General features: G+C 42.8%; 4 protein-coding genes, 2 long non-coding RNA genes and 2 pseudogenes across 13 annotated transcripts; 2 read left to right on the forward strand and 6 right to left on the reverse strand.

The window, feature by feature from the left end:
- The first annotated feature begins 5,225 nt into the window (after positions 1–5,225).
- Positions 5,226–10,867, forward strand: LOC139548607 (cilia- and flagella-associated protein 45-like; annotated as a pseudogene).
- Positions 10,868–11,221: 354 nt separating this feature from the next.
- LOC139548604 (clathrin heavy chain 1-like) lies at positions 11,222–35,606 on the reverse strand. 4 transcript variants are annotated; one of them, XM_071358392.1, is made up of 33 exons: positions 35,100–35,606; positions 33,969–34,176; positions 26,736–27,004; positions 26,282–26,443; positions 26,036–26,149; positions 25,739–25,912; positions 24,617–24,814; positions 24,253–24,453; positions 23,859–24,011; positions 23,591–23,713; positions 23,287–23,424; positions 22,967–23,131; positions 22,594–22,774; positions 22,286–22,449; positions 22,018–22,143; positions 21,775–21,917; positions 21,352–21,586; positions 21,114–21,236; positions 20,757–20,902; positions 20,419–20,602; positions 20,078–20,270; positions 19,739–19,896; positions 19,328–19,600; positions 18,992–19,159; positions 18,653–18,802; positions 18,326–18,457; positions 18,102–18,212; positions 17,753–17,923; positions 17,310–17,531; positions 16,553–16,573; positions 12,830–12,867; positions 12,670–12,745; positions 11,222–12,493 (listed from the first exon to the last, which is right to left on the reverse strand). In XM_071358392.1, the coding sequence occupies exons 1-32, from the start codon at positions 35,139–35,141 to the stop codon at positions 12,715–12,717; spliced, it is 4,917 nt and encodes a 1,638-aa protein (XP_071214493.1). In that variant the 5' UTR covers positions 35,142–35,606; the 3' UTR covers positions 11,222–12,493; positions 12,670–12,714. The 4 variants fall into 4 exon arrangements, with proteins under 4 accessions (XP_071214493.1, XP_071214494.1, XP_071214491.1 ...); XM_071358393.1 differs by lacking the exon at positions 16,553–16,573; XM_071358390.1 differs by lacking the exon at positions 12,830–12,867.
- An 893-nt stretch (positions 35,607–36,499) lies between these two features.
- On the reverse strand, positions 36,500–80,182 carry LOC139548605 (vasodilator-stimulated phosphoprotein-like). 4 transcript variants are annotated; one of them, XM_071358395.1, is made up of 15 exons: positions 79,741–80,180; positions 79,576–79,628; positions 58,830–59,001; positions 56,709–56,889; positions 56,470–56,536; positions 43,468–43,565; positions 43,118–43,353; positions 42,780–42,898; positions 42,568–42,619; positions 42,422–42,449; positions 42,258–42,303; positions 42,057–42,113; positions 38,201–38,270; positions 38,037–38,094; positions 36,500–37,876 (listed from the first exon to the last, which is right to left on the reverse strand). In XM_071358395.1, exons 2-15 carry the CDS (start codon positions 79,578–79,580, stop codon positions 37,839–37,841), a joined length of 1,227 nt encoding a protein of 408 aa, XP_071214496.1. In that variant the 5' UTR covers positions 79,581–79,628; positions 79,741–80,180; the 3' UTR covers positions 36,500–37,838. The 4 variants fall into 4 exon arrangements, with proteins under 4 accessions (XP_071214496.1, XP_071214497.1, XP_071214495.1 ...); XM_071358396.1 differs by lacking the exon at positions 79,576–79,628; XM_071358394.1 differs by having other exon boundaries at positions 79,576–80,179.
- Positions 80,183–91,012: 10,830 nt separating this feature from the next.
- Positions 91,013–92,383, reverse strand: LOC139548124 (small nuclear ribonucleoprotein Sm D2). Its single transcript, XM_071357535.1, has 3 exons — positions 92,237–92,383; positions 91,634–91,813; positions 91,013–91,436 (listed from the first exon to the last, which is right to left on the reverse strand). Coding segments are annotated over exons 1-3 (357 nt in total). The 5' UTR covers positions 92,239–92,383; the 3' UTR covers positions 91,013–91,261.
- A 7,010-nt stretch (positions 92,384–99,393) lies between these two features.
- Positions 99,394–100,506, reverse strand: LOC139548125 (forkhead box protein G1-like). Its single transcript, XM_071357536.1, has one exon. The coding sequence runs from the start codon at positions 100,355–100,357 to the stop codon at positions 99,431–99,433; it is 927 nt and encodes a 308-aa protein (XP_071213637.1). The 5' UTR covers positions 100,358–100,506; the 3' UTR covers positions 99,394–99,430.
- A 3,382-nt stretch (positions 100,507–103,888) lies between these two features.
- Positions 103,889–104,863, forward strand: LOC139548126 (uncharacterized). The gene is made up of 2 exons (XR_011669654.1): positions 103,889–104,017; positions 104,112–104,863. It is a non-coding gene; the product is annotated as an uncharacterized lncRNA (long non-coding RNA).
- A 1,442-nt stretch (positions 104,864–106,305) lies between these two features.
- Positions 106,306–107,855, reverse strand: LOC139548628 (peptidoglycan recognition protein-like; annotated as a pseudogene).
- Positions 107,856–108,243: 388 nt separating this feature from the next.
- LOC139548127 (uncharacterized) lies at positions 108,244–111,847 on the reverse strand. Of its 2 annotated transcripts, none has more exons than XR_011669656.1 (4): positions 110,761–111,847; positions 109,222–109,295; positions 108,803–108,853; positions 108,244–108,653 (listed from the first exon to the last, which is right to left on the reverse strand). It is a non-coding gene; the product is annotated as an uncharacterized lncRNA (long non-coding RNA). The 2 variants fall into 2 exon arrangements; XR_011669655.1 differs by lacking the exon at positions 110,761–111,847 and adding an exon at positions 110,478–110,751.
- Between the last annotated feature and the right edge of the window lie 6,112 nt (positions 111,848–117,959).

Below are 117,959 nucleotides of genomic sequence, written 5' to 3' on the forward strand. Positions count from 1 at the left end.
GAGCTTTGATAACTTCCAATTTAATTAACTAAACATGGCCATTAATAATTGCATAATAACACAAGGCTACAACAACAATACACTGAAGTTCTAGGCTATTTATTAAATCAGTTTGTCAGCTCCAGGTAGGCTAAACAAGTGGAACAAATTGATTTGCAATGACTCAGGTGATATAGTAATTTCAACATATTTATTGTATCAAACTGTAGACTACAATGGCATAATGGAGGTTATGGAACTCCCTCGCGTGCTTCTGTTATTGTCACGTGTGCTCCCTCTCCGGCCTCAAGGTCACCAGGCTGCTAGTGATGGCGCACAACTGTCACCATCGTTACACGCCCCTGCGCGTCATCACTCCCCTGATTATCTTCCCTATATATATATCGTTACAGTTATAGGGAAAAGTCCTCAAAGAAACTGACATTAAATGTGGAGAATGACACATTTGCATCTGTTGGCCATCAATTAGCCTATGAATTAAAAAGATACTATGTATTGGTGCATAAAAATAAATAAAGTTACCAATATTATGTTTAAATGTTTTTTTTTGGTTGTCTGCTTTACCAACCATTGCTAGCTAAAGTGGGACAGTCTTATAGGCTTTTCCAATGGAGGAAAGAGATCCAGTTTACATTAGGGACATAGGGTAGGCAGGGCTCTGGTTTTTGTAGTACTGTTATCCTGGTTAATTTAGATATCTTCCAGAGTACAATGGCACCAAACAGAACTAATAGTAGGGTGATGTCTTCCTTTTTTGCATTTGCGTCTTCTTTAACCTCTTTCGACATCTATCCAACATATTAGCCCAACACATGATACATTTCTGAAATCTTCAAGATGATAATATAACAACAAAGTATGAATTTAATTATCATTGGGGTACAATTAGGACTATAAAAATTGTGTCCCAGTTTATCTAACCTGTGGTCCCAATTTACCGAACTCACACTGAAAATAGGGTTTTGGCTCAGTGTACACAAATCAGTGTGTAATACCTCCTGTGAATATGATATCAACATTTGCCCTGTTTGTGTGATTTAGGAAATATCTTGAGTATTTCAGAAATGTAGCTATTATGTGTTGGGCTAATATGTTGGATAGATGTCGAAAGAGGCTACAGGTGACAGAAATGCAAAAAAGTGTTCCACTTTTTCTGAATTCACCCTATTTATGACCCATACAATAAGTAAGGGTTAATTAACGAGGGGCTATGCATTCTATTGACAATAATGAATGGCAGGGAAGGTGTGTTCCACGACGTACTAGCAGAATTCTCCCATAGGATAACATTGGTTTACAGGTTATGCTCTAACTCTGCTTACGTGCATGCGATTTGCAAAATTCATTTTGCCATGTGTTCAGGGCCACTGGTACCTCTCCAGATATTGATATGATGAGAGTACGCGGTCCCCTTCATATCCTGATCACCGACAACGATGAGACAGCCTATAGGGAGGAGGTCAGAGACCTGGCCGGATGGTGCCAGAATAACAACCTATCCCTCAACGTAACCAAGACTAAGGAGATGATTGTGGACTACAGGAAAAGGAGGACCGAGTACGCCCCCATTCTCATCGACGGGGCTGTAGTGGAGCAGGTTGAGAGCTTCAAGTTCCTTGGTGTCCACATCACCAACAAACTAGAATGGTCCAAACACACCATGATAGTCGTGAAGAGGGCACGACAAAGCCTATTCCCCCTCAGGAAACTAAAAAGATTTGGCATGGGTCCTCAGATCCTCAAAAGGTTCTACAGCTGCAACATCGAGAGCATCCTGACTGGTTGCATCATTGCCTGGTACGGCAATTGCTCGGCCCCCGACTGCAAGGCACTACAGAGGGTAGTGCGTACGGCCCAGTACATCACTGTGGCTAAGCTGCCTGCCATCCAGGACCTCTACACCAGGCGGTGTCAGAGGAAGGCCCCAAAAATTGTCAAAGACCCCAGCCACAGGCTGTTCTCTCTACTACCGCATGGCAAGCGGTACCGGAGTGCCAAGTCTAGGACAAAAAGGCTTCTCAACAGTTTTTACCCCCAAGCCATAAGACTCCTGAACAGGTAATCAAATGGCTACCCGGACTATTTGCATTGTGTGCCTCCCCAACCCCTCTTTTATGCTGCTGCTACTCTCTGTTTATCATATATTTATAGTCACTTTAACTATACATTCATGTACATACTGCCTCAATTGGCCCGACCAACCAGTGCCCTCGCACATTGGCTAACCGGGGTATATGCATTGCGTCCCGCCACCCACCACCTACCAACCCCTCTTTTACGCTACTGCTACTCTCTGTTTATCATATATGCATAGTCACTTTAACCATATCTACATGTACATATTACCTCAATCAGCCCGACTAACCGGTGCCTGTATATAGCCTCGCTACTGTTATAGCCTCGCTACTGTATATAACCTCGCTACTGTAATTTTTCACTGTCTTTTTTACTGTTGTTTTTATTTCTTTACTTACCTATTGTTCACCTAATACCTTTTCTGCACTGTTGGTTAGTAAGTAATCATTTCACTGTTGTATTCGGCGCACGTGACAAATAAACTTTGATTTGATTTATATATACAGTACCAGTCAAAAGTTTGGACACACCTACTCATTCAAGGGTTTTTCCTTATTTTTACTATTTTCTACATTGTAGAATAATAGTGAAGACATCAAAACTATGAAATAACACATAAGGAATCATGTTAGCCACCCCTTGCCTTGATGACAGCTTTGCACACTCTTGACATTCTCTTAACCAGCTTCACCTGGAATGCTTTTCCAACAGTCTTGAAGGAGTTCCCACATATGCTGAGCCCTTGTTGGCTGCTTTTCCTTCACTCTACGGTCCAACTCATCCCAAACCATCTCATTTGGGTTGAAGTCGGGTGATTGAGGAGGCAAAGTCATCTGATGCAGCACTCCACCACTCCATCCATCACTCTCAAATAGCCCTTACACATCCTGGAGGTGTGTTTTGGGTCATTGTCCTGTTGAAAAACAAATGATAGTCCACTAAGTGCAAACCAGACGGGATGGCGTATTGCTGCAGAATGCTGTGTTAGCCATGCTGGTTAAGTGTGCCTTGAATTCTAAATAAATCACTGACAGTGTCACCAACAAAGCACCCCCACACCATCACACCTCCTCTTCCATGCTTCACGGTGGGAACCATACGTGCCTTCAGAAAGTATTCATACCCCTTGACTTATTCCACATTTTGTTGTGTTACAGCCTGAATTCAAAATGGATTCAATTTATATTTTTTCTCACCCATCTACATACAATACCCCATAATGACAAAGTGAAAACATGTTTTTTTTTAAACATTTTGGCAAATGTTTTGAATATGAAATACAGAAATATTTAATTGACATAAGTATTCAAATCCCTGAGTCAATACATGTTGGAATCATCTTTAGCAGCTGTGAGTATTTCTGGGTAAGTCTCTAAGAGCTTTGCACACCTGGATTGTACAATATTTGCACATTATTATTTTGAAAATTCTTCAAGCTCTGCCAAGTTGGTTGTTGATCATTGTGAGACAGCCATTTTAAAGTTTTGCCATAGATTTTCAGGCCTATTCAAGTCAACTCTAACTAGGCCACTAAAGTACATTCAATGTCATCTTGGTAAGCAACTGCAGTGTATATTTGGCCTTGTGTTTTAGGTTATTGTCCTGCTGAAAAGTGAATTTGTCTCCCAGTGTCTGTTGGAAAGCAGACTAAACCAGGTTTTCCTCTAGGATTTTACCTGTGCTTAGCTCTATTCCATTTATCAACAACAAAAAACTCCCTAGTCCTAGCCAATGACAAGCATATCCATAACATGATGCAGCCACCATCATGCTTGAAAATATGAAGAGTGGTACTCAGTGACATGTTGTGTTGGATTTGCCCCAAACGTAAAGCTTTGTATTCAGGACATAAAGTTAATTTCTTTGCCACATTTTTTGCAGTTTTACTTTAGTGCCTTGTTGCAAACAGGATGCATGTTTTGGAATATTTGTATTCTGTACTTATTTTCACTTTGTCATTTAGGTTAATATTGTGGAGTAACTATAATGTTGTTGATTCATCCTCAGTTTTCTCCTATCATAGCCATTAAACTCGGTAACTATTTTAAAGTCACCATTAGCCCCATGGTGAAATCGCTGAGCGGTTTCCTTCCTCTCCGGCAACTGAGTTAGGAAGAACGCCTGTATCCAAAGTGTAATTAATAACTTCACCATGCTCAAAGGGATATTCAATGTCTGTTTTTTTTTCATAATTTTTTGTGGAAAACCTCCCTGGTCTTTGTGGTTTAATCTGTGTTTGAAATTCACTGCTCGGCTGAGGGACCTTACACGTAATTGCATACGTGGGGTACAGATATGATTATGTTATTATTGCACACAGAGTGAGTCCATGCAACTTATTATGTGACTTGTTAAGCACATTGTTTTACTCCTGACCTGAATTTATTTAGGCTTGCAAAAACAAAGGGGTTGAATACTTATTCAATCAAGACATTTCAGCTTTTCATAAAAAATAAAAAAAAAAATGTAAAAATGTCTTAAAACATAAAGTAATTCCACTTTGACTTTATGGGGTATTGTGTGTCTGCCAGTGACACACAATCAAAATGTAATCTATTTTAAATTCAGGCTGTAACACAACAAAATGTGGAAAAAGTCAAGGGGTGTGAATACTTTCTGAAGGCACTGTACAATACATTATAATTTCCCCTGAATTTCATGCCATTTGTTTTCTGCTACCAATGTGGAATATACGTTGAATTGACTGACGTGTGTGCACAGTGGGCTATTTCTTTCAATCTCTGTACACCAAACCCGATATTCGAGTCAATGACATCGCCACCACATACACCTTCTATCGAAAATGCAATGAACTATGTTTTGTCATAACCACGGTGTGTTACGTAGTTGTTGGGTAGTCTAATTTGCAGAGATGAGATACTTTAGCGCCACTTAGTGAGCATAAAGTGTGATGCACCACCTCCACCATACAGCAACATGCATTGCCCATACTGTATATAATATCGCACATGCTGCATGCATGTATGTACTGAAGCCAAATATTATTTCACATTGTATCAAAGCACATCTGATTCACCTTGATACAAAGTATCCAAGACAAGAGATGATTAATATGGCTTGTGCCAAAAAGGCATGCACAGAGGCCACGTAGACTCTTCCCCTGTTGAAGATGGGGGTTTCCATGGATACACAACAACAAAAGATCTCTCATTTTTAGGGACATGCCAGGCACTTCTCCCATAACAAAGACTGAAAAATAGCTGACTAGGTGCTTCACAACATTGGATATTCGTTGTGTTATTATAATGGTGACATTCCTGTCAATATTATAGCTGTTATTTCTTTCAGTTGATGAGAGTGGACGATTTTTGAAGATCATCATGGTAAGTGGAATCAGAGAGGCCCACAATCTTGCATGACCTAACAATTACATACACTACCGGTCAAAGGTTTTAAAACACCTACTCATTCAAGGGTTTTTCTTTATTTGTACTATTTTCTACATTGTAGAATAATAGTGAAGACATCAAAACTATGAAATAACACATATGGAATCATGTAGTAACCCCCAAAAAGTGTTAAACAAATCAAAATATATTTGAGATTCTTCAAATAGCCACCCTTTGCCTTGATTACAGCTTTGCACACTCTTGGCATTCTCTCAACCAGCTTCATGAGCTAGTCACCTGGAATACATTTCAATTAACAGGTGTGCTTTGTTAAAAGTACATTTGTGGAATTTCTTTCCTTCTTAATGCGTTATAGCCAACCAGTTGTGTTGTGACAAGGTGGGGGTGGTATACAGAAGATAGCCCTATTTGGTAAAAGACCAAGTCCATATTATGGGAAGATCAGCTCAAATAAGCAAAGTCCATCATTACTTTAAGATATGAAGGTCAGTCAATACGGAAGATTTCAAGAACTTTGAAAGATTCTTCAAGTGCAGTCACAAAAACCATCAAGCTCTATGATGAAACTAGCTCTTATGAGGACCGCCACAGAAATGGAAGACCCAGAGTTACCTCTGCTGCAGAGGATAAGTTCATTAGAGTTACCAGCCTCAGAAAATGCAGCCCAAATAAATGTTCAAGCGACAGACACATCTCAACATCAACTATTCAGAGGAGACTGTGTGAATCAGGCCTTCATGGTCGAATTGCTGCAAAGAAACCACTACTAAAGGACACCAATACTTGCTTGGGCCAAGAAACATGAAGAATGGACATTAGACCAGTGGAAATTTGTCCTTTGGTCTGGAGTCCAAATTTGAGATTTTTGCTTCCAACTGCCGTAAGACACGTCTTTGTGAGACGCGGTGTGAGTGAACGGATGATCTCTGCATGTGTATTTCCCACCGTAAAGTATGGAGGAGGAGGAGTTATGGTGTGGTTGTGCTTTGTTGGTGACACTATCAGTGATTTATTTAGAATTCAAAACACACTTAACCAGCATGTCTACCACAGCATTCTGCAGTGATACGCCATCCCATCTGGTTTGGGCTTAGTGGGACTATCATTTGTTTTTCAACAGGCCAATGACCCAACACACCTCCAGGCTGTGTAAGGGCCACAATCCCCCGACCTCAACCAAATTGAGATAGTTTGGGATGAGTCTGTCCGCAGAGTGAAGGAAAAGCAGCCCACAAGTGCTCAGCATGTGTGGGAACGCCTTAAAGACTGCTGAAAAAGCATTCCAGGTGAAGCTGGTTGAGAGAATGCCAAGAGTGTGCAACGCTGTCATCAAGGCAAAGGGTGGCTAGTTGAAGAATCTCAAATATAAAATATATTTAGATTTGTTTAACAATTTTTTGGTGTGTTATTTCATAGTTTTGATGTCTTCACTATTATTCTACAATGTAGAAAATAGTAAAAATAAAGGAAAACCTTTGAATGAGCAGGTGTTCTAAAACTTTTGACCGGTAGTGTACATGACAGTCATATGCAGCTACATGTAGCTAGCAATTATTTGCTCTTCTGTACACACTTTCAATTACTGTGTAACTCTACCAGTACCAACACTGTTGACTTTCTCACAGCCACAGAGTGCAGGGTCTTCATCAAGGCTCTCTGGTAGCTCCCATTCACGTCGCTATCACACCTGTGCCCTCACCTCTCATGTGGATGAGAGTCTCTTTGGAACCACAAAACAGGTGGGCCGGCATATGTCAGCCATCTCCTTTATCTGCATTTCATAAAACACATATCAGTAACCTGTGACAATTGAACTGTGCAAGGTCTGTGTGTGTGTGTGTGTGTGTTTTTGAGAGAGAGAGAGAGAATTGGTGGAAATGTATGTTGGATTTTCACACTCAAGGCGCTGTCAGCCTGCGATGTCAAGGACACTGAGAGGGGTGGCCGGTCTGGACCCAGGGGCCAGTCCATGTCTTCTCCAAGTCAGAAAACTCAGAAACCAGAGACAGTTCGCATCATCACAAGGGACCTCATCCGAGACCTGAAGCAAGTATCAGTCTATACCCCAATTTCTCATTTGGTTGCAATGTGATCATCAAGTCTAATGCTTTGTGAACATACCAGTACTACACTTGGCAGTGTTTATCACGGTTTACTTATTATAAAAGAGAATGCCATCCAGTTCCATAAACCTACATTGCACCAATAAACATATCCCACAATCACATTTTACAAGTGGTGGTGAATTACAAAATAAAAACAATGCTGTCATTTTGCCAGGATCCCAAGTTAGGATCCGTCTGGGCTGTCTGTCATTCTCCACCCAACTGAGATCGAGCGGATCACAACAGCTACTCGGGTTTCAACCAAGGAAGAGCTGGAGGCCACGCTGGAAGCCCAGAGGAGAGAGAGAGAAGCAGCTATGGTGAGAAAGGACAAATGTACCTGATGAATTTGTAAGCAACCTTTCCCTCATGAAAGCTGGGTGACTAACTGGCAGTACAGGGTCCCAGCTACAGCACTACACCCTTGTGGAAATGTAACAGTAATAAACCAAACTAACTTCTGCACTGTTCCAATGTTGCTGTTTTTCCTGACCAGGATGCTGCTGAGGATAGGAAGGCCCATATCCGCCAGACTGAGCTGTCTCATCAGAAGAACCAGGACCTAAGTGAGCTGGAGGCCAAGGAAAGAGCTCAGTACCTGCTGGACAGCGCCAATGCCATGAGGATGGAGCAGGAGGACGAGGTCAAGAAACTCAATGAGGTACAGCAAAAGAATCTCATTGCTCACCCTTTCTCTTTACTTTGATACTCTTTGTTATTCATTTGATCTCAGCTTCAGTCCCAACATCACTGCAATATCACACATTTACCCAGTTATTCTACCCATGCCCTGTCCAGACTCTTCCATCTCTGTGTCCTTGTGTGTGTTGTGTATGGTACTTTATTGTTGTGGACAGTTGATCCTGGGTGCCCAGTGCCACGCGGTGAGGGATGCCCAGATCCTAGAGAGGCAGCAGATCCTGGCTAAGCAGCAGGACGAGGAGAGGCGACTGAATGCCATGATGGAGGTGGACCGTAGGAGAGCCCTGGAGGCCCTGGAGCAGATCGACGAGCTGCGCAAACACCAGAGGATCCAGTGAGGACACACATGCTTACACACACATACACACCCACACAATGGCCCATTTAAAGTGAAATACACACACTACATCTCTTTTCCGTACTGTAACACCTCAGCTGTCTTCCCTGTGTGTGTCTATAGGGGAAATCAGCTGATTATAAATCAGATTGAGGAGCGTCTGGAGGACAGGATGCTGCAGAATGAGATGAAGGAGCACGAAGGCCAGCAGATGCTGGAGAACCTGGAGAGGATGCAGATGGAGGAGCTGGAAGTATTATTAGCTAGAGACAAGTCTCTTTGTACAGCACAACATTCTTATAGCCAGGCTTATGTATTTCCACTTTGAATTTCAGTTAGAATTTCTCACGAATTAGCCTGGTCCAAGATCTGTTAGTGCTCTTGCAACTCATGAATATCATTAATGAATGAATCGTAATGCAGTTACTGTAGGCATAATGAATAATAAACAACAGAAATGGTGTGGTGTGTGTGTCTCCCAGGCTCTGGAGAGGAAGAAGGAGGAGCAGCAGCGTCTGCAGCAGGAGATCCTCCGTATCAACGAGGACAGGCTGCTGGCCAAGGAGCGCAAGAAAGAGGAGGAGAGACTGGCCGACCTCCGGGCTATGGAGTACACCCACAAGAAAATGGTAAGAGGTACTCCATTATGAACTTCTTCATTATAGGTCTTTGGCCTTCTTGTTTTTGGTCAGAAAGCAGAAGGGCAAAATAGTTGTCTAAGGCTGCATTTACACAGGCAGCCTAAGTCTGATCTTTTTCCACAAATTGGTCTTTTGACCAATCAGATCAGCTCTTTTGCCAATAATTGAGTAAAAGATCAGAATTGGACTGCCTGTGTTAAAGCAGCCAAATAGACTTTTGTGTGACTCCTACAGGAGCGGGAGGCTGAGTACGAGGCTGAACAGAGACGCATCAAGAGAGGAAAAGAGAAGGAGGTGGCCAGACTGCGAGCCCTACAGGAGAGAGACAAAGACCACAAGGCAGAGCAGGTGAGCAGCACCAAAGTTCCATTTGTTTTACAGTGGCTCACACTGACCTGTTGTTCTCGTAATTGGTCATAAAAGGTATGGAGGAATGGTTACAGTGGTTTTGTGTATGACTTTGTCAGGATGAGCTTCGAGCCCGGAGGAACCAGGAGGGAGCAGAGAGGGATTGGAGGAGAAAAGAGAAGGAGCAGTTCAAGAAGAAGGTGGATGTTGAGGAGAGGTTGAAGGCAGCTTGTTTGGAGCAGGTCACACACAAGGAGTATCTCCTGTCCATCGAGGCTGGGCGAGAGGGCTGAGTTTGAGAGGGCGTTGAGGTACACCATGACAGAATGTAAATGTACCCACTGAGCACACACTGGTTGAATCAACGTTGTTTCCACGTAATTTCAATTAAATTACACTGAACCCACGTGGAATAGACATTGAATTGACGTCTGTGCCCAGTGGGTAGTTATCACTGTACTAACTCGATCACTGTACTTGTATTACAGTTAGGCGGTTTCAGAAATCAAAGCTTAACACTATGCTATGTCTTGGACAACCAGGTTTTAAAATGTTAGCAAAGGCCTCTGTATTAGCAGTAGAGTTTTACTGACAGTTTTTTCCCTCACCCCAGAGCCCAGCAGGCTTCCATCTGTAAGGAGGACAAGGAGGAGAAACACAGGATCAAGATGTTGCGTCAAGCGGACAGGGTGCGCCAGCAGGTGAGGGAGCAAGAGATGCAGGCCATCACCTTGCGCAGGGAGGTCTACAAAGAGGGAGACCGGCTGGACGAGGAGGCCCGGCATTGCCGCATCCGCCTCGACGAGATCAAGGAGAAGAAGCTCAGGGAGCTCAAGTAAGTACAGAGACTGGGTGGGGGCTAACTTTATGTATAGGGACTGGGTGGGGACTAACTACGTATAGGGACTGGGTAGGGACAAACCATTTATAGGGACTGGGAGGGGACTAACTACATACAGGAACAAGGTGGTACGTAGAATTGAGAGGAACAGAGGATAGTCAGGTTTAGTTTTGTAATTAATGTTTGTTAATTTTACTTGTAGGGCTGCTGGACTTCCAGAGAAGTATTGCAATGAAGTGGAGAGAAGGGTCCATGCTCTTCACTAGCATGACTGACTACAACACAAACCCTGATACTAATGAAAGACTTCAATGGAGATAAATTGGCACCCCCATCACTTTTTGACAGGGTAGAATGAAAATGAATTGGTACAGGATAGAAATCTAATGTAGCACATTTATATTATTTATCATGTAATTTCTGAATAAAGATGACCGTATACATGACATACTATGAACGTTTATTTTTACTGTAGGCATGACCTTGATTAAGCAGTGCACATTAACTATTCAACTAATTGAAGGAAAAATACGAATTGATTGCTTATATAGACTTAAAATGTGATTATGTGAAAACGTAAATTCTGTTATGACATGTTTTCTTTGTAGGATAAAATAATTTGACTGTGCCTAACAGCTTCGTCATACAGGGACCAAGATTTTATCTACAGGTTTAGTCTTTAGTATTTCTCTTCCAGCACGGTCTTCATGAAAATGTTTTATTGTTAATATAATAGAAAGGAATGTTCAGAGATTAGGATGATACTTTACACACACAGCTCGAAGCACTTTGGGAATACATCAAGGTAAATACAGGCTTTTATTTCAGACCATTCTTGACAAAGAACTGTATGCTGTAGTACTGAACTAATTCTTCATAATAACCATTGAAATACATAACCTACAGGAGTGTTACTGATCTAAACAAGTTGACATTAGGACACCAAAGGAGAACGGCCCTGTCCTCCAATTCCTCCATTTGTTCTCAGAGCCAATCGCACTGACCGAACCAAACGGGACAGGGCCGTGGAGGACGACGAGCAGGATCTCCACTTTTTTTAAATGATCGTTCTTCTGTACACACAAAAATATGGTGACCTAGAACACCACAACACCTGGCATACACAAACCTCAGCACAAGGAGGGTGGTGAGTAAATACAAACGTACGGGTCTGAAGAGTCAGCCTTCGATCCCCCTGCACATACACAGACAGTCTCACACAAGCACTGTACACAGCACAACAGAAGGTCACCTAGATTAAACACATGGAGCCAACAAAGGACTAACATCTACTGGGGTTGACTGGAGAGCCAGTATAGAACAAGGGGGATTAAAATTCTTATTTAGATCACACGTCCGTACGCATTTCAAACTCAATAAAGCTACACACCTGTGCAGAATATACTATTGTTACTTAGTGTTGAAGTGGCAATATATGTTCAAATATTATATGTAACCTTTTTTCAGAATATACAATAATGAAATGCATTATACAGACAGACGAATAGACAATGTAAGCTGTTCACACGTTCAGTACATCAAAATGAAGAGTTTCTATATTAGTTTCTTCTCACGACAGAGTGCAAATTAGATGCTTCTCCAACTACTTCAAAAAAAGTTAATTGCTTCTTTCTCAAGTCCACTTACATAACCCCATTAAAAAAACTATTACACACAAAAACCATCATTCTAGTAAGTGTTATGTAGTCAAATATGGAATGTGAAGAAAAAAACAAAAAAAGTGGTCAAATTTCTGTTCAAAACAAAACAAATAAAAGTCCAATGCAGTTTTTAAAGGAGAACATAATACAAATAATTTAAAAGAGCGCAGGTTTTCTTGTTGTTTGTATCCCCTATTGTGAGCATGGTAAGCTGGTGAGGAACACAAGGAGAGACAAACAGGTGACTAAGTCAGGGGTCAGGGGTGGTGGGCGTTCACATGCCATAGCCAAAGCCAGGCTGGGGAGGCTGGCCGTAGCCGGTGGGTGCTGCTGGGTAGCCGTAGCCTCCATAGCCAGGCTGGGGGGGCACAGCCTGACCAGGGCCTGAAGTGAGCATGAGCTGGGGCGTGCCTGCAACACAAACACGGAGGACACTAGCATGAGCTTCGTGACAAGACTACTAATATACAAACACACTCCAAAGGGTTAACACTGCCCAGGTGCTAAAACTTCAAAGCATTATAGACCCCCTTTAACATATTCAACCAATAGAGCGGCAGGGTTATGTAGAGGTCAGGCCACCGTACCATAAACAATGGGCTGGGACTCTGTGTTCTGCTCCTCCTGTTTCCTCAGGGACTCGGAGGCGTCAAGCTTGTCGACCTGAGAGGCAGGAAGAGAGGTGAGCATGTTAACCACAGACACAACCAACAAGGGGAGCTCTAATGAGATGCCATTATAACTGACCTCTGGGTTATTTCACTGGCTGGCCGATGGGACCATTCCTGACAGGCAGAGATGAATAAAGTCAAGATTTAAAAAAACAGGCCGCAAGACACAGGCCATGCTACGGTGTGTGGGAGGGTTTTAGTCAGGCACTGTTACTAGTAACGATACTAGCTACCAAGCTTGACCACGACAGCCCAGCATTAGGGTTGTAAAGGAGTCTAATTTCAGATTAGATACACACAGCTAAGCCTAAACAAAACACTAATTAATATATACAGTACCAGTCAAAAGTTCACACATTCATTTAAAGGTTTTTCTTTATTTTTACTATTTTCTACATTGTAGAATTTTCTACATTGTAGAAATCAAAACTATGAAATAACACATATGGAATCATGTAGTAACCAGAACAAGTGTTAAACAAATCTAAATATATTTTATATTTGAGAATCTTCAAAGTAGCCACCCTTTGCCTTGATGACAGCTTTGCACACTCTTGGCATTCTCTCACCCAGCTTCACCTGGAATGCTTTTCCAACAGTCTTGAAGGAGTTCCCACATATTCTGAGCACTTGCTGGCTGCTTTTCCTTCACTCTGCAGTCCAACTCATCCCAAACCATGTCAATTGGGTTGAGGTCAGGTGATTGTGGATGCCAGGTCATCTAATGCAGCACCATCACTCTCCTTGGTCAAATAGCCCTTACCACGGCCTGGAGGTGTGTTTTGGGTCATTGTCCTGTTGAAAAACAAATGAAAATCTGCTAAGCGCAAACCACATGGGATGGCGTATCACTGCAGAATGCTGTGGTAGCCATGCTGGTTAAGAGTACCTTGAATTCTAAATAAATCACAGACCAGCAAAACACCATCACACCTCCTCCTCCATGCTTCACAGTGTGACCCACACATGCGGAGATCATCGGTTCACCTACTCTGCGTCTCACAAAGACGGCAGTTGAAACCAAAAATCTCAAATTTGGATTCCAGACCAATGGACAGATTTCCACCGGTCTAATGTCCATTGCTCGTGTTTCTTGGCCCATGCAAGTCTTCTTACTGGTGTCTTTTAGTAGTGGTTTCTTTGCAGCAATTTGACCATGAAGGCTTGATTCACGTAGTTTCCTCTGAACAGTTGATGTTGAGATGGGTCTGTTTCTTGAACTGTGAAGCATTTATTTGGGCTGCAATCTGAGGTGCAGGTAACTCTAAATAACTTATCCTCCTTATCCTTATTCCAGATTGACTGATCTTCGTGTCTTAAAGTAGTGATGGACTGTCATTTTTCTTCGCTTATTTGAGCTGTTCTTGCCAGAATATGGACTTGGTCTTTTACCAAATAAGGCTATCTTCTGTATACCACCTCTACCTTGTCACAACACAACTGATTGGCTATAACGCATTAAGGAAAGAAATTGCACAAATACAATTTTAACAAGGCACACCTGTTAATTGAAATGCATTCCAGGTGACTACCTCATGAAGCAAAAGCTGAGAGAATGCAAAGCTGCCATCAAGGCAAAGGGTGGCTACTTTGAAGATTCTCAAATATAAAATATATTTAGATTTGTTTAACACTTTTTTGGTTACTACAAGATTCCATATGTGTTATTTCATAGTTGATGTTTTCACTACTATTCTACAAAGTAAAAAATAGTAAAAATAAAGAAAACCCCTTGAATGAGTAGGTGTATCCAAACTTTTGACTGGTACTGTATACATACACACAGTGCCGTAGGAAAGTATTCAGACCCCTAGACTTTTTCCACGTTGTTACGTTACAACTTTATTCTAAAATGGATTAAATAAATAAAATGAACAAAAATGTAAAAGAAATCCTGTTTTTGCTTTGTTATTATCGGGTATTGTGTATAGATGAATGGGGGGGAAACTATTTAATCAATTTTAGGATAAGGCTGAATCCTAACAAAATTTGGAAAATGTCAAGGAGTCTGAATACTTTCCGAAGGCACTGTAAATATAAATAAATAAAAATGGTCCCACCATCCAGCCACCAGATGCATCTATTTCCATATGTTTGGACAGTATGTAGAGAACCAAACCCATTTCAACAGCTCTAATATGGGCCAACATCACAGATATGTAACTACCAGGGATTACAAGCACTATCACAATGTTAACACCAACAAGAAACTTTCCCTACCATGAAGTTGAACAAACAGATGATTCAATGAATCAACAATAATAATAAAACGTTCTAAATGGAAAGATGATATTTATATTAAAATTGTCAATAACCAGCAAATAAGGGAAATCTTTATCATGTTGGTCTGCTTGATTAGTTGTTAAGCAGCTTAGAGCAGGAATTATAAAAGAAAAAGGCAAGACTGACAATTCACAGGTTCAAGCAAGCAGCATCTTGAATATGAGAGACATACACAACCTATGCATTCTGAAACTTCACAAGATCACTTCAACAAAACCATGATAAGTCATCTATGAATATACTTCTCTCCTGTCAGAACACAACGTAGGGTTCAGTTCTCTACATACTTGCCTTCTGGCAAAACAGTCAGTAAGTTGTTTTAAGATACAGGTAAACAGGCTGTAGGTTCATTGAAGGGGAAAGAGACATGCTGAAGCGGCAGTTAGGTTCATTTCTCTGTTTAGAAGAGTGCATGATAGGCAGAGAGCCACAGTGGAGGGAGTGAGAGGATGGAGGGATGGTTTGTACGGCCAGTCAAGGCGTCCAGAAGCAGGCACAGCCAACAACAATGTCTCCAAGCCTGTCCAAAAATGCTGCTAATGTTATGGGAGGGGGAAACGCATGCTTGCCCTGAATACAATATAAGTATGTTACACAGTAGCAAAGACACTACAGTACAACTAATATAACAAATAAAAAAAGGAACACAATTATAATCAAATGCAAAAAACATCTACATACGTCACAATTTGTTGAGGATATTTACATCTAAAACTAAACATTTTTTACTTTGAGAGTTAATTCCATAAATCGTTACATAAGAGGGTACTCAAAGAATGATCACAATTTCCATACACAATGTGTTCTATTCTCCCACTTGGCAGCTGTCTCCAGCTGTGCATAGCCCAAATATGAGGCTACATTACTTCACTATAAAAGGACAAATTGAACAATGTTGGCCCTAAGCTCTGGTCAAACCACATTCAATGTGGTCCCAGGGCTGTTTCAGCATTCAAATCAAACCCCAGTACTCTACCAAGGTTGACCACTAAATTGCAAGTGGTAGAGATTATCACAGCCTCAAGCCAACAGCAGACCACAGATCAGTGATATTACAGACAGTGGTAGTTTTTCATTAGTATCTACAGGGCTAAGGGAGAGTATTGTCTGACTACAGTAGGTTATCCAGAGTAGAGCTCTCCTTTCCTGCTCCTGGACAGTTACTGAGTTTGCTGGTTTATGTGGGCAGCCTCAATGGAACGGAATATCCCTCTGTTTGGGTGTTGCTGGGGTGAATGAGTTCCTGAATGGTCAGTCACTGATTCAACCCTGGAACAAAGAGCAATAGCTAATAGAGCCATTCCAAACCCCAGCATGCCCAGCAGCTCCCCAGAGGCAGGGTGGGAGAGCCCCACTCCAGACCATTCTGGGTCTAGTCAAGGTGTGGAGTGTGGAGTCAGAAGCAGCAGTGACATGGGGAGGGGACAGACTCATGCAGTTTCCTCTAGTTTCACTCCTCCAAACTACAGACTACAGAGGGTCAAAAAGAATGACTGGAAATGGATTGGACTTTCACCTTTTCCTTAATCGCATCAACCTGAAAGGGAATTCAGAGAGGCAACTTAAGGAGAAAAACAAAACAAACTCTCTCCCAACAGAGAGAACAAACAAACGTGGAATCAGAGAGAAAAAAAATAAAAAGACAGTGAGAGATGGAAATAAGCCACTTTTGATACAAATGTGGTACTTTTAAGTTAGATATTTTATATCAGCAGACCTGTTTTTAAAATATCATTACAGTAAGCATCATACAACATGCATAATTATGTACAATTGGTCTACATAGCGGTCTATTTTTTCCTGTTTGTCCTCGATCCCAGCAGACTATAGCCTATACTACCATTATGTTCTATCACAAGAAGTGATACTTCTGTTATTTCTTGCCATATGACAAATATATGTGGCATGGAAGAATACTAAGCAGTATGAATCTCCTGACGTTAACATTTGTATGGAAAAGTAGCAGAGATGAAAACCCAAATCAAAACGGAAGACATGATTACCGGAAACATGACTGAGAGAAACGGAACAAGATGAGGATGTGATCGGCTGAAGTTGTGGTTGTTTACAAGATCCTAAAAAGGTGACCTCCTCAAAAAGGTAAATTGGTACATTAAAAACATCAACTGACAACAAATTGCCTCACCATGTTAATAGTAACCTACTTTTCACTGTAGACACTGATAACCTAAGCACAAAAAACCCTTACCAGACTCTGTATAAAATACCCTATGGGGTGAACTGCCATCCAAGGTGTGGCAGAACTAACCCACCTTGGAGAGGTACTCCCTCATGACCTGGATGAAATAGGGCATGGAGAAGTCCATGATGTTGTGCCTCCAGGCCGTCTCCAGCACTACGTCAGGCCTCAGCAGGTCGTAACAGGTGAAGAGGCAGGCGGCAAAGCACTCCTTCTTATCCTCCTCCAGGAACCAGGCCAACAACTCCTCAGCCAGCTCCAGGTCTTTCGACTCAGACGCATACTGCATGGCGTCCTACACACAAAACACCACAGACATACATCAATACACCACAGACATACACATCAAAACAGGGGAGACACGGGGAAAGAATTCAGACAGTGACATCTAAAAGCAATGTTATGATCCACACATTTAACAAAAACAACAGCAGCATGGGTATCTGTGTGAGCTGATGATCACTGGTCTTTAGACAAAATATTAGTATTTGATATAAAGTTGAGGAGAAGCTGGACCTTGTAGAGTTTGTCCTTCTTGCAGAGTTCCACGCTCTGCTTCCAGCGGTTGTTGCCTTTGAAGAGGTAGGCAGCGATCCTCCTGAACTCAATCAGCTCATGCTTCTCCAGGCCCTGGGCCAGGGTGATGTTGTCAAAGTTGTCGTAGGCGTCGATGGAGGCACGCAGGGCCTGGACAGGACAGAGGAGTAACAACAAGAGCGAAAGTCATTTCTGCATGACAGAAAATGAATGCACACTTTTTTTCAACAAAGGAACTTTCTCTTTTCACAATGGTAATTTCAGTGTTTTCACAGATTCTTTTCTCCAAAGTATGAAAAACTAAGCTTATGTTAAAAGATCTTAGTACCGCATAGTCTTCCTCTGTGATGAAGAGGTTGTTAAGTGCTTCGTTGACACCCTTGTTGTTGTGGTTCTGCACTGACCGCAGGTACGGCTTGACCAGTGACAGCTGCTTGGTCTGGAGGTGGACAGAGAAAAGTCCAGTCAGTGAACAGTCAAGCAGGTCGTTCTGAATGCCAAAGATTGACATACAAGAAGCTATAAAGTATGGACAGAGTAGTGTCCTAGTACCTTCATGAAGAAGTTGACTGCGCGGGTGTGGTCGAGTCGTGGTGACAGCACTATGAGCAGGTCGTTCAGTAACAATGGTTTGAACTCCAGGTAGAACTGGATAGCCTTGTAGTATAACTCCACATTGGCCACCTGGAATCACAAAGCCTCATACACTCAGCTGCAGGATGTGGATTTCTAGTCAGTGACAAATACTTGGCCTAATACAATGACCAAAGAAAACATCATGAATACATCATGACAACAACCAACACGAAATGTTTGCAAATGTAAAACATAACATGCAGTCAATGCTGAGCTTGTGTGTTGTTGCAGTCAGTCAGTTACCTTGGTGACAATGTCTTTGAACTGTCCCTCCTTCCAGGCGTCTGAGGGGTGGCTCATCATGGTGAGGATGGCGTTGTCAAACTCTTCATACTTGTCATAGAGGAAGACCAGCTCTGCCCACAGGTGGGCCTGCTCTGCAGCCCTCAGGACCTGATGACACACATTAACATTATCTTCACCCACCCCCAAAACAGCGCACACAAAGATACAATCACTAAATCACACACATTGCTGCATTCAAATAACATATGAACAAATATAAAAATATAAAGACTATGCAGATCATTTCAATCCGCTTGCATATAGACATTATCTCGTAGCGTTCTTCCTCTCTCTTACCTTTGGAATGTTGACTCTGGACCAGAAGAGCTCCAGGTGCTCCCTCATCTTCTGGGGTTTGAACTTGGAGTAGAGGATGGCCAGCTCGGTGAACATGCCCATGTGAGCCCGCTCCAGACCCAGGGCTGCCTCCAGCATGGTGATCAGCTCCTCAAAGTAAGCACGGTCCTAGAGACAAACACAACCATGGCATCTTCAATCAACACAGGACCATTAAAAACACATTTATCACATGCTATGGTAAGATTTGGTAAATTATTTTCTTTAACTCTGGCCAGGATAAGGCAATTGCTATGAGAGTGAAAATTGGTAGTAATTGAACCAAATGGGCCTTACCTGGTAGTAGTTGATGAGCTCCTCCAGTTCATCAGCATGGACAACAATATGCAGGCCACACATCTGTGCCAGGCGGAACTCGTTTCCATCCACACAGGCAAAGCACACCTCTTTCCAGGTGCGGGTGCTGTTGGCTTTGCGGGCTCCATCCACGGCGGCCTGGTACTCTCCCAGGTGGACCAGGGTGGACGCTAGCCGCCCGAAGTTGGACACGTTGTTGTAGAGCAGCTTGGCCGCATCATACATCCTCTCATCATAACACCTGTCACCCACCTGGAATAGAGAAATACTTCATAAGAAAAGGTATGATACTGGTCAGCAGTGATGGAGAAAGATGTGTCAGGTAAACCTGTGTGGGGGTATGCCGGTGTGTGTATGCGCCAGTATGTGTATTTTGTGTTCAGAGTGTACCTGTTGGATGTGGGCGTTGTTGGGTCCATTGATGAACTCCTCCAGTTCAGCTAGGCGGTTGGTCTTGGCCAGGGCGAAGATGAGCTCTGTCTCCACGTAAGACTCACGGGACTTCTTACGGGCCATCTGAAGGAACTTCACCAGGTCCTCCCAGTTACCTGAGGATAGTAGAGGAACATTTATATTTACTTCACTAAACTCTTTTCTCCTAGCCTGGTTTCTGCAACTTCCAAATTGGATGCAGGTGAATACCTTCCCCTCCAATAGCAAGCCTACATTGAAAAACCCTAATGTTGGTTGTATGCTGGACAATACGTGGATCATTTTTTTGTCTCTTACCACTCTGGGCTGCAGCCTGGCCCACCTCCATGTAGGCAGAGGGGTCATCAGCCTTGATGTAGGAGTCGATGGCTTCCTTCACCAGACCCTTCTGCAGCTGAGCCTTGGCCAGCTGGCTCCACACTGGAGGCTCGTTGCAGCGCTCAGCAAATTCGTAGGCCCGGTCCAGGTTCCCAATGTGCTCAATCAGAACCTAAAAACACACAGAAATAACTTTTGTCAAGTTCACCTCTTAATCCATAGAATTCAGACAGAACAGTAGCATTGCCCACAATGGGAATTGAACAAGCAACATTTTGGTCAATGGTCCATTTGCCAGAGCAAAAGACTCAACCACTGACCTGCACGGCGGAGGTGTTGACGTCAAACTTCCTGAAGATGGCGAAGGCCTCCTCGAAGAGCTCGTTGCTGATGGCGATGTTAGCGATGTCGGGGGCGTCGTAGTTGTCCAGGCGGTTGATGTACTCCATCACACGGGTACGGTCTGCCTTGATGGCTGTCAGGATCAGCAGGTTCTGCAGGTTTCTGAATAAAAACACAGATGAACTCTGCTCAGCATGACAAACTAAAACAACAAGTTTAAAGTTCCAAACAAGCCTGGTATTGAAAGAGCAGACACACAATGGACAGCTCAGTCTGCCAGTGAGCACAGATAGCAGAGCTTCAGTAGCCCTAGTACCTGTGTTCACTGAAGACCGAGTTATCCAGAACGATCTTCTCCAGCAGCTCAATGAGTTCGTTGGGGAGGTCTGCAGTCATGAAGGCCTTGACTGTGACGGACACCTCCTCTGGGTCCTGTGTCTCAGACAGGGCCGTCTGAACAACCTGAACGAAAGATAGACAACAAACGTCATTCCAGAATGGAGAGAATAGTTACCATTCTGCAAACTTATAGCCAAACAAGTCACAAAAAACTATTTAACCATCGTGAGAAATATAAGCAACGTTTAGGTGGGACATCGCAAAACATTTTGGGCCATGGTTTTAGTGAGGATGATGAGGTTTGCGTTTCAAACAGGCAGGAACAGGTCCATACCTGGTCGATAAGGGGTCTTCTGAACGGGTTACTCTCCAGCAGCACGCTGGCCCACAGCTCAGGGTCTTTACGGCGAACCAGGTAGCGAGACAGACTCTTGAACAGAGAGTTCTCATTGCACACCTGTACAGGAAATGTAAGATGATCAGTATTTGAGGGAAAATATACGCAAACAGTGTAAAATGAACATTTCAATGTATTAGTCAAGTGAAAATGTAATTCTTATTTCCCCACTCACATTAATGAGCTCCTGGTCACACTGTCCTCTCTCGTAGGCCACGCAGGCCAGGTGGGGGTCCCTCTTCTCACAGTACTTGCCCACTACGCGGCTGTCGTAGAAGGTGTTCTCACGCAGGAAGCGCTCTGGGTTGTTGTTGCTGTCGATGTAGATCTTGGCCAGGGCATTGTGGGTAGCTGGCTCCTCACAGCCCTCATGGATACGGGCCTCCAGCCAAGGCAGGAGCAGCTTCAGTCTGGAGCCAACAAATATATACACAGCTTTAAGTTTCAGGCGCTCATAAACTAGATATATTTACACTTTTAAATGGGTCAAACAGCACCCCTTCATCCTACTTTCAGAAGTAATGTCACAATTAAATGCACTACAGCATAAAGCCAGTCTGGGCTGAGACATCCCTCTCCCGGTCCCCACAGTCCTTACCTGTTCCTCTTCTCCACCTCAGCCACTAGTTCATCAGTGGAGAACTGTCCTTTCACCACCAGGATCAGGTTCTTAATCACATCCTCAGCACAGTCCACATCCAGCAGCCCTCCAATCACCACCGGCAGACGGCTGGGGTTCACCTGACACACACATTTTTCTTATAGAAAATTCACATATCGTACAATGGTGTGTGTGTATACACAAAAAAGCTGTTACGCAGGTTAATATGAGTTTATGTACCTTCTGCACGTAGATCTCAATGTATTTCTGCAGGGTGTTGCGGTACAGGTAGAGGACCAGGTCGTGGACAAAGTCAAAGCGGTCACACACGATGATCAGGGGGAGCTGGTCAGTCAGCTTAGCTTCCTGTGAAGAGACGAAATATTGATATCAGCTCACAGAATTAAACTAACAGCTAGACTTGGCTTTCAGGATAATTAAACAAATAGAGACTGAAGTAAGCTGAACTGTGATGTCATGCTATAGTATGCCTACTTTTCTCCCTTACCTTGAGGAAGTTCTTGACTCGTTCGGGGTCGTAGCAGTTGCTTTCTCTGCAGATCCTCTCCACCTCTTTGATCTGTCCCGTCTTACAGGCTGCCTGGATGTACTTGAAGTGGACCTCTGGGTCCTGGCTGAAATTAACAATGGAACCCAGGAAGTAGAACAGACCTGGAATGAATAGAGACAGAACTTAGTCACCGTAGATAGAGAGGTAGGATAAACAACTATGTGGTTGTTGAGACAGTCATGACCATGTTCCATGCAGGTGAGGACAAGACTAGGTCTTTTGCATCAGGTGTATGGCCTGCTTACCTTCGAAGCTCTTGAAGGACTCAAAGAGCTCGGTGAGGGAGTTGGTGGAGAGCTGCTCGTGGTACTTAGAGGCCACCTGGACACAGATCTGCAGGTTCTGACGGATGTTTGCCGACAGCATGGCCCGAAGACACTCTAGAGAGTCCTCCACTGACAGGGAGCCAAAGAAGTTCACCAGCCACTGCAGGACAGAGTCAATATACATACAGAGTCAGTGCAGATAGGAGAAATACCAGTATGCACACATTAGTCGATAAAGCTTATGTTTATTAAGAGCAAAACACAGCAAGTACACACTGTTCTCCAAGACCATGAACCCTCCAGGACATTCTATTCCACGCAGTGTGTGGTTGTGTTAGATAGTGTCCTATACCTCAGGGTTGAGCAGGTGTGTGTGCACCACAGCCCGTTTGATATCGTACAGGTCGGTGTAATGCTCCAAAGCCCTCTGCAGCAGGCCAGCCTTCTCACACAGCTGGGCAACGTGGGCACGGTCGTAGTGGGTGAACATCTGGTTGCCCAGGATGGCATCGGCCACCTGAAGCAGGAAGAAAACATCATACATGAATTTAAAATCCATGACATCACGAGTCAGTGGAAGAGAAGCAAATAAGAGTGTGGCACTAAAAAAAATACATACAATTGCTGTGTAAGTGTTGGGTCTGTGTGGAATTGGGTGTGATGTGTGTGTACCTGTGGAGCGTGGACCAGATTCATCTCCAGCAGGCGTGTCTGCAGAGGCCCCTCAGCAGGCCTGTTGTTCTTCAGGGCGTCCAGGAGGAAGGAGGTACACTGCTGGATCAGGTTATACTCCATAAACACGTCAACGATCTGAACAGGGAGACAGACAATACATCAGCTACCACACATCAATCATGTTACTGTATACAACACCTCACAGCACAGCACTGAACAAGGTTTTTTCCCTTGAGAAAATGTAAGGGAAATAGGACGATAAATGAAGGGTTGAGGTGGTGAAGACGTTTGGCTATCTGACCTGTGTGATGTCGGCCAGTGGCTCCTCGTCCTGCACCAGCATCTGGGAGAACTGCAGGCCTTGTTCTGGACTGATCCTCATCACATTCCTTAGCAGGAACATCCAGTCTGGAGTGTAGCCCACCTAGAAGGGAAATACGGAAAACGCATCCGTTAGTTAAAAACTGAATACAATCTAATTTGACCATATTAAAGAATTCCATTTTGTGTCAAGTCAAATGTTATATTGGAAAGGACTTGTCGATAGAAATAGAAACACCACAACTAACCTTTTTGGCGTAGAGGACAATTTTCTGGAACTGTCCGGTCTCAGCGAAGCACTGAATGACCTTGTTGGGCACGTTGGCCCTGAGGTAGACGCTGAGGGCCAGAGTGGGGTCCACTGACTTCACCAGGTCCCCCAGCTCCTCTGAACACTCCAGCTGTAAAAAACACATGCAATTTTCATTCCCACATTACAAGCTGTAAATCCCTAACCAACACTGTCTCGAATAAAGTCCTAGCCAGCCCAATAGTTATAGGGATATTTGAACAGACCAGTGCTATATGTTGAGCAACACATAATTGGAACATAAAACTGTTAAGCTCAATGTTGAACATCCAAACTCAACAGTAAGAGACAACTATAGACTCAGTTTAATATGATAACTATGGTTTCCTTGCCTTGTCCTCTTTGAGCCATTTCTCCAGCAGCTGCTTGCGTCCCTGCTGTAGGACGGGCCTGCACAGCTCCAGAGACTCAAACTTGTTGAGCTGGCCCTGGTCCAGCAGGATGCCAAAGTACTGCAGCAGTGGAGAGGTCTGGCCCGGCTGGGCCGGCACACTTTGGAACTTACGGATGGTGTCCGGGGTGCGCAGGATACCCTGGGGAGGAGGAAAGGAGTGTTTTGACTTTCAAAAAATGTGAACATGATAGATAGAAGACCGTAGTAGTAGAAACCTTATTATACACAAGACAGCTGAAAAATCATACAAAAAAACAGATCATGATTTTCATTGTTTGGGCGTTTTGGTGCATTGGCAGTACCTTGGGAGCGTTGGCGGCCACCTTGGCAGCCTCAGAGTAGTTCCCTGCAGCGAACAGGGTGTTGAACTTTCTGGCGAACAGCTCCTCGGCCCCGGCCAGGTTGTTGCGCACGGCCATGCGCAGGGCCAGGTCTGGGTTCTGGAGCACGTTGGTGATGTAGGGGATGATGTTCTCCTCCTCCACACACACTGACAACACCTGGTCAAACACATAACACACAGACTGGGTTAGAGAGTCCACTCCTATACAGACATGAAAATATGTGTACTATTACATTAGTTTATATGTACTGACAATTGTAACAAAACTGGTATATAATTACTTTGTTAAACTCACATATTTATTCAGAATTGAATGTGTAAAAATAATGTTGCTAGACTAGAGAATAGCATTTGTGAATTAACTACACAGATAGACATCCCCATGGAGCAGTGTGTGTGTGTGTGTTACATTAAGATGTAAAGGAGCAGCAGACTGGAGGGTTAGAGAGCCAGGAGCTTAAAGGAGATTAGGACGCCTGGCCTGACAGGATCTCCAACTGTGTTTCACATGCTGCTCTCTACTGGAGGTGCCGTTAGATCAGTATTAAACAAGGCTTCCCTCAGCCAAGGTCACCAAGTGACAGACACACACACACGTCAATTTGGGGCGGCAGGTAGCCTAGTGGTTAGCGCGTTAGACTAGTAACCGAAAGGTTGCAAGATCGAATCCCCTAGTTGACAAGGTAAAAACCTGTCATTCTGCCCCTGAACAAGGCAGTTATCACACTGTTCCTAGGCCGCCATTGAAAATAAGAATTTGTTCTTAACTGACTTGCCTAGTTAAATAAAAGGTATTTGTTTGTTTTTTTGTTTTGTTTACAAAAGCACACTTCCACACCCTGTTTTTCCACTGTCACATATATGGGACTCTCAAGCCATCATCACACAGGTACAGTGTTTGTGAATTCTGAGGAGGAGAGCTGGAGCAGTAGGCTCTACAGACATGGATCAGCTTTCTATCCTTCTGAATATTTAATGGCTCTGTGTGTTTTGGACAGGAAACCCATTGATCAGCCCACCGGCATCTGGTTACGCCTGATAAAAGGATTAAAACACTCCCATTTACCCAGTGGAGACTTACCTGTCCTTTCCTGTTGACTCCAATGATGCCAGCGGTTGGTTCATGTGGGGCTGTAACAAAGATGGTCTCCCCGCTGATCCGGTTCATGTAGATACAGGTGCCAGTCTCCAGGTCATACAGGTGGATGTAGCCATATTTGGTGATGAGAAAGACAACATCCTGCTTAGAGCTGATCTAGAGGACAGAGAGCAGGGACACAAGGCTTCAGAAGCTGTATCATAACAGGTATTAATGCAGAGGGCCTGCATGACTATATGGAACCGGTTTGAGTTCTTGTCTGTGAAGTGATTCCAGTACCTGCATGGCTACAGGGAAGTCATTCTGGGCCTCAGGAGGGAAGAACACGTCCACTGCCTTCTTTGGAAATGGCTGATTGCCTGTTGGTGGGGTTCCCACTTCAATTATGTGTAACTAGAAAAGCAAAACACATTGAGGAGAATTACTTTTTTGACATCTCCCGGTCTTCTTTGCTAATTTTTCTTTTTCCATTCCATTCCAGCCCTCCCTGAGTACTCCATGTCCATGCTGAGTGGAGATTCCTACCTTTCCTCCAGCTTGCCCTCGGACAGCGAAGCAGAACAGTGTCGATTCCTCTGTGTTACCCTCCATTTTGAACTGGGCGAAGCCGGCGGCGTGGCCCTCAATGGGCTGGGACACCTTCCTGTCCACAGAGTACAGCTGCATGGCTCCCACCACACGGTTTTGCTGAAATGAAGGAATACACATACTGTACAAGAGCTTGTGCTACAGCAGTCTTTTCCAGTGGTACATTAAGCCTTATCAGGGCAGAACATTTCATAATGCTGTGCAAGCTTCAAAACAGCCCAAAAGCAAGTTATTAGCATCTATCAGATCAGTGTATTGCTGTACATTAGTGTAGACACTCACACGGATTAACTTCTATGACAAACTCATTAAAAAAATAAAATATACACAAGTCACTTCAGTAGAATACAGCTAGCGTCAACCATAAATCCAATCCCCTCTATTTCAGTACCTGTGCTGAAATCCCAATGAGAAGCAGCCATTTCTGTTTGGCGTCAGTGCGGTAGTTGATGATTTGACAGCCTGCTAGGCTGGAGTGTCTGTCAAAGACTTTGACTGGCTGGGAGTCTCCCTCCATGCTCCAATGGTAGACGGCGTTATCTGTGACCAGTGCTACAGTGTTGAGGGAGATCCACTTCCAGAAAGTGACGTCATCAGTCATGGTGTGAGCCTTCATCTTGCTCTTCATCTCAATGTTGAAAATCTGGAGGGTTTTTGCCGCTGAAAATTCACACATTAAAAGGTTTAGCAATATGATGATCTAACACCGTATCTCCACTAACTAATGTAAACTACTAATCACCACACACACAAACAGACTAGAGGGGAAATTAAAATACTGTAATACCAAATTTCACTTGATTTAGAAATAGTGGTAGTCATGGTTTGGTGCGAGTGCCACCAAATGACCAAACAAAACAGCACTTGCAATGCAGAAAGCAAGACCACAACGACGGGCAACCAATAACGTGGTAAGATCCGCATTCAGGAAGGAAAATATTCAATACAAAAAAAATATAAGACATCACCGATCCACATGAGGCTAATAAACAGCAACCACTAGTGGCTGGGTGAACTGATCATTTACAAACCAGTGCCTTCAGAAAGTTCATACTTCTTGACTTATTCCACATTGTTGTGTTACAACCTGAATTGAAAATAGGGTAAATAGATTTCTCACCCATCTACACACAATACCCCATAATGACAAAGGGAAAACAGGATATTTTGAAATGTTGCTAATTTATTGAAAATGACATACAGAAATATCTATTTTACATAAGTATTCACACCCGAGTCAATACTTTGTAGAAGAACCTTTGGCAGCGATTACAGCTTTGCGTTGTCTTGGGTATGAGCAATCACCCATGCACATCTGGATTTTGAGATTCTCCCATTCCCTCAAGCACTGTTAAGTTAGATGGGGAGCAGTAGTGAATAGCAATCTTCAAGTCCTTCCACAGATTTCCAATGGGATTCAAGTCTGGGTTTTAGCTGGGCTACTCAAGAACATTCACATTCTTGTTCTGATGCCATTCCATCGTTGCTTTGGTTGAATGCTTAGGGTCATTGTCCTGTTGGAACATAAATCTTGTCCCCAGTCGAAGGTTGTTTTCATTCTGAAGCAGATTCTCATCAAGGATTTGCCTGTATTTGACTCTATTCATTGCTCCCTCCATCCTTACCAGTCTCACAGTCCCTGCCGCTGAAAAGCATCCCCATAGCATGCTGCTGCCACCACCATGGCTCATGTAGTGCATGTCAAAGCAGATAAATTTTGAATTCAGGCTGTAAAAACAAAATGTGGAATAGGTCAAGGAGTATGAATACTTTGAAGGAACTGTATAAGGTCCTTCTATTAATTACTGTTAAAAAGTCCTAATATTGTATGTGCCTAGTCATAGGTGAACTTCAGGGAGTTCAAGCAGCTCTACAGGATTCCTAACCGCAGCATGCTCATCCTGAGATGAATTAAGGAGTTTGGGGTTGGGTCTGAATGCTGATTAACGCAAGACCACAAAACACAAACTGATGTGATGACGTACGAGAAGTGTCTTTGGATGCACTGACTGACAACCATTCCATTTCAGGCTTTCCAATCACTGGTTTATTATTGGAGCAAGGAAAGGGTTTCCTATTCATTAATTTCCTGTGTCTGTAGCCTTTGATGAACCTGCTATTGTTTTCAAATTTAACCACTCAAAAGTCTATAGGCCTACATTTCCTGTTCTGTAATGCTATACACCTGGACTACAAATCAGAGCTGCATTAAAAAATTAAACTAGCCCATCTAACGCAAAGAGAAATGACACATTGATCACTTACATTATAGAATTGCAAGAAAAAGTATGAGAACCCTTTGGAATTACCTGGAATTCTACATAAATTGTAAAAAAAAAAAAAAAGTGATCTGTTCTTCCTCTAAGTCACAACAATAGACAGTGTGCTTAAACTAATAAACACAAATTGTATTTTTCTTGTCTATTTAATGAATACATCATTTAAACATTCAGTTTAAGTTGGAAAAAGTATGTGAACCCCTAGGCTAATGACTTCCCCAAAAGCTAATTGGAGTCAGGACTCCGCTAACCTGGAGTCCAATCAATGAGATGAGATTAGAGATGCTGTTTAGACCTGCCCTGAAATATATATATTTTTTAAAACACAAAATGTGAGTTTGCTATTCACATGAAGAATTGCCTGATGTGAACCCTGCATCGAACAAAAGATATCAAAGACCTAAGATCAAGAATTGTTGACTGGAATGAAGCTGGAAAGGGTTACAAAAGTATCTCTAAAAACCTTGATGTTCATCAGTCCACGGTAAGACAAATTGTCTATAAATGGAGAAAGTTCAGCACTGTTGCTAGTCTCCCTAGGAGTGGCCGTCCTGCAAAGATGACTGCAAGAGCACAGCACAGAATGCTCAATGAGGTTAAGAAGAATCCTAGAGTGTCAGCTAAAGACTTACAGAAATCTCTGGAACATGCTAACATCTCTGTTGACGAGTCTACGATATGTAAAACACTAAACAAGAAAGGTGTTCATGGGAGGACACCACGGAAGAAGCCACTGCTGTCCAAAAGAACCATTGCTGCACATCTGAAGTTCACAAAAGAGCATCTGAATGTTTCACAGCACTACTGGCAAAATATTCTGTGGACTGATGAAACTAAAGTTCAGCTGTTTGGAAGGAACACACAACACTATGTGTGGAGAGAAGAAAAAGGCACAGCACACCAATATCAAAACCTCATCCCAACTGTAAAATATGTGGGAGGGAGCTTAATGGTTTGGGGCTGCTTTGCTGCTTAAGGGCCTGGACAGCTTGCTATCGTCGACAGAAAAATGAACTCCCATGTTTATCAAGACATTTTGCAAGAGAATGTTAGGCCTGTCCACCAATTGAAGCTCAACAGAAGTTGGGTGATGGAACATGACAACGATCCAAATCACAGAAGTAAATCAACAACAGAATGGCTTCAACAGAAGAAAATACGCCTTCTGGAGTGGCCCAGTCAGAGTCCTGACCTCAACCGGACGGAGATGCTGTGGCATGACCTCGAGAGCAGTTCACACCAGACATCCCAAGAATATTGCTGAACTGAAACAGTTTTGTAAAGAGGAATGGTCCAAAATTCCTCCTAACCGTTGTGCAGGTCTGATCCACAACTACAGAAAATGTTTGGTTGAGGTTATTGCTGCCAAAGGAGGGTCAACCAGTTACTAAATCCAAGGGTTCACATACTTTCCCCACCCTGCACTGTGAATGTTTACACAGTGTCTTAAATAAAGACATAAAAACGTATCATGGTTTGTGTGTTATTAGTTTAAGTAGACTATTTGTTCATTGTTGTGACTTAGATGAAGATTAGATCAAATTTTATGACCAATTTATGCAGAAATCCAAAGGTTCTTGCCACTGTATATACACAGTACTATTTCAAAAGTTTGGTCAGACCCCATTCAAGGGTTTTTCTTATTTTCTACATTGTAGAATAATAGTGAAGACATCAAAACTATGAAATAACACATATGGAATCTTGTAGTAACCAAATAAAAGTGTTAGCCACCCTTTGCCTTGATGACAGCTTTGTACTCTCAACCAGCTTCATGAGGTAGTCCCCTGGAATGCTTTTCCAACAGTCTTGAAGGAGTTCCCACATATGCTGAGCACGTGTTTGCTGCCTTTCCTTCACTCTGCAGTCCAACTCATCCCAAAACCATTTCAATTGGTTTGAGGTCGGTGATTGTGGAGTCCTGGTCATCTGATGCAGCACTCCATCACACTCATTATTGGTCAAATAGCCCTTACACAGCCTGGAGGTGCATTTTGGGTCAATGTCCTGTTGAAAAACAAATTATAGTCCCCATCTGGTTTGCGCTTAGTGGATGGCATATCGCTGCCAAATGCTGTGGTAGCCATGCTGGTTAAGTGTGCCTTGAATTCTAAATAAGTCAATCACTGAGTGTCACCAGCAAAGCACCCCCACACCTCCTCCTTCATGCTTCACGGTGGGAACCACAGATTCGGAGATCATCCATTCACCTACTCTGCATCTCACAAAGACACGGCGGTTGGAACCAAAAATCTCACGTCATACCAAAGGACAGATTTCCACCGGTCTAATGTCCATTGCTTGTGTTCCTTCACCCAAGAAAGTATTTTTATTGGTGTCCTTTAGTAGTGGATTCTTTGCAGCAAATTGACCATGAAGGCCTGATTCATGCAGTCTCCTCTGAACAGTTGATTCAGTTGAGCTGTGTCTGTTACATCAAGTCTGAAGCATTTATTTGGGCTGCAATCTGAGGTGTAGTTAATTGCCGATTTCTGAGGTTGGTAAGTCTAATGAACTTATCCTCTGCAGCAGAGTTAAGTCTGGGTCTTCCTTTCCTATGGTGGTCCTCATGAGAGCCAGTTTCATCATAGCGCTTGACGGTTTTCGCGACTGCACTTGAACAAACTTTCAAAGTTCTTGACATTTTCCGGATTGACTGACCATCATGTCTTAAAGTAACGATGAACTGTCGTTTCTCTTTGGTTATTTGAGCTGTTCTTGCCATAATATGGACTTGGTATTTTACCAAATAGTGCTATCTTCTGTATACCACCCTACCGTGTCCCGTGTGGCTCAGTTGGTAGAGCATGGCGCTTGCAACGCCAGGGTTGTGGGTTCATTCCCCACGGGGGGACCAGGATGAATATGTATGAACTTTCCAATTTGTAAGTCGCTCTGGATAAGAGCGTCTGCTAAATGACTTAAATGTAAATGTTAAATGTAATTAAGGCATACCTGTTAATTGAAATGCAATCCAGGTGCCTACCCCATTAAGCTGGTTGAGAGAATGCCAAGAGTGTGCAAAGCTGTCAAGGCAAAGGGTGGCTACTTTGAAGAATCTCAAATATATTTTGATTTGTTTAACACTTATTTGGTTACTACATGATTCCATGTGCAATTTCATCGTTTTGATGTCTCCACAATTATTCTACAATGTAGAAAATAGTAAAAATAAGGAAAAACCCTGGAATAAGTAGGTGTGTCCAAACTTTTGACTGGTACTGTACACACAAAAGTATGTGGACATCCCTTCAATTTGTGGATTTGGCCATTTCAGCCACACCCGTTGCTGACAGGTGTATAAAATCGAGCACACAGACACGCAATCTCCGTAGACAAACATTGGCAGTAGAATGGCCTTACTTTAGAGCTCAGTGACTTTCAACATGGCACCGTCATAGGATGCCGCCTTCCCAACAAGTCAGTTCGTAAAATTTATGCCCTGCTATAGCTGCCCGTCTATGAGCAAAAACGGCTCAGCCGTGAAGTGGTAGGCCACACAAGCTCACAGAACAGGACCGCCGAGTGCTGAAACACGTAGAACGTAAAAATCATCTGTTCTCGGCCACAACACTACCTACAGAGTTCCAAACTGCCTCTGGCAGCAACGTCAGCACAATAACTGTTCATCAGGAGCTTCATGAAATGGGTGTCCATGGCCGAACAGCCGCACACAAGCATAAGATCACCATGTGCAATGACATGCTTCTGCTGGAGTGGTGTAAAGCTTGCCGCCATTGGACTCTGGAGCAGTGGAAATGGGTTCTCTGGAGTGATGAATCACGCTTTACCACCTGGCAGTCCAACAGACGAATTTGGGTTTGGCTGATGCCAGGAGAATGCTACGCCCCCGTGCACAAAGCGAAGTCCATACAGAAATGGTTTGAAGAAAATCGGTGTGGAAGAACTTGACTGGCCTGCACAGAGCCCTGACCTCAACTCCATGTAACACCTTTGGGATGAATTGGAATGCCGACTGTGAGCCAGGCCTAACCACCCAACATCAGTGTCCAACCTCACTAATGCTCTTGTGTCTAAATGGAAGCAAGTCCCCGCAGCAATGTTCCAACATCTAGCGGAAATCCTTCCAAGAAGAGTGGAGGCTGTTATAGCAGCAAAGGGGGAACCAACTCAATATTAATGCCCATTATTTTTTAATAAGATGTTGGACGAGCAGGTGTCCACATACACTAATAACCAAAAGTATCTTGTCTGACAAGTGAACGATTAAAATAGAATACATTATAGAATACATAGTGTCAAATCAATATTAATCAATCAACACAAATATACAAATTAATTTGTCTACGATAGTCTAGTATTGAAATGTTGCATTGCATATCTGATTTTCCTGAAGTCTAATCTGCAATACACTTGGTCTCGGAATGCAAGGTTCTTACACTGCAGCCCAGGATGCATTGACAAAAATCATGCAAACCATGACTATTTTGGCCTATAGTCCAAGACCAGCTCTCAAACTGGATATAGTCATAATAGGGGCATGAATAATACATTACCAAAAGTTATCACAAGGATCTTGCTTCAGAGGAATGTTTCACCATCTCAGCCTGTGCATTAGCCTTGACCTCTACGCCATTGAGACAGTAGTGTGCAATATAAAAGGTGCACAAGGCATTCTCAGATGTTTTTACTTTAACCCTTTTTTCCTCAAACCTAGAGGTCTTGATGAACTCCCTTGAATTTCCCTATTCTGTTTGTCATTTACCCTATAGCCTCCTGTTCTTTAAATCAACCCTCTTGTGCTTCCATTCTACTTTCTAACACGCTTTCCTATGTAAACAGAACAGAACATATACAGTACTGGGCAGACATTCCAACACAGTGCAAACATGATTACAACTTCCACAACTCATGATATATAAAATCCAACTCACCGTCTGCAAATATATAAGAAAGCATTAAGAAACGAAAAGAGCAAAAACAAGCAAAAATAGAAAAAGCATTCATGATAGTATGACAATTTTATCAGTGTACAAAAGGGGTTCAATTGTTTCAAATGTAGTCTATAAATTGCAACTCACAAGCAGTTATACTGCTGATTAAAAATAAAATAAAAATAGAAATGGACAGGCCTGTATATGGTAATTAACAGGTGAAGCAGAATGTGACAGGCCTAGATCAATAACTTGCTGACAAACAAAATCGTACGTACACAAACTCCCTTTAATATTAGGACAGCAACACATAGGGAAATGATGGCCTACAGCAGTCAACAAAGTTGAAGTTAACCACTTAGTTTGGGTGAATTAAGTTGTTAAAAACACAGCCTCTGTACATATTAGTTCAGTCAAAGGAAACAAGTCAGGCTCAGTGGAAGTCCTTACCTTTGAGGGCAATAACTTTGCTAGCAGGGTTCATGATGGCGCTATCTGCAGAGATGGGTCTACGGATGGGAGTGTTGGGGTCGGCCATATCAATGATGACAACCTGTGCCTGCTCGCCCACCTTCTCTCTTATACAGATGAACTTATCAGACTCCATAGTCAGGGTGCTGAATCCAATGTTAGCTGGGTTGATCCCCAGGTTCTGGAGCTAAAGGAAATGAAATTACATTGTTAGAAAGATTTTGATTGAAAAAAACAATTGCTAGTGTGACTGTGTAACAGAGGTGGTTCAGTGAACTACACTTGCATGATGAGTGAGTGAGTGATCTTGTCTGAGACATGAAAACGTGTTGGCTCCTGTCCTGGAACTAATGCCAACACTTTAGTTCAGTGGGCTAACCGACCTTAATTAAGACTCATGCACAGGTTAATGATCATTGCAGAGATTAAGATTTTATGATGATAATTCGTACTGTAGCTATCCATTTGTACTGACTCAAACACATTACCCTGTTATCATCCTATGGCCATAGATATAGCTAACTACATCAAAATAAATACATAAAAATAAATAATACTAACCAGCTAGGTATTGTAGATAGCTATGTTGTTTTAACCATAGAACATCTGTCTGTGGTTTAAACCAATTTAGCTTACTGTACAACTGCCTCACTTGAATGTCAGGGTAGGGGTAATCGAAGATCAGTGTCACACTAGCAGAAATAGCTAAATGTATCTATCTGGCTGTTATTGAATGGACTGTCAAACAGAAACGTATCTATCTAGTTAAGTAGTTAGTCATTACTTAACATGACATATGTTTGAGTTAGCAGGTCAATTGGAATCAAAATAGCAGTTATCATAAAAAAGCAGTTAACGTTACGTTTGATGGCAACCACAGAAAGTTAACGTTCACTGTCAGTGCTAGTCTTTTCGCTAGCTAGCATAATATGGCAACGGGGAGGAGAGGTCATTCATTTCGCTGCGGGTGTTGGACTGCCAGCTACAGTTAGCTTAGCTAGCTAACAGTTAACGAAAATCGTCAAGCAGCCGATAAAGATCTGGAGGGGTTTAGTGCTATAGTTACGATCCCTCGCCTACGACTAGTATTTAGCTATATTGTTTTCATACCTGCAGGTGCTCCTGGAAGCGAATAGGTAGTATTTGAGCCATTGCGGTTTTCCTTTGCTTCTACGGAGTCCTGGAATTCTAGCTAAAAAGCTACCTGGCTAGGTTAGCACCGTGCTAGCTACGACCTCCTCACTCACTGATTCGCAAGTCGTAGTCAGACAGTGAATATTTTCTAAATTGTGATTCCAAAATATTATGTCAAGTGTAGCCGCCGGATGTTTATGCGTTTTCTCCACTGCCGGAATGGATGGATGGCAGTGTCTTAAACACTGATCTCAGTCCAAACCTGCAATGGCGGCGGAAACGGCTCAAAATCTGAGACGGAAGAGGAAGCAAGACATCCAACTCCCTAATTGTTTTTGTTCATATACAGTCAGTGAACTAAACCAATAAGACACAGCTGCTATCGCATTGAGAGCCACCCCCTTAAGTAAACCGGAACTGTGACATTTTTTTCGAAGGTAAACGGCCTGAGTTAGACGTCTTCATTTAGCCACCATCTTTGTCAGAATGTTATCAATCCGGAAGCCGCTGGGGATATCTCTGGAAGGACAGACAAACCAATATGATCTTTCCACCTATGATTTCATCTTTGCCTTTGACATGGAACAGTCTAAAACAAACCTTAATTTATCTAAGAGGGCAAACACTTATTTATTTCACATTGACTTCCAATTTGTGCCACATCATTCGCCCTTTTACGTCAGTTCCGGATAATTCACGCTTCATCATAGGCAGCTGACTTCAAAAGTGGATATGTCCTCTCTGCATGATGTTCATAGTGTAGGATTTTCATGTTCATATGTTTAAATATCGTGTTTGTCACAAGGTCTCAGCTATAGAATGACTCGTTTTAAGTCATGAAATGAATTCTAAACTCATAGGTGCTGTTCTATCATGCATGCTACTGTCCTGTAGCATGCATGCATAAGGTCTCATGTATGCCCTGTCTGAATCATTGGACCAGTTGATCATAAGTGGGATCCTACTCTAACCATAGATCTAACCCTGACCATAACCCTTACACAACCGTTTTAGTTGGGATGTTCCAAGCATCACACTTTAATAGAGAAAAACATTGGATCCCTCACTCTGGAAGGAACAAACCAGAGAAACATTCCTATATCCCCCACCCCTATGCTTTGAGTCATATTGAAAATATCTAAATACATTTAATTATTTTCTATTTAAAATGTTCATACATGCATTTGAGCTGTATTGAATACATGCACAACATCGTAATTCAATTCAATGCCTTGGCAGCCAGAATATCCTGAAAATATCAAAGGCTTGAAAAGGATGGAAATGCACTTCAATGGAAAGACCAACAAAAGGTCAAATCCAAGACTCCAATGCGTTACAAGAAGCGGCTGTATTTGACTATAAATGCATCTCCAATCCAGTGTCTCTACAATGTTTTATTTATATTTCAGTGTAAAAAGCTTAAACTCTAGTAGAAAAAACAGTAACCCAAAATAATATATCTTAAAAAGAAAACAATCAAAACAATTCCCATTCACCTCAATTAAAATAGAAACAGCTTTGCTAATATTACAGTTTTGCTAATGTTTTCCCTCAAAACAAATATATCTATATCTATTCTCCAAGGCAGTTGGTCATGTCCAATTGACTTACTTATGGCCATTAAAAAATATATATATTTCAATGTAGTTAGAAAACACACCTAAAATTGAAAACAGTACAGTTTAGGACCACTGATTAGTGTCTTGTTTTGAGCAGAAGGTAAAGATGAGAGTGTGAGTGGCACATGGAGTGGCACACAAAATATACACTTTCTCTAGGCCAAGTACATTGCAGAAAGAACAAGGATTCCCTCCATAGCACAGAACCACAGCACTCTCCTCTCTCACAGCACTCCGGGCAGTCGTCCATCACATTCCCTTTGCATGTCTCCTCTGACTTCTCCTCCAAGTCTGTAGAATTGAAGTTTGTGTAGTCTCTCTATTTTGGCCATTGACAGAACAGTCCACTTGGGAGCGGTAGACTTTGCTTCAAGGCAGTATAAGCTCTTGCTGTTGTGCACCAGGCCTGCAGGGAGCAGTGTGTGCTGTGGATGAAAGCCCTCAACCACAGGGTCCATGAACAATCTGGTAGGGTCTTCCCACATTCTCAAGATGGGCCAAGACAACAAAACATTGACCTAGCTTTCAAGGGTTATCTAAAAGTTTTTATTTGAAGGCAGTATGAGGTTGAAGTTGTGCCAGGTTAAAGAGGATTCTTACAAAAGCCAACCATCCACTCAGCCATTACAGTAACAAGAATGAATTATATGATCTTCCCTGATTACTGAATACCCCAGTAAATACAATGGTCTGTCTGACGAAGGGAGTGAATAGGAGCAGGATTTCTATGGGACAGATACATGGGGGGAGAGATACAACTGTACATGACAAGGAGTAAGAGCAACAACAGCTGTGATTATGTGCTCTGCAGTGGTTGTCATGAAATGAAGGAAAAGTTGGATACAAGAAGGGATGAGCGAGGAGAGCTGGTATCATCGCAGCAGGTGATCTAGTCCTTTGTTTGGATGTGGTTGTTAAATCGGTTCCCTGGGTTAAGGTACAATTATGTGCAATTATGTAGGTGTGTGAATGTGTGAGGAAGAGAAAGAAATATCCCTGGGGTACACTGGAGGGGGTGATAGGGGAGAGGTCCACACAGGGCCATAACCTCCTCTATCCATTCTATCCCTCCGTTCCTCCCGCCACGCTAGCAGAACTATGTGGAGCCCCTCTTCTGTAGCTCCTCAATAAAGGCTGTGGAAGAGGAGACAAGAAACAATCAATACAACATTGACAAAATAAGTAGTGCCTTTGCTATTTTCCCCCTCACTTAATTTGGACTTTTATACCAACGTCATTGGATCAGTCTGTGTGAAACATGGTTGTGGCCCAAAACAAATATCTGCAGTTTCACCTCCGATTATCTCCTCCTTGACTTTTTGTAACTCCTTCCGCATCTCGTCAAGAATCTCCTGCAGGAAGCAATCAAAACATTCTATCATTTACAGTATTAGTATTGTATATGATTATGTCTTTACTAGTCTTGGCATTAGAGGTGCAGCAGAAAATAATATTTACCCGTTTAATCCTCTCAATATCGGTCTCTTCACCACCTCCAGCATCATTATTAGCACCTGCATGCTTCACCCTGGATGAGGTGTGGCAATGGGGGGGAAAGAAAGCGAGTGGGTAGGGGAGGCAGAGAGAGAAAGGGAGGGACTGATTAAGATCGATCATAGTCTCATCACTGTGACAACCTACACTGTCAATCCAACCCATCACCATAGCACCACCAAAGAGGCCTCAGGAAGCACCACACATACAAAACCACATTCTGTGAAAAACACAGACAACCCAAGGATGGCTTTCAAAGTTTCAATGACATTTGACTGTTGACCACACCACCAAATGTCCAGAAATGACAGGCCAAACACACAATATTTCATTCTATACTACATCAAGGGATAACAAATTCCAAGAATCCTTAAATAATATAAAGTAAACTTGGAAAATCATCCCTCAACTATTGAATAAGAAAAAGGCTTCTACAGTATATTCGGAAAGTATTCAGACCCCTTGACTTTTTCCACATTTTGTTACGTTACAACTTTATTCTAAAATTGATTATATAAAAGTCCTCAGCAATCTACACACAATACCCCATAATGACAAAGTGAAAACAGGGTTTTAGAACAGAAATATCTTAATTTACATAAGTATTCAGACCCTTTGCTATGAGACTAAAAATTGAGCTCAGGTGCATCCTGTTTCAATTGATCATCCCTTGAGATGTTTCTACAACTTGGAGTAAACCTGTGGTAAATTCAATTGATTGGACATGATTTGGAAAGGCACACACCTGTCTATATAAGGTCCCACAGTTGACAGTGCATGTCAGAGCAAAAACAAAGCCATGAGGTAGAAGGAATTGTCTGTAGAGCTCAGATTCAGGATTGTGTTGAGGCACAGATCTGGGGAAGGGTACCAAAACATTTCTGCAGCATTGAAGGTCTCCAAGAACACAGTGGCCTCCATCATTCTTAAGTGGAATAAGTTTGGAACCACCATGACTCTTCGCAGAGCAGGACGCCCGGCCAAACTGAACAAACAGGGGAGAATGGGCCTTGGTCAGAGATGTGCCCAAGAATCCGATGGTCACTGACAGAGCTCCAGAGTTCCTCTGTGAACCTTCCAGAAGAAAAACCATCTCTGCAGCACTCCACCTTTACAGTAGAGTGGCCAGATGGAAGCCACTCCTCAGTAAAAAGGCACATGACAGCCTGCATGGAGTTGCCAAAAGGCACCTAAAGGACTCTGACCGTGAGAAACAAGATTATCTGGTCTGATGAAACCAAAATAGAATTCTTTGGTCTGAATGCCAAGCGTCACATCTGGAGGAAACCTGGCACAATCCCTACAGTGAAGCATGGTGGTGACAGCATCATGCTGTGGGGATGATTTTCAGCAGCAGGGACTGGGAGACTAGTCAGGAGAAGAAAAGATGAACAGAGCAAAGTACAGAGAGATCCTTGATGAAAACCTTCTCCAGAGTGCTCAGGACCTCAGATGGGTGCGAAGGTGCACCTGCCAACAGGACAATGACCCAAAGCACACAGTCAAGACAAGTCCTGAATGTCCTTGAGTGGCCCAGCCTGAGCCCAGACTTGAACTCGATTGAACATCTCTGGAAAGAGCTGAAAATAGCTGTGCAGCAATCCAACCTCATAGAGCTTGAGAGGATCTGCAGAGAAGAACAGGATAAACTCACCAAATACAGGTGTGCCAAGCTTGTAGTGTCATACCCAAGAAGACTTGAGGCTGTAATCGCTGCCAAAGATGCTTCAACAAGGTACTGGGTAAAGGGTCTGAATACTTAAAAAAGTTTGGGGTCACTTAGAAATGTCCTTGTTTTCGAAAAAAAAAAGCAATTTTTTTGTCCATTAAAATACCATCAAATTGATGTCAACAGTGAAGAGGCGACTCCGGGATGCTGGTCTTCTAGGCAGAGTTGCAAAGAAAAAGCCAGATCTCAGATTGGCCAATAAAAAGATAAGATTAAGATGGGCAAAATAACACAGACACTGGACAGAGGACCTCTAGAAGGCCAGCATCCCGGAGTCGCCTCTTCACTGTTGACACTGAGACTGGTGTTTTGCGGGTACTACTTAATGAAGCTCCCAGTTGAGGACTTGTGAGGCATCTGTTTCTCAAACTAGACACCAATGTACTTATCCTCTTGCTCAGTTGTGCACCGGGGCCTCCCACTACTCTTTCTATTCTGGTTAGAGCCAGTTTGCGCTGTTCTGTGAAGGGAGTTGTACACAGCGTTGTACGAGATCTTCAGTTTCTTGGCAATTTCTTGCATGGAATAGACAAGAATAGACTGACGAGTTTTATTAGAAGGTTCTTCGTTTCTAGCCATTTCGAGCCTGTAATCGAACCCACAAATGCTGAAGCTCCAGATACTCAACTAGTCTAAAGAAGGTCAGTTTTCAGCTGTGCTAACATAATTGCAAAAGGGTTTTCTAATGATCAATTAGCCTTTTAAAATGATAAACTTTGATTAGCTAACACAACATGCCATTGGGACACAGGGGTGATGGTTGCTGATAAATGGGCCTCTGTACGCCTATGTAGATATTCCATAAAAAACATTTTCTTTAAAGCTGTTTCCAGCTACAATAGTCATTTACAATATTAACAATGTCTACACTGAATTTACTGATCAATTTGATGTTATTTTAATGAAAGAAAAAAAAAAGTGCTTTTCTTTAAAAAACAAGGACATTTCTAAGTGACCCCAAACTTTTTAATGGTAGTGTATAATTGGTTATATAGTTATGTTTATAGGTGTGTGTTTATAGGTGTGTGTTGGTAGAGAACAATGTGTTTATTCAAATGGCTGTGCATCTACCAGGGTCAAGATATCGATAATTGGACCTTTTTTATTCCTAATCTATATCAATGACCGTGCTGCTGTGTCTTCTACCGTACTTCCCATTCTCTTTGCTGATGATACCAATTTGATTTTTATCATCACAGAAGAATTTTGATTCACTAATTAATGAAGCCAACTTAAGCATGGTCAAATTTTCTGAATGGTTCCAGATAAACAAATTATCTTTAAAATGTAAAAAATAAATATAAAAAATTCTAACTTTAATGTATTCACTAGTATGAATAAGAAATATTGTAAAAAAATAAATAATAACAATAAAGAGCCAGAATCTCAATTGGTGGGAATGAAATGGAAGTCACATCCACTAGATTCCTTGGAGTTCTAATTGATGAAAAGTTATCCCGGAAAGACCATATTACATTTTTTTTGCAGCAAAGTGATGAAATCTGTTGGTATCATCAGAAAGAATAGTGGTTTGGGTAATCAGGCTTGCTTCCTAAATCTATACTATAGTTTAAATTTACCCATATCTCATTTACTGTAATATTGTCTGGGCCAGTACACATGCCTCCTACCTACACAAATTACTCAAGACTAGCTACCTCCTCTAATTACCTGGCTCCTCTAATTACCTTGTACTCATGTATTGGATATTGTTTTTTTGTGGTGTTGTTTTCATATCAGTCCTTGGGCTTCCAACCACACCGTTTAAAATTTTTATTTTTAAACAAATCTATATTGTTGTCTATCACTTGTTTTCTAGGGTACAAATAAATAAATACAAATAAAAAAAATATCAATTCACATATCATAATGGAATCCTGCAGCTTTTTGAGCAGGGATGATAAAAGCTGTCACAGAAGTCACAGCGTTCTGCAGTCCACTAGGTGGTGCTGTCAACAGAACAATGGCCCAGCACCACGCTCTGAAGCTGTGCCCCTGTTGACCTGACAGAGGGAAGGGAGGTGGGACGGTATGTTAGGGAGAGCAGCAAAGCGTCATTCCTGTTGTCTTGTCAGGGGAGGGACTTTGTACCTGGGACCCTGGGACAAGGGAGAGGTGGAGTCCATGCTCTTGGAGATGGAGTGATTCCTGTTTGTGAGACACACACTGCTCTTAGAACGGGACACAATCAATTAATCAACACACACCTCTTTGAATTCTGAGATTGACATGCGTCCACACAGGCTGCTCTTACTACAGACACGGAGAGAGCATAGGAAGCTGAAACCTTACCTTGGCATAGTGGCTGATTTCTCCCAAGGTCTTCGTCCAAGAGTGTCTAAAAAGCAGAGAGGCATATTTTAAATCCAAACTGTATAAAAGTCTAATATTAAGCAAATTTGTCTTCCAGGTACAAACAAAACAGACTGGCACACAGACACACGGACAGTTCTCACCACTTTGGCCTTGGGACTCTGAGTCATCCTGTAGGGAGAAAGGAAACATAGTTAGACCAGCCAAACTTTTGTGTTTTCTGACTACATGGACATCTTTCAAATCTGTATTCACAACATAGTTGGCCAATAAACTAACAAATACTTACATTATCTGCCATCTTAGCAGGTGGCTTAGCCCCACCGTCTGCCATTTTTTTCCTGAACAAGACAGAAGGACATAAAAGGAGAGTAAGAGTATGAGGCAACACTTAAAGATTCACTAAGCTAGATCAGAGCCATAGAGGGGCATACACAGCGCTATAGACAGAGGCGTATGGATCTGTTCATTTATAGGAGTGCGTTCTTCAGTGCCACCTACCTCCGTGCCAGGATGGATGCCATCTCACCCATCAAGCCTCCTCCACCACCACCACCGATGGAGGCACTGGTGCGGCTTTGATCAGGCTTGGCAGCTGCAGCACCACTACAACTATCATCCTACAGAGGGCGGTAGAAGACACAGGAGATGTTAGAGTATCAGTATCGACACAACAACACTTTAGCTCTTGCTAGCACTGCAAAACAGAGGCTCGACATTCAAAATGAATGGCATTGAAGTCCAAATCAGAAATGAATGGTGGTTGCATAAATGTGGAGATAGTTTTGTATCTATCGTTATGCTAATTCTAATCCCACTTTCTCCTTTCTCTCTCTCACCTTGGCCACTCTGCGGAGCTTGGCCCCTGCTAAGGCTGCCACCAGGCCCCCTGCACCTCCCCCTAGGCCCCCATCTCCTCCCGGGGAGGGCAGCGGTGGGGCGGGCGGGGGTCCTGATCCTGCGGCCGGGGGTCCTGGGGGTGGAGGTCCCGGGGGTGGAGGGGGCCCAGACGGAGGAGGGCCGGGGGGTGGAGGAGGGCCCGGAGGTGCTGGGGGAGCCAACGGTGCAGCGGGCACTAAAAAAAAAAAAAAAGTTAAGACAGTCGGTGTACTACGTTCAGGGAATGGGTAAAACAAATAATGGTGTGTTCAAAAAGGCTAACTGTATTGCCGTCAGTGTGACCTCTGACCTGCTGCAGCTTGTCTCTCTCTCTCCAGTCTCTCCCACTCCTGCCTCTCTCTCTCCTGACGCTCTGTCTCCTGCTGTTCCAGCCTCTGCTGCTCCAGCCTACAGGGATAAAACTCATGGGGATTAACACTAAGAGACAAACAAACATACACTAAACACAGCCAAACAGTCAACAGATTAAGAGGCACAAATAATATAACAATGTATCTGGTGAAGGGATGAATGGGAAGGCACCACATCCTCCCTGAAAAGGAGGTCTCACGCCAGAGGTGACCTGGCAAAGAAATTACATTTTGGCTTTCATCTTTCCACACTCATGACATGGCAAGTGAACTGTACCAGCAATTATTGAATTAAAGCAACAACCATTTTCAAACAATCCTTGTGGGCACTGTCTAATTGTGACAAATGGCTCTGGAGCAGCGTTAGACTGAAGAGCATATCTGTTATTAAATTGTGCTGACTATGCGGCTATGCTGGGTTGGTGAAGGAGCTCCTGATTAGTCCAGGACTGAAATGAAAGTACACATTTGGCCAAGAAGCCCTAATCCGGGTCAATCCAGGTCCCCTACCCCAGCACATCTGTCACCCACAGGACCTGCAGCTGCCACACACACACACACACACACACACACACACACTTTAAAAGCACTCTTGGTTGACTGAAGGCTGGTGTAGACTTTACTGTGAAACATTTGCTTACGAGCCTTTCCCAATGATGCAGTTTAAAATTAAATAGTAACAAGAGGAATACAATACACAAGAATGGAGCTACATACAGGGAGTACCAGTACCAAATAAAATGAGCAGAGCTATGAGGTACTTGAGGTAGATACTGTATGTACAAGCAGGGTAAAGTGACTAGGCATCAGGATATATAATAAGAGTAAAATAAAGAACAGAGTAGCAGCAGCAAATGAGTGTAAAAGTGTGTATGTGTGTGCGTGCTGTGTCAGTATGCGTGTGTGTGCGCGTATGTAGTGTATGACAGCTGATGTTCCGGTACTGTTTGCCGGACGGTGGCAGAGTGAACAGTCTATGGTTTGGGTGGATGGAGCCGTTGGCAATTTTTTGGGCCTTCCTCTGACACTGCCTGATATAGAGGTCCTGGATGGCAGGGAGTTCTGCCCCAGTGATGTACTGGGCCGTACGCACTACCCTCTGTAATGCCTTGTGGTTGGAGGCAGAACAGTTGCCATACCAGGCAGTGATGCAACCCGTCAGGATGCTCTTGATGGTGCAGCTGTAAAACCTTTTGAGGATCTGAGGACCCATGCCCAATCTTTTTAGTCTCCTGCGGGGGAATAGGTTTTGTTGTGCCCTCTTCACAACTGCCTTGGTGTGCTTGTTAGTGATGTGGAACTAGTGATGTGGACACCATGGAACTTGAAGCTCTCAACTTGCTCCACTACAGCCCCGTCGATGAGAATGGGGGGCGTGCTCGGTCCTCCTTTTCCTATATTCCACAATCATCTCCTTTGTCTTGATCATGTTGAGGGAGAGGTTGTTGTCCTTGCACCACACAGTCAGGTCTCTCATCGTTGTCTGTGATCAGGCCTACCACTTGTGTCATCTGCAAACTTAATGATGGCGTTGGAGTCGTGCCTGGCCGTGCAGTCATGAGTGAACAGGGAGTACAGGAGGGGACTGAGCACACATCCCTGAGGGGCCCCTGTGTTGAGGATCAGCGTGGCGGATGTGTTGTTACCTACCCTTACCACCTAGGGGCGGCCCGTCAGGAAGTCTAGGATCCAGTTGCAGGGGGAGGCGTTTAGTCCCAGGGTCCTTAGCTTAGTGATGAGATTTGAGGGCAATATGGTGTTGAACGCTGAGCTGTAGTCAATGAATAGCATTCTCACATAGGTGTTCCTTTTGTCCAGGTGGGAAAGGGCAGTGTGGAGTGCAATAGAGATTGCATCATCTGTGGATCTGTTGGTGCAGTATGCAACTTGGAGTGGGTCTAGGGTTTCTGGGATAATGGTGTTGATGTGAGCCATGACCAGCCTTTCAAAGAATTTCATGGCTACAGATGTGAGTGCTACGGATTGGTAGTCATTTAAGCAGGTTACCTTAGTGTTCTTGGGCACAGGGACTATGGTGATCTGCTTGAAACATGTTGGTATTACAGACTCCGACAGGGAGAGGTTGAAAATGTCAGTGAAGACACTTGCCAGTTCATCAGCGCATGCTCGGAGTACACGTTCTGGTAATCTGTCTGGCCCAGCGGCCTTGTGAATGTTGACCTGTTTAAAAGGTCTTACTCACATAGGCTACGGAGAGCGTGATCACACAGTTGTCTGGAACAGCTTATGCTCTCATGCATGTTTCAGTGTTACTTGCCTCAAAGCGAGCGTTGAAGTTATTTAGCTCATCTGGTACGCTCGTGTCACTGGGCAGCTCTCGGCTGTGCTTCCCTTTGTAGTCTGTAATAGTTTGCAAGCCTTGCCACATCCCCGGAGCCGGTGTAGTACGATTCGATCTTAGTCCTGTATTGACGCTTTGCCTGTTTGATGGTTCATCGGAGGGCATAGCAGGATTTCTTTTAAGCTTGCAGGTTAGTGTCCCGCTCCTTGACAGTGGCTGCTCTAGCCTTTAGCTCAGTGCGAATGTTGCCTGTAATCCATAGCTTCTGGTTGAGGTATGTACGCACAGTCACTGTGGTGGGGTCGTCCTAGTTGCACTTATTGATAAAGCCAGTGACTGATGTGGTGTACTCCTCAATGCCATCGGAAGAATCCCGGAACATATTCCAGTCTGTGCTAGCAAAACAGTCCTGTAGTTTAGCATCTGCTTCATCTGACCACTTTTTTTTAATAGACCGAGTCACTGGTGCTTCCTGCTTTACATTTTTGCTTGTAAGCAGGAATCAGGAGGATAGAATTATGGTCAGATTTGCTAAATGGAGGGCGAGGGAGAGCTTTGTACACATCTCTGTGTGTGGAGTAAAGGTGGTCTAGATGGTTTTCCCCTCTGGTTGCACATTTAACATGTTGATAGAAATTAGGTAAAACTGAGTTTTCCTGCATTAAAGTCCCCGGCCACTAGGAGGAGCGCCGCCTTTGGATGAGCGTTTTCGTGTTTGCTTATGGCAGAATACAGCTCATTGAGTGCGGTTTTAGTGCCAGCCTCAGTCTGTGATGGTATGTAGACAGCTACGAAAAAAACAGATGAAAACTCTTTAGGTAGATAGTGTGGTCTACAACTTATCATGAGATACTCTACCTCAGGTGAGCAAAACCTTGAGACTTCCTTAGATATTGTGCACCAGCTATTGTTTACAAATATACATAGGCCCACACCCCGTGTCTTACCAGAGGCTGCTGTTCTGTCCTGCAGAGTGTATAACCCGTCAGCTGTATGTTCTTAACTTCTTATGGCTGGGGGCAGTATTGAGTAGCTTGGATGAATAAGGTGCCCAGAGTAAACTGCCTGCTACTCAGGCCCAGTTGCTAATATATGCATATTATTAGTAGATGTTGATGGAAAACACTCTGAAGTTTCTAAAACTGTTTGAATGATGTCTGTGAGTATAACAGAACTCATATGGCAGGCAAAAACCTGAGGAAAAAATCAAACCAGGAAGTGGGAAATCTGAGGTTTGTAGTTTTTCAAGTCATTGCCTATCAAATATAGTGTCTATGGGGTCATATTGCACTTCCTAAGGCTTCCACTAGATGGCAACAGTCTTTAGAACCTTGTTTGATGCTTCTACTGTGAAGTGGGGACAAATGAGAGCTGATTGAGTAACAGGTCTGCCAGAGTGGCATGAGCTGATCACGCGCGCTCACGTGAGAGCGACCTGCGTTCCATTGCAATTCTAAAGACAAAGGAAGTCTCCGGTTGGAACATTATTGAAGATTTACGTTAAAACCATCCTAAAGATTGATTCTATACATCGTTTGACATGTTTCTACAAACTGTAATATAACTTTTTTAACTTTTCGTCTGAACTTTCGCCTGGACTTGCGTCGTTGAGTTCACAAATACAAACTCACACGTGAACAAAAAGGAGGTATTTGGACATAAATGGACTTTAGCAAACAAAACAAACATTTATTGTGGAACTGGGATTCCTGGGAGTGCATTCTGATGAAGGTCATCAAAGGTAAGTGAATATTTATAATGCTATTTCTGACTTTCTGTATGGCTTGTTTTGGTCTCTGAGCGCTGTACTCAGATTATTGCATGGCGTGCTTTTTCGGTAAAGCTTTTTTGAAATCTGACACAGCGGTTGCATTAAGGAGAGGTTTATCTAAAGTTCCATGCATAACACTTGTATTTTCATCAACATTTATGATGAGTGTTTCTGTAAATTGATGTGGCTCTCTGCAAAATCACCGGATGTTTTGGAAGCAAAACATTACTGAACGTAACGCGCCAATGTAAACAGGTTTTTGGATATAAATATGAACTTTATCGAACAAAACATATATGTATTGTGTAACATGAAGTCCTATGAGTGTCATCTGATGAAGATCATCAAAGGTTAGTGAATAATTTTCTCTCTATTTCTGCTTTTTGTGACTCCTCTCTTTGGCTGGAAAAATGGCTGTGTTTTTCTGTGACTAGGTACTGACCTAACATAATCGTTTGGTGTGCTTTCGTTGTAAAGCCTTTTTGAAAATCGGACACTGTGGTGGGATTAACAAGTTTATCTTTAAAATGGTGTGAAATACTTGTATGTTTGAGGAATTTTAATTATGAGATTTCTGTTTGAATTTGGCACCCTGCACTTTCACTGGCTGTTGTCAAATCGATCCCGTTAACGGGATCTTAGCCGATCTCAGCCATAAGAGGTAGTTGTCGTTCAACCACGACTCGGTTAAACATAAGATATTACAGTTTTTAATGTCCCGTTGGTAGGATATACGTGCTTTCAGTTAGTCCCATTTCTTTTCCATCGATTGAACGATAGCTAGCAGAACGGAAGGCAAGGGCAGATTAGCCACTCGTCGCCTGATCCTCATAAAGCATCCGGAAATGTAGAATACATATTCAACAAATGGCATCAAAACCATAATAAAACACTGGAAAGGAATTGAGTTGTCCCTTTGCATTCTTCACGGGTTGAGCAAGCCGTTTTCAAGTTTGGGCAGAGCTGAAATAATTAGAAAACCTAGACAACTTGACAGCAACTTGACAGTTGATAACCAACGTGGCAGTGAAGACAAAAGGATTAACGGCCTGAAGTCAGGAAAGCTGTCGTCGCAGAGAGATTGGCTTACATCTCAAAATGGCGGAGGAAACTCTTGGGAAAACAGTGAAGGAGCTGAAGCAAGAAAGAACTTTGGCTAAGAGTGCTTTTACCAAGCAAGCAAACTTCCTTAGCAGAGGTGCAAAACACATGACTAAGAGCGAACTGCGAGAGGAGTTCAAGAAGCTCACGTCGGAGGCAAGGAAGGTCAGTGAGACAAATGATGAATACAGGGCTGGACTTCTGGCAGACATTGAAGCTGAAACCGATGAGGGTGAAGAAGCTGACCTGAGCAAGCAGCAGCAGACTGAACTTGAGAAGACATTCCAAGAATGCGAAGTACGATTGGATGAGGTCAGGGGGATGATCCAGTCCAACCTATGGCCTAGATACGGGGAGGACGAGGTGAAGTCTGCAATCAAAGAAGCTGAGACCGCCTGTGATGGAGTTGCTCAAATACCTGTTATTGCTGTAAATAGAGATGGCTTCGAGCTACGGTGGGATGGTGCGAAGGCACAAGTCCAAGATGCAATCACAAGCCTAGCAGAGTGGGAGATGTGGATTCCAGTAGCAGAAAAAGAATGGCTGGAAGCCAGAGTAAAGGATCTGAAAGCATTCAGAAACAACCTTGAAGCAAGGAGGGAGGATTTCTCACAGCGCAAAGAATTGCAGAAGAGGATAAAGACAGAGGGAGAGTGCCACAGATGCCCGTGCCAGCTCCACAGCCGACACTGAGAATAAAACCAACCTGTTTACCCAGGTTCAGTGGGTATAAAAGGAATTTCCATCGATGGAGGAGAGACTGGGAGAGTCTACAGAAGCAGGGGGAACCAACAGGCTCAGTCGAAGTAAAGAAGATCCAACTCCTTGCCAGTGTAGATGAGAGAATGTCCAGAGACCTCCGTTTGTCTACTTACAATACTGCTGAGGACATGTTCAGGGTGCTTGAGAACAGGTATGGCAACAAGTCTACAATTGCCTTGGAGATAATTGAGGATCTGGAGAAAATTCCTGCTTTAGGAGCAAATCAGCCAAGGAAAGTTATCGACATGATCCAAACTATAGAGAAGGCACTGGATGATCTCACAGAGCTTGGAGGCACAGGAGCCATCAACAACCCTCTAGTGATCAAATCCATAGAAAGCAAGTTACCTGACAACATCAAGCGAGATTGGCTTGTCTTCATGGTTAACCCGAGGAATAATGTCACGCCGGACAATCACTTTGAAAACCTTCTTAAATTCCTGAAAACACAGGAGGAAATTCTTGAAAAATTAGAGCAGCTGGGAGTGAGTGAAAAGCCAGAAAAGAAATATGCTTGTGTGGAAAGAAAATATGCGTCCACACGTTCCACAAGGAAAGGCGGCTGTGTTGTCTGTGGAGATGAAAAGCATAGAGAAAAGATCTTCTTTTGCAAGCGTTTCAAAGAACTGAAGCCTGTGGAAAGGTTGGATGCTGTAGAAAAGCTGGGGGCCTGCAAGAGGTGCTTGGTCTGTCATGGAGAAGATGATGAATGCAAAGACACTTACCTGTGCAGGAAAAGAGACTGTAAGAAAGACCATCATTTCTTTCTTTGTCTGAAGGGAGATTTCAAGAGGAGTGACTCAGACAGAAGACAATCCAATGTGAGAAGGTATACGCTTACAGAGGAGCAGGAGGAATTTGTATCTAAGCTCTGCCCAGAGATGGCAGAGAAATTCAAGAAAGCATTCACCAACATCACTGCAAAAACAAACTGTGTGGAAAAGAATCAGCTGGGAGTGACTGAGTCAAGTGCAGTAGAAGAATTGCCAGTTATTCTAATGCTGCTCAAGGTAACTGCCAATGCAGGACAAAAAATTGGAACCCTGATCGACTTGGCATCGGACACAAACTACATCACTCACAGAGCTGCCAGAAGATTAAATATTCGAAGTGAAAACATCACTTTAGTCGTTCATGGAGTCGGAGGAATGGCCATGAAGGTTAGAACCAGAAGATATCTCCTCAGAGTGAGGGTCAAAACGCCCATAGGCACGGAAAGAGCTCATGAGCTTATCTGCTATGGTTTGAATGAAATTGCCAACATCCACAGAGTCATCAAACCTGAGGAACTCAAGAAGTTCTTCCCAGAAGTCAATCTAGGAGATCTGAGTAGACCGGAGAGTATTGAGCTACTGATAAGCCACCGCGAAGGAAGACTTGCTCCGCAAAGAGTGAAGGTGATTGGAGACCTTGTCTTGTGGGAAGGCCCGCTAGGAAAGACTGTTGGTGGAGCACATCCAGATCTGTTTGAAGAAATGGATATAGACACAGGTCTGAAACACACTTTGCTCGATCCATGAGAGCAACCGCTGTCAAGTATCAAGAGATAGCTAAGCTGTTCACAGCTGAAACCAAAGGCACAGTTGCTCGCAGAGAGTTCTTGGATTGGTGGAAATGGGACAGCATTGGAGCAGCTTGCGACCCAAAGTGTGGAGGATGCCGGTGCGGCAACTGTCAACCAGGAGGCAAGGAAATGACTCTGAGTGAGGAAAGAGAGCTGGAGATCATAAGGAAAGGCCTCACCTACATCAAAGCAGATGCTCACAGTGATGAACCCCACTGGGACACAAAATACCCCTGGATTCAAGATCCAAGTTCCCTTCCTGACAACAGGAGTGGGGTGGGAGCCACCTTCTTGAGAACAGAAAAGCAACTCAAAAAAGAGCCAGAGTGGAGAATGGCATACACAGCTCAAGTCCATGAAATGGTGAAGAGAAGAGCAGCGAAGAAACTCACCAAAGAGCTCATTGCCAGCTGGAAGGGGCCAGTATGGTATGTCAGCCACTTGGTGGCTGCAAACCCGCACTCTCTCACAACACCTGTGCGACTGGTATGGAACAGCAGCCAGAAGTTTAGAGGGGTCAGCATGAATGACCTTCTGCTGAAAGGGCCCGATGTCCTCAATCCCATCCGAGCAGTACTACTCAGGTTCAGGAGAGGCGTCCATGCTGCCCTCGGCGACATTAAGAAAATGTACAATTCTGTGTGGTTGGAAGACCTGGAGATGCACCTCCACAGATTTCTCTGGAGAGACACTGAGGAGGAAGAGATTGAAGAGTATGCGATCACCAGAGTCACCATTGGCGATCGACCAGCAGGGTGCATTGCGCAATTGGCTATGAGAGAGACAGGCAAACTACCCATGTTTGCTCACCTGGAGGAGGAACGTAGGATCCTTGAAGAGGATACCTATGTCGATGACATCCTGACTTCCCATAATGTCTTGCAAAAGCTGGACCAGAACACCAAAAGGGTTGAAGAGATCCTGAAGGCAGGCGGCTTCGTCCTCAAGCCCTGGGTCCGGTCAGATCAAAGTGGGAGGCAGGAGATCGTACCAGGAGAACAAGGAGCGCAGTCAAGCACAGCACTCATTCTCCCAAACCAAATGAGGGAAGGAGACAATAAAGCCCTTGGAGTTGGATACCTTGTTGAGGAGGATAAACTGTACCTCATGACTTCAATCAATTTCTCAAAGAGGAAAAAGAAAATGAGTCGGCCAAAATCTCCTTGATGAAGAGGTGAGAGGGAAAACTCCAAACCCACTGACAAGGAGAGAACTGCTGAGCCAGGTTGCTAGCCTGTATGACCCAATAGGCCTCGTCACACCTGCCAAACAAAAGGGCGCCATTCTTGTCAGAAAGGCGTTTCAGGAAGCTGGAGGCAAAACTCTGACCCGAGATACTTGGGACAAACCTTTGTCTGAAAATTTGAGGGAAGAAGCCATCCAATTCTTTGAGGAATACACACGTCTTGGCCAAATCACCTTTCACAGAAGCCTCACACCAGTCAACTGGATTGGAAAACCTTGGGGAATAACATTCTCTGATGGAAGTGACAAGAGCTATGGAGCCGTAGTGTACTTAAGATGGGAGACCCAGCAAGGCATCAAAGTCAGACTGGTTGAATCCAAAGCAAAGCTCACACCATTGGACCAAAAGGGAGAACCAGTAAAAGCTGAAATCTGCGGTGCTGTCTATGCAGCACGACTTCGAAAGTACGTTGAAAAGCACAGTCGAATAGAAATTGAACGATGGCTCCATCTACTGGACAGTCAAACTGTGTTGGGAGCAAACCAGAGAGACAGCTATGGATATCAAACTTTCTTTGCGAATAGAGTTGGAGAGATCCAGAAATCCACATCCGTAGAAGACTGGTGGTGGATTCCAGGAGGCCTGAACAGTGCTGACATCATAACAAGAGGGGCAGCCCCTGAAGACCTCCAGGAAGATTCCATGTGGCAGGATGGACCAGCATTCCTGAGGCAACCTGTGAAAGAGTGGCCACATAAGTCAGCCAAAGAAATCGCTGTGTATGCCAAGGAAGGCATAAACAAACTTCGGAGGAAAGCTTTCTCGGCAGCACTGACCAGAGCGCAGGTCAAGAGAAACCAGAGTGATGCACAGCAAAATAACCCAGATGAACCCAAGACTCGGATCCGAAGATCACCAGCCGGCTCTGCGGTAACCAAACTGATTGACATCAGGAAATTCAGCAGTCTGACCAGACTGATCCGAGTCATTGCCTGGGTTTGGAGAGCCGTAACGAGATGGAAAGAAATGTTGACCAAGAATTCAGCCTCAGATAAACCAAAGTGGGAGGACGCTCTTTCAACAAACTGGAGGTCCAGAGCCAAACAAGCTGTACTCACTGTCGGGGAGTGTGAAGATGCACTAAGAGACTTGTTCCTTGCAGCTCAAGAAGGTATAACCTTTCAAGGCACCACTCTCAACAGACTCGCTGTTTACAGAGATAAAGAGACTGGGCTCTTAGTTTGTGGAGGAAGGTTCCAGATCTTTGATGAGGACGAAACTGCCGTACCAATTCTACCATATGAGGCATGGATATCCACTCTCCTAGCTCAAGAGGCCCATGGTGCAAACCATGAAGAAATAGCACACTCCTCCGGATGAGGAAGAAAGCCTGGGTGATAAAAGGCCGGAAGCTGGCTAAAAAGAGAGTTGACAACTGTGTGGTGTGCAGAAAGGCCAGGGCCAGAAAGTGCCAACAGATCATGAGTGACCTTCCATCCGAGCGGATAACACCAGCCAGACCATTTGAGTACACAACAGTGGACTTATTTGGACCGTATGAAGTCAAGGACGAGGTGAAAAAGAAAACCAAGCTCAAGGTGTGGGGTATTGTCTTCTGTTGCATGGTATCCAGAGCTATACACACAGATGTTGTCAGTGACCAGTCGACTGAAGGCTTCCTACTCGCTTACCAAAGATTCACGGCACTGAGAGGGCACCCAAAGAAATTGTGGTCAGATCCTGGAAAGAACTTTGTGGGTGCCAGACCTGCCCTCAAAGAACTCTACCTCTTCTTGGATCAACTAAGTAAATCTGAGCTTGAAAATGAAGCTTCCAAGCATGGGACAGAATGGAGCTGGAAAATCCCCCCAGCAGACTCCCCTCACAGGAATGGAGCTGCAGAAGCAGCTGTTCGTACTGTGAAGCGGGCTTTGCACAACCTGGGAGGAGAAGGACTCTTCACATGGAGTGAGTTTCAAACATTTCTCTACACGGCTGCTAACCTTGCCAATGAGAGGCCCATAGATGCAAGAACTCAAAGCCGGGAGGACTGCATAGAATACATCAGCCCAAATTCCCTTCAGCTTGGACGGATTGGACCCAGAGGAGATCTTGGATGCATTGATTTTGAAAGCTACCCATACAAAAGATTGAGAGCTATCCAAACAGAAGTTGACCGGTTCTGGAGCAAGTGTAGTCAGTTAGCTGGGCCCAATCTATTCGTGAGGAGTAAATGGCACACAACACATAGGAATGTGGCTGTTGGAGATGTTGTCTGGCTGGCTGACCAAAATGCCTGGAGGGGCACTACAAACTAGCCAGAGTCATCAGTGTCAACATTGACAAGAAGGGCATCGTCAGAGATGTGTCAGAACTTTTCCCAGCTACCCAGTCCCAACTGTGAAGCCTGCTCCAGAGAAGTCAAAGAAACTCTCAACTAAAATACCTGCTACAGTTCTTCATAGGGATGTCAGACGCATCATTGTTTTACTTCCTGTTGAAGAAGGAAGAACCTGATAGCTGAAATCGAACCTGCCCCAACACCGAGGTTCGTGTGACCTCCTTGGGTTCAAGAACCAGGAGGTCAAGTGGGAGGTGTTGCGTCAAAAAACAGAACACTCAAAACATGAGCACAATGGCAGCTCTTCCTTTAAAGAACTCCAGGCCTCAAGAGGGCAGATAACCCAAAAACACGGGTGGAACTAAAAAATTGAGCCAGGATTTCTGGAGGGACTACTTTTACATGCGCACCTAGCAGATAAGCATGGGTATAAAATGTTTGGTCCTCAACATACACACAGCTCATTGTTCAACCCTAAAGACGCAACTGGTATGTAATGTTTGGAATTATTTATTATGTTGCATCCAGTGCTTAGCACAATTTACATGTTTAACTCTGGTAGTGGTGACTTTTGTTGTGGATATGTTCTGACTGCAGAAGTGATTTGTTAGAAGTGCTAGAGTAAATGTTTACTTGATTCAAAGGCATAAGGATTAGTTGCTGAATCAGGCATTTTTAGTGAATAGAAATAGGATGTAGGTTGATATCTCTGTTTACAGAGTTATCAACCTGCATTCTATTACACTATAAATGCTATGACACAGCTATTCCGCATGGCTCTGAATCAAGTCAACATTTACTCTAGCACTTCTAGCAAATCACTACTGCTGTCAGACAATATCCACAACAAAAGTCACCACTACCAGAGTTAAACATGTAAATTGTGCTAAGCACTGGATGCAACATAATAAATAATTCCAAACATTACATACCAGTTGCGTCTTTAGGGTTGAACAATGAGCTGTGTGTATGTTGAGGACCAAACATTTTATACCCATGCTTATCTGCTAGGTGCGCATGTAAAAGTAGTCCCTCCAGAAATCCTGGCTCAATTTTTTAGTTCCACCCGTGTTTTTGGGTTATCTGCCCTCTTGAGGCCTGGAGTTCTTTAAAGGAAGAGCTGCCATTGTGCTCATGTTTTGAGTGTTCTGTTTTTTGACGCAACAGTTGGTTAAGAGCCGATAAGACGGAAGCCATCCCCTCCAGTGTCTACGCCTACAGCATTTTGGTAGCCCATGGAACAATGGTAATAGGGTGTGGTATGAACAGTGGAACAGCTGAGTTGAAGTCAAAGGTAATCGAGGTAAGTAACTGTCGATCTGATGCCCAGAAGTGCTTAGGCGGTCATATGTGATAATATTATGAACTTTCTGTACAAAAAAAGTTAAGATAAACATGATAAAAGTCACTATATAGCAAATGAGTTGGAGCTCGTAAGATGTCGCCCCTTACCGTCGGTACCATTTTGACCATCTTATCTGTGACCATTACTACCACCATTTGATTGACAATCTCGCCAGCCTATCCCAGAGCCTCCCCAGGTGTTATATTGCCCATTAGACTAAATGAGATTAGGGGTAAAAGCTGGGTGTATCCTTGGCGAGTGTGGGGTCCACAGGGAGAGGAGTTGGTGGGAAAGTATAGATTTTGACATCAAAGAGTTGACCTTCATTCGCTTTACAGACTCCGTCCTCAAGAGGCTGGCTGAGGGCTAAGCAGCGTAAGGCTAATGCCGACAAATCCTTTGAGTCAGTGTGCATGTGTGGTTATGTAAAACCAGGCCAGTGGGACTCTGGTCATACAAAGATATTTTGTCATGATACTTGTATTGACCCTTAATTAAAACTCAATCTGGAAGTAAAGGTGAGTGTACTGTACTCCCCCCTCCCACCCCAGATATCCCACACTTGGTACCTCTGCTGCTGTTCCAGTTCCTCTGGGGAGGGTCCATTTGACACTGGGCGGGGGAGGGTAGCGTAACCTGGAGGTAGAGAGGGGAAAGAGAGTATGACTTAGGAAGAAAGCTGTGAGATGCAAGTCATGCTCATGTTTCAACACATGCATCTCTCGCAATTCTTTCTCAGACAGTGCTGTGCCTTTAGAATAATTGCAAAACATATTGAGGCTGCATGTACGATCCATTCTAATAGTACCTGCGTCTGACAGGGAATTGAGTACTTCCAGTGCGTGGGTGATTCCGTTGGCGAAGAGGGCAGCATCCTCCTTACTGCCAAAGTTGAGCCCCCACACTTGCCGCGCATCCCGCCACTGGTGGAAGTTGGGCGTGGCCTCATTGTACTTCAGGCCTTTCACAATCGGACAGTTAATCACCACCTTAGAGAGAGAAGGGGGTCGGAGTCAAGACATGACATGACACTCCCAACATTGGCAGATCATGGATACCACTTCTTTATCAAAAAACAAGGTGATGCTCCGTATAGTTGAAATGGACAAACTGCAGATTTTAGATAAGAGAACTGTCTTTACTCATGTTGTATGGAACTACATTGGTTATGGCAATACTAGACCTTAATACTGACACTCAGTGATAAAAATCCATCTATCGCCCAGCTCGAAGTGTTCGTGTTTAGGGTGCATCTCAGTCTAAACTTCCCTAATTGAAAGCTTTTTCCATATTGCACTCAGCCTGTGCTTTCAGATCAAAGAGAGGAAGCCAGTTTGGACAAGAGAAATGCACCCTAGGTTTATATCCATCCAGCAGGTGGCACCAACCTGGTGATTCAATACAAGTCACGGTGCTCTGGGTTTGAGTGACTCAGTCTGAATGTGCTGATGCATCGTTTCTGTTTTACAACCCCTGAATTCCACAGAGCGGAGGAGAGAGCACCTTAACTCCCCGCGCCAAAAGAGTCAGGGAGAGACGCAGACACAGAGAGAAGGGACAAAGATACTCAGAAAGAGAGAGAGCAAGAGAACGAAGGGGAGGGAGGGGAGAGACGCAAACAGAGACGACAGAGATGAGAGATGGGGAAGGCATCCTTAAAATTGTCACAGGAAGTGGTTGAGCTGGCCAACCATCTTTCAGGAAACATACGTCTATGGGGAACACTCAGGTGACTGGATGTTTAATGAGAGGATGGTATGGAGAGGGGGAGAAGAGGGATGGGGTGGTGAGATACTGTATCTATACTGAACATAAATGCAACGATTTTACTGAGTTACAGTTCATAAAAGGAAATCATTAAATCCATTAGGCCCTAATCAATAGATTTTACATGACTGGGCAGGGGGGTGCAACCATGGGTGGGAATAGGCCCACCCATTTGGGAGCCAGGCCCAGCCAATCAGTTTTTCCCTACAAAAGGGCTTTATTACAGACAGAAATACACCTCAGTTTAATCAGCTGTCTGGATGGCTGACCTCAGATGATCCCTCAGGTTAAGAAGCCAGATGTGGAGGTCCTGGGCTGGCATGGTTACACGTGGTCTGCGGATGTGAGGGCGGTTGGACGTACTGCCAAATCCTCTAAAAAAAATGACATTCTCTGGCAACAGCTCTGGTGGACATTCCTGCAGTCATCATGCCAATTGCACACTCCCTCAAAACTTTAGACTGTGGCATTGTCTAGTGTGCCACAACTGCACATTTTAGAGTGGCCTTTTATTGTCCCCAGCACAAGGTGCACCTGTGTAATGATCATGCTGTTTAATCAGCTTCTTGATATGCCACACCTGTCAGGTGGATGGATTATCTTGACAAATGAGAAATACTCACTAGCAAGGATGTAAACAACTGTGTGCACAAAATTTGAGAGAAATAAGCTTTTTGTGGGTATGGATAATTTATGGGATCTTTTATTTCAGCACATGAAATCAACACTTTACATGTTGCATTTATATTTCTGTTCAGTATATATAGTGCTGTTTGTCTAGTTTTATTGTTAAAGCTGTAACAGTAGAGGTGGTGTAAGTATTGATCGGCCCCATGTGCTCCATGCCACCCAGGCCTGTATTAGCCTATTGGCCCTAATGGGGGAACTATAGTAGACAGAACACAGCTCTTTGACCCAGCACAGAGAACCTGGTGTAGAGTCTGTGCTTGCATTACTGAGGAAGTTAGTGGTGTTAGTCTGCCTGCACATGGCCACAGGTGGAAAAAGGGCTGATTCACAGTTGTACAGCTGGCAGGGCTTGTTGGTACTGTTGATGTACAACATCACACAATCAGTGAAACATGCACGCACACAGACTTAAACCCATAGTCATAGATAATGTAAATAGATGCGCACACACACACACACACACACACACAACCTGTTGATCTGTCTGCATCTTGCGTCCCACCACTCTGAAGGCGTTAGTAGAGGGGTTGTGGTAGATCTGGACCCTGCTGAAGTTCTGGGGCCCTGTTCCTGCCGGGAGCCACTTCTTATTCCCATCATCATAGATCATCACCGTGGCCCGAGCCTGGCAGATACTGGACTCACTAATGGAGAGACAGAAAGAGAGTTATTGTTAGAGGTCGACCGATTAATCGGCATGGCCGATTTCAAGTTTCCATAACAACCGGTAATCTGCCTTTTTGGACGCCGATTATGGCCGATTACATTGCAATCCACGAGGAGACTGCGTGGCAGGCTGACCACCTGTTACGCGAGTGCAGCATCAAAATGACATTGTGGCTGCAAGGAGACAAGGCAAGTTGCTAGCTAGCATTAAACTTATTATTTTTTAATCAATCTTTACATAATCACTAGTTAACTACACATGGTGATGATATTACTAGGTTAACTAGCTTGTTCTGCATTGCATATAATCAATGCGGTGCCTGTTAATTTACCATCGAATCACAGCCTACTTCAACTTGATTTAACAAAAGCGCTTTCGCGAAAAAAGCACAATCGTTGCAATAATGTACCTAACCATAAACATCAATGCCTTTCTTAAAATCTACACAAGTATATTTTTTAAAACCTGCATATGTAGTTAAAATAAATTAATGTTAGCAGCAATATTAACTAGGGAAATTGTGTAAATTCTCTTGTGTTCATTGCAAGCAGAGTATATGCAGTAGTTTGGGCCGCCTGGCTCATTGCGAACTGTTGAAAGGTAATTTATTCCTAACAAAGACTAATTAATTTGCCAGATTTTTACATAATTATGACATAACATTGAAGGTTGTGCAATGTAACAGTAATATTTAGACTTAGGGTTGCCACCAGTTCGATAAAATACGGAACGGTTCCGTATTTCACTGAAATAATAAATGTTATGTTTTTTTCGAAATTATAGTTTCCGGATTTGACCATATTAATGACCAAAGGCTTGTATTTCTGTGTGTTTATTATAATTACGTATAAGATTTGATAGAGCAGTCTGACTGAGCGGTGGTAGGCAGCAGCAGGCTCGTAAGTATTCATTCAAACAGCAGCTCTTAGCAATGCTGGGATGCACAGCGCTGTTAATGACTTCAAGCCTATCAACTCCCGAGATTAGGCTGGCAATACTAAAGTGCCAATAAGAACATCCAATAGTCAAAGGTATATGAAATACAAATGGTATAGAGAGAAAGTCCTATAATTCCTATAATAACTACAACCTAAAACTTCTTACCTGGGAATATTGAAGACTCATGTTAAAAAGGAACCACCAGCTTTCACATGTTCTGAGCAAGGAACTTAAACGTTAGCTTTTTTACATGGCACATATTGCACTTTTACTTTCTTCTCCAATACTGTTTTTGCATTATTTAAACCAAATTGAACATGTTTCATTATTTAATTTGAGACCAAATAGATTTTATTTCTGTATTATATTAAGTTAAAATAAAAGTGTTCATTGTTCATTCAGTATTGTTGTAATTGTCATTAATTACACATTTATATATATATATATTTAAAAAACGGCCGATTTAATTGGTATCGGCTTTTTTTGGTCCTCCAATAATCGGTATCGGGAGTTGAAAAATCAGTTATTGTACAATGTAATTATTTATTATGCAAAACAAACTTAAGGGATGTGTTGGGGGAGGGGTCAATGATGGAGGAGGGAACCAGGGGCAAGTATGGTGGAGTACAGTGGTGTAGGAAGAGGGAGGGAGGGGAGAAGACGGAACAGGGAGCAGAGGGGGAGAAAGAATCAGAAACATTAGCCAGGTCACATGCTGCCATAAACAAGACATGCTTGAGAGTTGAGCCAGTCCATCATCCAGTTGCTCTGGTCAAACTCACCCAGCCACTGTCACACTATGGCTGTCAATGGACCCACTGATGCAAGCCAGCACAATAAACTCTTAATGAAGGGGGGAGGCAACAGGTAATACACCATATTGAATGGTGTCTCTTCATCACAATCAACAGGCCATTTATACACCTGTGAGTGTATAGTCAAAGTGTAGGCCCTCCCTTGACATGTGTATTATGACAATATATGCACTGATGCATTTACCAGATGTTAGTGTGTGTGAAAGAGTGGAAGACAGTGTGGGAAGAGATAGAGGAAGAGTAGGCGAAACAGACCAGACAGACAAGGATAGAGAGACAGAGGGAGTAAAAGAGCAGGAACGCAGTAGGGTCATTCCACCAATTTGGTGCCTTTTGAGAAGTGTAACTTGGTAAAAAAAATATATACTTTTGATCGAATGTTAAAATTAGGTGAAATCTGTCATAAAAAGCACATGTTCAATTTCATAAAAAACATGTTTACCCATCTCAAGAAGTTAAATAAAAAATTACTATAGTTAGTGCCAAATTGAACGTTAGAGTTGACGATTTCATCTTAAAATCAGCCATGAATCTCCTTGTGATGAGGAATTGAAACTTGTTTGCAACAGCGAGTGGCAATTGAATGTAAGCTTCATAAAAATGTTTCAAATTGTTAAAACATTTCTAACCCCCTATGAGTAACAGGGTTGACGTGTTATACTCGACCCGCTGGGTTTTCCAACACAAAACAGCAGAAATTGGACAAAAAGAATAGAACCAGCTCACCTGCTTTTACACGATGATGTTTCATTTTCAATGTTTCCTTTGAAAATAATATTTAAAAAAGGAATCATTTCAGCGTATTAAAACAGGAGTTCAGTAAAAGTAACAGGGTTGGCCTTAAAAAAGAGGGACAGATGTAAATTAATCACTAAATCAGATTATGATTTATTTAATCTTCAGAAATTACTTCGTCAAGCAAGAAAATAACTTGGGCTTTACAATGATTGTCAAAACTTGGTGTTAAGTGGGTTAAATGGTGGGGTTAAGTGGGTTAAAATCTTCCTAGAACACAGAGGCGGCAGGTAGCCTATTGGTTAGAGCGTTGGACTAGTAACCAAAAGGTTGCAAGATCGAATCCCCTAGCTGACAAGGTACAAATCTGTCGTTCTGCCACTGAACAAGGCAGTTAACCCACTGTTGCTAGGCTGTCATTGAAAATAAGAATGAGTTCTTAACTGACTTGCCTAGTTAAATAAAGGTTAAATAAATAAAGAGGATACACAAAGGGACATGTCAAAATGAAGAATTTCGGCACTTTAGCAAGTCTTAATTCATATTTAAAATATGATTTATTGAATTCGCCATGTGGTCTATGTTAAAATGCACTTCATTTAATATAACAGGCTTTTAAAATTCAATATTGGTCCACAATTTCTACTTAAAATATCAAAAGGGACACAAAAGGCACTCTTTTCATGGAGGGTCCCATTAAATGGCAAATTTTATGACAAGAGGAGAGATGGTTTGATCCAAAATAAGATTGTTTGGGAACAACAATGAAGGTTGACAAAGACCGGAAGCTCTGCTGTGCTCCGGGTCTGAGAGGAGGATCTGGAACCTTCCACCTGCACAACATCAACATCTCCTCCCACCCACCCACAGGGAGAGCCCCTACAGACAGCTGACTGCCATGCAGGCTCCTGGGGCAGCTTTGCATTAAGTCCCACAGACAGAAAAATAACACTGTAAATGCAACCTGTTCTTAGGGAAAATGTAACAGCAAATACAAACCATGGCACTTTCACAGCACCTGGTATAAATGAGAAATTAAACAAAATGTAGACACTACTGGAAATACGAACCGATCTATAGGAGAGGCCTGCAGTGTTACGCAAGTAGGCTTATGTGCAGTGGCACTGACAGACCAGTGTCACTACCTAGAGCCAGGCATGGTGACATGGTGCTGGCAGGGTGACAATGACAGATGGTGAGGGCCTCCCCGATGCTCTGGCTCATGTCAAGGCTCACACACACTCCCCTAGTCACACATACAGGAGAAGTCAAAACTGGTTTTTCAACCACTCCAAATTTCTTGTTAACAAACTCTAGTTTTGGCAAGTCGGTTAGGACATCTACTTTGTGCATGACACAAGTCATTTTTCCAACAATTGTTTACAGATATTATTTCACCTACAATTCACTGTATCACAATTCCAGTGGGTCAGAAGTTTACATACACTAAGTTGACTGTGCCTTTAAACAGCTTGGAAAATTCCCCAAAATTATGTCATGGCTTTAGAAGCTTCTGATAAGCTAATTGACATAATTTGAGTCAATTGGGAGGTGTACCTGTGGATGTATTTCAAGGCCTACCTTCAAACTCAGTGCCTCTTTGCTTGACATCATGGGAAAATCAAAAGAAATCAGCCAAGTCTGGTTCAAGACGCGTTCTGTCACCTAGAGATTAATGTATTTTGGTGCGAAAATGGAAATCAATCCCAGAACAGCAGCAAAGGACCTTGTGAAGATGCTGGAGGAAACAGGTACAAAAGTATCTATATCCACAGTAAAACGAGTCTTATATCGAATTAACCTGAAAGGCTGCTCAGCAAGGAAGAAGCCACTGCTCCAAAACCGCCATAAAAAAAAGCGAGACTACGGTTTGCAACTGCACATGGGGACAAAGATCGTACTTTTTGGAGAAATGTCCTCTGGTCTGATGAAACAAAAATAGAACTGTTTGGCCATAATGACCATCGTTATGTTTCAAGGAAAAAGGAGGACGCTTGCAAGCCGAAGAACACCATCCCAAACGTGAAGCACGAGGGTGGCAGCATCATGTTGTGGGGGTGCTTTGCTGCAGGAGGGTCTGGTGCACTTCACAAAATAGATGGCATCATGAGGTAAGAAAATTATGTGGATATATTGAAGCAACATCTCAAGACATCAGTCAGGAAGTTAAAGCTTGGTCGCAAATGGGTCTTCCAAATGGACAATGACCCCAAGCATACTTCCAAAGTTGTGGCAAAATGGCTTAAGGACAACAAAGTCAAGGTATTGGAGTGGCCATCACAAAGCCCTGACCTCAATCTTATAGAACATTTGTGGGCAGAACTGAAAAAGCGTGTGCGAGCAAGGAGGCCTACAAACCTGGCTCAGTTACACAAGTTCTGTCAGGAGGAATAGGCCAAAATTCACCCAACTTATTGTGGAAAGCTTGTGGAAGGCTACCCGAAACATTTCACCCAAGTTAAATAATTTAAAGGCAATGCTACCAAATACTAATTGAGTGCATGTAAACTTCTGACCCACTGGGAATGTGATGAAATAAATAAAATATGAAATAAATAATTCTCTACTATTTCACATTCTTAAAATAAAAAGTGGTGATCTAACTGACCTAAAACAGGGAATTTTTGCTAGGATTAAATATCAAGAATTGTGAAAAACTGAGTTTAAATGTATTTGGATAAGGTGTAAGTCAACTTCCGACTTCAACTGTAGATATCTACTTTTCAATTCACATTACATCCTTGCCCTATCTTTCACAGTAGCCACTAAGCAAACTACTTAACAATCTGAGCAACTTTTCTTCTAAAACATTACAATATTGAATAAAGCAACAATCCAAAAGCATGTGCAGACAATTAAAAGGGTTTATTTTCTCATCCCTACACATCAAATTAGCTGACAATACACATCTAACTCCTGCTAGCTAGTTTCAAGTTATTGTCACGTTCACTATTACAGTAAAATGCCTTACTTGCTCTTTCACAACAAGTTCGCCAGTTTACATTGCAGTATATGTGTAGCCCACGGTATTTTGGCTAAAAGTCTAGTAAGTGTGAAGACCGAGAGGAAGACAGAGCGAAGGAGAGGGAGCAGACTGTCAGAGAGCATGCCTCATTTCTCTCCTTTTCCATATCTTCTCCCACTTCACCTCTCTCCAGTCTGTGATACAATCTCCCACTTCCTGTGACACAGCTCTGTAGCCACAGCCCACTTCCTGCTCCCAGCAATGCCTAATAAGGGTTGACTCAGCCTGACTAGTGAACAATAGACACACGCTCATACATACACACAAGCTCACCCTTTCAAGTTTACCCACTCATGTGCCCACTGTTGACCTAAATGTTTGTTAGGTAAGGCATGTGACGAAAGGAGGAAGTGATAGAAAGAAAAATTAAATAAAGATGTCTCTGGCTGGGGACAACGGTGTGAGGAAAGAGATGTGGATCGTGGTCAGTAGACACAGAAACAGAAGTGCAAGCTGAACGTTTCCACCTAGAATTCCAATATTCAATTTAAAAAGGTTTGCTCACATTTGTTTTTAGTGAATGCAATCCACCCAGGTATGGAACAGTGAGGGCAGAGAAAAGGGACTGGGAAATGGATGCATTTTTAATAGGAGAGAAAGCAGGGGCTCAGGAGGACAGAGTGAGGAGTGAATTATTGATACATCTAGACATTGAGACTCCCATGTTAAAGCAGGCCACACACACACGTCGACACAGTCCAAGGGGTTGGCAGGCATGCTACATGGACGCACATGTTTTCCCACACGTTAACGTCTGAATGAACCATGGGAAAAAAGTCCATAAACAACTTATTCCTGTGACAGTGTCCAAGCAGCACACATAATGCAGTCCTTGAAGGTTAGTTATTAAGAGTCCAGACTAGCAATTAAGCTAAGCGTTAACTAGCTGACCAGTTCGCTAAAGAGGTGTTGTACTGAGAGAGCCAATAGGTCACTGGCTGGCTGAGCATTAAAATAACTCAAACAAGGAATGGACAGTCTTAAATCGGGAGGAATTTTCACATACCCTTGAAACATTAATTGTGTTGGACGTGGCTGCTGCACATGTCAAAATCATAACCAAATGCCACCAGAGACTGGGTTCGCGCCCAGGCTCTGTCGCAGCCGGCCGCGTCCGGGAGGTCCGTGGGGCGACGCACAATTGGCCTAGCGTCGTCCGGGTTAGGGAGGGTTTGGCCGGTAGGGATATCCTTGTCTCATCGCGCACCAGCGACTCCTGTGGCGGGCCGGGCGCAGTGCGCGCTAACCAAGGTAGTCAGGTGCACGGTGTTTCCTCCGACACATTGGTGGCTGGCTTCCGGGTTGGAGGCGCGCTGTGTTAAGAAGCAGTGCGGCTTGGTTGGGTTGTGTTTCGGAGGACGCATGGCTTTCGACCTTCGTCTCTCCTGAGCCCGTACGGGAGTTGTAGCGATAAGACAAGATAGTAATTACTAGCAATTGGATACTACGAAAATAGGGGAGAAAAGGGGATAAAATGATTTATTTTTTTAAATACAAAAAAATCATAACCAAGTGCTCCTGCAAAGGTAATGAAAATATCCCGTTTGTCAAGAAGACAAATTTGCAACATAACTGATAAACATTATGATAAAAGTTTACAGCCTGAATACAGACAGACAACACCTGCAGGAGAACCAACAAACCAAACTCAATGACAACATTTCGTTGAATTAAATTTTCTTTTGAAACTGACATTTAGAACCAGAATCATAGCCAATAATTTCTCAGTCAGTGAGGGGTTAACAGGAAACTGCAGTGCACAACAGAGGCACACTCTCTGAGAAGTCTGTATAAGGCTTTGCTCAGAGCTTGTACTGACAAGTACAGTCAGGTCCAGTGGCTCTCCCGCTCGCTCTGTTTACCTGGCCCTCCCACCATGCTCTTCTCCATACTCCTTATTTTCTTCCCTCCCCCTCTCTCGGTCTCTACGTCTGTCCCCCTTCATCCCTCTTAATCCCTCAATCCTCATCTCTGCGTTCATACTTAGGCTACCAGTTAATCAGTCTACCATTTTTTTTTTTTTATCTCAAGCCCCGTGCCAAACATGTTAGCAATTTGGACTTTCCCTCCACTGTTCCACTTTGGCCTCTGTTAATTTGGCAGAACATGTTGGATACTCATATGTTGAGTGCTTGCTATGTCCTGTCAATGTGCTATGATGCTGTCCAGTCTAGCACATCACATCAATAGAAAGTCTAATGCGCTTTAATTTGCTCACAGATAGAGTCATGTACCAATCAAAAATGGTGCTTGAACTCCAAAAGCTTTTTATTTTTCTAATTTGTATATCATGAGAAGATCAACATGACTAAAGGTAATGAAATAAGATGCATCACAGCTCAGTTTATTCAGATCTCAGGAGGACTTCACACCGAGTGGAAATGTGAACAAATGTTATTGCACTCATAGTACCTCTTCCCACTAAAAAATGTCTAGTTTAAAATGAGAGCTAAAACAAAAAGTAAAGCAATGCTAACTCCCTCTCACAGCCTTGATAAAAATAAAGACCCCAGTTCCAAGTCGTGGATGATGAAGATGCCGATCACACACATTCTTAAAGGCAGAGTAAAAATAACCTGGTCCTGTCTCTCCAGGATACAGCGCACAACCTGGGTATCTCTAGCACCACAAGGTGAGTACACACACAAACGACATGGGCATAGGTGACCAACCATGTGTGACCTCATTCAGTTTACGTACAAAAACAATTGCATTAGTTTTGAAGTTCTCAGTATCATCTGACAGTATTGTCCTCAATGAATTTAGCCTCCAGTCAAGTACAGGGCTGTCACAGTGACAGACTCTGTGATACACTACATGAAAAAAGTATGTGGACACCTGCTAGTCGAACATTTCATTCTAAAATCAGGGGCATTATTATAGAGTTGGTCCACACTCCCTTTCTGCTATAACAGCCTCCACTCTCCTGGGAAGGCTTTCCACTAGATGTTGGAACATTGCTGCGGGGACTTGCTTCCATTCAGCAACAAGAGCATTAGTGAGGTAGGAAACTGATGTTGGGTGATTAGGCCCAGCTCGCAGTCGGTGTTACAATTCATCCCAAAGGTGTTCGATGGGGTTGAGGTCAGGGCTCTGTGCAGGCCAGTCAAGTTTTGCCACACAGATTTCGACAAACCATTTCTGTATGTACCCCGCTTTGTGCCAAGGGCATTGTCATGCTGAAATATGAAAGGGCCTTCCCCAAACTGTTGCCACAAAGTTAGAAGCACAGAATAGTCTAGAATGTCATTGTATGCTGTAGTATTAAGATGTATCTTCATTGGAACTAAGGGGCCTAGCCCAAACCATAAAAAACAGCCCCAGACCATTATTCCTCCTCTACCAAATGTTACATTTTGCACTATGCGTTCTCCTGGCATCTGCCGAACCCAGATTTGCCCGTCGGACTGACAGATGGTGAAGACTCATTCATCACTCCAGAGAACGCGTTTCCTCTGCTCCAGAGTCCAATGGAGGCGAACTTTACACCACTCCAGCCGACACTTGGCATTGTGCATGGTGAGCTTAGGCTTGTGTGCAGTTGCTCGGCCATGGAAACCCATTTCATGAAGCTACCGATCAGCAGTTATTGTGCTGAAATTGCTTCCAGAGGCAGTTTGGAACTCTGTAGTGACAGACGAGGACAGACGATTTTTATGTGGTACGCGCTTCAGCACTCCCGTTCTGTGAGCTTGTGTAGCCCAACACTTTGTGGCTGAGCCGTTGATGCTCCTAGACGTTTCCACTTCTCAATAACAGCATTTACAGTTGACCGGAGCAGCTCTAGCAGGGCAGACATTTGACTAACTGACCTGTTGGAAAGGTGGCATCCTATGACGGTGCCACATTGAAAGACACTAAGCTTTTCAGTACGGGCCATTCTACTGACAATGTTTGTCTATGGAGATTGCATGGCTGTGTGCTCGGTTTTATACACCTGTCAGCAACGGGTGTGGATGAAATAGCTGAATCCACTCATTTGAAGGGGTGTCCATATACTTTTGTAGTGTACCTCTGGCCCAATTGATACTAACGCAGTAACAGCACTGAATAACAAGTAGACTGTTAAATCGGTCAAACACAAAAACACATAGGCTGTACACTGAATAGGATGATAAATGGCAAGAATACCTCAGATCCTTGAAGAACAGGTCGTTTTTGTAAGAGGCAAACCGTATGGACCGAATGGCTGACTACTGAAGCCCCCAAACTAAAGATAGAGGACCAGGACCCCTGTTGTAATCCTTTCCTTCTCTCCATCTCCCTTCCTCGTGCCTGCCCCTCCTCACACAGGTCCTAGCATACTGCTACATGCAGACTGAAGACTAGTGTTTTTATTCTCTCCCCTGTGAGGCACACAGCACCAGGCTCCTGAGTGGCACAGCGGTCTAAGGCACTGCATCTGAGTGCTACAGGCGTCACTACAGACCCTGGTTCGAGTCCAGGCTGTATCACAACCGGCAGTGATTGGGAGTCCCATAGGGCGGTGCACAATTGGCTCCAGCGTCGTCCAGGTTAGGATTTGGCCGCTGTAGGCAGTCAATGTAAATAAGAATTTGTTCTTAACTGACTTGCCTAGTTAAATAAACACACCCCCAGGCTCGCTCTCTCCCTCTCTAAGGTGTCGGATTCTCTGTCTCTTGTCATGTTCTGCCTCTCAAACTCTTTCATGCGCCAACTTTCTGACTTTTTCCTCTTTCTTTCTCGGTCAGGTCCAAACCACTCAGCATTCTTTGAGTGCTGACTCATCGGTGCCTGAGTTTCTCTAGAATTGTCTCTCCAACGTTGTGGAAACGTTCATTGGCTGTCTGGGCCAGGCCTCTGACCACTTGAAAGAGGCCGAGGAGCAAAAGCAGCGTTCCAGCTCCTGAAGCGCTCTGGGGGTGCCGTGACTGGCACTCACTATGCCCATATTTGGACCATCGAATCATCTCTCTCCTCTCTGCGTTCACTTAATTCCTTTTACAGGGCCAAGCGTATCCTCCCTGAGAGGCTGAGGAGGCATAGCCCCTTGGAGAAGATCCCCCCCCTCATTAGGGGGTGGGGACATGACAAGAGAAACTCCCCACTCTCTCAGTTGTCCAGACATGCAACTCTGTCCACAACTCTAGAGAATATGTTATGGGTATGAAGCTGTGCACACAGGGCACAAAAGAGCGAGGGAGGAAGGATAGAAACTAAATTGAGTTGATACCTCACCTTTATGGAGGTCTGTGAGTGCTGCATGCCTGTGGCTCGACACTTAGCATAAGCTATATAGATGCTGAGTAGTAGAACTTCCTTTATCATCAGCTTCAAAAGGGTCAACACTGGTCAAGACACAGGAAGTACATTTTTTTTTGCTGAAGTACACAATCAAATCATGGATCTATGAAATGTTGCTGTCCTACTCTTTGATAGTATGCACACACCATCTTATAAAGTGTCTTCAAAATGGTTAAACTTGCCTCGTGTTCACTAAGGTTCATTGCATGAACATGCTTGTTAGTTGAGAATGAAGCAATGGAATGAAGATCAGTAAATCTGCCTTTTAAACAAGGTGGTACTTTTTTACAGCTATATCCCATGGTGGACATTCAGTAGAGACAATTCACAAATTCACTACCCATTGAAAATGTATCCAAATGACTAAACCTAGAATTATTCAACACAGATATCAGACAGAGAAACCAAACCGGGAGATGTGAAGAGGCAACCAGTCCAGCGATAGCACAAAAGCTGATAGTTTCTGTAAACAACATTAGTCGCTTCGCTAATCCTTCACAAAAATGTCACCCATGCAGGAAATAGTTTGATGTCAAATCTAAAAAAAGAAACCCCCTATTTAACCAACAGTGGCATCGCTTGAGCCTCTATTTAAATCTTCCAAACAAAATATAGCTTGTATCCAGTTAATGCATGGTCTTAGCATCCTCATGTATGGCAGAAGGGAAAGTCAGTATTTGTGACAGAGTTTTTGCGATGGCTGACGCTATAAAGCTGTTTTCCACAGATCTCCCTCTCCATTTTCACCTAGGGAGGAAGAGAGAGTTATGAATGGAGAGCGACAAAGAGAACAAGAGGGAGAAATTGCAGCCATTGCTGACTGCATTAAAACGTTACAGCATGGCTTCCGCAACAAGCTTTAGCTTCACCAGGTCAGACCTAGCACATCTCAGTCCCGGCCAGCGACCACTCATGCTTGTGATTTTACAGCATCCAACATAGAGATCCTATTAAAATTACTATTTTATTTCCTAATTCTATGGTATCCAATGCCTAGTGTTTAGTTTCTCACCTACAGCTCCAGTGACGGTGCAATTTTACACTGTGTAGCTATGATGATGCCCTCGGTTTGTTGGGACAAAGCCAACCAAGACCTGGAGTTGCCCAGGGAACCATAAGGAGAATGATGATGATGGTTGTTCCAGAGACAAGTGGCCCTGAGAAACCAGTTTCCTCCTTACCTACAGCATCTATAAGGATCAGCTACAGGCAGCACTACATTTCTCATTGATGGGACATAAAAGGAGAAACTGGGAGCATTGGGAATGAGGGATATGGGTGTGTGAAAGGGTACTAGCTAGGGTGGAGGGAAGGAACAGAATGGTGTACATGGGAGTGTCAGGCAGAATCCCAAACCACCCCTTCCCCTCAAAACTCCATTTGCACGTTCATGCGCACCTCTGCTTTTTGCACAAGTGTCCCAACGCTAGCTGAGGGGGTGAAAATTATCGAGGGTGTAGCAGCTAATTAGACCCTGCAATAGCCACATCAAACAAGCCAGGAGGCCCCAGAGCAAAGTGCTATCCCAACACGCACTGCAAAATGTTGAGTTTGCACAATTTCATAGGAAGAATTGAGAGGTGAGCCTAATTATGAGACATACATTTTATTCACCGTCAGTATACCGTACTATAGGAGGGTGTAGAGGATTCTTTGGTCAGTGACCAAAGCCAAACTGTTGCTTCCTGTTTACCATGCCCTACCCACCATTCTGCACCCGCCTAGACGTGTGAGTGACACCTCTTAACAAGGGGGGATATTGTAATCTAGATGCTTAGTAATAGATGAAAAAGGAAACTGGATGTCCCTATTGCGACAATTTAGGCTTATTTTTGTACATTGTGCACGGCATCTAATTGCTTTAAAATGGGAGAGCTTGTGATGAAGCATGTCACAGATTGCTCGGCCACAGTGTCATTCAGTGTTAATGTATAAATGATGACGCACAAAGTATTTTCAGTGAACAGTACCACACAGGCAACCACACAAGTCCAATTGATTTCCACACGAGTCCAATTGATTTTTGTACAGGGAACCCATCTGAATCTACTTTGATGAACAAAGGAATTAAGGAAATAGTCTACTTATGGAGACATGAAAAAATAATAATCATACCAACGATTGGTGATGACAAATACACAATGATTATGTGCCATAAAATGACTGTCAAAGAGACAAAGTTAGACAAACAACTAAACATCAGCCATAATAAGTTCTGACTTCTCAGCTAGGGGTTAAAAGTTCACTGATGATGGTAGAGGGGGAGGGGAGGAGAGGGTAGCAAGTGGAATACATTCCCTGTGAGTCTACACAAGCCAGTCTGGCCTCCATAGCCCATTTCAATACAGACAGACAGGCAGACAAAGAATGATGTGAGAGAAATAAAAGGAGACTGAGGTGAGTCAGTGTGTGTTCCTGCTTTTAAGTAGATCAATACTATACTTGCTCAGCATGGAGAGAGTGAAAGGGGAACATTTTAAACTCATGAGAGAAGCATTTTATCACCCCAAACACACATGTCGGCAGGTAGCCGCCCTGTGTGTTTGGGGTGATTTGATTTGACTTTAAGAGCGTTGGGCCAGTAATTGAAAGGTTGCTGGTTTGAATCTCAGAGCAGACTAGGTGAAACATCTGTTGATGGGCCCTTGAGCAAGGCATTTAACCATGTAAGTCGCTCTGTATAGGGTTGGAAAACTTTCCAGGAAATTTCCGGACATTTTTGGGAAATTTTTCATGGGAAGTTAAGTCCGGGAATTTGGGGAATTTTGCTTTAATTCATTAAAAAAAGTTAGCTTAAAACAGTGAACCTTTTTTTGCGGGATACACAAGGCAATTCTAGGTCTTGTGGCATATTTTGGTTAAACTATCCCCAATTCAATGGAATTGCAATCCTCTGCATGCACAGTGAATTCTTCCATCACATGTACAGCTGATTCTCAAGATCTTGCACACTAATGAGATGCTATTGAGCCCACACTACTACACTGTCTGAGCCTAGGACTACATACTTTCTGGTAAGCTTTGATTACAATACTGAGTGGGATGAATACATTTTATATGACATACATCATTTTTTGTTAACTAGTAAATAGTAGCCTACAGCAAAGTGGGTTTAAATCATTTCTAACTTGTTAACAATTCCTGCTAGTTAGTTTTTGCTACCATGTGGGTTTTAGCTAGCATGAGCCTGCTAACTGAGTGTTAATTCACCTGTTTCCATACATGTTTCATTTTAAAACATTTATCTTACAAAGGAGTTGTTTAATCTAACTGGTTAACTATTTATCTGTACATGGAATTGTATTTTTTTTTAAACGTAATAATCTTTACAGGAAAATGCCACGGGCACTATCTGATGTGTGGAGACATTTCGCTGCAGCTAATGTAGAAGGAAATCCTGTGTACATTTGCAAATATTGTGACAAATCATATGTGAAGAATGCAACAAAGATGCAGAATCATCTGGCCAAGTGCATAAAGTTTCCTCGGTGCTCACAACAAGCAACCTCTGACAAAAGTCACTCTACTTCTATTCGAGGTGAAAATTATGAATCAAACACCTAATTGATAGCAACAGCTCATGGTCCTCCTGGAACCAGAAGTTTTTTTGACTCATTGGAGGAACATAGTCAGAGAAATGCTGATGAATGTTTTGCTCGAGCTGTGTATGCAACTGGTTCACCTCTGATGCTCACAGGCAATGTGTATTGGAAGAGAATTCTGAATGTTCTTCGTCCAGCATACACCCCTCCAACCAGAAATGCTTTATCTACTAATTTACTGGATGAGAGTTCAGAGTTCAAGTGAAGGTCAAGCAAATCATAGAGAAAGCAGACTGTATTGCAATCTTCTCTGATGGGTGGTCGAATGTTCGTGGGCAAGGAATAATTAATTGCATCATCTCCACCCCTCAACCAGTATTCTACAAGAGCACAGACACAAGGGATAACAGAAACACCGGTCTCTACTAGAGGTCGACCGATTAATCGGAATGGCCGATAACTTGAAACCGGCGCTAATTATTCATAACATTCGGAAATCGGTATTTTTGGACACCGATTTGGCCGTTTAAACATTTTTTTTTTAACACCTTTATTTAACTAGGCAAGTCAGTTAAGAACACATTCTTATTTTCAATGACGGCCTAGGAACGGTGGGTTAACTGCCATGTTCAGGGGCAGAACGACAGATTTTTACCTTGTCAGCTCGGGGACTCAATCTTGCAACCTTACGGTTAACTAGTCCAATGCTCTAACCACCTGCTTTACATTGCACTCCATGAGGAGCCTGCCTGTTACGCGAATGCAGTAAGAAGCCAAGGTAAGTTGCTAGCTAGCATTAAACTTACCTTATAAAAAACAATCAATCAATCATAATCACTAGTTAACTACACATGGTTGATGATATTACTAGTTTATCTAGCGTGTCCTGCGTTGCATATAATCGATGCGGTGCGCATTTGTGAAACAGGACTGTCGTTGCTCCAACGTGTACCTAACCATAAACATCAATGCCTTTCTTAAAATCAATACACAAGTATATATTTTTAAACCTGCATATTTAGTTAATATTGCCTGCTAACATGCATTTCTTTTAACTAGGAAAATTGTGTCACATCTGTTACAAAACAGAGTCAGGGTATAATGCAGCAGTTTGGGCCGCCTGGCTCATTGCGAACTGTGTGAAGACTATTTCTTCCTAACAAAGACAGCCAACTTCGCCAAACGGGGGATGATTTAACAAAAGCGCATTTGCGAAAACAGCACAATCGTTGCACAACTTTACTTAACCATAAACATCAATGCCTTTCTTAAAATCAATACACAGAAGAAGTATATATTTTTTAAACCTGCATATTTAGCTAAAAGAAATCCAGGTTAGCAGGCAATATTAACCAGTTGAAATTATGTCACTTCTCTTGCGTACATTGCACGCAGAGTCAGGGTATATGCAACAGTTTGGACCGCCTGGCTCATTGCGAACTAATTTGCCAGAATTTTACGTAATTATGACATAACATTGAAGGTTGTGCAATGTAACAGGAATATTTAGACTTATGGATGCCACCCGTTAGTTAAATTCGGAACGGTTCCGTATTTCACTGAAAGAATAAATGTTTTGTTTGAGATGATAGTTTCCGGATTCGACCACCATATTAATGACCTAAGGCTCGTATTTCTGTGTGTTATTATGTTATAATTAAGTCTATGATTTGATAGAGCAGTCTGACTGAGCGGTGGTAGGCAGCAGCAGGCTTGTAAGCATTCATTCAAACAGCACTTTCGTGCGTTTTGCCAGCAGCTCTTTGCTTCAAGCATTGCGCTGTTTATGACTTCAAGCCTATCAACTCCCGAGATTAGGCTGGTGTAACCGATGTGAAATGGCTAGCTAGTTAGTGGGGTGCGCGCTAATAGCGTTTCAAACGTCACTCGCTCTGAGACTTGGAGTAGTTGTACCCCTTGCTCTGCATGGGTAACGCTGCTTCGAGGGTGGCTGTTGTCGATGTGTTCCTGGTTCGAGCGAGGAGTGGGACGGAAGCTATACTGTTACACTGGCAATACTAAAGTGCCTATAAGAACATCCAATAGTCAAAGGTATATGAAATACAAATCGTATAGAGAGAAATAGTCCTATAATTCCTATAATAACTACAACCTAAAACTTCTTACCTGGGAATATTTAAAACTCATGTTAAAAGGAACCACCAGCTTTCATATGTTCTCATGTTCTGAGCAAGGAACTTAAACGTTAGCTTTCTTACATGGCACATATTGCACTTTTACTTTCTTCTCCAACACTGTGTTTTTGCATTATTTAAACCAAATTGAACATGTTTCATTATTTATTTGAGGCTAAATTGACTTTATTGATGTATTATATTAAGTTAAAATAAGTGTTCATTTAGTATTGTTCTAATTGTCATTATTACAAATAAATAAATAAAAATCGGCCGATTAATCTGCCTTTTTTGGTCCTCCAATAATCGGTATCGCTGTTGAAAAATCATAATCGGTCGTCCTCTAGTCTCTACATTGCAGAGCTGAAGGCAGTCATCAATGACCTTGGACCACAGAAGGTATTTGCACTGGTGACAGAAAATACTGCGAACATGAAGGCTGCTTGGTCTAAAGTGAAGGTGTCCTACCCTCACATCACACCCATTGGCTGTGCTGCTCATGCATTGAATCTGCACCTCAAGGACATCATGGCACTGAAAACAATGGATACACTCTACATGAGATCCAAGGAAATGGTTAGGTATGTGAAGGGTCATCAAGTTATAGCAGCAATCTACCTCACCAAGCAAAGTGAGAAGAATAAGAGCACCACATTGAAGCTGCCCAGCAACACCCGTTGGGGTGGTGTTGTCATGTTTGACAGTCTCCTGGAGGGGAAGGAGTCTCTTGAAGAAATGGCCATATCACAGTTGCTGATATGGACAGCCCCGTCAAGAGGATCCTCCTGGATGATGTATTTTGGGAGAGAGTGGTAAGCAGCCTGAAACTCCTGAAACCTATAGCAGTAGCCTTTGCACAGATTGAGGGAGACAATTCCATCCTGTCTGATGTTCAGACTCTGCTTGCAGATGTAAGAGAAGAAATCCATACTGCCCTGCCCACGTCACTGTTGCTCCAAGCAGAGGAAACTGCAGTTCTGAAATACATCAAAAAGTGTGAAGACTTCTGCCTGAAGCCCATACACGCCGCAACGTACATGTTGGGCCCCAAGTATGCTGGCAAGAGCATCCTGTCTGGTGCAGATATCAACAAGCCCTATGGTATCATCACTACCGTGTCTCGCCACCTTGACCTAGATGAGGGCAAGGTTCTTGGCAGTCTGGTTTAGTACACTTCCAAGCAAGGGCTTTGGGATGGAGATGCAATATGGCAGTCGTGCCAACATATCTCATCAGCCACCTGGTGGTAGGGACTTTGTGGATCTGAGGCTCTTTCCCCTGTTGCCTCAGAGCACAATTGGTCCTTGTTTGGGAACACACACACACACACACCAAAGCACGCAACAGGCTGACCAATACAATGGTTGAAAAATTGGTGGCCATCTGGGCAAATTTGCGGCTTTTTGAGCCTGACAACGAGCCATCCTCAACACGTGTGGAAAGGGGCAGTGAAGATGAGGCCTCAGAGTCTGATGTTCAAGAGGTGGACATTGAGGACGTACAGGGAAAAGACATGGAAGCCTGAGAGGAAGACAACCAAAGCTTGAGTTTCTAGACTATCATTTTACAGATGTTGAAAACGTTTTTGGGAGATGCAATGGATCAATGGGGATCATTCAATATTTCCTTTCTTTTGTTGTTCATTGAAATCATCCCATGTGAAGAGTCAACTCATTTAATTAAAGTTCAATTCGTAACCAAATTATTATTTTTTCTATTGGAAGGATTTAATTATTTGCAATTATGTCTAATTATGATAAGATAAAAGGTTTATGTTTCTGTCTCCATATGATATGGTAAATATATCCAATGCAAAAAAACATCTACATTTAAATGGTATTAATACCCATATATTCCCGTTAATTCCCACAGAAAGTTTCCACCTCTGAATATTCCCCAAAATGTTTAAAAAATATATATACATTTTAACTGTGCGCAACATGGTAAGAGTGAAAGGAGAACATTTGTAACTGGTGAGAGCAGCCTTTCATCACCTCAAACACAGTTCCTTGCTAGACACTATATATCCTGATGCCTAGTCACTTTACCCCTGCCTACATGTACATATCTACCTAAATTACCATGTATCCCTACATATTGATACTGTATTGGTACTACTTGTATATATCGTCATTCTTGTGTTTTCTATTCTTATTATTTAACTCTGCATCATTGGAAAAGAGCTTGTAAGTAACCAGGTTGGGCTCAATTCAAATTGATGGCAGTCAATTCAGGAAGTGGCTTGAATTTAAAATTCAGAAAATATATACAAATAACTTTTGAAATAAAACAGCTTCTGCTTTTAATTTGATTGAGAAGTCATTGAAAACAAATTCCCTTTTTTCAATTTTATCATTTTAGTTCACTTCCTGAATTGACTCCCTTCAATTTGAATTGACCCCAACCATGGTAAGTAAGCATTTCACTGTAGGTAGACCTTACATCTGTTGTATTTGGCACATGTGACATAACCAAATAAAATGTTTTGACACAGTGCATGGACCAACTTCTTAGATCGAATGTGACATGTTTCACACCCACCTTACACCTGAAGGGTGTCCTGTGTAGGCCTACTGTATGCTAGCCCAGCCTAGGGGGGAGTCAGTTAGTACCAGACACCTGGAGCGAGTCACAGCAGGCGTCGCTTTGATAACAACAATGAATCCTCCAGCTGCCATTAATGAAGACTGATGCATTTCCTGTGTGACAGTGTAGTCTGAGACAGTTTCCTCCATGTTTCTCTGTCTCAGCTGATTATGGTTATAGGGAGGATGTATGCACAGCCAGGGTGGACAGAGAATATGGTTATCTTTGTGTAATAAAACTTCCTTGGATGTATTGACTGAGGTTTCTATTTATTAGATTTGGGTCACCTCAGGATCTAGGCCTACCTGTATTGGGAGAAACCATAGAACATTTAACCAGCTGGCTACACTCGTCTCAACATTCACATATGGTAAACTATGCTGAGGACAATGAACTTGATTACGTGACAGACAACATTACATTCCTCACCCATTATGTAAGCAAGGTAAATGACATGACCTCTTTAGATGGGGCCAGAGCCCATTCATTCATTAGGACTAGAAATCAGTGTTGGCTTTAACAAAGTAACCCAAAGTGACCAGCAACAGGTTAAAAACAATACAAGGCCTTACTTACCCAACTTGGTTTTGCAAAAGCAGTGAGAGATTCAAGATAAATAACTTGTTGCACAGGTTATGGAATCACAAAAAATATACATTGTGGATAGAGTCCCAGATAGATTATAGAATACAAATGTACATAGGCCCAGGTGATATGCGAGGGGGCATTGTGTTTGAGTCAGGAAAAAAATAACATTCCAGAAAAGGCCTAACTAGTCTTGGCTTCAAAGCGTGTAATTTCCAACTTCACAGGCTGCAACAGGATGTGGAATTCGTAGACTGGCTTGTTCCATGCTCGGCGCAATTTGGTTGTGTGTACAGGCCTGGTTGGCCAACTACGGGGGGAATAGGGTCCTTGCATGGATACGTGGAACTATGGCCGGCCAGCTGACCAGACAACTCCATGTCTAGCATACACAACAGCGATAACAGTTCCATTTCCCACCAAAATAGGACACAATGAATATTGATTCCATGATACATGTAAATCACCATGGGACACAAATTGTAATTCAAGTAAAGTACAAATTACCCAGTCTAATGCCCTCTAGGCTTAGGCCTATTGTACTGGAATTAGGCCACTTGACAACATGTTCAACTATGACAGAGCAACAGGCTACTACCGTATGACAAGGGGACAGACACCGCTCGAGCTGGCATTTCTCTGATTCTTCTCTCACTCATCCCCGTTCCAAAATGCCAAAGGGTTACAAAGTGATACATTGTATCAGGTGTTCTGCATTGAAACAAGTTGATTTAGTCTGGCGGTCTCGAGTCAAAACTAGACTACCAAAACAGTTCGAGATCTATCGAAGTTACAATATGATAAATCATATGACTCCAAACAAAAACTTGCACCAGCCATACTCGATCACTACAAGCGCACAAAATCGATATGTTGTAGTCACAAAACAAAATGAACAGACCGATCAGATTTGAATCGCTTTACCTCATTGTTAGAGAGTGGAGATCCTCTCCGATGCAGTTTTTTCGGCCTCAGATCTAAGCCCGGGGTTCAAAAACGAAATAAAAACGACGATATCGGCAAGATACACATCTATATACACGTAAAGGGATAGCCTACGACCCACAAGCAGGATAAAGAGAAGCACACCTCGATGATTTCCTGGTTTCGGAGAGAGAGGAGTTGAAAGACTGGATACAGTAGTGGAGCGCGTTTGCCAACTCCAATCAGGATCCGAGACTCATCTCTCCTTTCTAAACAGACTACCATAAACGAGCGAACACTGTCAGGACAAACTAAAGCCTCTTTCTCAATTTTGTCAGTGGGAACTCCTCTTGATCGGTAATGCTGTGAATCTTCTCCAGACCTTCCCGGTCTGTGTAATTTCATTGGTGTTTAAACTCAACCCGCCTCCAGCTTTCAACTCGAAGTAGGCTTTCTTTCCATGTTCACCGGTACCTCCTCTGTGTAGTTAGAAAAAAAGTTCTTGCAATACGGTATCCTTAGGACGTCCCTACCCCCCATTGAAATGGACGTTTTAAGTGGGTTAAGGTTTGGGTTTTGGCTAGGGATGTCCATGTCCCAAGGATCCCGGATAGCACTAACCTTGGGAAAAATCCACACCACTCTGCCTTTCCCTAGTGGTTGAAAGGCATAACTCCAATTCGGGTGTTCAAGGCAGTTGGTGGAAAGTTGGGAACATACTGTACTTAGAATTTAAGCAACATAGGACTGTTGCACTAAACAAGACTGCCCTATCTATAATCAACGTTGTGCACATAACGTTAATAATGGTGAGAAACAAGTCGTTTAAGAAACTAGCTGTAGACTCTATGTAGGCTAAAACAAATAATTATATTTCCACATACACCAGAAAGTACAGTACAGTGCCCCTGGGGCAAATTAGGGTTAAGTGCCCTGCTCAAGGGCACATTGACAGATTTTTCACCCTCCTGGCTCGGGTGTTCAAACCAGCAACCTTTTGTTTACTGGCCAAACGTTCTAACCGCTAGGCTACCTGCCACCACTATAGGCCTACTAACTTCATACATAATGAAGGAGGAAGATAATGGGAAAGACTATTTGGTCCCGTGTGGCTCAGTTGGTAGAGCATGGCGCTTGCAACGCCAGGGTTGTGGGTTCATTCCCCACGGGGGGACCAAGATGAATATGTATGAACTTTCCAATTTGTAAGTCGCTCTGGATAAGAGCATCTGCTAAATGACTTAAATGTAAATGTAAATGTAAGCAATAAGGCCTAAGGAGGTGTGGTATATGGCCAATATACCACGGCTAAGGACTGTTCATTGGCAGGATGCAAGTGAATTATAAACTGGGTGGGTTGAGCCCTGAATGCTGATTGGCTGACAGCCGTGATATATCAGACCATATCCCATGGGTATGACAAAACATTTATTTTTACTGCTCTAATTATGTTGGTAACCAGTGTATAATAGAAATAAGGCACCTCAGGGGTTTGTGATATATGGCAAATATACCACGGCTAATGGCTGTGTTCAGGCACATAAGAACAGCCCTTAGCCGTGGTATATTGAACATATACCACACCCCCTCGGGCCTTATTGCTTAATTAAACAGTGTTGTCACCACCATGAAATATTGCACTGTATTCCTAAAACTTCTTGAGCGATACTGTAGCCTATTTTCTCCATATGGGGAGAGGGAACTGGAGCAGAAAAGGGAGGAATGCATTACGTCTCGATGGCATGTGTAAACATCTGAAGCACTGATAGGCCTTAATACACACACACACACACACACACACGCACGCACTCACGCACGCACACACACACACACACGACAGCTGACCATTCTACAATCTACTGAGCAACTGTCAGCCTGTCACACAATTTAAGCACCCTCCATTCAATCTGCTTTCTGCTGGCCACTACTGAAACTGCACCCAAAAATAGAGTACACATTTTCAAGCTCATGTTAATTATATAATCCGATTTTCCTCAGAAAAGCATGTCATTTTTTGGAAGACTGGGGTGAAAATGAAAATGTATGTGTGTCAAAGACAGTCCCTCTACTCGCAGAAAGTGGTTCACCCAGAAGTAGACTGTGCTAGGATGTTAGTTAGTGTTAGGATTCTCCCCTCCTGTCCTCTGTACCACTTTTCCAGTGTGACGTCAGCTCTCTCCATAGTTGGCACAGTTTCACATGGGGCCTGATGGACTTGGACACCAGTGATTAGATATGAGAGTTAGATTAAGGTAGAGACCAAGGTTATGTTAGAGCGGCTGGACAGTGAGAAATAAGAGGAAGACCCGGGTACATTGTGTGTGTGTGTGTGTGTGTGTGTGTGTGTGTGTGTGTGTGTGTGTGTGTGTGTGTGTGTGTGTGTGTGTGTGTGTGTGTGTGTGTGTGTGTGTGTGTGCCCTCATGTCAGTGAGTCTAGGACTGTAGCAAAAACGAGAGGAGAAGAGATTGAAAATTAGTCTGGGGAAAAAATTGAATGGTGGTAGAGGCAGGAGGCTTGAGTACTAATCATCTTAATAGGGATTAATATGAGTCATGGATTATTTCACTGTGCATAATAGATAATAGAACCATATGCAAGACTTATTTTGACCACAGATTATTTTTCAGGAAATGAAATGTTGGCAGTAACCACTGGAACTTTCAGAAACAGGTTAGACAAGGTAATGATCTTCTCACCTTACACAATGTCCAAAAGATTGTTTGTTAATACATCCTAGATTCATAAGAACATTTTAATTATAATAACATGCCATTCAGTTAAAAGTAGTATGTGTGGACAGGAGAGCGGGGGAGGGGTTGAGACACTATGTGTTTGAGATCTGGGCTGGTCGCCAGGCAGAGGGAAGCTAAAGAAATTTAGCCCAAATGAGTTGACCCGGACTAGGTCTATGACCTCTACTAGGGGAATTGGGGAGGATCACCTGAGGCACAAATATGTAAGTCACTGCACAGTGGAAGAAGATAGGTCTACCTTAAGGATGATATACAGCTGAAACTCTTAATTTTGTCTTCATGAGGACAATGCTTTATCAAACCTTAGAGGTTTATCCCTCTTTAACTTTTTGTTCGGTCTGTAGACTGGTGGTGTTTGACAGGCGGCACATTGAGTGTTACTCCGCATTCTGCACTCATGTAGCCTGCAGTAGTTAAAAAGTTTAAGCACGCCCTCTACTGGGCGGCCAAACAACATACACTACTAATATACACCGCTAGATGGCAGAAGATACTACAGGTTTTAATTAAGAGGAGAATGGTTTTATGGGTTGATATTGATAATGAAGTGTAGAACTACTATTTTGTTCGAGAAAAAAACCATTCCAGTCAGGTTGTATACAGAAAATACATTTGTCTCCATGTAGTCTATAATTGCACCTTTATCTGATTGATAACAGGAAAAAGAACAACACATAGCAGAGCAACATAGCTGGCCTGGCCATGTAGCAGTACACATTGTATCTCCACATTTTCCTTTAGTCTGCCAGTAACATATGGGATGTCTATGTATTAATACTTCTATATGTAGGCCTAATTAAATTAACAAAAAAATCATTAAATAATGTTGGCCTTGATGTGTGGGGTAGCAGCACTTTTTCTTTCACTGGGATGAGGTGACCTCAAGTGTGTGTCACAGGAGGTTGGTGGCACCTTAATTGGGGAGGACTGGCTCATTGTAATGGCTGGAGCGGCATAAGTGTATCAATAATGTATCAATATTCCATTCGCTCAGTTCCAGCCATTATTATGATTCATCCTCCCCTCAGCAGCCTCCACTGCTGTGTTATAGAGTTGATACTCTATCACTCTTTCTCCACCTGCCTCACTGCACTAACACCCCGACCATGGATCTGCTTGGAAACAAACTGCGGCAGCTCGGGTTACCGGGCACGATTGATGGCGAGTGTGAGCCGCATGCCGACACATGCCCGAATGCTATCATAATCACACTTCCCCTCTTATGCGCCTTCTGCCCCAGCGGCCTACTGAATAAAACATCCAACTTCCTGCTGAAGATACACACCCCAAAATCTGGGAACTGGACTCAAGAAGTCTCACGTAAAGACACATGGCACCCTTTTCTAGAACTCAATAGGAATGAATGAATGGACGTGCATGTTTGTAACTAAACAGAACACTCAAGAGACTGAATGTACTGTATTATTGGTGATAACATGTACTGCAGTAATAAACCCCCCTCCACACACACACACAAAGTGATACCACAAGTACAGAGGCCCTTAGGGTGAGCAATTAACTTCTAGTTCCTCCCAATCCCGGATCCGGGAGCACCCCCCACAGTAAAAAAGCTGACTAGCATAGCCTAGCATAGCGTCACAAGTAAATACTAGCATCTAAATATCATTAAATCACAAGTCCAAGACACCAGATGAAAGATACAGATCTTGTGAATCCAGCCATCATTTCTGATTTTTAAAATGTTTTACAGGGAAGACACAATATGTAAATCTATTAGCTAACCACGATAGCAAAAGACACAACTTTTTTTTCTCCACCATTTTTTTCCTGCATGGGCAGCTATCACAATTTCGACTAAATAAAGATATATATAGCCACTAACCAAGAAACAACTTCATAAGATGACAGTCTGATAACATATTTATGGTATAGCATATGTTTTTTTAGAAAAATGTGCATATTTCAGGTATAAATCACAGTTCTACATTGCAGCTGCAATCTGAAATAGCGTTGGAAGCAGCCGGAATAATTACAGAGACCGACGTCAATTACCAAAATACTCATCCTAAAACATTTCTGAAAAATACACAGCATACAGCAAATGAAAGACCAACATCTTGTGAATCCAGCCATCATTTCTGATTTTTAAAATGTTTTACAGGGAAGACACAATATGTAAATCTATTAGCTAACCACGTTAGCAAAAGACACCACTTTTTTTACTCCACCAGTTTTTTACTCCATCAGTAGCTATCACTAATTCGACTAAATAAAGATATATATAGCCACTAACCAAGAAACAACTTCATAAGATGACAGTCTGATAACATATTTATGGTATAGCATATGTTTTTTTTTCGAAAAATGTGCATTTTTCAGGTATAAATCATAGTTTACCATTGCAGCCACTATCACAAAACTCACCAAAGCGACTAGAATAACTACAGAGAGCAACGTGTATTACCTAATTAATCATCATAAAACATTTCTTAAAAATACACAGCGTACAGCAATTGAAATACACAGATCTTGTGAATCCAGACAATATTTCAGATTTTCTAAGTGTTTTACAGCGAAAACACAATATATCGTTATATTAGCATACCACATGAGCTAACATCACCCCAGCATTGATTCAAGGCAAAAAGCGCGATAACGTTATCACCACCAAAATATATTAATTTTTTCACTAACCTTCTCAGAATTCTTCAGATGACAGTCCTGTAACATCATATTACACAATGCATATAGAGTTTGTTCGAAAATGTGCATATTTAGCATCACAAATCGTGGTTATGCAATGTAATCTGTCAAAACATGGCATGCATTCTGGCCGGCGCCATCTTGGAAAGGCACCTAAGTTTACGATTATTTATCGATTAGATTGACTAAAAAAATACAGGTTGGACAGCTAATGAAAGATGCATTAGTTATTAATGCAACCGCTGAGTTAGATTTTTAAAATTAACGTTACTAGACATACAGTGTGCGTTGCAGCCAGACTAGTGCCGCAACAATGGCCGACAAATGCGTTTACATTTTTCCACATAAATACGGAATAAAATCATAAATAGCTCTTACTTTTCGACGAGCTTCCATTAGTATCTTGGGCAAGGTGTCCTTTGTCCAAAAGAATCGTTGCTTTGTTGTAAAACGTCCTCTTCAACTTCGGAACTAACAGCTAACAATAGCTACGTGGCACACACATGTCCAAATCCTCAAACGCAATACTACGAAAATTCCGAAAATAGCAATATACTCGCATAAACTGATATAAATCGGTTTCAAATAACTTCGTTATGATGTTTCTAACACCTATATCGAATTAAATTACAGACGGACATATCTAAGGCCGATAACTGAGCGTTTCAAAATGCTATCCTGAGGTCTTGCGTTGCGTAATGGCGGAAGTCGAAAAGAGAGCGCACTTCGTTCCTTGCCCTTTTATAAGCTCTGAGAAAAACGTAGAAACACCATTCCACTTCTCATTGGTTACTGACATCCAGGGGAAGGCGGGTGCAGTTCATTTCGATCCATAGGGCACACACAGAGCTTTAAACTGATCTGAGAACAGAGACTATTTTTCTGACCTTCGCATGTCCTGTCATGATTTTCGCTGTAGAAAGAGTTCTGGTTCACCCACAGACATAATTCAAACGGTTTTAGAAACTAGAGATTGTTTTCTATCCAATAGTAATAATAATATGCATATTGTATGAGCAAGAATTGAGTATGAGGCAGTTTAATTTGGAGACGATATTTTCAAAAGTGGAAACAGCACCCCCTGTATTGAGAAAAGGTTTTAACAGGGAAAGGGGGTGGGGAACATGAAGAGGATGTATTTGCCCAAGATATGTTCCTTCGTATGGGGGAGACCTGGAGGACAGCCCCAGGCTTTGAAGGGCTAGGTGGGCCAAAAAGAGCATGGGAAAACTCTCAAAAGCAGAAAGCGTATGATGCAGAACAACAACCATGAATAGGAATGGAGTAGCTGTTGGAATAGAGAAGCACAATAGTTATAGTCAGCTATAAGAGGACTTGCCTCAATGGGAAATATGGAATAGGAATCAACACTTAAGACTGAGTGAGATTTAGGCTAAATTGCATACAGGGAACTGTGAGATCTTGCTTCTGACTGCTCTGCAAACATGCTAAAATTCCAATGCACATTCAATTAAACTTAAATGAAAATGGCATCAACTTCACAACATTCAAGATGGGAAAGTTAACTTGTTATTTTGGGGAAAAGGAAGTGTTTGCAAAAATTCCTCAACAATGTTCATGTATCATGTCCCTCCTCCTCTGGGACTCTAAAGGTTAGAGGATGCCAATCATGAAGACTCAGGCTCTGTGTGTAGTTAATCCGACCCTCTCTGCCTAGTCATCGCCATTTTACCTGCTGTTGTTTTGTTAGCTGATTAGCTGTTGTTGTCTCACCTGTTGTCTTAGCTAGCTCTCCCAATCAACACCTGCGATTACTTTATGCCTCGCTGTATGTCTCTCTCAAATGTCAATATGCCTTGTATACTGTTGTTCAGGTTAGTTATCATTGTTTTAGTTTACAATGGAGCCCCTAGTTCCACTCTTCATACCTCTGACACCTCCTTTGTCCCACTTCCCACACATGCGGTGACCTCACCCATTATAACCAGCATGTCCAGAGATACAATCTCTCTTATCATCACCTGGTGCCTGGGCTTACCTCCGCTGTACCCGCACCCCACCATACCCCTGTCTGCACATTATGGCCTGAATCTATTCTACCACGCCCAGAAATCTGCTCCTTTTATTCTTTGTCCCCAACGCTCTAGGCGACCAGTTTTGATAGCCTTTAGCCGCACCCTCATCCTACTCCTCCTCTGTTCCTCGGGTGATGTGGAGGTAAACCCAGGCCCTGCATGTCCCCAGGCACCCTAATTTGTTGACTTCTGTGATCGAAAAAGCCTTGGTTTCATGCATGTCAACATCAGAAGCCTCCTCCCTAAGTTTGTTTTACTCACTGCTTTAGCACACTCTGCCAACCCTGATGTCCTTGCCGTGTCTGAATCCTGGTTTAGGAAGGCCACCAAAAATTCTGAGATTTCCATACCCAACTATAACATTTTCCATCAAGATAGAACTGCCAAAGGGGGAGGAGTTGCAATCTACTGCAGAGATTGCCTGCAAAGTAATGTCTTACGTTCCAGGTCCATACCCAAACAGTTCAAACTTCTAATTTTAAAAATTAATCTCTCCAGAAATAAGTCTCTCACTGTTGCCGCCTGCTACCGCCCCCCCTCAGCTCCCAGCTGTGCCCTGGACACCATTTGTGAATTGATCGCCCCCCATCTAGCTTCAGAGTTTGTTCTGTTAGGTGACCTAAACTGGGATATGTTTAACACCCCGGCAGTCCTACAATCTAAGCTAGATGCCCTCAATCTCACACAAATCATCAAGGAACCCACCAGGTACAACCCTAAATCCGTAAACATGGGCACCCTCATAGACATTATCCTGACCAATTTGCCCTCCAAATACACCTCCGCTGTCTTCAATCAGGATCTCAGCGATCACTGCCTCATTGCCTGTATCCGCTACGGGTCCGCGGTCAAACGACCACCCCTCATCACTGTCTAACGCTCCCTAAAACACTTCTGCGAGCAGGCCTTTCTAATTGACCTGGCCCGGGTATCCTGGAAGGATATTGACCTCATCCCGTCAGTTGAGGATGCCTGGTAATTCTTTAAAAGTAACTTCCTCACCATCTTAGATAAGCATGCCCCGTTCAATGCAGAACTAAGAACAGATATAGCCCTTGGTTCACTCCAGACCTGACTGCCCTCGACCAGCACAAAAACATCCTGTGGCGGACTGCAATAGCACCGAATAGTCCCCGCGATATGCAACTGTTCAGGGAAGTCAGGAACCAATACACGCAGTCAGTCAGGAAAGCAAAGGCTAGCTTTTTCAAGCAGAAATTTGCTTCCTGTAGCTCTAACTCCAAAAAGTTCTGGGACACTGTAAAGTCCATGGAGAACAAGAGCACCTCCTCCCAGCTGCCCACTGCACTGAGGCTAGGTAACACGGTCACCACCGATAAATCCATGATAATCGAAATCTTCAACAAGCATTTCTCAACGGCTGGCCATGCCTTCCTCCTGGCTACTCCAACCTCGGCCAACAGCTCCGCCCCCCCCCCGCAGCTACTCGCCCAAGCGTCCCCAGCGTCTCCTTTACCCAAATCCAGATAGCAGATGTTCTGAAAGAGCTGCAAAACCTGGGCCCATACAAATCAGCTGGGCTTGACAATCTGGACCCTCTATTTCTGAAACTATCCGCCGCCATTGTCGCAACCCCTATTACCAGCCTGTTCATCCTCTCTTTCATATCGTCTGAGATCCCCAAGGATTGGAAAGCTGCCGCGGTCATCCCCCTCTTCAAAGGGGGAGACACCCTGGACCCAAACTGTTACAGACCTATATCCATCCTGCCCTGCCTATCTAAGGTCTTCGAAAGCCAAGTTAATAAACAGATCACTGACCATCTCGAATCCCACCGTACCTTCTCCGCTGTGCAATCCGGTTTCCGAGCCGGTCACGGGTGCACCTCAGCCACGCTCAAGGTACTAAACGATATCATAACCGCCATCGATAAAAGACAGTACTGTGCGGCCGTCTTCATTGACCTGGCCAAGGCTTTCGACTCTGTCAATCACCATATTCTTATCGGCAGACTCAGTAGCCTCGGTTTTTCTGATGACTGCCTTGCCTGGTTCACCAACTACTTTGCAGACAGAGTTCAGTGTGTCAAATCGGAGGGCATGTTGTCCGGTCCTCTGGCAGTCTCTATGGGGGTACCACAGGGTTCAATTCTCGGGCCGACTCTTTTCTCTGTATATATCAATGATGTTGCTCTTGCTGCGGGCGATTCCCTGATCCACCTCTACGCAGAAGACACCATTCTGTATACTTCTGGCCCTTCCTTGGACACTGTGCTATCTAACCTCCAAACAAGCTTCAATGCCATACAACACTCCTTCCGTGACCTCCAACTGCTCTTAAACGCTAATAAAACCAAATGCATGCTTTTCAACCGTTCGCTGCCTGCACCCGCCCGACTAGCATCACCACCCTGGACGGTTCCGACCTAGAATATGTGGACATCTATAAATACCTAGGTGTCTGGCTAGACTGTAAACTCTCCTTCCAGACTCATATTAAACATCTCCAACCCAAAATCAAATCTAGAATCGGCTTTCTATTTCGCAACAAAGCCTCCTTCACTCACGCCGCCAAACTTACCCTAGTAAAACTGACTATCCTACCGATCCTCGACTTCGGCGATGTCATCTACAAAATAGCTTCCAATACTCTACTCAGCAAACTAGATGCAGTTTATCATAGTGCCATCCGTTTTGTTACTAAAACACCTTATACCACCCACCACTGCGACCTGTATGCTCTAGTCGGCTGGCCCTCGCTACATATTCGTCGCCAGACCCACTGGCTCTAGGTCATCTATAAGTCCATGCTAGGTAAAGCTCCGCCTTATCTCAGTTCACTGGTCACGATAACACCCACCCGTAGCACGCGCTCCAGCAGGTATATCTCACTGATCATCCCCAAAGCCAACACCTCATTTGGCCTCCTTTCCTTCCAGTTCTCTGCTGCCTGTGACTGGAACGAATTGCAAAAATTGCTGAAGTTGGAGACTTTTATTTCCCTCACCAACTTTAAACATCTGCTATCTGAGCAGCTAACCGATCGCTGCAGCTGTACATAGTCCATCTGTAAATAGCACACCCAATTTACCTACCTCATCCCCATACTGATTTTATTTACTTTTCTGCTCTTTTGCACACCAGTATCTCTACTTGCACATGATCATCTGATGATTTATCACTCCAGTGTTACTCTGCTAAATTGTAATTATTCGCTCCTATGGCCTATTTATTGCCTACCTCCTCATGCCTTTTGCAAACAATGTATATACTATTTCTTTCCTACTGTTATTGACTTGTTTATTGTTTACTCCATGTGTAACTCTGTGTTGTTGTCTGTTCACACTGCTATGCTTTATCTTGGCCAGGTCGCAGTTGTAAATGAGAACTTGTTCTCAACTAGCCTACCTGGTTAAATAAAGGTGAAATAAAAAATAAAAACTGTCCTATTCTTTATGCCCAGCAGGGAATACTCTGACCTTTGACCAAACCTAAAGAGACATGCAGTCTGTTAATTCAGACGTATGATTTAAGAGCCCTGTAAAATGAAAATGATTGTGCTCTTGCACATATGCCACTTAATGGAAAATAACCATGGCACTCAAGCCAACCACACTGGTTTAAGTGCCAACTGTTTGAGAAGAAATAGATGCTATTGAGACAATTATCTAACAAAGTGGTCAGTAGAGGGTGAGCCACAGCGAGGGACAAGATGATACGGAGAACGCAGAGCGGGGTGTGAAGTGACAGTCATCACATCTGGTCTCATCTATAATGCATGGGTCTTTAAAACGGAGGTTTGTCACATATTGAGAGCTGCCGCCTGAAATCAACACTGACACCCAAGCTTCTGCCAGGGGAAACAGGCTAGAGGATGGAGAGAAGGAAGGAGAAAGGAGTCAAGAGTCAGAGTTCTGTTCATCCCAACATATCCCTTGCTTCCGAGCCTGAAATTATTTTGAGATAGATCATACAGTAGAGAATACATCTGGCTAAGAGTGTGTAGACATACAACACTTTGAATACCATACTTCTCGTCTTTTATTATTAAAATCAAAAACTAAAAGAGCGCCCTAAACAAAATAGAATGCCAAGAACGATCCTAATCAGCAATCCAAAGAGTGAATTTATAATTTTCTCACACTAAATTCTAAACACAGCTCAGATTCCTCTCTGACCCAAAACAAAACATAATTTTCACATAATGACAGTCCACCCACTGCCTGCCATCATCTATTTGACAAAGACAGGTGAAGTGGGCAAAATAACAGTCTATTTTCCTGTGATGAGGGGGTTTCTCAGCACCACAATTACAGAGTCTCCTCTCAGGAACATCTTGGAGATGTAACGGTCCTTGTTTACTGGTTTGGACTTCTTCTTGCCCTTGCCACTCTTGGGAACTTCTGTCCACATCTCCTTCACATTCTCCAGGACCATGTTGCAGTGTCTGCATTGAGAAGGTAATACAAATGTATGCAGTTAACCAAAACAAAAAGTATTAAGAATAAAGCCTTTGGGAGGATATGGGTAACATGTGATGACAAAATGCAGACATTATCTTGTCTCTATTTGCTGGACATTTGTGATTAACCGTATAACTCCAATGGATGACTTCCCAACTCAGTGGCCTAAATACATAAATACCTGTCAAATGCCTTGACACGGCCAAGCAGCTTCTTGTTGTTTCGGCAGTTGACGAGGACCTGTGTGTTGTTTTTGACAGACTGGGTGAGCACAGACAGGGGCCCAGTATTGAACTCCTCCTCCTCCCGCTTCTGGAGCTCCTCAGGAGTCATCTCAGTCTTGGGTTTATTTAACAGGCTCCTAGAAGGATTATTGAGGATACTCATTGTTAACAGAGTTCAACTCCAGGCAATTCAAACATTGTTGATAGACATCATTATGATGATAGCGACTTGACACAACTAAAGTTAATTCAGACCAACAGTTAGCTGATAAAAAAGTTTGAAAACTGTTTAACATGAAGACGCCAAAGACAAGATGTATTAGCTTGCTGGCTAATAAGTTCCTATTTTTATTATGATCAACATGGGTCATCTACAATACATGTTAGCTAGCTACAGTAGTTACTATCGCTAATAACGTTAGATCATCGTGGCTGGCTAACGAACAGCTATCGTTAGCCAGCCAGCTAGCCAAATTTAGCTACACATCTTTCCACAGTGATGAGGCCTCTGTTTTACTGTATCCAAACAAAGCACACATTGTTTTTTTTAAAGTACTTACATATTTTCTTCAACGAATGGCGATTTTAGCAGGAAAACTAGCTTGTAAATAGGTTAGCTTTTTGCCGGATTCTTTAATCGCTTCAACACTACACTCGTGTGTTGTCTGACCAACGGCTTCCGGGTCCCATTTAAAAAATATTGCAATAACTTCCGGGTCGCCTTAACATTTATTTAGAATACATTATCTGGATACATTTTTATTAATTATGCAATGATGTAAATGCTGTCTCAGTTGTAGAATGCAGTAGAGTAAATTAACTATAATTTAGACCTTATTCGTATTAATCTCAAGATGATTTTAGAAGAAAACGATTATTTGTGAGAGAAAGAACATGTCATTTGATACTTAAAACACACAGGAGATTTCCTAAAAACCTGCAACAAAAAGTCACTTCCGGTCGTAGCTGTATTGAAGTGGCGAGTGTTTAGGTCCCGGACACACACAGCTTTAGGCTACATATCAGCGATCACTGCAAATATTGGCAGACACAGACCCACAGGTAACTCTGTTGTAGACCTCTTGGTGACAGAGAGGAGAATGAATGCATGTGAGAGACATAGATGTACATTATCTGCACAGTACTGAGACATTGGGAGATTGGCTTACTGGGAAGAAACAGGCCGGTGCCTTGGGGTGGGGGTGGGGGGGGGGGGGGGGCATCAACCTTATTTCACAGGGTGGCGGCTCTACCGTGCTAGGTGATCACACCCACAGTGTGCTGATTTGGGAGGCCCAGGTCTGGGATTGATTTACAGTGCTTGACTATCATTGTGAAACATACATAACAGCTTAGACTTGCCCCTCTTCACTCACTCACTTCCGTAATGTCCCCCATAAGCCTCGGATGAATTATTCCAGAGGGGCTGGGATTTTTGACTGTTTCTTGTAAAGTGGACTTTTTAGACTGTTAGCTGTCCATACACCTATGTCAAGGTGTGTGTGTGTGTGTGTGTGTGTGTGTGTGTGTGTGTGTGTGTGTGTGTGTGTGTGTGTGTGTGTGTGTGTGTGTGTGTGTGTGTGTGTGTGTGTGTGTGTGTGTGTGTGGTCAAGCTACAGGGTCTTGGTGAGCACAAGCTGCCCCTGAGTGCTCAGACACATCTTGAGGCCTGCCTCAGTCCCTCTCCTCATGTTGATTTACTCTCTTCCCTGTGGTACTGTGAGTCTGCTGGCTGAGGGATTTAGAGGTGTGGGGTTATTATCAACGCCTGTCAGAGGATAGCTGTTATTTATTACTGAATTAACAGCAAACAGGACCGTATTACAGTTGCCCCAGGATACACAAAGCCCCATTCTGTACTAGCTTACCTGTTGATTCACTCTCTCCCTCTCTATCTCTATACCACATTTACTCATGTGAGTAATGAAAATGTTATTATAATCTTTGTATCTAGATGCTAAGTTTGCCAACAGTGTTGGTGTAAGCTTACATGATCCATCCTAAGAGCAGTATCCTGGTCTAACCGCAGCCGTCTAGGAAAGGTGGCTACAGTCCCCATGAAGCCTATTTTGTTTGATAGAGGCACACTTCGTGTTTAATTGCTATATTGTAATTACTTTTCCACCATGGCCTATTTATTGCTTTACCTCTCTTATCCTACTTCATTTGCACATGCTGTATATAGATTTTTATACTGTATTATTGATTGTATGTTTGTTTATTCCATGTGTAACTCTGTGTTGTTGTGTGTCGAACTGCTTTGCTTTATCTTGGCCAAGTTGCAAATGAGAACTTGTTCACAACTTAAATAAAGGTGAAATAAAAATAAAAAAATAAAAAAACTTCCAGAAATCTGTCCTTATCTTCGTCCTCACACGTCTATTTTTGTTAACTTATATCTCGGATGAGCCCCAAGAAAGGTGAGGGAAAATTCATCAGGTGGTGATGTCACGTGCAGGCAAAACAGTAGAAGTAGATCAATGAGATCAGCCAGACTGTGATGTTTATCTATGTATCTCGCTCCCTATACATCTCAGTCAAGGCTGCCCTTTACCACACCTGTGTAGTTTTAGTTTTGAACTTTTGATGATCTTAAAGGCCCAGTGCAGTCAAAAACATGAGTTTACAATGTTTGTATAAACTATATATAAAAAAGTATGTGGACACCCCTAAACATGTGTGGATTCGGTTATTTCAGCCACACCTGTTGCTGACAGGTGTATAAAATCAAGCACACAGTCATGCAATCTCCATAGACAAACTTTAACAGTAGAATGGCCTTACTGAAGAGCTCAGTGACTTTCAACGTGGCACTGTCATAGGATACCACCTTTCCAACAAGCCAGTTCATCAAATTTCTGCCCTGCTAGAGCTGCCCCGATCAACTGTAAGTGCTCTTATTGGGAAGTGGGAACATCTAGGGGCAAAAATGGCTCAGTCGCGAAGTGGTAGGCCACACAAGTTTACAGAATGGGACCCCCGAGTGCTGAAGCGCGTAACATCTGTCCTCAGTTCAAACACTCACTACCGAGTTGCAAACTGCCTCTGGAAGCAACGTCAGCACAAGAAGTGTTCGTCGGGAGCTTCATGAAATGGGTTTCCATGGCCGAGCAGCCGCACACATGCATAAGATCACCATGCGCAATGCCAAGCGTCATCTGGAGTGGTGTAAAACTTGCTTCCATTGGACTCTGGAGCAGTGGAAACGCGTTCTCTGGAGTGATGAATCACTTTTCACCATCTGGCAGTCTGACAGATGAATCTGGGTTTGGTAGATGCCAGGAGAATGCTACCTGCTCCAATGCATAGTACCAACTGTAATATTTGGTGGAGGATAAATAATTGTCTGAGGCTGTTTTTCATGGTTCAGGCTCCTTAGCTCCAGTGAAGGGAAATCTTAACGCTACATCATACAATGACATTCTAGATGATTCTGGGCTTCCAGGTTTGTGGCAACAGTTTGGGGAAGGCCCTTTCCTGTTTTAGCATGTGCTTCCAGGTTTGTGGCAACAGTTTGGGGAAGGCCCTTTCCTGTTTTAGCATGTCAATGCCCCCGTGGACAAAGCGAGGTCCATACAGAAATGGTTTGTTGAGATTGGTGTGGAAGAACTTGACTGGCCTGCACAGAGCCCTGACCTCAACCCTGGAACGCTGACAGCGGCTGAATGGAAGCAAGTCCCTCCAGCAATGTTCCGACATCTAGTGGAAAGCCTTCCCAATAGAGTGGAGGCTGTTATAGCAACAAAGGTGGGACCAACTCCATATTAATGCTCATGATTTTGGAATGAGATGAATGAGATGTAGTGTTTATTTCCACAATATGAGGATGGACTAATGCTTTGAAATTATAAAGATCATCCTAGCAAAACAGGCTGAAATATCAGGCAGTCTTTTCAAACAGCTCTTACACTGAAACGGCATTGAGTTTTTGTCTGCCTGGTAACATCACCATGCAGTAAATGACTTAACAGACCAATAAGAAAGAGAGTTCCAATCCTCTCTGCCAAAAACAGCTAGTTTTCAGATTTCCCCTCTCCACTCCCAGACAGTCCTAGCAAAATTATTTATTGAGGAATTGCTCTTTGCTAAGAAGCTATTTTTGTTTCTTTTTGACCATTTTAATCAAAAAATATATAAAGTAATTTAATTGTTAACTTAATTGTTACCCAGAAATGCTTGATATTGAGATAAAAATGGCTGCATTAGAACTTTAATACTTACAGATACAGCAGCCTGGCTATTTGTGGTGGTAACAGTGGGTTTCATCAGCAGGTGGCATTGAAGTTTCTGTCTAAATATGACCATGAGTCTGACACAGAAAAGTGTTGAATGGGCTGGGGGAATGTGTGTGTGTGTTTATGTGCTGGATTCCTTAAGTACTCATTGATACTCACTTCCTGTACCTCAAGTATCACAGAACCGACTCTTATGTTTTGAATGTATATGTCATACAACTCATCACTTTTATATCACTATTTATGTTTTTATTAAAAATACATTATAAAATGGATCACATTATTACACATATAGCAGTATATGTATGACATGCGTAGAGTTCCCTGTACACACACATTTGCAGGCTTTAAAGGGAAAAAGTTAACAAAAATAGCTAGTGTATATATAGTACAAATCATGCAGGACATAGTCACCACCTCTGGGATGAAGCATTTCTCAAAGCATAAAGTGGCAAGAAAAAGTATGCAAACTCTTTGGAATTATCTGGATTTCTACATAAATTGGTCATAAAATTAGATCTGATCGTTATCTAAATCACAACAACAGACAAACACAGTCTGCTTAAACTAATAACACACAAATTATTGTGTCTTTGTCTATATTGAATACATAATTTAAACATTCACAGTGTAGGTTGGAAAAAGTATGTGAACCCCTAGGCTAATGACTTCTCCGAAACCTAATTGGAGTCAGGAGTCAGCTAATGTAGAGTCCAGTCAATGAGACGAGATTGGAGATGTTGGTTAGAGCTGCCCTGCACTTTAAAAACCACTCAAAAATGTTGAGTTTGCTATTCACAAGAAACATTGCCTGATGTGAACCATGCCTCGAACAAAATAGATCTCAGAAGACCCAAGATTAAGAAACGTTGACTTGCATAAAGCTGGAAAGGGTTACAAAAGTATCTCTAAAAGCCTTGATGTTCATCAGTCCATGGTAAGACAAATTGTCTATAAATGGAGAAAGTTCAGCGCTGTTGCTACTCTGCCTAGGAGTGGCGTCCTGCAAAGATGACTGCAAGAGCACAGAGCGCTGAATGAGGTAAAGAAGAATCCTGGAGTGTCAGCTAAAGACTAACAGAAATCTCTGGAACATGCTAACATCTCTGTTGACGAGTCTACGATACGTAAAACCATAAACAAGAAAGGTGTTCATGGGAGGACACCACGGAAGAAGCCACTGCTGTCCAAAAGAACCATTGCTGCACAGCTGAAGTTCGCAAAAGAGCATCTGGATTTTCCACAGTGCTACTGGCAAAATATTCTGTGGACAGATTAAACTATAGTTGAATTGTGTATAAGGAACACACAACACTATGTGTGGAGAAAAAAAGGCACAGCACACCAACATCAAAACATCATCCCAACTGTAAAGTATGGTGACGGGAGTATCATGGTTTGGAGCTGCTTTGCTGTCTCAGGGCCTGGACAGATATCTTACAGGAGAATGTAAGGCTATCTGTCCGCCAATTGAAGCTCAACAGAAGTTGGGTGATGCAACATGACAATGACCCAAAACACAGGAGTAAATCAACAACAGAATGGCTTCAACAGAAGAAAATACACCTTCTGGAGTGGCCCAGTCAGAGTCCTGACCTCAACCGGACAGAGATGCTGTGGCATGACCTCGAGAGCGGTTCACACCAGACATCCCAAGAATATTGCTGAACTGAAACAGTTTTGTAAAGAGGAATGGTCCAAAATTCCTCCTGACCATTGTGCAGGTCTGATCTGCAACTACAGAAAACGTTTGGTTGAGGTTATTGCTGCCAAAGGAGGGTCAACCAGTTATTAAATCCAAGGGTCACATACTTGTTCCACCCTGCACAGTGAATGTTTACACGGTGTGCTCAATAAAGACATGAAAACGTATAATTGTTTGTGTGTTATTAGTTTAAGCAGACTGTTTGTCTATTGTTGTGACTTAGATGAAGATCAGATCAAATTTCATGACCGATTTATGCAAGTCCAGGTAATTCCAAAGGGTTTTTCTTGCCACTGTATTTAGTTTAGTTGTATTCTAAAATGTAGGAAATGCACAACACAGCATTGTGTTCATATTGAGACACAAATGGAGACAATCCCTATAGGTTTGATTTTGACGAAATAGGCTAGTGCAGATGGAGAGAAAATTCTTAGCCAATGTTTTACTTTTAATCCTGGAGTATCAAAATAATTATTGACTTTTGTTTCTAATTTATACATTATTTTAGTTGCATCAGAGTAAATACTTTATTCCAATACCTTTTCAGACGTGACCAAAGATTTCGTTTTTAAATTAATTACGCACATCCTTCCTCAAGCAATACGATTGATAGAGGACATTTAAGAAGACAATTGTTATTTTAAGTTTGTTTTAAGTTAACAGTGAATTGTTGAAGCACATCAATTTCTCAATTTATATGAATGGAAATAAGTGTTTTTATGTCTCTATTTTGGTTGGTCAGGGCGTGAGTTTGGGTGGGCATTCTATGTCTGGTGTTCTATGTTGTCCTTGTTTTGTATTTCTATGTGTTTGGCCTGGTATGGTTCTCAATCAGAGGCAGCTGTCTATTGTTGTCTCTCATTGAGAACCATACTTAGGTATCCTGTTCCCACCTGTGTTTTTGGGTGGTTGTTTTCTGTTTTGTGTGTCGTCACCTTACAGAACTGTTCGTTTGTCGTTTTTGTTGATTTGTCAAGTGTTTCGTATTTTATTAAAAGTTATGAACACTTATCATGCTGCACCTTGGTCCTCTTCTCCTTCTCCCGACGACGTTCGTTACAATAAGACTATCATTGGAAAATCTCGCCAGTTTTCTACAGATATCTGGAGAGCACTCATGGGACACTGTTGTACAAGTTATTTTCATTATTTTATATATATTTTAAACTATATTCCATATAGCCAACATCCCTAAGACTTAAGCCTAAAAATCGCAAAACGGAGTTACAACACCATGAGCAAAAAAATGAATACAAATGTCAGAGAGTGATGAGCCTGTCCGTAAAAGTAGCCTAAACGGTGATGCAAAATCTCGCAATAACAATCTCGACCTTGTTAATTAGCTTAACAGATGCCAAATAGTTGTATTTTTTACGACATCATTCACCATTATGAAACTATCTTACGGCATCTCATCTTGTGATGTATAGTTAGTGTTATATTTGTTATTTTAATAGGCTACTAACGAAATGCTATCAAAGGAAAATACACGTTTTAAAATGATCTGAGCGCACCTCAAATATTGCCCGTTATTCGTGAAATAATACAACATTATTCTAGGTTATTGCACTGAACATTTTTGAAATGGTGAGTGGTGTTTTTAGTGATACGTTTAGATGGAAATTGCACATTCACGCGTGATTGGCGATTATTTAAAAACGGATGATTAAATCAATGTTTTCTTTCCAAAGACAGATAGGACTATTTGGATAATAGCAAACTCACATCAATTTTGATCAATTTCGCAGTATTGGTAAACATTAGAAAGATACAATCCTTAAAGAGAAACATACGTTTTTAATTTAAATAGAGAATTAAATATGGTCATTTCCCTGCATCCCAAGAAAGATGGGTGTTGAGTGTGCTCGTGCAACACACTGGCTCGTGTGGCTGCTTGGAGGAAAATAATTAGGGAACTCCATGCATAAACTCCCCAAGCAATCCGATGGTCCATTCTTTCCGGAGTCAATGTGTCCGGCTGGAGATGCCTTGGATGAGGGGTACTCCTCCTGGCACCATGCATTGAACGTCGCCGGGTGGGTAACCGGGTGATGCGTGTAAAAATAACTCGCTTGTCCGGAGAGCAGGTCAAAGGAACAAGGGTTAGGGTGAGACATAGTGCATGCCAATGATGAAGAGGCGAATGTTGTGGCTGCGCTCATTTGGTGATGGCGACAGTACTGCGCGCCTCCACCCATGCCAACATAAGACGACTCTTGGTTTGTTTGGAAGAGTCGGTCTGCCCTAGCATTTATGGCACTCACGTGGTGTGACCGTTGAGAAAGGATCGAGGTGACATAGTTGGACTGATTGGGCCCTACATATGACCCTGTGCCCGGGTGTGAGTGCGCAGGATGTTGAAGGTTAATAAGAAACGATGGCACCGGCCAATAAAATGACCCAGTGAACGCCTGCCCGGCGGCAGTGGTGGTCAAACGGGAATGCCGTTTAATTGCCAGCTTTGCCCGGGTGCCCGCCGTGGAACGGCACCGGTGTTTACCAGTTGTGCCATCTATGAACATGTTCTCGCTTGAAGGGTCAAGCATCCAGTAGTTGCCTTTGCCTGGGTCATCATAATGGCGAGGTATTTTGACAAAGCACTTGTTCAAACTCAGGTTATGTCGGATGGAATTCTGCCATCCTTGTCTATTTTCTCGATAGTAAGGGAAATTGCCTATGATGAACTCATAAATGCGGTTGAGGGTAAGCCTTCGCTCCGGGCTCTGGCGAATAGCCATCATTATCAGAGCGTTATAGCTGAAAGGAGGTTTCTCCGGTTTGGCTTTTCCCTCTACTCCTCCACATGTCTTCACCTCTCCAACTCTCTCGGTATCTTTTCCGTCTTCCCTTTTGCCATTTCTGGAGACTCGTTTGTCCTCTTGGACTGCGTATTCTTTATTGTCACAGTTTTTGTCTCTATGTAAATCATATTTTCCATCTTGAGCACAAACTTCTTTAGGCCTAGTAGATAGCCCCGAAGAAATGTGTTTTCTGGAAAGGGGCTTGGAGCATCCGGAAGGATCCCATCCAGTGCGGCGCCGTCGTCACTCATCACTCCCTCTCGTCGAAACAGTAGGCTGCTGATGCTGAATGATGACTTGTTGACAAATCTGACAGGGGCTTTCAAATCCTCCATATTCAACATTACCCAGTTCCCACGGTCTCTGGCAGTCTGAAGAGAAGGAATGTCTAAATCCACGAAATAAGAAGCACAACGTATTAGGGTGCGAAAGACAAAATGCGCCCCTCGTGCGCTGCCAACTTCACTGACTGATCGATGAACTCACAGGTTCAATTATAACACTTCCGATGAGCGTGACACTCAAACCTCTCACCTGCGTCCCGCCCTCTTGTACTGCCTCTCTCCACTCCTTTCCATCTGTTTACACAATAACCTGGCAAACAGCCAATCAAAGACGAATTAGGTGAAGGTGTGTAAGTAATTCTGGGGCCTGTTGCACAAAAGTAGAATTAAGACATCCGGGATAAATGACTCAGCTGAGCTCAATGAAGCCAAAACATGTGCGTCCAGGCTTAATTGGTTGCACAAAGACCAAGCCAGGATGAGCAGACACGGATTCATTAAGCCAGGTGAAACCAATCCTGGATAGGTGCGCGCTCACGGCTCACTCAAATAGACCCCGCCACAGATCACAGATTAACTGATTTACCATGGCAACTAGAGCCGCGTACTTTTCCCCGTTGGAAGCACAAATCCTCATGGAGGCATACGAGGAGGTAAAAGATATAATTAAGAAGAAAGGCAACACCGCCACAGTGATAAAGCAAAGAGAAAAAGCGTGGCAAAGTATTGCAGACCGCCTGAATGCGTAAGTAGTGCACAATTACACACTCACCGCTCCGCTGAAACATCACAATTACAATTCAAATATTTAATTCACATCTCCAAAAATGCAGTTGTACTGTAATTATGAAACGGTTAAATTTTTAATTGAAATGCACTGCAGATATGAGTGAAATTGTGTAAAGTAACTCCATCACACTGTATAAAGCTATGATACATTTTTTGATATTTTTACTGAAAACAAGACAAAAATACCAAGTAATTTTTTGCAGTGTGACTCCATTAAATGTGTGTGTGTGTGTGTGTGTGTGTGTGTGTGTGTGTGTGTGTGTGTGTGTGTGTGTGTGTGTGTGTGTGTGTGTGTGTGTGTGTGTGTGTGTGTGTGTGTGTGTGTGTGTGTGTGTGTGGATTAAACATGAACGGGCCAAAACGGACATGGCAGCAGGTCAAAATCAAATACAAGAACATTCTGCAGAATGGTATGGTCCCTGACTAATATTTAACAAAGCACAAGCATATATTGTACCCAGAAGGTGCCTGCTCACGCATTGTCTGTACTGTTTTAGCAGTGAAAAAGAATACCCACAGACAAGGCACGGGTGGTGGGTCACCAAAGGCTGACCTTACCCCAGCAGAGGACATGGCCTTGGAGCTAAATAAAGGCAGGCCCGTCTTAGAGGGGATCCCTGGGGGGAAAGAGACGAGCATAGGTTCCTCCCAAGATGCCACCCGCTTCATTCAAGGTATGTCCTTCCATCTCTACATGGGATACAACCACATTCATATTGAATCAATTTGGACTGTCTGACTTTGGTTTACCTATTGCCTTGCAGTGTCTGGCAGCACTGTGTTCCTGTTAGAGCCACCAGCACAAGCACCAGACGATGCTGATCCAGTGAGTACTCCATCAAAGGCATACTGTAGGCCTGGCATGTCTTGTCTACTAGCTTCAATATGAATCCGATTAAATGTGATAGGGTGAAGGCCCCAGTGCAGCAGCAACAGCACATGATGGAGACGATGATGAGGAGGAGACCATCTCTCTGGATTCCAGAAGGCATGAGGTATCATGTTAAGACTGTGAAAGTACTATTTACTCTACAATGGTGAGGAGTCCTCATCAAAATCAAAAAATCTAATTTCTTTTACAGGACCCAGATGCTATACAGTGGGAAAACCAGCCTGGCAACATAGTGCGTATTAATAAAAGGACACCACATCCTGCCAAATTCCAGCTGCGCTAATTGTATTGTGTTCACAGAGCTCACAAGCTATCAGAAAGTTGTATGGCAACCACCTCCGGCGCCAAATAGAACTGGCAGACATAGACATTCAGTACAAGAAGAAAAAGATGGAAAATCTTGCACTGGAGTCCGAAATAAAAAAGAGGACAATTAGGAAACTGGACCTTGAAATAAAAAAACTTGAGAGGGAGGTGAGATATGCCTTCAATGTACACTGTATGCTAACTGTAACACAAATGTATTAATCATTATTTTTCTTTCCTCCCCCAGCTCCAAGAAGATGACACAGCTCAAAATAAAAATTAGGTATATTCTCGTAAAGTCAAGTGAGCCATGACATATGAGCTCTTATTGTGAGCACACAGGACGGTGGCATCTTTCTAAGGTTTTTTTTATTTTCCCAGCAATCAGTACAACCAAGTCATCGTTATAAGGCATCGCCCTCTTTTGCCCACCCCCCCAGCACCAGGTGTGGCCACTAGCCTATATGAAGGCCCAAAATTGTGTGTTCCTTTCTGCTCTGACAATGGCATGCCCATTCGTGCGAGATGTGGTGGATGAAGAAGCACTTGTGCTGAGGAGAGCCTTCAGGCGAGAAAGGGTCTTCAGGGACCGGTTGGACCCACTGGCCTTCCCTGATGACCATCTATATGAAAGATACAGGTTTTCTGCAGATGGCATCAGGTATCTATGCAGACTACTGGGTCCCAGGATTAAGCACCGCACTGCACGGAGCCATGCACTGAGTGTGGAGCAAATGGTTTGTGTGGCCTTGCGCTTTTTTGCTAGTGGAGCCTTCCTGTACTCAGTGGGGGATGCAGAACAGCTGAACAAGGCCACAATTTGCCGCACAATAAGGAGTGTGTGTCTGGCTATCAAAGCATTAGCAGATGTCTTCATCTCCTTCCCTGGCCACAGAAGACTCTGTGACATCAAAGAGGAGTTCCATAGGATTGCAGGTAAGAGGATCTACAAATTACAGGACAACTGTTAACACATAGTAGGATACTCATTACTTTGTGTGACAGGTTTCCCCAATGTCATTGGTGCAGTGGACTGCACACACATAAGGATAAAAGCCCCCTCAGGTGCCCATGAGGCCGATTTTGTGAATAGGAAATCCTTTCACAGCATTAATGTTCAGGTGAACATAACTTTTTGATATTGTCCATTGACGAACACTCTGCATTGCCAGTGATGTGCATTGATTGGTGTAATATTCCTCATCTTATGATTTCAGATGGTCTGCAATGCTGACTGTGTGATCAGCAATGTTGTGGCAAAATGGCCTGGCTCAGTCCATGACTCCAGAATCTTTCGGGCCTCTGAAATTTATCAGTGCCTATCACAAGGTAAGCCACACAACCCCTATTTATAACCATCATGGCTGTGTCAAGAATATCACTGTGTTTATGAGGTAGTAATGATGAGATTTTGTGTTGACAGGTGAATTCTCTGGTGTGTTGCTGGGAGACAGGGGGTATGGCTGCCAGCCTTTTCTCCTGACACCTTTCACAGACCCCCAGGAAGCACAGCAGGCCTACAACCATGCCCATGCCAGGACCAGGGCCAGAGTTGAAATGACCTTTGGCCTCCTGAAGGCACGCTTTCACTGCCTTCACAAATTAAGGGTCAGCCCTGTTAGGGCATGTGATATTACTGTGGCTTGTGCTGTCCTCCACAATGTGGCCTGCCTGAGGAAGGAGAGGGCCCCCAGAGTGCCACCAGCCATGGACTGGGACAATCCGGCAATCTTCCCTGATGACGACAGTGGTCGGCTGCTGAGGGACCAATATGTGTTGAATTATTTTAGTTAGTATGTGTGCTTTCAATTTTGGTTAAATATGTCCTGCGGTGGCAGAGGAATTTGGTTTTTTTTGGGTTCGTTTTTTGACGAATTTGGCCTCTTATGATGTTTGTGCGGTATACTGTGTGTAATACAAGGCTGCAGGGAGGCTACTGCATCCATTCATTTGTCTGTTCAGTTGATGTGTATGGATTTGTCCTGCATTTATTTTAGTGTGCAGACATGCAGGGTGTGTTATATACAGACCTTTGAATGTGTATGTATCATTTTGTATAATATGCTTGGATTCTGTGCTTTCCATCTTGTAGAGTCCCTGTGACTTCAGTTTCGAAAGGAGCTGATGGTTTACCTGCTTTGTTTTGTCCTTATTCAATAAAGGAACATAATGTTACACATTGTGTTTTTATATTCATATGGAATGTGTATTTGTTTATATGACAGAGTACTAGGGCCACACTGAAGAAAAAGGATAAAGTCATAAATTTATGAGGCTGGTTCTTTCTGCAGAAAAGCTACATATTGTTTTTACAGTTTTGATACTTATGACAATGTGATACTTAATATTCTGGCACATCAGCATGTCTTTGTTTATGAAACCATACTGAAGTACAATTTCACGAAATGCCCCACATCTGTCATTTTAACAACTGTCCTCCTTTAAAACAACTGGTTACAATATTATGACTTGTGTTTTTTTCCCCTCTGTGGCCCTAATATTCTATCATTTTATATATAGCCTTATAGTCTATGGGAAACTGTAAATTATCTAATGATAGCAACATCATCTAAAAATCATTTTTTATCCAAAATCATTGAAATTAATGATCACAAATGTTTAAATAATAACAGTGGGTCTAGTTATATGTGATAACAATGTATAGTGAGCAGTGAAATAACTATTGGTTTCCATTTGTGGTGACTGCTGACTGACATTAGGGATGAGATTAAATAGATCCTGGAATTTAGCCTGGTCTGGAGCAGGCTAGCTCCACAGAATAAATCTCCATGGTAATTTATACCATAACATATCCTCCTGCCCCCTATCCATCTTTAGTGCAACCGGATTACGGATCAATTGAGCCAGGATCACCAAGATATCCTGGCTTAATCCCTTATCCTAGTTTTGTGCAACAGGCCCCAGGAGGTAAACTCTTAAGGTAAGTAAACAAACAGAGGATTTAAAAGAGACATAGGTGCGGGGCAGCTTGTGCCGCCTTGAAGTCTGCCTGCAGGGCATGCGGCTTCCTGCACAACAGTTGACAGGTAAGATTTGTTGTAACATCAAGGCGCACAGCATGAAGCTGCATTTATGTTTCACATTTGTCTCTTTTCTCCCCCTTAATCCTACACCATGCAATAGAAGTGTACACTTGTTTGGAATGTTGTGCCTTTAAAGATTGCTTACAATGTTGAAACATTTACAGGTAGGCCTACAAGCTTTTCTCCCTTTGACAAATGATGTTTTATGTGTGTGAAGCCATCTCAATTCATTCCAAAAGCTTAAACTCATCCAGCACAACAAGTCAGGACAATATAATATTTTGGCCACCCAAAACTGAAATCCCATCCAGTTTTCTGTCAATAGTTTGTATTTGTTCAGCAGCATATTTTTTTGTATTTACTCTTAATGTGAGTTACTCTTACACCTTTCTCAGTTCTTATTTCCTAGAAAACTTTATAGCAGCACACTCATAGAAAAAGGAATAGAATAGTATGTGGACAATCTTATGTGAATACCAAAATAAATAATAACGTTTAGTCTAATATTTCTACTAAACAGATGTGTAATGGTCGTCCTGGAACGAAGGTGACCAAAACGCAGAATGGTAAGTGTCCATGTTAATTTATTATAACAGAACACGAAAATACAAAATAACAAAGTGAATGTAAGAAATGAAAATCGAAACAGTCCTGAAAGGTGAAACAACACAAAACAGGAAACAACTACCCACAAACACCAGGTGGGAAAAGGCTACCTAAGTATGGTTCTCAATCAGAGACAACGATAGACAGCTGCCTCTGATTGGGAACCATACCAGGCCAAACACATAGAAAAGAAAACATAGGATGCCCACCCCAACTCACGCCCTGACCAAACCAAAATAGAGACATAAAAAAGGAACTAAGGTCAGGGCGTGACAAGATGCATTTTACAACTTTAAAATTTGACCTCTACAATTACACTGTGAATGGGTGGCAACTTACAACAGATAATTTCTGAAGCTGCTTGCACATCAATTGCCAGGACCAAGTTTGGGAAACCCTGCTAGTATAGGCCATGGCTACGATGTTCTGGGTAATCTCTTCCACCAGCCAACTCTCTCTGTCTTTCGAACCAGTAGCAATTGAGTCTGTGGATGAGGTTATGTTCAGGGAAATTTTAGATGTTTTAGTGCAGCATATAGTCTCTCCCCAGGACATTCGGTGACCCTCAAGTCTCTGTGCCCAAGTAGGATAAATACAGGGTGCAAATGTCCCTGGGAAACCCCACACTGCAGGAGCTGTTTAACAGATTACAGGGCTGCTGGACTGGGGCTCTCATCTGAAACAGAGAAGCATAACCCATTGGTACCAATGCCTTACACCCTGTAAGGACCGGGAGATGGAATGTCCAATATTGTGTTTTTTACTGTTGAAGTTGCCCGTGAAGACAATGGCCAAAGAGTTGTGATTGTTGCCCTTGGTATGTGCACCCACAACACCCCAGCCACGGCCTTCATATACTGTGCAATCTCCCCCAATAAGAAAGCTGCAAATGCCAGAAAACAGTTATTATGCATATAGTATTATCCTAACTCAATGAATGATGGAAAATACCTGGAAAGGAGAGGTCACTCACTTGTATCCAATGTCATCAAAGTTCCTATCCTGCATATGCATTCTCTGTATGTGGATAAGCTGGTCCATACATTATTGGATGCCCCCGCAGTGCAACACTGCCGTGTGGTGTATGACAACTCATTGAGCAGGATACTTGAGGGTCTCCCGGCATCGAGGGGCTGCTGCTCCCCACTGTCCTTGAGTAACCACCTCTACTGAAATGCATGCATATGGGTAACCAACCACAGTAAATCTGTACCATATCCAAACTGTAGACCTAACAATTCACTTTAGTTTACCCATTCATAACAAAGTATCATACCTAGATCTCAAAGCATCATCAGAAATCATTACCTTCCGACAGAACTCATATAGGTACTTCCTTACCAGTGACTCTTACGTCCATGTATTATACTATCCAGAATTGCTTTTGATTTTGTCGCTAGAGGTCATTGAAAAGAGGCAGTTTCCTTGACGTTCCTCAGAATAAATCATTGTTAACAACATATTGTTAAAGGGTATGTGGACAGTGTTTCTCCAGCGGGTTATTACATGTTCTGTGTACTTTCCTTTCATGTGCATGCCAATCATATTACTCATGCTTTTCTCAATGACACTATTACACTCAATGGGTCTAAAACGCATTGAGAAATACACATTGGGAAATATACTGCAGTGGGCAAACAGATATGCCTAGATACAAAAAGGGAAGTCGAAGTTACACCACTAAAGAGGAACATTTCATATGCCCAACTATAAATGATAATACTTTTTTTACCTTCTATATTTTAGCTCTTTTTTTGGATGCAAGTATTGCAACAGAGATCGGGTCACACGATAGTGTAACAATGGAAATTCAGGAAACATTTAAAATACACAACAGTGGCATGCAAAGTCTTAGAGAAGTCTTTCAATCAAGTTTTTGAAAGAAAACAGAAGCATTTCACAACAAAAGTTTGTCTTTTTTTAATTTCAAATAAATGTAAAAAGTACTAGAGCTAATACTTTAACACAATTATGTCCCAACAGGTGTTCCTCCACAACATGGTAAGAAATGGCATTTAAATGGTCCATACAAATCTTAGCAGTTCCTCTACGTACACTCCAACAAGATGATGAAGATCTAACACACAAAGCTGGTATTCCTGTAAAAGTTTCTGATTTGGCAGACTATTTTAGGCCCACACAACCACCAGTCTTTCTGATTTAAGCAACAGTGAACCCCAGTGAGACATGGTGGCCTGTTGGGCAACAGCAGAGACTGTGGATGCATACATCAGACCTCCTCTTCATCCTCCTCACTCTGTCCAGCGGTGTCCACAGTGAGGGGCTGCGCAGACATAGTACAGCCTCATGGCATCCTACATAGAAGATAAAGCAGTAACTTTCATATACACCACATACCAATGTCTCCATATAGCTCAGTGGACTCTAGAATACTCTGGTATTTCTAGATTTACCAACTATTTGGGGACAGTGGGTGTTCTGTGATGAACAATTAGCAACGTACCTCAGCCTTCATACTGTGTGACTGGAAAAACAATGCCACCTTGTGGCCGCACTTGAGAATAGAGGGAAGAGATCAATATTTTAGATTTATCTGGAAGGGAGATACCTAGTCAATTGTACAACTGAATGCATTCACATGAAATGTATCTTCCGCATTTAACCCAACCCCTCTGAATCAGAGAGGTGCGGGGGCTGCCATAATCGACATCCACGTCTTCGGCGCCCGGGGAACAGTGGGTTAACTGCCTTGTTCAGGGGCAGAATGACAGATTTTTACCTTGTCAGCTGACATTATTTTGAAATGATATAGATAGTTTGTGAATAGAAATAGTGTGGAGAAATTGCCTGGTTTCAGAGAGCTAGAGGAGGGAGATGGAGAACGAGGGTTTGTTTGAGTGTGTTTGTGTTGGCCACCCTCACTTTGGGCAGGGGTGATCCTCTGTCTGAGGTAGCGTTGGATCCTGGGACACATCTGCAATGATCTGCTCAGCTCACTGAGGAAAGAAGAGACAGAGAGGTGAGACATAGAGAAGAGACCAAGAAGAGACAGATACAGACCTGCCAACCCTGTCCAAGTTTTAAGAGTACCAGACCCGCGTGGCAAATTGGGAGATTCAACTCGAGCAAATTGGGGTTTTCTTTTTCCCAGCGCTCGTGCGCGTGCTGTTTGTGAGTCTGATCGCAAGGTTTCTTTCTTGACAGCGTTCCATTTACACATATGGTGAAAGTCACTAACAATATCTAATTAGAAAGAACACACAAAGGGCCTTTATTCTTGGAGTTTTTTAAACATTTTATTAAACAAATAATAACAAGTTATTTGTTTAGGTACAAAATGTACAAACGTCTTATCCGCAATAAAAAAATGAATACACTGTGATATGATAAGAACACATGTTTGACGCAGAGCATCAGTATCAAATAAACATGTTATCCATAATAAAAACGAAAAAGCTATGATAGGAAACAGTGGGTAGAGGAACGCTTGTCACCTCTCAAACAGGGCCAATCACTAGGGCCAGCTGACAAGTATTGGCTTTTTAGACACGGATCCTAATCAACACTAAAAGCAAACTCATTTTGGAAACATAAAAACAAAAACAAATGATAGCATCGACACAGACCGCAAACTGGCAACACAAAGCATAAGTAGGCTACCGCAAAGGGAATCTGAATGCTGTTCGCTAGAAGAGTCTGGTGTTCCAGACTATGTAAAGGTGCCTATTGTATTTCTTTGCAGCGCGTACGTAATTTCAGATTTTCGAAATTGATAAAATCTAAAATCTAGTGCAAAGGCATTTTAGAAGCATTGCCTCTATAGCTAATACCGGACACTCATTCATTCTTCATCGCGCAGTCTTCTAAACTCCCGACTCCATTTAATGCCAAGATGTTTATATTTATTATTATACTTTTGTAAAGCTTTTTGTGACGTGGATCATGATTACAGTTACAGTCTATCAGGTTGCGTGATCCTCGTAATGTTACGTGAAAAATGCAACTAATGGGACGCAGAATTAAATGTATATCACACTCGCACAAATGCGACCAGTTATTTTTCCTATTAGCATTTAATTTATTTCACTAGCAAATTCGAGTGAACTGCTGGCACTTTAGAGCCCACTGAATGTCCATCTTATGTTCACTAACGTTAGCTCGAAACAATTACTGTTTACCTTTCCACAACACACGGAGTCGAAAAGGGATTTGTCCATGTGTTGACGTACAGCTGACAGTCGGTAAACTCAGCATCACAACAAACACCAGGTAGCTACGTCGAATAATTATGTATTAATTTCCATGTCCGTTGACACAAACTCCGTACATGTCTGTGTGTTGCAGCTCGAGAATCGGGATGTTAGATTTACTCAGTGGATTTATTTTTTATTAAAATGTTTAAAAAAACACAAAAAAGCAGGCCCTATTCATTTCTGCGTGCTTTTAACTCGGATCTCGTACCTGCATACATGGACAGAGAATTGCGTAGTTGGTATGCAAAATGCGTGCATGTTGGCAGCCCTGCAGATATGAGACAGAGAGAAGATACAGATATGAGACAGATGTGAGACCGAGAGAAGATACAGATAAGAGACAGAGAGAAGAGACAGAGAGTGTGAGAGAGAGATGAGCAGTGCTTAATTTGAGCAGGATCCTGCACCTCTCAGATTTGACTTTATTTGTTCCGGCACCTATTTGCCCATATCCGGTACCTCTCGCGGCATGATTTATAAATTATTTCACTGTTCGCACTGTAGCCATTCTAATGAAAGCGATCAGCATTAAATCGAGTTGCCTCGTTATTTATCACGCACCCCAGAAAGACCATCATGTAAAAGCGCGGTGAACCTTCTATGTAATCCTCCTCTCCTGCCACACTGATTCCAGACCTGCTCTCTTATTTGTACATAGAGGTTATGGGGAGGGCCAGTGGCGTAAGTAACTGATCTTGGCACAGGTCTTAGTAGTGGTGGTCAGTTAGTGAAGAGGTCTCCAAGTAATATTGACACGTAGCCTAGTCGTCTCCCTACTGAATTTAAATCGTGGGAAAGCCCAAAAAAATTTTTTATAATAAAAGGCAAACGAGTTTGACATTTTAAGTCCAAAAATCCAGAGAAAGAAGGTGAATCGAACCCAGAACGAGCCAGAGAACTGTCAGTGCAGGACGAGAGGAGTGAGGGGTAAACTGTTCCTGATGGCGATGCTAATCCCGCCAGTTCAGCATCACCATCGGCACCTCCACTAGCTAGTAGGCCTATTAGCGAGTCAGACTCAGCGGGAGAGATGATACAGAAATGAGAAAGAGAGATGAGACAGAAAAGACAGATGGCCTAATTGCCCATGACAGAGGTTTATTTGAGTGTCTGAGCATAAGTGGTGGGAAATAGGGATCACCTACTCAACCTAGTGGGTGATCTTTTTTAAATTTATATTTATTTCACCTTTATTTAACCAGGTAGGCCAGTTGAGAACAAGTCCTCATTTACAACTGCGACCTGACCAAGATAAAGCAAAGCAGTGCGACAAAAACAACAACAGAGTTACACATGGGATAAACAAGCGTACAGTCAATAACACAATAGAAAATCTGTATACAATGTGTGCAAATGAAGTAAGGAGGTAGGGCAATATATAGGCCGTAGTGGCGAAGTAATTGCAATTTAGCAGTTAACACTGGAGTGATAGATGTGCAGATGAGGATGTGCAAGTAGAAATACTGATATAAATACTGGTGTGCAAAAGAGCAGAAAAACCCCCCAAAACAATTATGGAGATGAGGTAAGTAGTTGGTTGGATGGGCTATTTACAGATGGGCTGTGTACAGCTGCAGCGATCGGTAAGCTGCTCTGACAGCTGATGCTTGAAGTTAGTGAGGGAGATATATGTCCCCAACTTCAGTGATTTTTGCAATTCGTTCCAGTCATTGGCAGCAGAGAACTGTAAGGAAAGGCAGCCAAAGCAGGTGTTGGCTTTGAGGATGACCAGTGAAATATACCTGCTGGAGGGCGTGCTACGGGTGAGTGTTGCTATGGTGACCAGTGAGCTGAGATAAGGTGGAGCTTTACCTAGCAAAGACTTATAGATGACCTGGAGCCAGTGCGTTTGGCGACGAATATGTAGCGAGGACCAGCCAACGAGAGCATACAGGTCGCAATGGTGGGTAGTATATGGGGCTTTTGTGACAAAAAGGATGGCACTGTGATAGACTGCATCCAATTTACTGAGTAGGGTGTTGGAGGCTATTTGTAAATGAGGCTATTTGTAAATGACATCGCCAAAATCAAGGATCGGCAGGATAGTCAGTTTTACGAGGGTATGTTTGGCAGCATGAGTGAAGGAGGCTTTGTTGCGAAATTGGAAGCCGATTCTAGATTTAACTTTGGATTGGGGATGCTTAATGTGAGTCTGGAAGGAGAGTTTACAGTCTAGCTAGACACCTAGGTATTTATAGTTGTCCGAACCGTCCAGAGTAGTGATGCTAGGCGGGCGGGTGCGGGCAGCGATCGGTTGAAGAGCATGCATTTAAGAGCAGTTGGAGGCCATGGAAGGAGTGTTGTATGGCATTGAAGCTCGTTTGGAGGTTTGTTAACACAGTGTCCAAAGAAGGGCCAGATGTATACAGAATGGTGTCGTCTGCGTAGAGGTGGATCAAAGAATCACCCGCAGCAAGAGCGACATCATTGATATATAGAAAGAAAAGAGTCGGCCCGAGAATTGAACCCTGTGGCACCCTCATAGTGACTGCCGGAGGTCTGGACAACAGGCCCTCCGATTTGACACACTGAACTCTATCTGAGAAGTAGTTAGTGAACCAGGCGAGGCAGTCATTAGAGAAACCAAGGCTGTTGAGTCTGCCGATAAGAATACGGTGATTAACAGAGTCGAAAGCCTTGGCCAGGTCGATGAAGACGGCTGCACAGTACTGTTTTTTATCGATGGCAGTTATGATATCGTTTAGGACCTTGAGCGTGTCTGAGGTGCACCCGTGACCAGCTCGGAAACCAGATTGCATAGCGGAGAAGGTACGGTGGGATTCGAGATGGTCGATGATCTGTTTGTTCACTTGGCTTTCGAAGACTTTAGAAAGGCAGGGCAGGATGGATATAGATCTATAACAGTTTGGGTCTAGAGTGTCTCCCCCTTTGAAGAGGGGGATGACCGCGGCCGCATTCCAATCTTTAGGAATCTCAGACGATACGAAAGAGAGGTTGAACAGACTAGTAATAGGGGTTGCGACAATGGCGGCGGATAATTTTAGGATGAGAGTGTCCAGATTGTCTAGCCCAGCTGATTTGTAGGGATCCAAATTCTGCAGCTCTTTCAGGACATCAGTGTCTGGATTTGGGTGAAGGAGAAGCGGGGGATCTATGCATCTGTGTTATTGACATGTATGCAGCTGTTGTCTACTTCTTGTTGATAGTCACAGTTCCTGCACTGTCAAGATACACACAACAGTCAAAAATATCTACTACATTCATGCATTTACTTGTTTAAACAATTTAATGCCCAAACACTTCCAAACCAATAAGGTAGTACATGAAACTAGCTAGCTAAGCCATTTGGAGTGGGTATGAATGAACATCAGTCATCACACTTACTGCATAGAGCAGGATGCGATTCTCCTTGTCTTCTTTGGGATACAACATGTTGTTGTTGAAACAGAATGGAACAATTTTGTTATAACATTATAGCTAGGTAGACTATCCTGGTCCTGTCAGAGAAGAAGACTGCAACAACATATAATAGCTACTAGCTAGTCTTTAGCTAGCAGGCATAATGTTATCTAGCTACTACTAACTTAGTTATGCATCTTCTAACTTCTTTAGAGCTTCTTACCATTCTTGACAAAATCGGATCCCAACGAATCCTCTATATCCATTTGAATTTGTTTACAAATAGAATCTACTAAATAATATCATAACTCAGTTTCAGGCTATCAAGCTAGCTATCTAGCATCAGCGTCTCGTCAGCAACACAAAGGGTTTTTCCGGTTCACGGAATTTCAGAAACGTTCTAAATAAAAGTTCCCCACTTATTAGTAGAAACGTGTCAATAACCTGTATTTATTAATGATATATGAAAAATAATTGTCTAAACATGAACAATTATTCATATTTGTTCATATTTAAGTGGCATTTGCATTAAATTGCGGTCAAATAAATTCCCCAAATGTGAATCACTGCATATGGAATACATAAATACATAAATTATTCTGGGTGCCGCAGTAAAATTATTGTAGGGAATACTGAGTAGGCTCTGTCTATAGAATGTATATATGGTGTCATTTCATGGGGCTCTGAATAATACGGAGTGTTGCTGGCCTTTTACTCCACCCATTCCATTGGCCACAGTGCAAATTACTGTATATGGAATACATATTGGCTTAAAGGGCAAAAACTATTGCAGTAAAAGTAATGTAGGCAATACTCAATAGGGTCTGTATATACTCAATAGGTAAAGTATATACAGTACATACAGACCAGGACTACCCCAAAAGAAACACAGTGTCAACAAACACAGTGTCATTATCTTCAGTAGCAAAAATGTTATGCCTTCGAGGCCCCCACAGATTAACCCAAACATGGTCTCCTTTAGTGAGCTCAATCACACTACCAATGCTGGCTACCTGGCAACAATTGTCTGGCAGGCTGGTATGGTATGCTGAGACAACCCGCTGGCCATTCTTTAAGATACTACACTGGGCACGCTCGTAGGTGGACATAGACAGTGTGAAGTGGTACAAGCCAGCTAGCGAGCAGGTGAATTTCCCTGTGTCAGTACTGTAGCCATCTCCCTCATTGACCAGGATGTTGGCAAACTTCAGGTACCTCTGTGAGTTGGGTAGCTGTCACAGATGTTAAGTTTGGCTGTGAAGGCTACAATCTTTCCTAGAATGGAAGAATGAACAGAGAGAGAGAGGGAGGGAGGGAGAGAGAGATCATTCCAGGCCTAGGGTATTTGATGCATACCCAAAGATTTGCCAATAACATACGTACAAATTCTTCCCTTTCACAGCAATTAGTTTGGCTGTGAAGGCTACAATCTTTCTTATTATGGAAGAGAGCGAGAGCGAGAGATCATTCCAGGCCTAGGGTATTTCATACATACTCAAAGATTTGACAATAAGATACGTACAAATTCTTCCTTTTCACAGCAATTATGATGATTAAACACAGGAAAATACAGATGCCATAAGATATATATATATATATATAATGCACTTATCTTGTCAACTTTATAACAGTATAAAATAGAGTTAGAAGGCCTACTTGGTTTAGGACTCGCTGGGCCACCGCTGCCACCCTCGGTTGGATCAGGATTGGTGGGTTTGGGTTCTGTGTTCCAGAATACAATATAGTTGTGTAGCTCCCTTTCACTGTAAAGATTTGTCAGGGACATTCATCATATGCCATATACAAATGCATTGGACTATTGCATACACACAGAGATCTAGGATATATTGTATATATATATATTTGTTATACATTTCACATCATAGCCCTCTTAAAATACAACTATGTAGGTGAACAAAGGATACATGACATTCATTTACAAAGATTACTTGCACAACTAACCTGTATTTCATAAGAAATGTAGTTAGGTATTTAGGTCACTATTGTGTGTAGGTTAGTACCAGGCTTAAGGTTTCCATTATTGTCTCCACAGCCAGGTTCAAAATCCATGTGCAACTACAGCTGATGATGAGTTTACTTCTATAGAAAAGATAAATGCGTTGAAATGGAGTATAGGCAAATTAATTGTTGTTGTGTTAGAGAGTCATTAGTCATTTCATTCTGTTAGGTTCTAATTTTTCAGAGTAAATAACTCACGGACACTAGAGAAGCTTAGCCAAGTTGAATTCTTCCCAAAGTGTCGACACAGCTGTGTCCAGACAAAGACATGTTCCCACCAGGATTGGTGCGCTATACACGGCCTTGTCTCAGGATGGTAAGTTGGTGGTTGAAGATTTCCCTCTAGTGGTGTGGGGGCTGTGCTTTGGCAAAGTGGGTGGGGTTATATCCTTCCTGTTTGGCCCTGTCCGGGGGTATCATTGGATGGGGTCACAGTGTCTCCTGACCCCTCCTGTCTCAGCCTCCAGTATTTATGCTGCAGTAGTTAATGTGTTGGGGGGCTAGGGTCAGTTTGTTATATCTGGAGGACTTCTCCTGTTTTATCCGGTGTCCTGTTGAATATAAGTATGCTCTCTCTAATTCTCTCCTTCTCTCTCTCTTTCTTTCTCTCTCTCGGAGGACCTGAGCCCTAGGACCATGAGTCAGGACTACCTGGCATGATGACTCCTTGCTGTCCCCAGTCCACCTGGCCTTGCTGCTGCTCCAGTTTCAACTGTTCTGCCTGCGGCTATGGAACCCTGACCTGTTCACCGGACGTGCTAAAAAAAACAACTGACATTTACTCCTGAGGTGCTGACTTGCTGCACCCTCGATAACTACTGTGATTATTATTATTTGACCATGCTGGTCATTTATGAACATTTGAACATCTTGGCCATGTTCTGTTATAATCTCCACCCTGCACAGCCAGAAGAGGACTGGCCACCCCTCATAGCCTGGTTCCTCTCTAGGTTTCTTCCTAGGTTTTGGCCTTTCTAGGGAGTTTTTCCTAGCCACCGTGCTTCTACATCTGCATTGCTTGCTGTTTGGGGTTTTAGGCTGGGTTTCTGTACAGCACTTTGAGATATCAGCTGATGTACGAAGGGCTATATAAATAAATTTGATTTGATATACTCCACTTTGGACACTCCTTCTTCTCTCCAATCTTTACATCTTACGGTTTCACAGGAAGAGGATAATAGGGTAATAAACCATTATTTCTCCCTTCAGGAGATCTGACCTGACTTCAACCCCTCCTTCACCTAATCCACAGATTTCCATCCGAGTTCCCCTATAGCAATGCTGTGACCTCCTCCCATCCACCCAACACTTTCCAAAGCCATCTGTCTTTCTACAGAGAACCATTAACCTCTGACATATAAACCAGTCTCTTCCACTCCTTTATATACTATGCTTATGCATATAACAATGTTCAAAGTTTACCCCGAATCCAACAATTCACATGCATTAATGAACTAGCTGTTGTAAAATATGAATTATGTCTGCATTATGAATGTACATTTGGAAAGAAATCTCATTACATCAAATATATTTTTAATGTATACAACAGTAGTTAGTTTTACCTGTGAACATCTTGCAGAGGTGGTGTTCTAAATATTCTGACTGGTTTGACTACTTGGCTGCTTGCAGACAGACATGTAAAGGCGGGGCTAGTTTTTAAGGTGTGCAAGATGTAACCAGAATGAAAGCTAGAATAAAACTATAAAGCTTGGAGATGATTTGCGTAAATTCCATTTTGATAATTAAGATAAGAGGAGAATGTGGTGTGTTTGAAAAATGTACAGTTGTAACAACTATACGCCATCACAACATGTACTGTATATGCAAAGTGTGAGCAAAATAAACAGGAGTTGAACTGCACCTTTGAAAAAAGGTGTATTGTCAAACATATCACAATGTCCTCTGTTATCACCAACATTCTTGAGATTCTTTTCAGCACATTCAACACTCTAATAACAATAGCAGAGTTTTTGTCAGTGAAGGGGGTAAGTGTTGACATTCAGAAAATGTGTTACGTCATTTGATGCA

Source organism: Salvelinus alpinus, chromosome 21 (genome assembly GCF_045679555.1).
Source record: "Salvelinus alpinus chromosome 21, SLU_Salpinus.1, whole genome shotgun sequence".
Taxonomy (NCBI): Eukaryota; Metazoa; Chordata; class Actinopteri; order Salmoniformes; family Salmonidae; genus Salvelinus; species Salvelinus alpinus.

What these genes read in the sequence shown, in the direction of transcription:
- LOC139548604 (XM_071358390.1), bottom strand. Translation starts at nt 35,141, where the DNA reads ATGGCTCAAATACTACCTATTCGCTTCCAGGAGCACCTGCAG. An exon ending in GTCCTTCAAGAGCTTCGAAG is followed by an intron (nt 22,450 to 22,593) that starts GTAAGCAGGCCA and finishes TATTCATTCCAG; the next exon opens with GTCTGTTCTACTTCCTGGGT. An exon ending in GTGACCAGGAGCTCATTAAT is followed by an intron (nt 21,237 to 21,351) that starts GTGAGTGGGGAA and finishes TTTCCTGTACAG; the next exon opens with GTGTGCAATGAGAACTCTCT.
- LOC139548605 (XM_071358395.1), bottom strand. An exon ending in GAACTGGAACAGCAGCAGAG is followed by an intron (nt 43,566 to 56,469) that starts GTACCAAGTGTG and finishes TTATCCCTGTAG; the next exon opens with GCTGGAGCAGCAGAGGCTGG. An exon ending in ATATTGAGAGGATTAAACGG is followed by an intron (nt 38,095 to 38,200) that starts GTAAATATTATT and finishes TGCTTCCTGCAG; the next exon opens with GAGATTCTTGACGAGATGCG.
- LOC139548124 (XM_071357535.1), bottom strand. An exon ending in CGTGTCAAGGCATTTGACAG is followed by an intron (nt 91,437 to 91,633) that starts GTATTTATGTAT and finishes TTCTCAATGCAG; the next exon opens with ACACTGCAACATGGTCCTGG.
- LOC139548125 (XM_071357536.1), bottom strand. Translation starts at nt 100,357, where the DNA reads ATGATGGCTATTCGCCAGAGCCCGGAGCGAAGGCTTACCCTCAACCGC.